The sequence below is a fragment of the Hyperolius riggenbachi genome, chromosome 7 (genome assembly GCF_040937935.1).
Source record: "Hyperolius riggenbachi isolate aHypRig1 chromosome 7, aHypRig1.pri, whole genome shotgun sequence".
NCBI lineage: Eukaryota > Metazoa > Chordata > Amphibia > Anura > Hyperoliidae > Hyperolius > Hyperolius riggenbachi.
The window spans coordinates 139,343,456-139,487,634 of record NC_090652.1 but is presented as its reverse complement, the minus strand read 5'-3'; positions in this window follow the sequence as shown (position 1 = coordinate 139,487,634).

Genomic DNA, 144,179 nt, shown 5'->3' with positions numbered 1-144,179 from the left:
TGGGTAAGATCATCTCAAGAACCCCTTGACAAATAATGACAAATAAGATTTGCTCCATAATATTTATAAATGCTCTACATGCATTCCATTATGCTTTTTTAATCAATTGTTTAGGTTTGTTTTAATTCGTAGCCGTTATGGAATTTTGATAGCAAGTTCAAGTACTCCCCCGACACCCCCAGTCCTACCAAGGTACCCCCTTATGTACAGGTACTACACGCTGAGAACCTAGACTCTGACCACAGCTCAGTTAAACATCTAATATTGAATAATGAATCTGACTGTAATGAATCTAACTGTATTATGTGTTATTACAGTCATATTATTAAGCAATGTGTGCTTTTATGTTCTGTGTTTGAAGAGTTTTGCTGAAACTCATTGGTGTCCACTGCAGCTCACGGCTGGTCTCCCAAGAATATATACCGTACTTATGTTGTGCGAGTTGCCATGCTTTCAGTGCTAGTGATGATATCCTATCTTCCAAAAAGTATGCGGATTGGAAAAATGTCCAAGATTTTATAGAAAGCAGTTTGCTGTCTGTGTCACCTGAAAACAACAAATCTAATGTTTTCCATATAACTTGTACAGTGATTGGAATTTCTTTGTTTGGTGTATGCATATTGCAGTCTGCTCACTAGTTTTGGGGACAAACAAAATGACACTTGTTAGTTTTCGGTTTTTAACAATAGCAGGCTGTTCTTTCAGCACAAAAGCAGCACGCATAGAGGCTCATGGGACATCTGCAAGCACAGAGGCTCCTGGGATGTCTGTGAGCAGTAGAGGCTCATGGGATTTGATTGCATCTTATTTTTGTCCATTTGTTTATTGAAGAATTCCACAGAGTATTTCATGACACTATCCCCCAAGTTATATCAGTTACTGCAATTTATTTTCAAACATGTTTATACCTCACTCATAATCCATATTGGAAGTTAACGTAAATGTTTTATTTTTTATTTCCCTGCCCCTGAAACATGAATACATTTTGTCATTTGTTAAAATGTCACAAGGCATTTCAATACCTATTGCTGTTCTAACAAAAATAAGCAAGGTCTTCCAGATAAAGATTATTGTTGCAGGTGACTTTATTATTTGTGGATCTGTCGGCCAAGCTGTCTCTTTTTCCTTTAAAAATCTGACCTATCTGCCGACAGTAGTGGGATTTCAGACCAAATAACATTTTGCTGTTTAACTTGAAAAGGACAAAAACAGGTGTAACTATAAGTGTTATGTCCTTTCTTAATTCCCATTCCAATGAACCTTTGTGGCTTTGGATCAAGACAAGCCTTGGGTGTGTTTGTCCATGTCACTCCCAACTATGCCTCAGTCATCGGCACCTTAAGCTGTAACTCATTCACATGTTTCTAAGAAAAGCAAAGCTATCACTTCATCTTCGTAGATTACAAAGATTCAATGCAGATGCTATTTCACCTTGTTTGTTTTGTGAGCATGCAAAATGTGGTAATTCCAGTGTAGGAAGGTAAAGTCAAATCTTACTGCAAATCACTTTATTAGTGCAAGTGAATACTAATGAGCAACAAGGGCTCCTGTTGTGCGCAGCAAACTACCTTTCAGCAACTCTGGAATTTCTAGGCAGTTTATACTCTAAAGACCATAAAGATGTCACAGTTACTAAGGAGTGCCATTTGAGCTTTCGGTCACTTTTGTGGAGATTCACAGCTGTCTGTATACTGAAATTACTTTTTTTAGTTATTTTTTTTTTCATCAAAACGCACAGGAATTTATGTAAATGAATGTGGCATTTAAAATACTGCTAAGCTTTCACAAACCAGTCTGCAGGTAGATAGATTGGTTATACTGGAGGATAGCTCTCTTTAAAGAGGAACTGTAACCAAGAATTAAACTATAAAACTTCATTACAATCAGCAGCTGATACCCCACTTCCCACAATCAATCTTTACCTTTTCTCGGTTAGATCATCGGGGGGGGGGGGGGGGGGGGGTAGAGGGGATGGTCTGTATGGCTGATATAGTGGTGAAACCCCTCCCAGAGTTTGATGTTATGGCCATGGTCCTGCCAGTTTGCTGTCTGTGAACCCCATTGCATTTTGAGATATGACAGCTTTTTCCAACTGCCAAGCAAACAATTATCTTCCTCTGTGCATAGAACTCTCAGTAACAACGAAACATTCCATCCAGGTCACCTGGCAGAACTATAGATGTTTTACAATGGACAAACACTGACTAAATAATCTATAAATGAATATTGTAAAAAATAATCAATTTTATTCACTATGTTATTTTCACTACAGTTCCTCTTTAAATGTCGCTGTCTATGTTGTTTATTACAATATACTCTATACTATTATGGAACCTCTCGAGAAATCCCATCCTGAACATTAATTACGTCCGTATTATATTTCCATTCATTGAAATGTTTCTGGAACATGTAAACAATAACAGAAAACCCTCCTGGTGTGCGATGCCACATCCGCATCAGTTGACTTTCTCAGCTGTCTGTGGTTTGTAAATTAATAATCAGTTGTAATTTAACACTGTTAATGTTTGTTCCATATGACATCAGAGGATAGTGCTGCTAGATACACATCTGTCAATTAGGAATGTGAAATGTAGATGAAATATTGGCATATTCTGGGATGTTGCCATTTCCTCTGACCTGCTTAGGCAATTGTTTTTAGAGCAAGAGCATATTTATACCTGGAAAAACATATTATTATTCTTTTTTTTTTCCCTTCTAGTGTTTTTGATTGTTCTACGGGAATATAGTAAAGACCATTATGTCATGTTGTTTATCAGTACAGATAAGGGTTTTGCCACAGGAGACCAGGGTTTGACACTTGGCTCTTCCTGTCCAGTAAGCCGGTACCTATTCATTAAGGATACCTTAGGCAAGACTCCCTAACACTGATACTGCCTAATGAGTGGGTCCTAGTGGCAGCAGCTCTGGTGCTTTGATTCCGCCAGGTAAAAAGCGCAATATAAATGTTCTGTGCCTTGTCTTGAATGGGATAGGAATGTAAGTTTCTGTCATATCAAGAAACAATAAGAGAGAGCCCTGCCTATCACAACTTATGCTTAAAGGGACACTTAAGCCAGGAAAAAAAAATGAGTTTTACTCACCCGGGGCTTCTACCAGCCCCCTGCAGCAGTCCTGTGCCCTCGCAGCCACTCACTAATCCTCTGGTCCCCCCTGCCAGCTAGTTTCGTTTTTGCCGACAGGCCCATCAGGACTGGCCATGCGTAGCTTTTTCCGCATTCTCGACTGTAATTAGCGCTATTGCGGCCGCAACGCGTACAAAAATACGCGTTGCCGCATATCTATGCGTTCTTAATAACACTAATTACAGTCGGGAATGCGGAAAAAGCTACGCGTGGCCAGTCCTGACGGGCCTGTCGGCAAAAACGAAACTAGCTGGCAGCGGGGGACCAGAGGATTAGTGAGTGTCTGCGAGGGCACAAGACTGCTGCAGGGGGCTGGTAGAAGCCCCAGGTGAGTAAAACTAATTTTTTTTCCCTGACTTAAAGAGACACTGAAGCGAAAAAAAAATATGATATAATGAGTTGGTTGTGTACTATGAATAATTACTAGAAGATTAGCAGCAAAGAAAATATTCTCATACTTTTATTTTCAGGTATATAGTGTTTCAGGTATATAATGTTTCTAACATTGCATTATTCTATAATATGTGCAGATTACACAACACTCAGCATTCAAAATGATTCTTTCAGAGCAGTTTGTGAAGTAATGACCTCTCCTCTAGCAGAGAAAAAGTAAACAGTTCACTTACAGTTGAGATAATAAAAGTCAGATAACAGCCCTCTCCAGGACTAACTTAGTCGGAGAGCTTAATGGCTTGTTTGCATAGAGATAACAACTGGAGTTTCTCAACTCTTCCTGTACTGGAAACAATTAGACTGATGTATCTGATCTTAATGTTTTATTTCTTAGCTGTACTACACATACAAATCATAATATCATAATTTTTTTTTTTCGCTTCAGTGTCTCTTTAAGGTTCACTTTAAGTTTGTACAAAATATATTCCCAAAAGGCTACCAAACACTGGATGCTCTTTGAAGTTTAGATATTTAGTAGATATAGACATTAGACCCTGAGGATAGGAACACACTAGGCAGAAATGCGTTGCGGAAACGCAAGTCTATGGACCGCATGTAACTACATGCAGCCCATAGGGCCCCTGAGCAGTAAGTAATGCAATGTATTTGCATCATCTTTTGCAGATTTAGGCATGCATCTGCAAAAGGGCATGATGAGCAGCACGGAGTTTGTATGTTCTCCCCGTGTTTGTATGGGTTTCCTCTGGGCACTCTGGTTTCCACCCACATCCCAAAACATACAGATAAGTTAAATGGCTTCCCCCTAAAACTGGCCCTGGACTACAATACATACAACTACGTGATACATACAAAGACATGTGACTATGGTAGGGATTAGATTGCGAGAGGGGACAGTTAAGTGACAAGACAATATGCTCTGTACAAAGCTGTGGAAGATGTTGGTGCTATATAAATACTAAATAATAATGTTGACCCCATAGGCAAAGTTATACAGTGTATACAGTATACTCATAGTAAAAAAAGCTACACTCTGTGCTTGAGCTCTCTGTCTCAAGTTAACCACACAGGATTAAACCAACTTTGTGCACTCATAATCACTTCCTTCAAATCCCGATAACCTCTGTAAATGCCTTGAATGGGAGAGTTCTTTCTGCAATGTCAACAGAAACCGTGGATAAAGTGTATGTTGGAGTAAAAGCTAATTCAGAATTACAAATGTATTCGGCCCACTGCCGGTCCGCGGGCTGTTTCCAGCACCCCCAAAATTTGTGTTTTAATGAGTGCAGAACCTGGAGCAAGGCTATTTTCTGGTTTGTTCACCTAAAAAGCACTGTTGTCACCCCTTATTTCTATGCTCATAAAATACAAGTATGAATGCGTGTATAAAAGTTAGGGGAAAACATCCTTTTAGTGGTTGGATTTGAAACTACTGTCAAAGGATCTGGATCAGGAACTTCCTGTCCAGCACTTAATCTAGCAGGGGCTTTCACAGCATACCGGACTAATGCTCATTTTCCATTTTGCCTGATGCACAGTGGTGAGTTCTTAGCTTATCTGTTCAGTTGCCTGTCCGTTGGCAAACTCCCACTACTCACTGTTGTGCATCAGTTCTGCTGTTGCTACTGCCATTCGGGTTCTGTGCTGCTGCTGTTGCCAACGTAGCTTGGCTCCACTGCAGGGGACACTCAACCATATATAGTCCTGGCAGAAGCAGGCTCCAATTGGATAGTAGGCTCACTAAGTGAACCAATGACAATACTCCATGTTGCTAGGCAGGATTCTCATTATAATCCAATGGGAGCCTGCTTTTGCTAGGACTCTGATCAATATACCGGCAAGTGTCCCCTGGAGTGGAGCCGGGTGATGGTGGCAGCAGGGGCAGAGGAGTCCAGCCTAGTGAGAGCGGACACTATCTGTTCTCATAGGGCTCTTTCACACTAAGGGCTTGATTCACAAAGCGGTGCTAACCTACTTAGCACGTCTAAAGTCTTTAGATGCGCTAACCAGGGTGCTAAGTAGGTTAGCACCGGATTTCTCAATCAGATCGCGCGCTAACTTTGCGCGCATAAAGTTTTACGCGCGCTAAGTCCCATAGGCTTTAATGGGCACTCCGCGCGGTGCGCCCTGCGCTCTGTGCAGTACGCGCGTAAAGTTTTATGCGCATAAAGTTTTGCGCGCGTAAAGTTTTATGCGCGAAAAGCTTGTTTAGACGTGCTAAGGGGGTTTTCACAGGCGTGCTAACAGTTAGCACCGCTTTGTGAATCAAGCCCTAAGTCTGTTGCAGACTCCTTCTGCATGCCAACTCACTGCCCATACAATTCTATGGGACTGTTCACAGTACTGTGCTGTAACTGATCACATAATTCTAACTCACTGCATGCAGGCAGCACGGTGGTGTAGTGGTTAGTGCTCTCACCTTGCAATTCTGGGTCCCCGGTTCGAATCTCAGCCAGGTCAACATCTGCAAGGAGTTTGTATGTTCTCCCCGTGTCTGCGTGGGTTTTCCTCCCACATCCCAAAAACATACAGATAAGTTAATTGGCTTCCCCCTAAAAATTGTCCCTAGACTATGATACATGCACTACACGATACATGCATAGACATGACTATGGTAGGGACTAGATTGTGAGCACCTCTGAGGGACAGTAAGTGACAAGACAATATACTCTATACAGCGCTGCGTAATATGTCGGTGCTGTATACATACTTAAATGAATAAATAATGCTGGCTTTGAGTTAAAGCCTATGCCCACACAGGTTACACACATTATAACGCGTGCATTATTTGATGATCGCGGTGTGTTTCCAGCCGTGGGCTTGCATTGATCCTATTGGCTGGTATCCACTTCGTCAGTGATCTGGGAACAATCGTGCAGGTTCCAAATTTGCATTCCGATAACCACAATGGATCAAATGAATGGATCCTATAAATAACATCCATGAACATGTCCATTTCTCCAATGTGGAAGAGGTCAGGTTTTTTTAGTAAGTGGGAATGGGGCCTAATGCCGCTAAGAACATTCAGATAGTAACCAGAAATTTCACTAGCAGTGGGCCTACAAAACTATAACAAGTATGCTTCACGCTGGCTAGGAAGGTGTGTAAGTTTATCTATCTAAATTATTAAATACTGTTACAGAGGGGTTTATTTCCTAAGGTTGGGGAACATAGTGTAGAACAATATTATCCAGCAAGTATAAAAGGTAGAAAACCGAGAGCCCAATATAGTGTAGCTTGTATTGGAGGAGTGCGAATGATAATGATGAAACGTAAGTATTGTACTTACAAACCAGGGTTACCTCCAAGGCAACCACTGAAAAGGCAGGTGGGGAGACCAAGCCTGTCCCCACTCAGGATTAAGACCTCGCTCTCTGTGGATAGAGGAAAAAAAGAGGGTGTACCACCCTTCCACCAAGGGTGGATTCTTGATGTGTAGAGCTGTACAGAGGCGCCAGTAGGATAAAAGTCATTAAAACGTTCGGGATGTGGTGGTGGACCAGCCAACCCAAAACAGACACAGGTACTGTCGATTCAAGTAATAAATAATTTATTTATATACTCCACAGACAAGTTGCAACGTGTTTCATGGGCAAAATCCCGCTTCCTCAGGCAATAAACAACTGGATTGATACACAGCATGGAGTCCAAAATACGCTTGGCACCTCTGTGACCAATCGTATTTTGGACTCCGTGCTGTGTATCACTCCAGTTGTTTATTGCCTGAGGAAGCGGGATTTTGCCCGTGAAACGCGTTGCAACTTGTCTTTGGAGTATATAAATAAATTATTTATTACTTGAATCGACAGTACCTGTGTCTGTTTTGGGTTGGCTGGTCCACCACCGCATCCCGAACGTTTTAAACGTTTTAATGACTTTTATCCTACTGGCGCCTCTGTACAGCTCTACACATCAATTATCCAGCAAGTCTACACTGTACCTTTAAAGTGTACCTGAGATGGGGCTCCAGCCCCCTCAGGCCTGATCGCTCCTTCGTCCTCAGTCGCCTCCTTATTCGCCTTGGAAAATCCTCTAGTCAGGGCCAGTTGGCGCAGTCCGGCCAGGCACGTTCCCCTGCCTCACTCCCGTTGGCGGGAGTGTTCTGCAGAATGCTCTCAGCTACGAGAACGCGTTGAGAGTGTGCGGCCGGGGCTGCACATGCACAGTTGGCCTTTCCGTCGCAAATTGCGGATGAACGGGGAATTGGAGGAGGACGGCGTGGGATTGACCAGGCTGGAGGAAGGTTACAAAGGATTCGGAGTGGTGTCTGAGTCTTTAAAGAACGTGCAGCAAACACTGAAAGTCAGCGCTTCTTTTAATAATCCCATGATATACTGTATCTGTTAAAGTTTATTTCTTGGTTTTATTCTTCGTGTGCAACTGAGATAGCACAAAATGTAAAGCAGGCCATACATGCATCAATTTTTTTCTGGCAGATTTAATCACTGATCAAAACTATCAGAAATCATTAGCACTATGAGCCGCATTGATACCAGTAATAATTTCAACTGATTTTTGGTCAATCGGATGTGGTGGTAGATTGACGGTCCATATAACTGCACTGTATCAATAGATATTCAATAGATTTCATGGTGAAATTATTACAAATCTGCATGCAGTGTATGGGGAGATTCTACCTCACTCTGATCAGATTCAGGGAGGCATTGTCTGGCAATATTAATTCAGTAGCCCCTCAGCCATTATCACCATATCCTGATACAGCTCAGTTGAGACTTTAAGTGTTCTACATTATTAATGATCAACTCTCTAGTTTCTGTTGTTGCAGAGATGAAAGGAAAGTTTCCTGATTAGAGAGCCAGGTACATTCACAGGTCACAAGACAATACATGTGTAAACTGCTGTTCCAGCACGTGTGAGGTGTGCTTAAGCAAATAACCACTGAGAGGCATCATTTGTATGATCAATTTATGAAGCTTTGGGAGAAGAGTGAAGCATTGGTTTGGTATCTAAAGTGCCTGCTTTTTTCTCCTCCCTATGTTAATGGCCCATACTCACGGGCTACAATTGTCGCTGCAACCACGTGGCGCGCGCGTGTTGCGGCGACAGGTCGCCCGTGAGTATGAGGCGCACACCGAATCGTCGCTCCTGTCTCCAGGCGATTGGCGGCGCAACTTCGCCGCAACTGTCGCTAGTCCGCGTGTGTATGCGGACTAGCGACAGCGACCTAATAGCCGGAGCATTGAGTTTCCGGCAGGGGGGAGGAACGTCGGCGACAGCTTCTGTCGCATCCCTAGTCCCACTTCCGCGTGTGTATGCGGAGGGACCTGGCGACGAGCTGTCGACGAACTGTCGCGCACACGCTCCAGTGTGCTAGCGACAGGCAGCAAAAGTAGCCCGTGAGTATGGGCCATAAGAACTCAGGCAATTTACATGGTTTCTTCACAGCCTCTTGAATAGATATGTAATTTGTATCTGTTTGGGATTACTATACTTCAGCTTTCCCTTTAGAAAACAGTTTAGAAATCAGTTAGGAAGCGTAAGTTTGTTCTTAAGTTGAATTTGTATGTGAGTCGGAACAGGTGCATTTTACTGTATATTATGCCTGTGCCCTGTGAGCTTCCCCTGTCCGTTCTGTGACTCATCTGCTTTTTCTGCCCCCTTTGTCAGCCTCCTCGGTGCCACAGTTGCTTTCTCTGCTCCCTTTGTGTGCCTCCTTTGTGCCACCTGTACCTCATCTGCCCCCATTTTTTTGCCTCCTTTGCGCCCCTTCTTCCTTTGTCCCCATTTGTGTGCTTCCTTTTTTTTCATTTGCCCCCTTTATGCCAGTGTTTCCTCCTCTGTTGACTTTTATGCTTGTTAGATATTTATTGGTGACCGGTCCCATGTAGCTCCAATTCTCTCTGCACTCTCCTCACTGTGTCTGGCTTCCTTTTGGCTTCCCTCATCTTATTCAGATATGTCACCTTGCCTCCTTTTCTGGCACAGCCGCAGATGCAGTTGGCTGGTGGCGCAAAGACTCTCCAGCCAAGTCAGTCGCCCAGCTAAATCCAGTTTTCAGCTCCGAGTTATCAGTAACTCAGATGTTTATAAACTGGGGAATGCCTGTTCTTTCTATGGATGCTGCATTCCATGCAACCATCAGTATTCAGGTTGCTTAGGTGTAGCAGAAGGTTTGTCTTAAACACTTTACGACCGCCTAATGCCTATTGGCAGCCGCAGAGTGGCTCTCCTGGAACCTCCTAACGCGATTGGCGTCAAGTGCGGTGGGCGGGGATTAGCTGGGAATGCGAGCGCGCTCAAGTTGTACTTGTGTACAGTGCTGCGGTCTGCGGTACAGCTTAGTCACTCAACTGTCTCTAGCAACGGCTCACAACGTGATCTCACTCATAGGCTGATGCCTATGAGAGGGTAGTGTAGTGGATGGGTCACAGTCAGGGCCAATTTTGGGGGAGGGAGGTGCGAAAAAAAGGCTTTTTTATTTAAAAGAAAAATCTTTACAAATTAATAAAAAATTAAAATCGTAGCAGCAATCAGAAACCACCGATAAATCCTCCATTAGTGGCAAGAAAAGGAGGTAAAATTAATTTGGGTGGGAAGTTGTATGGCCAAGCAATAAACCGTTAAAGTGGCGAAATGCTGAAGCGTATCCTTGTATGCGCTCATGCGGCCAGGTGGGAGTGCTCTGTGCAAGTGCACTATGTAGTTGTAATGTCACAGTTACGTAGTGCAGCATGCTCCCGTCCACGTAAATGCGTACAAGGATATGCTTCACTGGGCATCACCTGCACAGTAAGCTGCCACCACCCGACCCAGAAGTCCTGGGGGTCGCTACTGGCTAACGGAGGGGGACGGAGGAGAACGGGGGAAGCTGTGGCCATAAGGAGAGCCCACTACACATGCCTGCTCCCCCCGTTTTTTCATATTGTTTTCCACTAAAATATCCTTAATCCTAGCCTATGAAAGAAGTTACTGGCGGGCACGGGGTGGGGGGCGGGCACAGTAGCCAGTGGGTGGGCCGGGGGGCCCAGTCCTGAGGATGTGTGAGGGGCCCCAAAATTTCTGGTGGCAGCCCTGGATGCACCCCCCGAGCATGATGCTGCCACCACCATATTTGACAGTGGGGATGGTGTGTTCAGAGTGATGTGCAGTGTTAGTTCTCTGCCACACATAGCGTTTTGCATTTTGGCCAAAAAGTTCCATTTTGGTCTCATCTGACCAGAGCACCTTCTTCCACATGGTTGCTGTGTCCCCCACATGGCTTGTGGCAAACTGCAAACGGGACTTCTTATGCTTTCTGTTAACAATGCCTTTCTTCTTGCCACTCTTCCATAAAGGCCAACTTTGTACAGTGCATGACTAATAGTTGTCCTATGGACAGAGTCTCCCACCTGAGCTGTAGATCTCTGCAGCTCATCCAGAGTCACCATGGGCCTCTTGACTGCATTTCTGATCAGCGCTCTCTTTGTTCCGCCTGTGAGTTTAGGTGGATGGCCTTGTCTTGGTAGGTGTACAGTTGTGCCATACTCCTTCCATTTCTGAATGATCGTTTTAACAGTGCTCCGTGGGATGGTTAAGGCTTTGGAAATCTTTTTGTAGCCTAAGCCTGCTTTAAATTTCTCAATAACTTGATCCCTGACCTGGCTTGTGTGTTCTTTGGACTTCACGGTGTTGTTGCTCCCAATATTCTCTTAGAGAACCTCTGAGGCCCTCACAGAGCAGCTGTATTTGTACTGACATTAGATTACACACAGGTGCACTCTATTTAGTCATTAGCACTCATCAGGCAATGTCTATAGGGAGCTGACTGCACTCAGATCAAAGGGGGCCGAATAATTATGCACACATCACTTTGCAGTTATTTATTTGTAAAAAAAAATGTGTGGAATCATGTATGATTTTCATTCCACTTCTCATGTGTACACCACTTTGTGTTGGTCTTTCATGTGGAATTCCAATAAAATTGACTCATGTTTGTGGCAGTAATATGACAAAATGTGGAAAACTTCAAGGGGGCCGAATACTTTTGCAACCCTCTGTATATGTAAAGAAGAGTTTGGCAACCAGACTGGGCTCTAAAATTTTGAGAATGTTAATTCTACCAACCAGGGGTAGGGATAGTTAAGTCCCATATTTTACACTTTCTCTCAAGATCAACCATTACAAGGCCGACATTCAATTGCCTAAACTGCCTGTTATAATTTAAGTAGGCCTCAGTTATTTGGACTGAGTTAGTTAAAAAGGCTTGGGGAGCAGACCTGCCCTTTAAGGGGATTTTCTCTTAGAGAGAAAATCTTCAGTTCTGTCAGAACTAGAACATACCAAGAAGCTGTTCTATGGACAAGGCCACAGGTCTCCCTGACCTGTGCATGTACACCACTAGAACAGTAAACATCAGCCATATTTACCAAACACCAAATTCTTGTATGTATGTCAAAGGCCTCATTGAATATTAATCGAGTAGGTGTGTATGATGACACCACGAGGGGGTCCACCAATAGTCTGATCTCGGGGATGGCGAAGATGATGTCATATTTAACTCTTTCCTAGTCGGTATTAAAGCCCGAGTGAGCGATGGGAGCTCACTCTGCTTCTTACTTTCACACTAGCTCTCAATGCTGACTGGGACCTCTAAGTATGTTCATTCCTTTCTGTAATCTGATATGATGTATGCTGTACATAGGTAGTCTAGTGTTACATAGAGTAGATATAAGAATACCTGCCTAACTTCCGCAGGGAGTTAGGCAAGAGCTGCAACGCCAAGAAACATGAAGATCTGTTTTGTTTGCTAAGATATGATGAACTGTATCTATCTGTATTTCTGTTTCCTGAATAAATAACGTAAATATTGAAGAAGCCTGAGGAAAATCTATCTCCTGCTTGCTGTGTTGAGAGTCAAGTTATCTCACAGTCCGTGAGACGCAACTATAAGAAGTTGCTGGTGCCGGAAAAAGGTGATTAGAACAGGTTATAACAATGGTGCCGATTAAACCCTCCAATGTCTAGCAATACAAGCAGACAGGGGCCGGGGGCCGAAGACGTTTTCAAGATATTCCACAGCAAAACAAGCGGAATAGACGCGGACTGTAAAGCTTATCAAGCTGACAAGCTGGTGTGGGGAGTGTGCGTGAGCCGTCACACGGGCTGCAATTCGAGGACATCAGCGGCGAAACTCGTGGACGTTACACTGCATGTGCACTGCAGTTATTAAAAGCCTAAACAGGATCGGACGGAACCCTCTGTGGCCAGCTGGCAACTTGCTGCGAGAGATCGATCCGCTAGGGGGATGTGGGAGCCCCCCCAGAAGTTCCGGAGTCCAATCTGAAGTTTCGCTGAGAAAGTTGCGGTAGCTGATGATGAATTGCCACGAGTCCGCTAATCAGGCATGTATGATTTACGTTGTTATATTGCATTGTCTGTGTTGTATTTGGTGTTGTGCAAGGAGTTGCTAATATGTACATTCTGTGTTAATTGCAGTTTGGAGGCTGTTTCATTTTTTTTTTCCTCCCCTTCTGTTCTGTTTTTTTTTTTTCTCTCTCCCTGTCCAGAGACTGGGAAGGATGCCAGATGTGGGGGGGGGGGGGGGTCCCCCGCGGCAGAGAGAAGCCAGCAGTGTTTCAGTCTGTTAGTAGTGGATGAGGGGGAGAGAAGAGAGGAAAGCGAGTGAGAGGCAGTGGTAAGCTGGTTTTTTTTTTCTCTTTTTTTCGGTGAGCTGGGTAGACAGGAATGCACAGCCCATGTCTCTGGGTCGCTTTGAAGGTGGGAAACAGTTTAGAGCTACAGCTGAGATAATGGGTGAGTTGTTTTTTTGTTTGTCTTTCCTCGGTGCGTTTCCAGTCAGTGCTGCTAAAATGTTTCTAAATGTCTGCATATGTGTAATGTTGTTTGGTCAGCTCCGGCTGATAAATGTTCGTCTCAGAAGAAGTTTATAGCTGAAATGGTAACAGTTAAAGTGGTTTGGAGTTGTATGGCGCGCTCGGACAGTTCTGAGTTATGTCTGCGATGTAGTGAGAGAGATTTCCACGTCACTGGGTGATACTAAGATGTATAGCATTTAGAATTGCAGCTGGGACAAGGTTTTTTTCTCCGGTTGTGAAGGCAGTGTGTGTGGCGGAATGCTGATCTTTTTGCACTGTGTATCGATGCTATGTGTAAATATGCATAAAATGTTTGTTCTGTTGCTTTTGTTTTTCTCCTAATGTGTATAGGATTAAGAGGTTGCTATGGGAGCAGCCATCTTAGCTGGCAGTCCAGGACTCAAAATGACGGCAGTGGGGAGGGCGCCCCCAAGAGTCATGGCCCCCACACGTCATGGCAGGGGGTAGGAGGGGCTGGGGGGATCCACGTCACGTCAGGCTGTGCTCGCGGCTCCGGGCAGAGCAGCTGAAAGGAAGGGGGGTAGAAATACAGAGACATTCTACTGAGTATCTCGGATCCTGAAGTATTTCCCCATAACCTGGGTCCATGGAAAGGAATGCCAGAATATGTGCACCAAGCTATTACTGTAAGACTAGCATGGTCACGGATAGGAAGTGTTTCCCAGCTAGGTGCAGGGAGACATGTAGCAGCGCAGATCAGGAAAGTGTCTGTACTGAGTTGCTTACGGGATTATTCCAGTAAGTGGGGCACCTTAATGGGTGGTGCAGCATGAGTTCCCAATAGATAAAAGGGGGGACAGTGCATCAGGGGGGGTGCCAGAGTTGGAGAAAAAGGGAGTTGGCCAATCCAGGTATCCGTCGCCGCTGCTGCAGAGCGGTAACGTTTTTTCCGGTTTTTGTCGTGGACAGGTCCAGAGTTTGACTAAGAGGTCTATGCTGGGCTGGGGCTGTTTTTTGTGCATTTTTTCCGTCCACTGATTGGTCAAATATGTTTTTTTCCAGCTCCTATCAAGTGTAGCACAAAGAACAAGAACTGACCGCAGTTCATGGGGCAATTATACAGATGATAGAATTGCCATTTACAGAGTGACAGTGTATCAGTACAGGTTTGCCATACGACTACCTACCACGTGGGCATTCAGGGATCTGCATACAGGCATGTGACGCTGGTATGCTTAGCCCTGCTCCCTGTGTAGTTTAAGTGCAAAGTGCTCCTTCCTACGGGGAGGCAGCCGTTTTTATGTAGTAGTATGGGGGTAGTAACACGGCAAACATTGGTCAGAGGGTACAACACACAGAACTTCTAGCAGAGCTGGTATCGCAATGAGGTTCTAGATAAGTAAATGCGAAAATGAGTAAGAGCATTGCAGGCTCACCTGCAAAGCAACAACAGGTGTGGCATCCGTAATCTGTGCATGCGACGGCCGCGCATGGACAGATAGGGGGGGATGTGGAGGGAGCTTGCAATGAGGTGAGAGCTTCCAAAGGTGAAGTCCGCGGGAGCATATTTTACACAGGTAAGTACTTCGGATAGTACTTAGGTAGGGGAGAGAGGTTTAACTCCAATCTACCAAAAAGAGTAAACAGAGTTCATGAGAACCATAAAGCAACGAGATCAATTACAGTATATATTGATCAATTTAAAGTGTACAGAGTACAAGCCTCAGGGCGAATCCCAAATCATTAATAAGAATTGATTTGTTTGTATTTCGATTTCAGGAGTTTGGCAATATGGACTCGAGACAGCTGCAGTGCTGGCAGCAAAGATGGAGATGTCAGTCGGATAAGCGAAAGGTTCCAGATGCCAATCTGAGGTTGGAGAACAGCGAGATTCCTGAAATTGGAAAGAGACTAAAACACGAGATTCCTGAAATTGGAAAGAGACTAAAACACGAGATTCCTGAAATTGGAAAGAGACTAAAACACGAGATTCCTGAGATCGGAAAACGACTAAAAAAACTGACTGAGCAAAGCATAGTGCAAATTGCTAATGTTTTTCTTTCCCAAGGTGGTGCTTTTATAATGAAGAGTACCGTGCTGATGGTGGTCCTAGGTTGCCATTTCGTCCTAGGAGAACGAAGAGAGGACATTCTCATGTATAATAAGGGGTTAATGAGAATGCAAGGCCCAAGCATGTTAATGTTTGGTGACAAAGGTACTAATCCTTTCACACCTCCCTCCGCTTGGTACAGATGGACCATGCAGGGACGGAGGAAAAGAGCACTTGTGCCAGGTGAAAACAAATTTCATGGCACAAGGTGGGGGACAGGTCTGAAGGGTCAGAGGTGCGGGCAGTATGAATTGAATGGCAGTGTAAATCTGCTATTGAATGTCACACTCCCAGAATCGATGCACCGATCCAAAGTTTTGTTAAAAGGTACATTGCAGTACAATGAGTACATGCAAAATGGGTACATGCAAAAGGTGGAGAGTGTGATTCAGGGGTACCTTGTCTTGGTTATCCAGAGGGAGATGGTTCCAGATTGGAGAGGAACGAGCAGGAGTCGTCTGCCGGAGAGACGCGGGGGACAACATCACACTCTGGAACTACCAACAGAGAGTGCCTCTGAAACAACTATACACTCATAAAGGCTGGAAAGCCGAGGGGTGGTGGTTCTCGAAACAAGAAGTAAAAATCGAGATCGAGCCACATTTCCAGGTGACAAAGAGGGTGGGGAGAGCGATCCCGAGGGAGGGAAAGCCAACACAGGGAACCCCATTCACATTACACGGGTCACAACAGGGGACGATAGTACACAGTCCATATGCAGCCACTTATCCTCATGCTAGTTGGGTAAGTGAAGAGGTACTCTTAATTGAAAGATGGCAGAGAGTACAGTCTTCCCGACCTCAGGTACATATTGTGCCTCAGGACATAAGGGGGGAAGAGGTCCAATCAGGACAGTTGGGGACATATTTTGTCAGGGAGATGCTTAAAGATCCTGTCCAACTGAGATTGGACAAGGGGAGGTATATCGATCTTTCTGGAGAAGGATCTTTTGCATGGAAGCTTCAAGATGTTTGGGTGAACAAATGGAAACGGTGCAACATTCCTTTAGGCACCGCCACTTCCTTAGTTCCCACCTCAACACATGTCTTACACCATGACCTGAGAGGTGAAACGAGTAGAGTTGTCCTCATGCGGGCAATTCTCCCAGAGGTACCTGTGTTTGCCGGGGCAAGTCAAATTTAGTGAAGAAGCCTGCGGGCTCAATAACACAGAATGCGAGGCTACCATTCAAAAGATCCACCCTAAAGCCAAACCGATAGTTCCGGTGGCTGAAGGAAAGGTACACACATTCAAGGTACATTTTCATAATTGTTCCGATAAGGGGGATCTGTCAAGGGGAACATATTGGGTGAGCGGAGATCCCATATGGATCCAGTCATCGAGGTTTGATTACGTTATTTCTCAAATTGTTAAGAGAACTCTAAAGTTCAAAGTTTCACGGGAAGTTCCCCTCCTGAAGGAGAACACGACATGGGACAAAGGGGAACAGGGTTTGATCCAAGACGACCACACTTTGTTACAACGGTTAAACAAACAGTACACTAAGTTAGAGGTAAGATTTCACCATGATCCAGGTAATCTTAACGAGGTAGAACACAAAAATAAGCAGGTGAGTTCCAGTCTGACCTGGTGGAAAAGGTTTCCGGTGATGTTCCAGGGATACTCGGACTGGGCCTCTGCAGGTCAAAAGTTCTTCCTACACCCACTGGTCGTCTGGATGGGGATGACAACTTTTGGCATCATTATCCAGGTGAGGTTGTGTGTTAAAATTACTTAGAACAAATTAACCTGGTCAAGAGATTGGTGCCTCATAAACAATCTCATGAACCAATATTTTTAAATTAAGGGATATACAGGGTTACGGGTATAGGTTTAGTAGTACCGGTGATGGAGCTGATTGTATAAAGGAGCTCTTTTAGAAGGCACCTGGCACTGCTCCGTTGTGTAACAACCAAACGAGTTTCACTTTTCTGTGGTCATGCAAGTTTGTGAGTGATACGCAAGTGACGCAAATGCTGAGCATGTGGTATAGAGGGACTTAGAAGTAGGGCCTCCCCAGAGAGTCTGGTTACAGGAAGACCAAGAGGTCTTGCTCTCTCTCTTCCAGGGATAACCGCCTAGAGCAGAGAAGTTGTGTGAGCATGAACATCGAAAAGTGAAACCTAAAGGAAAGACACCAGGTACTGGTGGGTTCAGAAGCTGGGATCTGCGGGTCAAGCCTTTTTAGGGGGGATTGTTATAATTTAAGTAGGCCTCAGTTATTTGGACTGAGTTAGTTAAAAAGGCTTGGGGAGCAGACCTGCCCTTTAAAGGGAAGGTTCAAGCAAAAAAAAAAATGAGATTCACTTACCTGGGGCTTCTACCAGCCCCATGTAGCCATCCTGTGCCCTCGTAGTCACTCACTGCTGCTCCAGTTCCCCGCTGGCAGCTTTCTGACCTCGGAGGTCAGGGCCACATTGCATACATTTTTACGCATTCCAGCTAGTGCAGGAACAAAAATTTACGCGTTTCACCACTAACGCGTAAAAATGTATGTGTTAATGTTCCTGCACTAGCGGGAATGTGTAAAAATGTACGCAATTCGGCCCTGACCTCCGAGGTCAGAAAGCTGCCAGCGGGGGACTGGAGCAGCAGTGAGTGACTACGAGGGCACAGGATGGCTGCATGGGGCTGGTAGAAGCCCCAGGTAAGTGAATCTCATTTTTTTTTTTTGCTTGGACCTTCCCTTTAAGGGGATTTTCTCTTAGAGAGAAAATCTTCAGTTCTGTCAGAACTAGAACATACCAAGAAGCTGTTCTATGGACAAGGCCACAGATCTCCCTGACCTGTGCATGTACACCACTAGAACAGTAAACATCAGCCATATTTACCAAACACCAAATTCTTGTATGTATGTCAAAGGCCTCATTGAATATTAATCGAGTAGGTGTGTATGATGACACCACGAGGGGGTCCACCAATAGTCTGATCTCGGGGATGGCGAAGATGATGTCATATTTAACTCTTTCCTAGTCGGTATTAAAGCCCGAGTGAGCGATGGGAGCTCACTCTGCTTCTTACTTTCACACTAGCTCTCAATGCTGACTGGGACCTCTAAGTATGTTCATTCCTTTCTGTAATCTGATATGATGTATGCTGTACATAGGTAGTCTAGTGTCACATAGAGTAGATATAAAAATACCTGCCTAACTTCCGCAGGGAGTTAGGCAAGAGCTGCAACGCCAAGAAACATGAAGATCTGCTTTGCTTGCTAGGATATGATGAACTGTATCTATCTGTATTTCTGTTTCCTGAATAAATAACGTAAATATTGAAGAAGCCTGAGGAAAGTCTATCTCCTGCTTGCTGTGTTGAGAGTCAAGTTATCTCACAGTCCGTGAGACGCAACTATAAGAAGTTGCTGGTGCCGGAAAAAGGTGATTAGAACAGGTTATAACACTGCCTAGTAATCTGAATCCCAAGGTATTTAATTTGATGTACAACCACTAGAGGTGTATGATGCATTACCGAGGCTGACAGATCCTCCTGTGAGAAGAGCCTAGATTTATTCTAGTTCACCCTAATCCTGCAAAAACTTCCAAACTCACCAATAATAGGTAGGGCATCCTGGAGTGAAGGGACAGGATCATTTTTAAGTATAGAAGAATGTTATCCGCACATAAGATTTTCTTGTGCAAATTACCCAAAGAAAGCCCCAGTACCTTGGGTGATCTCCTGATACAGGCCGCAACCAGTTCCATGACAAATGCAAAGAGAGTCAGTGACTATGGGCACCCCTGCCATGTACCCTACATCAAAGGGAAAGACTTACATAAGTTATTGCCTGTTCTGATTCTGGACAGGCATAGAGCAACTGGATTCATTTAAAGGAATACTATCGATTGAAACGACTTTTTTTTTTTAATACTCTATATTAGTGTACACATTACCACTAGTGCTAGGGGCACTTTATTTATTCACCCAGGTCTCTCTGTCGCTATCCTTGCTTAAAAATTCATTTCTCATAGTAGTTTGGGTCACCCTGAGCTGCTTGGTTACTCTGTCACACAGCTCACAAATATATTTCACTGTGTCACTCACAGCATGCAGCAGACATGAGGAGAAATAGGCTGATCTGAGGTGGTAACAGGTAACTAAATGAGCTGGAATATTGCTGGAATATAACTAGCTATACCACGAGTCTGTGTTTACACTCAGACTGGCTGCCTGAGGAGATTCACTCCAGGCTGCATCCACTTTACAAGCTGCTGAGAGGGGCAGACCACTGTCTACAATTAGCATTATTAGTATCTTTATCAGTAAAGAGAAGCAAAGATAATAAACACACATTGCTAGAATCTTTAACCCCTTACCACCATATCAACAAGATTCTTTCAGCAAGGTGATAATTAAACTATAAACTGAGGAGTTGATAGCATCTCCCCTTTGAAGAGACATGGTCTAGCCCTCTGGGAGCTCAGTATTAGATACATTTGTATCCAACACTGATGCCAAAACTGACGGAGGATTTTACAGCTGAGAGGAACAGCTGTGTGAGGAATCAAATTGCTCCTAGTACTTGTCCTAATGTGTGCTACAACATACAGCATTTAAAAATAAATGCATACATTGATAGTATTCCTTTAATGTACCGTATTTGTTCCCAAACCACATTTATGGAGACTCTCCCAGACGAATGGCCATTCTACCAAATCGACAGCCTTTTCAGCATTGAGTGAAGTCGCATCCCCCTCACCCATATTGGAATGAGCTGCTGCTGAAAAGGTGTTGAAGATTAATATCAGTGCCTTTACCAAGCACGAACCCTGTTTGATCAGGATGTACAATTGTAAGAATAACTTTCCACACAGTAATACTTACTGAAAAAGTGGGAGTTGTTTTATGCTGTTTAAGATCTGCATTTGTGCATAGCTTTGAATCCGTCTTCCTGAAAGGTAGCAATAGAGTGACTCACAATTTTGTTACAGAAATACCAGCCGTGAACTTGAATGAATGTAGGTTAGGAAGCCTGTTCACAGGAAATGTTAAAGGCGAAAGATAACATTTTTTTTTAACAATTCTGCTTTATATTTTACATTAGATGATTGTATGTACATACTGATGATTAATATGGTTTTAAAATAACACTAGCAAATTTTGGGTTGCGCCATTTGGTTCAGCAGTGCTCAAGGGGTACATGATTTAATATATTATTATTATTACTAATTTATAAAGCACCAACATAGTCCGTGGCGCTGATATATGAGGATTGAGTGCATGCTGGCTGTGTAAAGGAGTATCTGTACAGGCATAAAAAGGGTTATGTGCGTATTGACTGTACAATAAGAGGGTGCTGTATCTCCACCCACCATGTAGACACAAAATAGCAATGAAGGAGCACCCAATGACTTGTTCGGCTTGCTAGACCCCTACCCCAGCACCTCCAGCGGTACACTGTAGAATTCCGCAAGAACGGGTCAGCACCACCCAAAGTGTATTATAGCTCTTTAATTCAATAAGGCAGCAATACACTTTAGGGGGTGCTGACCCGTTCTTGCGGAATTCTCCACCCACCATGGCATGCGCTCCATCATAATTACACTACTATGCAGTGGCGGAGCTAAGGAGCTATGGGCCCCGGTGCAAGGTTTACATTGGGCCCCCCAAGCTCTCTGTATGTAACAATTGATACAGCACACCAAAACCTGCCAAGGACAACCACAGTGCCAGAAGTGCAAGGAGGGGATGGGGAACAGCTGGTTAATGATTACTACTGATAAGAGCACCTATAGAAGTGATTATTACCAGCATAGGACCAATAGAGAGCTAATACTGCGGTTGAGGGTGGGCCCCGATGCGGTCGCTACCTCTGCACCCCCTATTGCTACGCCACTGCTACTATGCAGCACAACATGATGCCAAAGGGGATCAAACTGCCGCACTTTGTCTGACACTTTAATCCACATAGCCTAGCGCTGTGCCAGACTAGATCTCCTAATGTGCCCTTAGTGGCAAGCTCAAATGCGCCCATGTAATATTTAAAGGACCAGTACCGCGAAAAAAATCTAACATTTAAAATGCATGTAAACGCATAAAAATAAGAAGTATGTTTTTCCCAGCGTATGAGCTATAAATTACATTTCTCTTATGATGCTGTCACTTACAGTAGTTAGTAGAAATCTGACAGTCTTTTGACTAGTCCTTCTCTTCATGGGGGATTCTCAGAATTTCATTTATTCTCTACAAAAGCACTCCCCGGAAAACATCTATAAAAAGATGCAAGCCGGCCTCACATCTAGTTTGCACACTACTCTGGCAGTTGGACTGAGCAACTGCCATTTGCTAAGTGCTTTTGAAAATAAAGAAAGCCCTGAGAATCCCCCATAAGGAGATGGGCTAGTCCAAAACCTGTCAGTTCTTTCAGATTTCTACTACTTACTATAAGTGACAGCAACATAGGAGAAAGTCATTTATAGCACATTTTACTCTGGAAGAAATGTACTTTTTATCCATGTGTTTTCATTTATTTAAAATTTTTCGTGATAGTGATCCTTTAAATTACATTGCGCAGCAATGGAGCAAGGAGTTGGCAGTGATCAAAGGTCTCGCTCACATTGCGTTTCGTTCACGTGGCCGTCCGCATTGGGCGGGTTTGTGGCATTTTTTTTCCCATTACCTGCGCGCTGTGGTTTTTTTTAAACGCTTTTCTAAGCGGTTTTACCGAATGATTGCGGTTTTTCACTTCCTGCCGTCAATCAGGAAGTGAACTCTTTGAACAGGAAAAGAATAAATACAATGTATTTATTCTTAAAAACGCAAAGGCAATTTCGGCACAAATCGATTTTGTGAGCGTTTTGCGTTTCTCCTATGCCTTCCATTGAGGCGGAATCGCCTCAAAAATGGTCCATGCACCGCTATACTGAACGAACAGCGCACGACCCACACTGATATGAGCCTTCTCATAGACATTCTTCGCTATAGGGGGGCGATTTAAAAAATTGCCCGCGCGTGAAAAAAGGCCGAAAACGCCTCCAGTGTGAACAAGCCCAAAGTGTTGGACTTAGTACAACACTTTGATGTAAATGGGATGATGCCGTGCCGAACTTGATCTGGCAACAGCTCCCCTAGTGGCAGCAATGTTTTACTGTGTTGGGCCTGAAATGCTAGTATTGAAAAAAGTCTGACACAGGATTGGATGGGGCTAACCACTTTGCAAATGCTGAAACAGTAAAGATCCCCTTTTTAATAAAACATCAGCTTTAAAGTTATACCATCCACACTGCTTTATCCCCACAGTACTTGCATAATTATAATCCTCTATAATAAAACCCAAGTGTCTCTGCGTCCCATGTCCCTGTGTGTGGGTTTTGTAGCACTGCGCATATGCAGGGAGGAATGCAGAGACACTGAAGGGGAGGAAGGGGCGGGCGTGTGTGCGAGTGCGTGTGGCAGGCGCACGGAGACAGACCTAGCCCGTTTTTAAATTGGCTAAGGTCACTAGTAGCATATATTCACCTTACTGCTTAATCATCATGACCCAAGCAGAACACATAACTACTTAAAAATGCAATGACAAAGAGGGAGGGTGGATAGGAGTAATTCTTCCAGCAGCTACAGTAGGATTTTAGCTTTGCTTGTTTATGCATCCTAATCTTGGTTCTCATTTGCCGCTGCAACATAAAATACATAGTCAAGCACTGCTGTTCATCCCGCTGCAGAAATTTGCATGCGCGGAGAGCTCCTGGCCACTGGGGTGCAGTCAAGGACGTGCGCCGCCGGGATGGCGAGCCACTGTGGCTGCACGGCTAGGTCCACGCGCATCTTTGTTCGTGTTCCCGTCCGCAAGAATGTCCTGCTCGTGGCCCTGGCCGTGCAGGCGCAGTGGCCCGCCGACTCCCAGTCGGCAGAAACAAAGCTAAGCCGTGGCCAGTGTTGGAGTGGGAGGTGGAAAAGCTGAGGAAATCCACCTGCTATCCAACCAGCAGTAACCCTGTGTTATCACTTCCAATAGAAGCCTGCAGCAAGTCTTCACTGCGAGCAGCAACACCTGATTACTGCTGCTTGGCCAGCAAGTGGATTTCCTCAGCTTTCCCAGCTCCCAGTCCGACACTGGGTGCGGCCTTGGAATGGAGGGGCGTTGAGGACCGGTGCAGGCACAGGACGGCTGCAGGGGACTGGTAGAAGCCCCAGGTAAGTGAAACTCTTATTCTTCACTTGGTTTTAGGATCCTTTTAACTCTTCAGGCAGTTTTGTATTCAAGCCACATCTCACCTTGTAGGTTTTCCCATGTAATCTCATTCATGGTTTACTTTCTGTTCAGGCACTGCTACCTTTGACACAGTCATTTCGTAATCCATTTGAAAGGAAACATTAGTCACTGACTATCTCACAGATTCCTTTAAGACATGTGACCAGGTGATCTTTTCATTGCATTGTCATATAACATTGTTACAACACACTCCTACTGTAAGAGGTAGAAATATGGAGTAACATTCACCGTGCAAAGTCCAGTGTGGGGAAAGTACATTAATTGCCTTAAGTGGGTCTGAGCTGTGAGATTAAAAAGCTGGTGCTGGTGAATTCATTTGAAAAATGCACCCCACATGGCCTCGGTAGTTTCTGAGGGACACACCTGCAATCAGTATGCAACCAGCAGAGACATAGATCATCTGATCTGCATACTTCTTCTGGGTCACATCATCGTACAACGATAGCAAGATAGTCAGGCAACAACGTCAGCATAATGGCAGCTTTCTTAATTCTTTAGTATAGGTTTACGTCAAGTACAATTTCAGGGGCGTTGCTAGCCCCAAAGATCAATGGCACGTGCCCTGGATCTATTCTAGGGTGCCCCTGTTGTCCCCAGGCAGAGTCAGCTGTGGTGCCTCAATGGCGGGCATTCTAGGAGCTGTGGTGCATCAATTGGGGGTATGCTGGGTGCTGTGGTGCCTCTATGTGGACATACTGGGGGATGTGATGCCTTTATGGTTCTTCTATAGGGGGATGTTGGGAGCTGTGGTTCCTCAGTGGTGGCCTTGCTGAAAGCTGTGGTGCATCAATGGGGGGCATGCTTGGAGCTGTGGTTCCTCAGTGGTGGCCTTGCTGAGAGCTGTGGTGCATCAATGGGGGGCATTCTAGGTGCTGTGGTGCCATGAGACCGTATGCGTAGCGTGGGAGAGTCTACTGAGCATGCACAGAACACTCTTGGCCACAGGAGTGCGACCAGGGCTACGTATGCGAGGTGGCCATCAACTTACCAGGCCGCCTGGCCAAAGAGGAGCACTGTGGGACACTAGAGCATCGCACAGTGACAGCGTGGGTACAGGGCAGCTGCAGGGGGCTGGTAGAAGCCCCAGGTAAGCTAAACTGTTTTTTTTTTTCTTTTGCTTCAGTTTCTTTTTAAAGGATACCTAAACCAAGGCAAAGCAACCTAAATTGAGCACAAAGGTATGTTAATGTTTGGGTTTTTATGCAATTTCTCTGAGCATTGTATGGTCAGATCTTGTGGTGAATTTGCTGGGACATGTATTTCTGCGAAGACTGGAAACTGTCTTGAATGTTTTAAAATATGAATATTCTTTTTCACTGTAGAATTATGGACATTACATAATTTGTAAATGGCCTCACTGGATTGCTGGGTAGGGAGTGGCAATTCTTTCTCGAAGATCGTTGCTTATTTTTTCCTCCTTGGCATTATATTAACACACACCTGAATGTTCCAGACCCTCAAACCGCCTAAACACCTACTATTATAGAGGTGGTCACACTTGCTGATAATCAATTACTCCAGCACACTTGATTATCAGAAGCTGGCTGCTACTTACAGTATACTCTTAATTTCTATAAAATCAGTACAAATAAGAAGTACATTTCTCTCAGAGTAAAATGAGCCATAAATTACTTTTCTCCTATGTTGCTGTCACTTACAGTAGGTAGTAGAAATCTTCCTCCAAAACGATCCAGCACAGCTCTTTTAATCAGAAGATTATTTTATTGGATCATAAAAATACAAACATTAAAGCTGCACAGTAATATCCTCAGGCACTTGATACTGTTCTTCACCTTTTTCTTTAATATTAAAATTTCCTGCTCGAGCGGAGCGTCTCTCTCTCAATCTCTCCCTCTCTCTCCGTAGTAACAAATTTGGCTCTGTGCAGCTACCATATTCCTCTGTAATATGAGCCAAATTTGTTACTACGGAGAGAGAGGGAGAGATTGAGAGAGAGACGCTCCGCTCGAGCAGGAAATTTTAATATTAAAGAAAAAGGTGAAGAACAGTATCAAGTGCCTGAGGATATTACTGTGAGCGCTAGATCCACCTGTTGTCTGAGGTGGCTACGAGTTGGAAATTTTAATATTAAAGAAAAAGGTGAAGAACAGTATCAAGTGCCTGAGGATATTACTGTGAGCGCTAGATCCACCTGTTGTCTGAGGTGGCTACGAGTTGGTGAGCGCAATCTTGTGAAGAGCGTGTGAGCACGTGTGGAGCACTTATTTCACTGAGACACGGGTGTAGTGTGTATAAGTTGGACAATACAGCGTTACGCTATGTGAAGCTGTTTTGTGTCATTTTCTAGGAGGTGGAGAGCGCAGTCCAGCAGCATTTACATATAACCTTAACTGGAAAAGTGTGACAGCGATCCCATTATTGTGTTGTAAGGACTTCCTTGTGTGGTGGACATTGAGTTTTGTGACAGCGCAGCCTTTTTTTGAATATTAAGTGGAAAAATATAATTTCATTTATTTCTGGATAAAAGGGCAATACAGGCGATATGAGGTAGAAACTTACTTCCAGAGGGTCCCAATCCATTTAGGACTCTCCCTTGGCATCTAGCGCTTCCCACCCAGTGTGGTACTAGCAACCTCAAAGATCGACCCTGCTCAGTGCTGCCCGCTCCTGTCCCGACTAGTTTTGGTTCCTGCCGTCATCAGAGGATAAACTGTTTAGTATTGTGTGCAGGGCCCACTGCTCTTTCACCCTATAGCCTTCAACAGAATCCTCAATAAATTTGTAGGCCCAATATAAGTAACTTTGCTTGATCGCCCTTGGGCTCTTCATGCACGATACAATTCCAGGCCTGTCATTTTGAGCCCAGTATTGGAGTAATACCTTTACCCCACTGATGGCAGCCCCACTGCACATACAGCTTAGATGTGTGACTGACATTTATGATGTTATTAGCTTTCAAGCTACTTCCCAGGAAATAATCAAAGTTACATCAACACAAAAGATTATTGTCACCTGAACCTTTTTGTGATTACTTTGGGTGACAGTTTACAGATGGGTCGTTTGTCTCTCTGCTTATAAGCCTGTTGTGTTCTATGGGGTGGCTGATTCTGATTCTGAGAGGGAGGTGGGTGAGGAGGAGGTGTGCCATTGAAACTTGCAACTACCTCATAATCCATGTCCCATTGCAACTTGCAACTACTAGTCGAATTATTAGGTTATAAGCAGGGGAATAGGTTTTTTTTAACAAGGGCAGGAGTATAGCTAGGTCAGGGTGAGCGTCTTTCACCTACACCATGCTCCCCAAATTACACAGTTTTAGGGTAATGTATGGTGTCAGTGAGCACTGCTATAGCCATACTTCACAGTACGGCCTATGGTATCGCCCAAATTAGTTGTCTCTGGAAAAAGAAGTAGAAGCCTAAAGTTAGACTAATTAGAAGAATTAGCCAGATGTCATGGTTAATGGTGGAGCCTGTATAGAGGTCACAAGAGCTCTCACCTCCCTTCAGCTTACCCAGATGAAGGAGCGTCCAGTTATCAGCGCTAAGGGCCCATTAACACTTAAAAAAAGCAAAGGTAAGGCGCTAGCATTTTGCGCAGGTGATTTTACTGCGATTATCGCTGTAAAATTACAAATCCGTGTTTGATGAGTGATCGCAATTAGTGCTTCTATAGCATGCTAATCGTGATTGTCCCCAAATTGACGAAAAATGCTGCATGTAATGCATTTGTGATTGCCGCTAATCGCGAAATGCCCAAGATCGGTGGCAATCGCGGCGGTGAAATCACTGGCATATAGTTAGTATTGCACTAGCGCTTTAAAAAGTGCTAGCGCTTTGGCAATTAGCGGTAAACGGCCGCTAATCGCCCTAGTGTGAATGGGCCCCTTAGGGCTCAAACCCACTAGCAGCATTTTCTAAGCGCTAGTGATTTGAAAAAGATCCTGCTAGTGCAATGCTATGGCGGATTTTTTATAAAATCACATCACTCAAGTGAGATCACACCCATAGCATTACATTAGCAAGAGCTTTCCAAATCACAAAGTGCTCAGAAAAGCGTTCCTAATGGGTTCCAGGCCTTACTCTGTACCAGTGGCGTAGCTAAGAAGACGTGGGCCCCAGTGCAAGTTTAGCTTTGGGGCACCCAAGCATGCTATAGATAACAATTGATACAACACACCAAAACCAATTGAGGACAACCACAGTGTCAGAGGTGCAAGAATGGGATAGGAAACTGTGCGTTAATGATCACTAGTATTCAAATCAACTATAGAAGGAAATATTATCAGCACAGGACCCTCTAGCCCAAGGGCCCCGCCACTGCTCTGTACACACTCCAACTTTCAATAGAGAATGGATGTGTAAACCAAAGTGTACTGTCTTTTCTATACAAATCTGTCTATGATAGGACAATAATACTACACTTTTAATTTGAAATGAGTTAAAATGGAACAGCACTTTTGAGTTTGAAATGTGAAAAGACTATAATGGAAACTATGATAAGTTCACATTCTGTTCTCTCACACAAAGCTTAGAGTATTCGGCACCTTCTCCCCCTCTCTTACATATATAACTGGCTGAGGCTTGTACAGCTAGACTTTCTCTTTCTGCATCCTTCACAAACCAGAAAGGGAAAGTCCGTACACCTCCACTCTGATAAAGTTTCACAGTGTAAATGTGAGTGGGATGGGGCCTGCTCAGCGTTATTTTATGTTGTAGCTATAGCAACTTCTTGCCTTTAGCATTAGAATATATTGTCTATCTATCTATCTATCTATCTATCTATCTATCTATCGCAGTTTACAGAGACTATCTTGACACAAGGGCCTCTGAAGAAGTGGAAAGTTCAGTGAAACGGCTGTCAGGACGCTGTCTATACCCCTACTGCTGTTTGTACCATTTATCTCATTTATCTATGCCAGGGGTGTCAAACTCAATCATGTAAGGGGCCAGAATCTAATACGTAGTCTAAGTTGCCGGCCAAATTGGTTATTAAAGTGGTCTGAAACTCTGACATAACATTCAATAAAAACTTTTTATTACTCATACAGGTATGATGCAGAGGTGCCAAGCGTATTTTGGACTCCATGCTGTGTATCACTCCAGTTGTTAATTGCCTGAGGAAGCGGGATTTTGCCAGTGAAACGCGTTGCAACTTGTCTTTAGAGTATATAAATAAATTATTTATTGCTTGAATCGACAGTACCTGTGTCTGTTTTGGGTTGGCTGGTCCACCACCGCATCCCGAATGTTTTAAACGTTTTAATGACTTTTATCCTACTGGCGCCTCTGTACAGCTCTACACAGGTATTTGCTTTTGTGCACAAGTAATATTGTCTGTTTACAAATTACAAGTTTCCAAAGTGTAGTTTTTCTTGCCCTGAAACCTGGCTTTGCATTTTATTATTTTTCTATTATAACTGCTTTTTATTATATATTAAAATCTTGTGTTGAGCTATTCTGAACACTGTGTGTGCCTGAAGCAGAGACAGTTTCTTAGAGAGTGGTTGTTTACATTCCAGTGTTGATACATTTGTGTTTAACAAGTAAAAAAGATACTGTTATCTCCAGTTTGGATGCAGATTTGAAGCTGAATAGCAGGACAAAGTGCTTTGTTTAAACATTTCAGCGATCTGATTTTTTTCCTGGGATAGTAGCTTTAAAGGGACTCCAAGCAGTAACTACAATCAAAATCTGAACTTACCTGGGGCTTTCTCCAGTCCACCGTAGGTCGGGAGGTCCCTCGGCATCCTTCTGGCTCTTCTCCCAGGCCGTGCTCAGAAATGGCTCCCGACGGCTCCCAGTGACACTGGGCCCGAGTGTCGTGCTCCTTCTTCCGCAAAGATGAAGTCAGTCGTCACCACGCCGGCCGTCTCGCGTCATCACGGCGGCCGGCGTGACAGTACTGCGTAAGTGCAGTTTAAGCGTGCATGCACCATACTGTCGCACCGGCCGCCGTGATGACGCGAGGCGGCCGGCATGGTGACGACTGACTTCATCTTTGCGGAAGAAGGAGCCCGAAACTCGGGCCCAGTGTCACTGGGAGCCGCCGGGAGCCATTTCTGAGCAGGGCCTGGGAGAAGAGCCAGAAGGGCACCGAGGGACCTCCCAACCTATGGTGGACTGGAGAAAGCCCCAGGTAAGTTCAGATTTTAATTGTAGTTACTGCTCGGAGTCCCTTTAAAGTGGACCCAAATTAAAAATACAAGATTTCAGAAATAAAATCTATTTTCTAACTTATAATAATAAATAGCAGCCTTTTTTCAGCTGCATGATGACAAATATAAAATATTTTACATTTATTGGAGGAACCCCTCCCTTCCTTTCATATAGCTGGGACAGAACCCGGCAGACTGGTGGAGGAGATAAAAAACAAAACACAGGCTGCTACTGATGATGTCACAGGGGAGGTGATCTCAGCTTGTGTGAGATTTCTCATAGACGACGCCCCTGTGAGGGAGGGTAGCTGATGACAAACACACCCATGATCTAAAACATGATCGTCTGTGCACTGTTGATTGACATCTGATCGCCTGTTTTCACTTTGATTGGACTCTGATCGTCTCTGATTGCCCAGTGATTGCCTGCTGTTTACATTGTTTGGCATCTGACAGCTGCAGTGATTGCCATCTGATCGCCTGTAATCAGCTCTGATTGGCATCTGAGGTCTGATTGACATCTGATCGCCTGTACACTGTTGATTGACATCTGATCGCCTATTATTTCACTCTGATTGGCATCTGATTGTCTTTGATTGCCCGCTGATCACCACCGATTGACTGCTGTATACACGGTTTGGCATCTGACAGCTGCAGTGATTGACATCTGATCACCTGTAATCACCACTGATTGGCATCTGATTGACATTGGATTGTCTGTACACTGTTGATTGACACCTGATTGCCTTTTTTTACTCTGATTGGCATCTGATCAGCCTCTTGATTGCCCTGTGATTGGCTCTGATTGACCTCTGTCTGTTTCTAATTGCATTTGATTGCGTTCGATTGCATCGGATTGCCTCTGATTGCATTTGATTGTTTTCGATTGCTATCTGATTTCGATATGATTGCCTCCGATTGTATCTGATTGATCTCTGATCACCCCCCTGCCACTATCCTAGTTATCTAAAAACAGTAATCAGTGAAAACTGTCACTGTTTTAGTATCACTAGTGTTAACAGTTAAGCCAGTGAGTTAGCTAGGCCCGTTTGTTAGGAAGTTAGCGTCAGTTAGCGCCCAGCCCACTACACCGCAGTCACTAATTAGTCGCTGATTAGCGTCATCACTGTCGCTAATCAGCATTGGTACTATATAGTATCTGTAAGTTATCAGTACTGATCGCAGTCAGATCTATATAAGTACGTTAGGGTCACCTTAGAGTAGGCTCCACTAAAAACGCAGTGTTTGCCCGATCAGGCTTGATCGTTCGGCCACACTTACGTTCAGCCTGCCCCACCGCAGTGACAGAAATTTTCAGACCGATTGACCAACCAGCTGCAGCACTGATGGTGCATCCTGACAGAAACATTGCGCATTTGTCAGATTACACACAAGTCGGTGCATGCGGTGCTGCAGGACGAGGTTTCTCCTCCGCAGTAAGAGAAGTTTTCCAAGGCATATGAGCTGAGGGGCGGTGTTGGAGTTCTTATGCTTTGGCAAGCACTTTGTATCAAAATTGGCAACGTTTTTTTTCACCCACATCGATCGATGTGAATGGATTAATCGGGTTTGCCAGGGCATACGAGCAAAGTGGCTTTGGAACATTTTGTGGGCGGTGCTCCTATGTCCTAGTAAACGCCATGCCCCTCTTTTTTTTCACATCTTTTGGTAGATATTTTTTCATCCACATTGATCAATGCGAATGAGAGAATCTTTGCCATTAATTTTTCCTATTATGGAAAAAAAAAGTGCATCACCCGTATGCCCAATATAGTATAGCAGAAACTCCTAATACTGGCCATACATGTAATGATTGTGGAGACCTTAAAATGCCAGGACAGATCCCACAAGTTACCTCATTTTGGAAAGAAGACACTCCAAGGTATTCGCTGAGGGGCATGGTGAGTTCATAGAAGATTTTATCTTTTGTCACAAGTTAGCAGAAATTTATTTTTTTAATTTTTTTTCTCACAAAGTGTAATTTTCCGCTCAGTTGTGATAAAAAATGAAATTTTGTATGAACTCACTATGCCCCTCGTGGAATACCTTGGAGTATCTTCTTTCCAAAATGAGGTCATTTGTGGGGTGTGTTTACTGTCCTGGCATTGTTTGGGGGACTAAATTGTGAGCACCCCTGTAAAGCCTAAAGGTGCTCATTGGACTTTGGGCCCCTTTGCGCAGCTAGGCTGCAAAAAAGTGTCACATATATGGTATTTCCATTCTCCGGAGTAGTAGTATAATGTGTTTTGGGGTGTCTTTCCACACATACCCATGCTGGGTGGGATAAATATCTCTGTAAATGACAACTTTGTATAAAAAAAATTGAAAGAATCATCATTTACAGAGATATTTCTCCCACCCAGCATGGGTATGTGTGGAAAGACACCCCAAAATACATTATACTACTTCTCCTGAGTACGGCAATACCATATGTGTGACACTTTTTTGCAGCCTAGCTATGCAAAGTGGCCCAAATTCCAATAAGTACCTTTAGGATTTCACTGGTCAATTTTACTTATTTGGTTTCCAGACTACTTCTCATGGTTTAGGGCCCCTAAAATGCCAGGGCAGTATAGGAACCCTACAAGTGACCCCATTTTGGAAAAAAAGGCATCCCAAGGTATTCCATGAGGGATATGGTGAGTTCATAGAAGGCAAGTTAGTGGCAAATGACACTTTGTGAGAAAAAAAAAATCAATTTCCACTAACTTGTGACAAAAAATAAATTCTTCTATGAACTCGCCATGGAATACCTTGAGGTGTCTTCTTTCCAAAATTGGGTCACTTGTGGGGTTCCTATACTGCCCTGGCATTTTAGGGGCCCTAAACTGTGAGGAGTAGTCTAGAAACCATATAAATAAAATTGACCTATGAAATCCTAAAGGTACTCATTGGACTTTGGGCCAATTTGCACAGCTAGGCTGCAGAAAAGTGTCACACATGTGGTATTATAATGTAATTTGTGGTGTCTTTCCACACATACCTATGCTGGGTGGGAGAAATATCTCTGTAAATGGACAATTTAGTGTAAAAAAACCCCGAAAAAGTTGTCCTTTACAGAGATATTTCTCCCACCCAGCATGGGTATATGTGAAAAGACACCACAAAACACATTATACTACTGATCCTAAGTACGGCGATACCACGTGTGACACTTGGCCTAGCTACACAAAGGGGCCCAAAGTCCAGTGACCACCTTTAGACTTTAAAGGGGTGCTCACAATTTAGCCCCCCCCCCCCCCCAAAAAAAAAAATGGCATGGTAAGTCCATGGCAGATTTTATTTATTTATTTTTGTCACAAGTTAGCAGAAATGGAAACACTTTTTTGTTGTCACAAAGTGTCATTTTCTGCTAACTTGTGACAAAAAATAAAATCTTTTATGAACTCACAATTCCCCTCAGCAAATACCTTGGGGTGTCTTCTTTCCAAAATGGGGTCATTTGGGGGGCATTTATACTATCGTGGCATTCTAGCACCACAAGAAACTTGACAGGTGCTCAGAAAAGTCAGAGCTGCTTCAAACTGTGCAAATTCACTTTTTTGTACCATAGTTTGTAAACGCTATAACTTTTACCCAAACCAAAAAATATACATTTATTGGATTTATTTATTTTTTATCAAAGATATGTAGCACAATAAATTTGGACAAAAACTTGTATAGAAATTTTACTTTATTTGAAAAATTTTACTACAGAAAGTTAAAAATCTCATTTTTTTTACAACATTTCTGCCTTTTTTGATGAATATAATAAAAACTAAAAATCACAGCTAGCAATCAAATAGCACCAAAAGAAAGCTGTATTAGTGACAAGAAAAGGAGGTAAAATTCTTTGGGCGACTGAGCAATAAAGCTGTGCAGTGCTGAATTGTAAAAAATGGCCTGGTCTTTAGGGGGGTTTAACACTGCGGTCCTTAAGTGGTTAATATTTACTGTGTGCGTGTGCGTGCGTGCGCACGCGGGTGTGTGTGTGTGTGCTGTACCACACCTCAAATTGACAATGTTTAAACTAGAAACACTTTCACCAGTGTGCTCTGCAGGGCCACATAAAATGACAAGGAGGGCCACATTTGGCCCGCGCGCCTTGTGTTTGACACCTGTGATCTAAGTGCTAATTGCCTTTCACACCAGAGCCTGTTATCTGCGGTGTAACGCAAAGTCTAAACTTTGCGTTAACCAAAGTAAAATGAAAGTCCATAGACTTTCATTTCTTCCTGTAGGTTCCAATGAGAGTCTAGATTCTGATTGAAGGTATTTTGGACCATTCCTCTTTACAAAACATCTCTAGTACATTCAGGTTTGATGGCTTCCGAGCATGGACAGCTCGCTTTAACTCACACCACAGATTTTCAATTATATTCAGGTCTGGGGACTGAGATGGCCATTCCAGAAAGTTGTACTTGTTCCTCTGCATGAATGCCTTAGTGGGTTTTGTGCAGTATTTAGGGTCGTTGTCTTGTTGAAAGACCCAGCCCCGGCGCAGCTTCAGCTTTGTCACTGATTCCTGGACATTGGTCTCCAGAATCTGCTGATACTGGGTGGAATCCATGCGTCCCTCAACTTTGACAAGTTCCCAGTCCCTGCACTGGCCACACAGCCCCATAGCATGATGGAACCACCACCATAGTTTACTGTAGGTAGCAGGTGTTTTTCTTGGAATGCTGTGTTCTTTTTCCCCATGCATAACGCCCCTTGTTATGCTCTAATAATTCAATTTTAGTTTCATCAGTCCACAGCACCTTATTCCAAAATGAAGCTGGCTTGTCCAAATGTGCTTTAGCATACCTCAAGCGGCTCTGTTTGGGCTATCGGTGGAGAAAAATCTTCCTCTGTATCACTCTCGCATACAGCATCTCCTTGTGTAAAGTGCGCCGAATGGTTGAACAATGCACAGTGACTCCATCTGCAGCAAGATGATGTTGTAGGTCTTTGGTGCTGGTCTGTGGCTTGACTCTGACTGTTCTCACTATTCGTCGCTTCTGTCTATCCAAGATTTTTCTTGGTCTACCACGTCAAGCCTTAGCTTGAACTGAGCCTGTGGTCTTCCATTTCCTCAATATGTTCCTAACTGTGGAAACAGACAGCTAAATTCTCAGAGACAGCTTTCTGTAACTTTCCCCTAAACCATGATGGTGAACAATCTTTGTCTTCGGGTCATTTGAGAGTTGTTTTGAGACCCCCATGTTGTTACACTTCATAGAAAATTAAAAGAGGAGGGAAACTTACAATTGACCCCCTTAAATACTCTTTCTTATAATTGGATTCACCTGTGTGTGTAGGTCAGGGGTCACTGAGCTTACTAAGTCAATTTGAGTTCCAATAATTAGTTCTAAAGGTTTTGGAATCAATAAAATGACAACAGTGCCCAAATGTATGCACCTGCCTATATTTATTTAAACAATTATTGTGCACTCTCTGTAAATCCAATAAACTTCATTTCACTTCTCAATTATCACTGTGTGTATATCCTATATGATATATTTAGCTGACATTTTTTATCATAACAACCAATGGTTTATACAGGAAAGTCATGATGATTAACAAGGTTGCCCAAAGTTTCGCACCCCACTGTACACCTAACTACCTGCCAATACTAAGTCTGAGGGCATTTTTTTGGGGGGACGGACCGCGGCTATAACGTGTGGTGCAAAGCCTGTGTGTATAGCATGGGGGGGGGGACCAAAATCAGGTTTCGCTCAGGGCGCTGTGAAACCTAAGGCCGGCACTACCTGGAACCCCAGGGTTCCTTGAGTACCCTGTGTGACGCCGGGCGACGCCCAGTCGTCCGAGGATTCGCGGCCGATTGTCCGATCGCAACCGTGATCGGAAAACTGACATTCTTTATTTTTAAAATAGAAGTTTTTCCTTCCTGCCTTCCCCCCCCTTTTGCCATGAGGGCTGAATGGGCCTGCGTTAGCATATGGCTAAAGCAACCTGGTTTAGCAAGAAATCCTGTTAAGGCTCCCGGAAAAGCTCTGGTGACACTAATGTGCTAATTGGGCAGAGCTGAAATACCAACAGAGTCTATTCAACAGGGGAAGCTAGCACAGCATGAGGTCTATTGACACCTACATTCCTCCCAGTCTTGACGGCACCGACTAAACTGAGTATGGAATGCATGGTGTTGATAACTTTGTCACATTTTGCAAATACCATCCATGGGAGGAATATGAAAATTACATAATTTTGTTTCCCTAATTCTGTAGAATATGGTGATACTAGACATAGCCAGGTAACCCGAGCAGGGGCTGAGATATGAATAATGGGGTCCCCGTGCGCCCCAAATATTGCAAGTTTGATGTCCTATGAACGTGTATTCTCAGCCCAATCTGAATATGAAATCGGTTTGCATGTGCGACAAAACCCCGGCGGGCTATGAAATTGGACATATTTTGTGGATGGCTGGAAGTTCCTCCCCTGAGAACTCACTGCCTGACACGCCCCTGGGCTGAGCTTGAGACTCCGCCCAGAAATGTCAGTGCTCAAAACTGATTGCATGAGGACCCCCAGCCAATTCCCCCACTTTCCATCATACCGAAAAGACTGCCACTGCTTGGGGAAATAGCAGTGGCCATCTTGCAGGCGGAGCAACGGCCATGTGGTTCGGCCATATTGCGAACTAACTGCAACAAAGGAACTTTGTCTTTTCCCGAACGGACTTTCCACAGAATCATAAGTATTCGTTCTTTTTATCCCTTTTTTCTTTTATGTACTGTGTTATCACTGTCTCTCATCGTTCAATTGTTCACGATTGTCTGTATATATTAATTATTTATATTGTAACAAATAAAGGCTTTTTAAAAGGTCTTTACCTCTCAGTAAAACCTTCTATTCAGTATACACAGACGAGACCTAAACTTCCGAAGGGACGCTACTGTTTTGATAGATAGATAGGAATTGCACAGTTTTAACCGGTTGTTTGTTTCACAGGTCTATAGCCAGTTAGCAGTTTTCTCTGGGCTGATAGAAAACAGAGATGGTGGCAAATCTACCCCTGGGTTGGAGTAAAAGTGTATTTTCGTAACCTCACAGGCTCCCTACTGCGTCGTGACGCTCAAACTCCGCCAATTCTACGCAGATTGCGTCCATAGCTCTCAATCTGTGTGCTAGAATCGGATCGGACGGTTTTGCGTGTTCACGGCCAGTGGGGCTCATGTGACAGTGGTCGGCAGCGTTTGGGATCTGTGTGTGCTGATAGTATCTCAGGTAGGGCTATCGAATTAGCCCTATCGAGAAACGAACTAATTCGTTGGTAGTGACTGAGTGCAATATATTTTTCATATATACAGAGAGACTGTGTAACCAGTACCCCTCCCCTAAGTTTTCTTTTATTTGGCATGGAAATGTCCGGGAATTACAAGGTCATGGTCCTATCCGACCTGCAGAGTCTGTGCGAGGCGAGAGGCATGGACATCCGCGGCAAGAAACAGCAGGACCTGATAACGGACTTGTACCGATGGGATAGCCAGAATCTGCGGACGCTGGAGGTGTCCACTGTGGAGGACACCGGCTCATCTAACGCAAGTCGAGGGGAACCAGAGACTGAAGATCCTGTGCGTACCGAGGTTGAGCAACCCGCGGGCAATGCGGCAACAGATACGCAGGAGGCTGTCAGTGTGATCCCCGACCCCAGAACCCCTGAAAGTACTCGCCTGGAACCGGCCAGTACTGGACTGTCCAGTTATGTTGATCCAGTAATGCAGCAGGCATTGCAAAAGCTGATGGAAACTGATGTGGACAAGTACCTGCAGTACATGGCGGAGCAAAAGCGAGAGGAACGCCAATCTGCAGAGGCGCGGGAGAGACGACAGCATGAGCTGAACATGGCGAAAGTGCAGCAAGCCAGCCGGAGTTCAACGCCCAGCCTCCCTGCTGAAGGGACTGCCGCTCCAGTAAGTGCAAAATTTAAATTTGCTATTATCGAAAAAGACACTGACATTGACTTGTTTTTGAGGTCTTTCGAAAAGGCCTGCCGTCAGTATCGTCTGTCCCAAGACCAGTGGGCCAGACATCTGACACCCTTGCTGCGCTACAAAGCGCTTGATGCTTTCTCAGAGCTGCCTGTGGAAAAGGACAATGATTATACCGCTATAAAGGAGGCTATAATCACTAAGTACCAGCTGACGCCAGAAGCCTACCGGAAAAGGTTCAGGTCCTGGCAGAAAAAATCTACTGATTCTTATCAAGATGTGGTCAGCAGTCTGCTCACCACACTCCGCCAGTGGACGCTAGGCCTCACTAAAGGGTCTTACGGTGTCCTGGAGGACTTAATCGTCCTGGAGCAGTTTCTGAACATTTGCCCGGCTGATGTACGCCAGTTTGTGCTGGAGCGCCGACCGGCGTCAGCGACGGTCGCTGCAGACCTCGCTGAGACCTTTGCAACGACCAGGGTGCCGGAGACCCGCAGGACTGCCCCATCTAGCTGGAGAGGAGGTCAGTCCCACAATTTTGCAGACTCTCCTACCTCTGTGAGCCGTGCGCCCCAGAGGCCCTCCAGCGCAGCTGCTGCGTCCAGGCCTGCAGTAACAGAGGGCATCACCTGTCACTTTTGCCGCAAGCCCGGACACATGAAGTTTAACTGCCCGGAGCGGAGGCAGACCGCGCCAGCTCCTGCACCACCTACACCTCGCCCACGGCAACTGCCGCCAGCCAGCGCACCCCAGCCGGGAGCACCCAACAACGTCATGTTCGCAGGTGGGAGAGGGATCCACTCCGCTACGAGCAACCACCAGCTGGTTACAGTGAACGACCAGCTTGTTACCGGTTTCCGCGACACTGGAGCGGATGTCACCCTGGTGCGTGCGCACCTGGTCCCGACGGAAAATATCCTCCCTGACAAATACCTTACCCTCACTGGAGTGGGGGGCACTCTTTCTCGCATTCCCCAGGCTCGGGTGTCCATCGATTGGGGGGTGGGGGTTCAAGAGAAGGTTGTTGGGGTCCTGGACCAACTGCCGGTCCCAGTTTTGTTGGGGACCGACCTGGGCAAGCTTGTGTCCTATTATGAACCTGCCCCAAGCCCCTCAGACTGCCAGGAGGGAGACGGACTCTCCGCCCACACTAAGGTACTTTGCACCAAGGGGCAAGAACAGGGGGGAGGTGGGTTGAATGTGCCCAGTCCAGGGGTACCGAGTCCAATAGTACCTGTGTCACAGGTACCTGTGTTTGATATACCGATTGTTTGTGATGAAAATGTTGTTGTACCTGTCACTGTAATTCATGCATGCAGCCAGGATGTGAGTAATGCCAGTATGTGCCAGTCTGAAGGTGTACCTGTACTGGCAGTAACACGCAGCCGCGCTGCTCAGAACCTGGGCTCAGAGCAGGTGGAAGAGGTTCCGGCCTCCTCCCCCTCCTCTGACCACAGGGATGGTAGCCTTCAGCCACTAACTGCATATGCCACGGGCCAGCTGGCTGAGAGCGAGAGTGCTGCATTTGTGCAAGCACTCCAGACTGACCCTAGCCTCGAGGCACTCAGAAGGCAGGCTTCGGAGCCCCTCACGAATGAAGATACCTTCAAGGTATATTGGGAAGGTGGTAAGCTGTACAGCGAGCCTGTACAGCCCACCGAAGGTGAAACAAGTGTGGGTACCAAGTTGCTTGTGGTACCCAGTGCCTTCCGGGGGCATGTGCTGAAGTCCGCACATGACATTCCCCTGGCAGGGCACTTGGGAATCCACAAGACACTTGACCGTATCCAGGGTCATTTCTACTGGCCCAGGATGCGGATCGATGTGACCAACTATTGCCGCTCATGTACTGTTTGCCAAAAGGTAAAACGGGCTGGGAACCCCCGCAAGGCTCCCTTGTGTCCACTGCCAATCATAGGTGAGCCCTTTCACAGAGTGGCAGTCGACATAATTGGACCATTGCCCACTCCCAGCAGCAGTGGCAAAAGGTACATCCTGACGGTGGTGGATTACGCCACCCGCTATCCTGAGGCCATGGCGCTTTCCTCCCTGAGGGCGGACAAGGTAGCAGACGCGCTACTTAACATTTTCTCCCGAGTCGGGTTCCCTGCGGAGATGCTCTCCGATCAGGGATCCCAGTTTATGTCCGAACTCATGGAGGCCCTGTGCAAAAAGATACACATGACGCACATTGTCTCCAGTCCCTACCACCCGCAGACCAATGGACTGTGTGAACGGTTCAACGGGACGCTGAAGCAAATGCTGACCACGTTTGTTGAGTCGCAAGGTGGGGACTGGGAACGATACCTGCCTCATCTGTTGTTTGCGTACAGGGAGGTGCCGCAGGAGTCAACCGGGTTTTCCCCGTTTGAACTCCTGTATGGGAGGAATGTCCGAGGACCCTTACAATTGATGCGGGAGACATGGGAGGGCAAGGGCGACCCCACTGATGTCTCCGTGGTCGATTACGTCCTCAAGTTCAGGGACAAAATGGAGTCCCTGTCCGCAGTAGTGACCAACAACCTGGCCCAGGCTCAGGCCAAACAAAAAGCATGGTACGACCGCACTGCTGGAGAGCGGTCATTTGATGTGGGTGACAAGGTATATGCCCTTCTTCCCGTGAGGCAGAACAAGCTGCAAGCAGCCTGGGAGGGGCCCTTTACTGTAGTGCAGCGGTTAAACCCTCTGACGTATCTAGTGAACATGGGGGGCAGGAAGCAGAAGAGCTTTCATGTAAACATGCTGAAGGCCCACCATGACAGGACCCAGTATGCGCTGCCAGTGTGCAGCCGGTTAGAGCAGGGAGAGGCAGACCCCCTGTTAGACCTGCTGGCTGACGTACGAGATGTGGACGGCGACCTAAACGTCAATCCACAGCTCGCCTCAGCCCAGCAAGAGCAGTTACAGAAGGTGCTGGGCCAGTACCAGCACACCTTCTCCGGTATCCCGGGGCGGACCAGTATGGCGGTGCATGGGGTAGATACAGGTACCCATCCCCCCATCAGGCAATCCGCTTACCGTGTCTCTCCCGAGGTACAGGCGGACATGCAGAAGGAGGTGAGGGAGATGCTGGAGTTAGGGGTGGTTCAAAAGTCCAGTAGTGCCTGGGCAGCCCCTGTTGTCCTGGTCCCCAAGAAGGACCAGACAACTCGGTTCTGCGTAGACTACAGGAAACTGAACGCCATCACCACTACAGACGCCTACCCCATGCCTCGCATTGATGAGCTGCTAGATACACTGGCATCAGCCAGGTACCTATCAATCATGGATCTGAGCCGGGGGTATTGGCAGATACCACTTGCACCTGACGCGAGGCAAAAGTCGGCCTTCATCACCCCTTTCGGCCTCTTCGAGTTCACGATGATGCCCTTTGGGATGAAGAACGCCCCCGCCACGTTTCAGCGGGCCGTGAACGACCTGCTAGAGGGAATGCAAGGGTTCGCTGTAGCGTATCTGGATGACATTGCGGTGTTCAGCCCCACCTGGGAAGAACACCTCAAACACCTGTCCCAGGTACTAGAGAGGCTGGCCATGGCCGAGGTGCAGTACTTAGGTCACCGGGTGGGGGGTAACACCCTGAAACCTGACACGGGAAAGGTGGACGCCATCCTGGCATGGCCTCGACCTATCACGAAAAAGCAGGTCCAGGCGTTCCTGGGGACCGCCGGCTACTATAGGAAATTTGTTCCCGCCTATAGTACACTGGCGAAGCCCCTGACCGATGCCACTAGCAAGAAGCACCCCAAGGTTGTTAGCTGGACCCCCGCTTGCGAGAATGCCTTCCAGGCCTTGAAGCAGGCCCTCGCAAGCGCCCCTGTGCTTCAGGCCCCAGACTTCAGTCGTCGGTTTGTGGTGCAAACCGATGCCTCTGACTACGGTCTCGGCGCAGTCCTCAGCCAGGTGGATGGAAAGGGGGATGAACACCCTATCCTCTACCTGAGCCGGAAGCTCCTGCCCCGAGAGGTAGCCTACTCCACAACTGAAAAGGAGTGCCTGGCGATCGTGTGGGCCCTACAGAAACTGCAGTCGTATCTGTACGGCCGCTCCTTCACGATCGTCACTGATCACAATCCCCTGAGTTGGCTAAACCGTACTGCTGGAACCAACGGCAAGCTCCTACGGTGGAGCCTGTCATTGCAGCAGTACGACTTTACGATCCAACACAAAGCAGGCAGCCGACACCAAAACGCTGATGGGCTGTCGCGGTGTCAGGGGGAACCCGACCCAACAGCGCCAATAGCTGCTACGGAAGGCGTCCTGTTGACACCTCCCTGAGCAGAGCTCGGGAAGGGGGAGGTGTGACGCCGGGCGACGCCCAGTCGTCCGAGGATTCGCGGCCGATTGTCCGATCGCAACCGTGATCGGAAAACTGACATTCTTTATTTTTAAAATAGAAGTTTTTCCTTCCTGCCTTCCCCCCCCTTTTGCCATGAGGGCTGAATGGGCCTGCGTTAGCATATGGCTAAAGCAACCTGGTTTAGCAAGAAATCCTGTTAAGGCTCCCGGAAAAGCTCTGGTGACACTAATGTGCTAATTGGGCAGAGCTGAAATACCAACAGAGTCTATTCAACAGGGGAAGCTAGCACAGCATGAGGTCTATTGACACCTACATTCCTCCCAGTCTTGACGGCACCGACTAAACTGAGTATGGAATGCATGGTGTTGATAACTTTGTCACATTTTGCAAATACCATCCATGGGAGGAATATGAAAATTACATAATTTTGTTTCCCTAATTCTGTAGAATATGGTGATACTAGACATAGCCAGGTAACCCGAGCAGGGGCTGAGATATGAATAATGGGGTCCCCGTGCGCCCCAAATATTGCAAGTTTGATGTCCTATGAACGTGTATTCTCAGCCCAATCTGAATATGAAATTGGTTTGCATGTGCGACAAAACCCCGGCGGGGTATGAAATTGGACATATTTTGTGGATGGCTGGAAGTTCCTCCCCTGAGAACTCACTGCCTGACACGCCCCTGGGCTGAGCTTGAGACTCCGCCCAGAAATGTCAGTGCTCAAAACTGATTGCATGAGGACCCCCAGCCAATTCCCCCACTTTCCATCATACCGAAAAGACTGCCACTGCTTGGGGAAATAGCAGTGGCCATCTTGCAGGCGGAGCAACGGCCATGTGGTTCGGCCATATTGCGAACTAACTGCAACAAAGGAACTTTGTCTTTTCCCGAACGGACTTTCCACAGAATCATAAGTATTCGTTCTTTTTATCCCTTTTTTCTTTTATGTACTGTGTTATCACTGTCTCTCATCGTTCAATTGTTCACGATTGTCTGTATATATTAATTATTTATATTGTAACAAATAAAGGCTTTTTAAAAGGTCTTTACCTCTCAGTAAAACCTTCTATTCAGTATACACAGACGAGACCTAAACTTCCGAAGGGACGCTACTGTTTTGATAGATAGATAGGAATTGCACAGTTTTAACCGGTTGTTTGTTTCACAGGTCTATAGCCAGTTAGCAGTTTTCTCTGGGCTGATAGAAAACAGAGATGGTGGCAAATCTACCCCTGGGTTGGAGTAAAAGTGTATTTTCGTAACCTCACAGGCTCCCTACTGCGTCGTGACGCTCAAACTCCGCCAATTCTACGCAGATTGCGTCCATAGCTCTCAATCTGTGTGCTAGAATCGGATCGGACGGTTTTGCGTGTTCACGGCCAGTGGGGCTCTTGTGACACCCTGCAAGGGTTCCTTGGCATTTTTCCCCATCATGAGGGTTGGGAGAAGTATGATAGGGAGCACACTATAATAGGGGGTACTGTAGAAAGAATCACTAAATTGGGGGTCAGAGTAATAAAGAGCACATTAATAAAATGCACTAGGATAAGGAGACATTGTAATGAAGGGCACTGTAATAGGGGTTAATGACATAAACAGCCACAACAGCTTTTAAAGGCCAAAAATTACTTTCCGGGGTTCCTTGAGATCCAAAAAGTATTTGCAGCGTTCCTCCAAGGTAAAAAGATTGAGAAAGGTTGGTTCAAATGGATGATCAATTTTCAAATAAAGATTATTGTTTACATTTGAATAAATTATTCTAGTTCTGTTTTTTACTTATTGATTTTATGTCCTGCAATATACAGATCTCCTATGTCTGACTCACACCAGTATGGCTAAGGAGGCTCCTCGGTACTACTTTCCAAACATCTGGATATTGAATGATAGGCATCCTCACTGAGGAAATGTTCTGTCCCTTTACTTGTCCCTAAGAAGGAGGTTCAGTACCATAATTTATCCCAACCAATCACTGTATGGCAACAAACAACTGTGCACAAAACTGCTGCAGGCATCATTTTTCACTGCTGTGACCTTCAGGCACGTTCACACTTATATGCAATCTTAACCTTTTAACTATTTCACATGGATGTATAAGGTATGAATATCTTAGTTATTGTGATAAACCGTCAGTGCTTTATCCTGTTTAGGAAGAATCACTGAATTTTTACTGAGAACAGTACAGAAATTCACAGAGATTTGGTACTCTATAAAGATTTGATCTGTGGTTTTGACCTAGGCGGACAGTACATTATAGTGCTTCTAGCTACAACCTGATCTTTCAATAGTTTCTTAAAGTTTCACTCACCTTGGTAGTCTATCTGTTAGGTCCTATGCCGTAGTACCACTCTGAGCCAGGCCTCCGCTCTCCTCTTCAAAAGATTGCGACCCGTAGCCGGGTCAGGATCTTCTGCTCATGCATGTGCGCACTGCATGCCTCTCGTGATTGTGCTTCTGTTCCTGGGAGCGCTCTGTGCTTGGGCAGTTCAATTATCTCAGAGCTGCGCAAGTGCAGAGCGCTCTTGGCAATGGAGCGCAGTCACGAGAGGTGCACGGCACACCCCACGTATGTGCAGAAGATCCCGGCCGTGGGTCGCATTGTTCTGGAGGGGAGAGTGGAGGCCTAGCTCAGAGTGGAACTACGGTGTCAGACCTAACAGACTTCTAGGGGCTGGAAGAAGCCCAAGATGAGCGAAACTTTTTTCCCTGAATGAATCCATAAGGCCATGTTCACAACGTTGTGTTGCAGTGACATGTAATGCCCGCTCTGTAAAGCAGCTTACTGCACTGCAATGCAAATTCACAGTGTGGCGGGTGCATTGCGCTATAATGCGTTGCAGTATGGTGATGCACTGCATGGAGTGTTTTACTGCTAAACGCACATTAACAGTGACCATGAGCACAAACCAGAGACCTGTAACTGCCCATGAGCAGAATGCTCCTGGCATATGCGGCATGTGTCATGGTGCACAAACCAGAGACTTGTAACTGCCCATGAGCAGAATGCTTCTGGCATATGCGGCATGTGTCATGGTGCACAAACCAGAGACTTGTAACTGCCCATAAGCAGAATGCTCCTGGCATATGCGGCATGTGTCGTAGTGCACAAACCAGAGACTTGTAACTGCCCATGAGCAGAATGCTCCTGGCATATGCGGCATGTGTCGTAGTGCACAAACCAGAGACTTGTAACTGCCCATGAGCAGAATGCTCCTGGCATATGCGGCATGTGTCATGGTGCACAAACCAGAGACTTGTAACTGCCCATGAGCAGAATGCTTCTGGCATATGCGGCATGTGTCATGGTGCACAAGCCAGAGACTTGTAACTGCCCATAAGCAGAATGCTCCTGGCATATGCGGCATGTGTCGTAGTGCACAAACCAGAGACTTGTAACTGCCCACAAACAGAATGCTCCTGTCATATGTGGCATGTGTCATGGACCTCGTGGTGCACAAACCAGTTGGGTTGCAGACTTTACAGCAGAACAACACAGGGGACTCACAGAGAGAGCTCAGCTCGGGCTAAGCCGCCACGGAGGATTTCTCAGCCCCTGGTGGGCTGATTTGCACGCTTTTTGCTTTGTTACACGCAGCTAGCACTTCTGGACGAGGCCCCAGGCAAGTAAATCTTAACTTTTTTTCCTTTGTCTTAGGTTTATTGTAAGATGAAATTACAGTTTGCCTATAGCAAATATTAAAAATAAAATGTAGTTTTTTAACACAGACCTAGCATCCACAAGACTGTGTCAACATGTCTGATTATGTGACAGTGGCTTATTTAGTGACTTGTGCATAGAAAAGAGAATTCCAGCATGCAGTCACTTCCTTATTCCTAGAATCACAGGATATACCTTCCCTAAATGTGTTATCACATGCTTCTTCTTGGCAAAAGGATATACTTTCCCTAAGCAAAAATGTCACAACGGCTGCCTCTCATGTTCTCAGTAGCAAGGCGCTATCACTTCTATGACTAATCCCATTGTATTGAGCCAAAAGCTGGTTAAAGCCATGGCCTATGCATCACTTTACTCCCTCACTTCTCCTTCTCCACTACTTTAGTGGGGAGTGCCTGTTATAGCCAGTAATCACTCTCTCCCATTCCAGTCCATGGTGGGGATGTGGCTACAGCATGTGGGTATTTTGTCAAATTGATTTCTGGGGTATGGAATGGCAGTGGTTTGCCATTCAGTTTCCTTCTCTTTCTCCCCATGGTAGTGAGATCTGGTCCTGCAGTGTGGGTGCTGATCTGATACCAGGGTCAGCATTGGTACAAGGTAGTGTGGTCTGCGCATAGAGAAAGAGTGGATCACCCTTTATAGTCTTATGTAGATGAGTATGAGGGAAGATCGGTGTGGTGAGGAGCCCTTCGGAGGAAAGACATTTTTTGTGGACATAAGCTTTAGGTATTTACAGTAAAACTGCATTTCTCCTTTAGTAAACCAGCCACACCGTGCCAACATTTAATTGGTAAATGTTAACATTCTTTGTTTCCAAAGCATTATATACACAACTGTACCAAAAGAATGCAGTTTTGTTCTCTAGGCCGGTGTTTGTCAACATTTTATTCATATGTACTTTCACTTAGAACATAGGCCCTAGGCAATATCAGAGTGCCTCTGCAAGCTTTGCCAAACCTGTGCTTTACACAGCCACTCAGCCAGCTGCACTGGGTCCATTGCCAAATCACCTAGAGCACTACCTACTACCAAATGCAGAAGATGAGTTATTAAAGGTTACTATCTTGTTACAGCTAGGATTACTGAGGTTAACCACAAAATCAGAACTGAGATTTTATTCACCATTTTATGCATCCCAGATTTTTATTTGCTTTAGCTGCAGCTGCTTTACGTTATATACGGCCACCTAACTTATTATCAATCAGTATTCCCAAGTCTTTTTCCAAGTCTGATGTTCCCAGCTGTATGCCATTTTTTTGTGTAGGATGATGTAGAATAATTATTGATATAATCATGTCTCGTCCAATTACCAGTTAAACATTACTTCACTTCAGAAGTAGCCATTTCCTTATATGGAACATTCATTTACCTTAGTGTGCAAATTACCATAGCCTTAAAAGGAATGATGTCCAAAAGATATCTATGATTTGTTTTCAGACTTTCTGTGTTTATATGGGTATAAAAGGGAGCCAACACCCTATATTGATGGCTTCTGGACAGGACTGTTTTGTCGATAGCAAACTTTGCCTTGGACCACTGAACCTGAGATGCCTATCAAGGCATATGGAGCCCCTCAGGACTATTTATGAACTTATCTGATCCAGTGTAAAGACATTTGGAAGTTTGACCAGCATCATTCTGTAGCTAAGCATTAAATGTTATATATTTTTGGAGGGAGTGGAGATTGGGTGAATAAGAGGAATTTGGGGTTTGCAATGTTGGAAGGGTCTCCAAAGAGCATACCAAACACGTTTCTTTTTTGGAATATTATACTAGTTGCATAGCTGAAGTAATGTGATGGGATAGAACTGTGGTGCAAGCATAGGGAAAAAGTTCACAGGATATACTGTAATACCTGATCTTGGGAAAACAACCACACACAGTGTATATCTTCAATCCTCAATTTCTTCAAACCAAATGCATATCCTTAAGGTGGCCATACACTCGTTAGATTAGCAGCAGATAGATCATCAGATAGATTTCTGATCTATCTTATGTGTTTAGGAACATTTTTTACTAGGAACATATTTCCAATAGATTTCAGTATGAAATCTATTGAAAATCGATCTGATGGCATTTTTTACCCATCAGATTTCCATTAGGTCCAATGCAAAATGATAAGCAATCTCAACAGATCGACCTATATTTTCCAGCATGTCAAATCGATTGAAATCAATCGAAATCAAGAGCAAATCAATCGATTGGTTAATTGATTTGTGATCGATTTCGATCGATCGGCCGCTAATCGGCTCAGTGTATGGGCACCTTTACATGTATCATGCTTACCAGCCCTTATTCATAGCCTAATCAGTGTACAAAAACAGTTGGCATACCTTATATACTGCTGTATAAGCTTAATTTTTCAGCACAAAAATGTGCTGAAAAGTTACCCCCTCCGCGTATATGCGAGTCAGTGGAGCACAACGGATGGTGGGGCAGGTTTTGTTACTGGCAGAGGAGCGTAAAGAACTTGCACTAGTGACCCTGCTCTTACCATCTGTCTCTCTGCTCTGTCTGTGCCCCCCATCACCTGCAACATGGTGTGCAGTGTGCACTGCTCAAGACTGCTTGTGTTCCCTGGCTTGGCAAGCGCAGCATGCAAACCACGTGTCAGCAGTGCAATGATCAGGGATTCAGAAAATCACTATTGGCGTTTTGAGACACAGCTGAATCATACTTGGGGCACATCTGGCCATGGGGAGAGAAAATTACTTGTACTGGGGGGACATCTGGCTAATGTTGAGTGGGGCTATACTAGGGAGGGGTCTTATACGCAGGTCAATAACTTTTCATGTTTTTGGGGGGGAAAGTGGGTACCTCGGCTCTTACACGGGTCGGCTTATATGCGAGTATATACAGTACGTTGAAAAAGAAGAAAAATCTAGAGCCCAAATAGTGCAGTATGTCAAAGTAGTAGATATAAATTAGTATAAATGTAAATTTACTCACAAACGTGGGTTACCACTAAGACAACGACTGAAAATGCAGATGGGGAGATTAGACCCAACTCCACTCGGGTTCAAGAATGTAGATGTAGAAAAGGGGGTGACACCCCTCCACCAAGTGTGGTCTCATAGCATCAACAAAGTTAGAACGGAGGTGCCAGATGAGCATAAAACAATTAAAAACAGTTTTAGAAGGCAGGTAGTGGTGAACTCACCTCCTCAAAGTAGTCTCAAAAGTCAAAGGCCAACTGAAAAATGTATTAAATCAAATAACTCCACTAAATATTTGCAATGTGTTTCACGGATGATAACCCGCTTGATCAGGCAATAAAAGGATCTGGGAGGAATAAAGTTTTAAATAAGAACTTGTGCCATACATAATATACAACCATACAAAGTGCAATGAAAATAAATGCATAATATAAAATCCAAATAAAATTGCTGGCATAAGTAGCCAGGAGCCCTCCCACCCTCAAGACTGGGTGGAACACAAAATGTCGAGTGGACAAGGGACGCTTCATAAACCAATACACCAACATATACAAAACCAGAAATGGAGAAGAAGCCAGTGTTCTGCTATGTGAACTTTCAAAGGGTGAGTGTTACAAACCTACATACTGTAGTTTGCAAGCTTCACATTTAATGACCTTGTTTCCCTCACAAGGACAAGAAATTGTGATATTGAAAAAATTGATAGAGACTGTGCCATAGTAAATTACCAATTAAATGTATTGTCATTGATGTAAGCCAAAAAAAGACCTCAGTGTCTTACTACCTACATGGCACACCAAAAGCAAGTCATATATGTAACTGCCATACTATATTACAAGGGGTTGACATCTTCAAAGAAGTTGAGCTCCTCCCACCACCGCATATAGAGGTTAATGAGTAAGAGCAACAATTTAGCTGCCATCAAAGCACAGCACTTCTGAAGATAGAAAACTTGTTAAACATGAAAAAAATTATGTGTTAAAGGGAACTCCACTGCCACTATCAAAAAATAATAGACCTCCCTAGTATAAGAATACTAATTCAAATGAAATCAAATAAATTAAAAATAGATAAGGCATCTGGCCCGGATGGCATGCATCCTCGGGTCCTAAGGGAATTAAGTTCAGTTATAGATAAACCTCTTTATCTTATCTTTTGTGACTCTCTTTCAACTGGCAGAGTCCCAGTGGATTGGCGTACAGCCCATGTTTTTGCCATTATTTAAAGAGGAACTGAACCAAAAAAAAGTCACTTAATTGAGCCTCCTTATCCCTTTGAAATGAATGATTAGACACAAAACACTTATGAAGGGCAATATAAAAAGTAGATATATTTGTGCAATACAGCTATGAATAAAAGAGAATGGCAGGCTCCATCTTGCAGCTCTATCCCTCCATTTTGCAGCTCTCAGTCCATGGGAGGTGCAGAGTGATTCTGTGGGCGGTGTTACAGTTGGAGTAAGACATGCCTATTCACGCCCACAGAATGAGATTTGCAGCCCAGTGTCATGAGGTCATCATCAGTCGCCCTGTTACAGGAAAGTGACAGCTGTGGCTTCTGCTGCTGCCCTGCACTGGCACACGCCTTGTTAAAGTATTATTATTTTTTCTCTAACTATGCCTCCTGCAGTGTGAGATCTTGTGCTTGTCATCCTGTAGCTCTCCCCATTCATTTTGTGCCAGATCTCGTATCATGTCCTGTAGTCATGCAGCTCTCCCCTTTCGTATCCTGTCTGGCAGAGGAAGGGGGGAGTAACACTGCAGAGGGAATCCGCTCTTATGACAAGCACCCCCGCCCCTCTTTCTCTTCCTCGTAGGTGTCACGCAGGGGGAATCCCCTCTTACATCATCCAGCCACCCTTGTCCTCCCCTGTAGGAAGCTTGACAGAGGGAATTCCCTCTTATGTCACCACCCCCTGCAAGTACCCCTTCTCCTACCAGTACATAGCGCATGGGCTAACTAAGCCTCATTTGAATCACTAGTGATTCAGGTTTGTGATCATCCCAGCTCTCATACACAGTAAGAGAGGTTTGGCGCAGTGTAAAAAAGACTAAACAGGTTTTTTCCCAAAAAAACATAAATATATATATATGCTTCACTGTTAATGCTTCACTCTTTATAAAACTGACCAAATGTCCACAAAAAAAAATGACAGGCACGCATATGCTTCACTGATATTACTTCACTCTTGCTAATTTCAGGAAAAACGTTTTTTTTTTTTTGCCAAAAAACAACCCTTTTAGATACACGATGGCGTTAATCAGTTCACATACACACTATCAGAGGTTTGGCACTTCACAGTGTAAAAAGGACTGTTATATGTTTTTAGTGGACATTTGTTTAGTTTTATATAGAGTGAAGCATATATATGTATTCATGTTTTTTCAGGGGGGGGGGGGGGGGGGAAGTCCTTTTTACACTGCGAAGCGCAAACCTTTCTTAGGCTCTATTCACACCTGCGTTTTTCAGGAGTGATTTTTCCGCGATTTCACACTGAAATGGCCCCCCCCCCCCAATACACACACACACACACACTTCAGCTCGTTTACTATCAGTACAGGCACAGGGTAGCAGCTTGTAGTGGCTGGATAGTGTACTCGTCAAGGACTCTGCCTCTGACACAGGAGACCTGTGTTAGAATCTTGGCTCTTCAAGTTCAGTAAGCTTGATTTACTCAGTAGGAGACCTTGGGCAAACACTCCCTAACAATGCTAGTGCCTATAGTGCGCGTCCTAGTGGCTGAAATTCTGGTGCTTTTAGTCTGCTAGGAAAAAAAGCATGATATAAATGTGTCTTGTCTCATACTGTACACACTGGGGGTGGCAGGAATCATCACGCACTGCAGCTAGTTTACTATCAGTACAGGCACATAGTCACAGATGATACTGTACACATTAGAGGTATTAGAGATCACACATTGCAGCTAGATTACTATTAGTACAGGCACAGAGTAACAGAAGTTACATTGTACATAGTGGAGGTAGCAGAGATCAGCACATGCTGCAGCTAGATTACTATCAGTACAGGGCCAGAGTACCAGCTTATACTGTACATTCTGGAGGTCGCAGAGATCAGCACACACTGCAGCTAGTTTACTATCAGTACAGCCACAGAGTAAGGGCTGGTTCACATTACGACACCCACCCCGTACTCTTGCGTTCTGCTCTGTTGAACGGAGTGGGAACGCAAGGTCCCAACATGTCGGGAACGTCTGCTCCGATGAGCAGAACGCAGGCAGCGGAACGTAGCAATGTGAACTTTCCCATAGGGAAAGCATTGCTGTGGCTGCGGCTCATCGGAGCGGAACACAAGCTAATGTGAACCAGCTCTAACACTTTATACTGTACATACTGGAGGTAGCAGAGATCAGCACACACTGAAGATAGTTTACTATCAGTACAGCCACAGAGTAACACCTTATACTGTACATACTGGAGGCAGCAGAGATCAGCACACATTGCAGCTAGTTTACTATCAGTACAGCCACAGAGTAACAGCTTATACTCTACATACTGGAGGCAGCAGAGATCAGCACACATTGCAGCTAGTTTACTATCAGTACAGGCACAGAGTAACAGCTTATACTGTATATAATTGAGGTAACAAAGATCAGCACACATTGCGGCTAGTTCACCATCTATGGCGGTGAATTGGGCGCAGGGTGAGCCGCTAAAAATGATTCCCCCTCCAAGTCATAGTAACTTGGAGGGAAAAGTAATTTGGGGTCCGCCGAGGGTCAGTACCCGAATTACCCTGTGCACATGCTGTGGACTATAGCAGGTACCCAACTCACGAGCTACGCTTTAGGTGCCGAGATAAACTGTTTCTTGGTGTCACAAAACCGACTATTTACTTTAATATTGGAAGGGGGGGGGGGTATTGGCCATGCTCTATATGGGGCTGAAAGAGGGGTGCTACACCGGACACAAAGGAGGAGGGAGGGTGAAACATTCTCTATAGAAGTACAATATATATATATATATATATATATATATATATATATATATATATATATATATATATATATATATAATGTATACATGCATATCACAAAGACACACACACACACACACACACATTTATACTGTGCACACATACAGCACACAATGCATACATACAAGCAGTGATTTATACGTGGATCCAGACATATGCACACATACAGCACACATAGCATACATAGCACACAATGCATACACACAAGCAGCCATTCATACACAGGTCCATATACTTACAAACATTGCATACATATGGCAGCACCTCCAACTCACAGCACACAATGCATACACACAAGCAGCCATTCATACACAGGTCCATACACACATTGCATACATACAGCACAGCACCTCCAGCTCACAGCACTCTGACACGCTGTCTCCCCTGCACGAGTGTCTGTGTATCTCTCCTCTTCCCAGCGTCTTCACTTTCCCGGGGGATGGGGGAGCTGGACATGCTTACACTCCAGGACTCTGCAGTTCTCAGCTTATTAGTCAGCAGAGCTGGAGCTGTAAATGCCGAGCAGGAGGGAATGGGAAATGTAGATCAGGCACCAGCCTGATCTAAGTCTATTTATTTTTACAGCAGCTTGTTGCAAACCCACTCTGTAAAAGTGGTTTGTCCCCGCACACACTGCACTGCAGTGTCTTCTGACAGGAAGGCAGCGGGCTGGGGACAGAGGGCAGCGCTGATCTGCAATGGGGAGACAGCGGGGACAGAGAGCAGTACAGATCGGGGCAGACATGTGTACTTTAGCTGTGATGTCCATCTTCACAGGAAGCGCCTGCTGATGACGTGCACTGTCAACAATAGCAGCAGGACATCTCACTCGGTATTGACTTGGAAGGCAGAATTTGCATAAGCAGAAGGTCTCCCAGTGACCTTTGCGTGCCAGCAGGGCTGCCGCGGCAGCCAGCGTCACAGGGGGCGGGGCTTATGCATTAATTGTATATTATATAGTTTATTAACATATTTTTGTACATTTATTGTACTGTTTTTGCCTGCAATTTCTCACATGGATTTCAATGCTGTTTTTACATTTTATGAGTTCGGTTCCACTTTAAGAAGGGCAAAAAATCAGATCCAGGAAATTATAGACCTGTAAGCTTAACATCAGTTGTATGCAAACTATTTGAGGGGTTACTAAGAGATACTATACATGACTTCATAGTAGAAAATAATCTTATTTCTCAGCATCAACATGGGTTTACTAAAGACAGGTCCTGTTTGACTAACATGCTCAGCTTTTATGAGGTAGTGAATGCTAATATGGATATTGGGAATGCTGTAGATGTGATATACTTGGACTTTGCAAAGGCCTTCGACACTGTTCCCCACAAAAGTCTGGTGCAAAAGTTGATGATGCAAGGACTGGGGAAGAGTCTGTGTGCATGGATAGGGAACTGGCTAATGGACAGAAAACAAAGAGTTGTGGTCAATGGATCATACTCAAAATGGGAGACTGTTAGCAGTGGGGTCCCACAGGGGTCTGTACTGGGTCCAGTGCTCTTCAATTTATTTATTATTGACCTAGTAGATGCAGTAGTGAGCAATGTTGCTATTTTTGCAGATGATACAAAATTGTGCAGAATCATCAACTCTCAGGAAGATAGTGTCATATTGCAACAGGATCTGGATAGGATGGCTATATGCCTTAGTATCAGATCAGCGCTTCCTATGATGGTCTGTCAATCCGCTACACCTCCACCAATATCACCCTGTGAGATCCTCACTCACCAACGGTAGAGGCCTGGATTACATAGGCCAAAGACGCATTCAGGGGATTAGTCACGCAGGTGACGAAATCGATAGGGAGGAGCCACATGCGGAAGTAAGGGCACGCGTGGAGGGTGAGGACTTGCGGAGGAGACGCCGGAACGGGACCCTGCATTAACAACTAAGCGGCGGCCAGCCCGGGAGGTCGCACGGGGGGGAGCCCGTTCATGTACTCCACAAGCTTTCTGAAATACCTCCTAAACGTGAGTGCAATAGCCCAATAAAGCACTGTTGTTTTTAACAAGCTGCACAATGAGGTTTTATTATTGTTTATTGAGGTATATTGTGTGAAGCAAGTATCCAGTCTAACCATTGAAGAACTGCTGGTGGTAAAGAGGATAAGGAGGATCGAGGGTGAGGGGAGCCCATTAATGCCCCAAAAGCGTCTTTGGCCTATGTAATCCAGGCCCTCTACCGTTGGTGAGTGAGGATCTCACAGGGTGATATTGGTGGAGGTGTAGCGGATTGACAGACCATCATAGGAAGCGCTGATCTGATACTAAGGCATTCATGTGAAGAAACAACTCATTCTTTGGCAGAAGCGCACCTATATGTAGATGTATATATATGCACTGTTTCAGGACGCTGAAATTTTATCACATTGATGGACATTATTTGATCATATTGATCTACTAATCCCCATACAGATAGACATATGTTTATCTTTATCTTATAGGTGTTTTCTCGTTGTGGTATCCCAATATTTCCTGTTATATGTACTCAGTCTGTGTAAAAGGTCCATGTGTTCAGGTCCAATAGGAGCTTAAGCGCTGTAGTTGGTTGTGGATATAGGATGGCTATATGGGCACATAAATGGCAGATTAAATTCAATGTTGAAAAATGTAAAGTCATGCATTTTGGTCATACCAATGGTCTAGCACCATACAAAATAAATGGGATACAGTTGGGGACATCAAACTTGGAGAAGGACTTAGGAGTACTCATCGACAACAAGTTAAATAATCATACTCAATGCCAAGCCGCTGCAGCTAAAGCGAAAAACATTTTGGGATGCATTAAAAGGGAAATAAAAACTCGAGATGCTAGCATAATATTGCCCCTGTTTAACTCTCTAGTAAGGCCACATCTGGAATATGGAATTTAGTTCTGGGCACCACATTACAAAAAAGATATTGCAGTTTTAGAGCAGGTGCAGAGACGAGCAACAAAATTGATACGTGGGATGGAAGGTCTTGCTTACCAAGAAAGGTTAGATAAACTGGGTTTATTTAGTCTAGAGAAAAGACGCCTTAGAGGAGATCTAATTAACATGTATAAATACATCAAAGGGCAATATAATAGCTTGGAGAATGAGCTTTTTGTCCCTAGGCCTTCTCAAAGGACTAGAGGACATGATCTGCGCATGGGGGGAAAATGTTTTAGCCATTTATTTAGGAAAGGGTTCTTTACAGTAAGAGTGATTAAGATGTGGAATGCATTGCCACAGGAAGTCGTTATGGCAAACTCTATACATGCATTTAAAGGGGGCTTAGATGCTTTCCTTGCGTTGAAAGACATCCATGGCTACAATTACTAGGTAATGCCTAATGATGTTGATCCAGGGATTTTATCTGATTGCCATCTGGAGTCGGGAAGGAATTTTTCCCTTTTGGGGCTAATTGGACCATGCCTTGTAAGGGTTTTTTCGCCTTCCTCTGGATCAACAGGGATATGTGAGGGAGCAGGCTGGAGTTGTACTTTGTACTGGTTGAACTCGATGGACGTATGTCGTTTTTCAACCAAAATAACTATGTAACTATGAAACTCCAAAGCATCATGGTCCAAATGGTGGAGGTTGCTGGGATAGGGGTCTCTAACAATCAAAGAAGAAAAAAAAACATGTTTAGTTTTTCTATTGTATTTTAGTAGGCAATGCACCAGTGGCCTAATATGATTATCCACCCAGTCACCAGACATTTACATAGGTATCCTATGCTAAGCACAATGGGATGTCGCTCTGGGGGAGGGTGGGTGGCACCAGGTTTGTGGTTGTTGGTTAGATGGTGGTGAACAGGCACAAATGGATTACAAACTTTCAAAAATTCTACCAGCCTCCAATCCAGCACCCCCATTACAAGACCCATGTCTACTTTGTCAAAAGTGTCTTTAAAAAAGCGGGAACAGGGTCCTTGTTTAAGACTAAATAGGTGTCAGTGACCCATAATTGTCTCACTACTTTGTAATTCTGCCACAGCCCCCCTTTTATCTGCATTCCTACGTGTAACGATCGGTGTCAGCACACCGAGAGAATCTGATTATTGGTGATCTGCAGTATCACCAAGAATACAGATATATACCCGATTATTGATGATCTGCAGAATCACAGATAATCCAAGTATAACTAACCTCTGGACACCTGTATATATCGTAAGTGTTTGGTGCAACAGTAATGACTTTGAGTAAACCACCCGAGGAGCAGGTGGTCCTTGGCAGTATGGGCAATACTGCTCTTTGAGAAGCACAAGAACCTTCCAGCAGCCTGAGACCTTCCAAGGGGTGGAGTCCCAGGCTGAAGGTAGGAAGGGCCAGTGAGTGAGTGACACCTGAGGGTGGATGCCACTAGCTGATCTGGAGACTATCTCTTAAAGGAGATAGATAGCTCTCGAGGTCGGGCAAGCCAGGTCGGCAACACACGGACAGACAAAGTACAAAGACAGAAAGCTGATTCGGTATCCAAGGCAGGCAGGGTGGGCAACGGATAATCAGATATGCGTAGTTACCGAATCAGAGAGCGGAGGGATAGTCAGGAAAGCAATAGGTCATAACAGATATCAAGCAATGCCTAGTCTTGGGTGTGAGGTCCGTGGTCTCCACACCCTGGAACTAGTCTGAAGTATAACAGAATGATAACACAAGTTCCCTAATCTTGGGTGTGAGGTCCGTGGTCTCTACACCCTGGAACTAGTCTGAAGTATAACAGAATGATAACACAAGTTCCCTAATCTTGGGTGTGAGGTCCGTGGTCTCTACACCCTGGAACTAGTCTGAATAATAATGCAGTAATAACACAAGTTCCCTAATCTTGGGTGTGAGGTCCGTGGTCTCTACACCCTGGAACTAGTCTGAATAATAATACAATGATAACACAGAAGTAATCTGGCTCAGTGTGAATTCCCAGGTCCTCCTGGTTCAAACACACTGTAGGATCTGACTAAGGTCTGAGTGCTTCCACATAGTGTTCGCAACGGCAGACAACTTGTGACTGGCCAGCAGTAACTATATAGAGCAGCGCTCTCCGGCGCCACCCCTAAGTGATTGACCAATAGTCACTTGCTCTGAGGTCAGCTGACCAGCCTGGTCAGCTAATCCCCCCTTGGCTGTCATAAAAGTTCTGCCTCTCAGCGCGTGCGCGTATTCCTGAATCTGTGTGAACTAACAGACCCAGCCACACCAGACGCACGCTGCTGCGTGCAAACCGCCACGCTGGACGCGGAACCAGCCACCTTGCTGTCAGTACATGCGGCGGCTTTTCCGCGTTCTCTTACAGTACCAGACGCATGCTTCTGCGTGCAAACCGCCGCGCTGGACGCGGAATCAGCCGCCTTGCTGTCAGCACACGCGGCGGCTTTTCCGCGTTCTCTTACAGTACCCCCCCCCCCCCCCCCCGAGGAGTGGACTCCGGACACTTCCCACCAGGCTTTCCAGGGTGCATGTTATGGAATTCCTTCTTCAATTCCTCTGTGTGCATACGACAGTCTGGCACCCAAGTTCTCTCCTCTATGCCATACCCTTTCCAGTGAACAAAATACTGCACGGAGTTCTGCACAAGCCGTGAGTCCAGAATCTTCTCAATTTCACACTCAGGTTGGTCATCAATCAACACGGGGGGGAGGGGGAGCGGAATCCACGTGCACCGCCGGCTTGAGCAAGGACACATGAAATGATCTCACACCTCGCATGCTGGTAGGGAGATCAATGGCATAAGTGACATTATTGATTTTTCTGGTCACTGGAAAAGGACCCACAAATCTGGGACCTAACTTGGGTGACAGTTGCTTTAGAGCCAAATGTCGTGTGGACACCCAGACCAAGTCTCCTGGAAGAAATTCCCATTCTATGGAACATCTCCTGTAAGCCTGTTTCTTCTGGTTCTGAAAAGCCCTCCCCAGATTTCTTTTAACCATTCCCCAAATCTGTTTTAAAGACCTCTGCCAACTCTCCAGGGCTGGAAACGGAGTAGAAGCCACTGGCAATGGGGTGAACTTAGGTGACCTTCCCGTCACCACCTGAAATGGGGAAAATCCTGAAGAGGAACTCTTCAGATTGTTGTGTGCTAATTCTGCAAAAATTTGACCCAGTCGGTTTGTGCATCTGCAACATAACATCTCAGAAACTGTTCCAGGGACTGATTGACTCTTTCGGTCTGGCCATTGGTCTGTGGGTGGTAGCCTGATGAAAAAGAAAGCTCCATGTCTAACTGATGGCAGAATGCCCTCCAAAACTTAGATACAAATTGGACTCCCCGATCTGACACTATATTTTCCGGAATGCCATGCAGCCGGAAAATGTGCTGGATGAAGAGATCAGCCAATTCCTGGGCCGAGGGGAGTCCTTTCAGGGGGACAAAATGAGCCATCTGACTGAATCGATTGACTACCACCCAAATGACCGTCATGCCCTCAGACCTGGGGAGTTCGCCCACAAAATCCATGGACAAATGGGTCCAAGGTTCACTTGGAACTGGTAAAGGCTGCAATGTTCCAACAGGTGCCTGACGGGAGGGTTTGCTCCTAGCACACACTGCACACTCTCTTACATACTCCTTACAGTCTGTTGCCAATGATGGCCACCAAGCACATCTAGCAATGAGATCCTGAGTTCTGGTGTCCCCAGGATGCCCAGCATTCTTGTGGGAATGAAACAGCTGCAACAGTTGTAGGCGAAAAGGCAATGGTACAAACATGACCCCTTCAGGCTTCCCCTCTGGAACGTCTTGTTGGAACGGACTCAGAGTGACAGTCCAGTCTTTCCAGGTCTCAGTGGCTGCCAGGACCACTTTCTGAGGGACAATGGTCTCTGGGTCTGAGGGCTGTGCTGTCTCGGGCTCAAAACACCTGGATAAGGCATCAGCCTTGATGTTCTTACTACCAGGGGTATACGTGATTACAAATCTGAATCTTGAGAAAAATACCGACCACCGGGCCTGTCGGGGGCTAAGTCTCTTAGCGCCCTCAATGTACTCCAAATTCTTGTGGTCAGTGTAAACAGTAATGGTGTGTTCTGCCCCTTCTAGCCAATGTCGCCACTCCTCAAAGGCCAATTTGATGGCTAGAAGTTCCCTATTGCCTATATCGTAGTTTTTCTCTGCGGGTGAAAACCTACGGGAAAAATAGGCACAAGGATGCAGTTTTCCCTGTAAACCAGAACGCTGAGACAGCACAGCCCCTACCCCTACCTCTGAGGCATCTACCTCCACGATAAAGGGAAAGGTGACGTCAACATGCCTCAGTATGGGTGCAGAACAGAACAATTTCTTCAGAGTGGAGAAAGCAGCATGGGCCTCTGGGGACCAGTGGTGAGTATCTGCCCCTTTCTTGGTGAGACTGGTGAGAGGTGAAATCACCGTAGAGTACCCCTTTATGAACCTCCTGTAGTAGTTGGCGAACCCAAGGAATCTCTGGAGAGCTTTCAGTCCTACAGGTTGGGGCCACTCCAAGACAGCTGAAACCTTTCCAGGGTCGAGATTATGTACCCCAGAAAGGCGACAGAGGTCACTTCGAAAATGCACTTTTCCAATTTAGCATACAGCATATTTTGTCTTAACTTCCGTAACACAAACCCAACATGTTTTCTGTGTTCTGAGAGGTTGGATGAGAAAATTAGTATATCGTCTAATTACACTAAGACGAATTTGCCCAATACCTCTCTGAAGACCTCGTTAATCAGCTCTTGGAAGACGGCCGGGGCGTTACACAACCCGAAGGGCATCACTAGGTACTCGTAATGCCCGTCGGGTGTGTTAAAGGCTGTCTTCCATTCATCACCGTCCCTGATACGCACAAGGTTGTATGCACCTCTTAAATCCAGCTTCGAGAAAATCTTAGCATTGGTGACCTGGGTAAACAAATCGTCTAAGGGCAGAGGATAACGATTTTTTACTGTAATTTTATTTAAGCCCCGATAATCAATGCATGGACGGAGGCCTCCATCCTTCTTTTTCACAAAAAAGAATCCTGCCCCTGCTGGTGACCGAGAGGGACGAATAAAGCCTTTAGCTAAATTTTCTCGGATGTATTCTTGCATAGCTAATTTCTCTGGCCCAGATAAATTATAGAGATGACCTCTAGGGGGCATACAACCAGACCTGAGATCAATGGGACAATCAAAAGGACGGTGCGGAGGAAGTTTATCTGCTGACTTGGGACAAAACACGTCCGCAAATTCTGAATACTGGTCTGGCAACCCTTCCATCTGAATCTTGGTTTTACCCAAGGTTACCTTCGCTAGACAATGATGTTAACAATGGGTAGACCAGCTCGTGAGCTGACCTGAAGTCCAATTGATCTGAGGAGAGTGAAGTTGTAACCATGGCATACCAAGAATGATCGTGGAAGTTGTCATCCGCAAGACCAGAAACTGTAGATTCTCTTTATGTAACACCCCCACCGTAACCCTTAACTCTGGGGTCTGAGACAGAGGGTATTTACTCTGCAGAGGAGAGTCGTCCACTGCAGTGACCAGAATCCGTTGATTCAACGGGGAAATAGGAATCCCCAATTTCTTAGCAAATTCGTAATCCATAAAATTGGCTGCTGAGCAAGAGTCAATGAAGGCCTCAGTGGTCGCTGTCTTATCCTTCCAAGATATAGTACAAGGGAGGAGAAAAAGTTTATCATCTAGAGGTAAAGACTGCGCGCCTAGGGTATTACCTCCGACTACACCTAGGCTGCAGCGATTCCCGACTTCTTGGGACAATTCTGTACTCTATGACCCTCCTCTGCACAGTATAGACAGAGCTGCTCTGTTTCTCTGCGCCTCTGCTCCACCCGGGACAATTTCGACCAACCAATCTGCATTGGTTCTGGTGGAGGCGAAACGGGTGGGGATGAAACAGATAGAGGCGCTGTGTAGGAAACATATCTCACATTGTTCCTACTCTGAGTCTGTCTTTGGAAACGTAGGCGACGATCAACCCTGACTGCTTACGAAATGGCCTCATCAATAGCCTTCGCCTCAGGATGACCCAACATTAGATCAGAGACCGCGTCTGACAACCCTGACAAAAAACAGTCTAGAAGTGCGAATGAGTCCCATCTAGCTGAAACTGCCCATTTCCTGATCTCAGCTGCATAATTCTCCACCGGACCCTTGCCCTGCCGTAGAGTCTTGAGCTTCCGCTCAGCGGTAGAGGCAATGTCCAGATCATCATAAATTATAGCCATAGCTTTAAAAAAAATCCTCAACTGAGGTTAGGGCCTCATGCCCTGTCTGAAGACTATATGCTCAGGTCTGGAAATCCCCTGACAACAGAGTTTTAATAAATGTAATATAGAAAAATTGCTAGATACGGTGGGCTGATGTCTGATTAGGACCAATGTATAAATATGGAACCAATCACACCCTTTTTAGGGTGTGTATGATAATAGAAATACAAAAGAATACTTCACATGCACCATGTCAACAAGTAAATATGAACTAGTACAGAAAAAAGGATTGACTCTTGGGTGCATGTGAAGAAATAGAAAAATCTTTAATATAACTAACTATATAAAAAAGTATACGAAAACACACATATATTAAAAACAATACACAAAAACATTCATGATCTCGTGTATTTGTATGTTAAATCACTATGTCCCACTGACTATGGAGAAAAATGAGCTTCAAGGGGCTGCAGTCCCCTATGTCCAGTATAAAAAATTACCTCCAAGAAGCCACATGAGGTACAGGAATGATTATAGTCCAGACCGTATGTCTCCACCTGTTTTTGCCCAGAAAGTTCTGCTTCAAACAGCAGCCAAAGGCAGTGCAGGCTCCACTAGTACTCCCAAACACAAGCTTGCTAGACCTCTAGAGCTGTACACAGAGTATTTCCAACAATGATTTCCAGCAAGAAAAGCATCAGCACTGAAACACTTGAGCATAGATGAACAGCAAGTCATGCAGTTAGAGCAGATTGTTGCAAGCTTAGATGTTATTCAGGCACAGCGATGAAGCATGTATGCATATAGTGAATGGCAGCCATACAGATTAGGAGTAAATTGGCCAGGCAGTCTAGCATTTAACTGGACTCAAACAGCAGTTGCCTTCAAAGGTGTCAGCATGCATAAGTCCACACATCATGATCCCAATCGCGGAACACGGAAAGGTGGAAGCTTGGAAGGTTGAATGCATGCGACAAGCAATGGTTCATGCAGGCATATAGGGAGGTATAACCGGTCTGTACACGTTACCTCAAGCACCAGAGTCCTTGTACAAGGTTGTAGGTTGTGGCATGCCGGAGGATGCTGGAGGCTCTAATAGTCAGTGGGTATTCAGATGCCTACTTGTTCAACATGTTTCGCCGAGTAGATTCGGCCTCATCAGGAACTGGCATCCTGAGATCTGTAGTGCCACAAAGTTATGGCATGCACGTCAGCGTCATTCAAATAGTCGCGGCGGCCATTCATCGCCCCCTCTATCTCACCCGCCCACGCCCACGTCACCGCCCACATCCTACCAATCACATGCGGCCATAGGTTCACATGCGAAGGGACGTCTGCGCCCCACCTGCCACCGGCCGAACGGAAGTCCGCAATCCAAAGGGCGGAAGTGCGTCATCCCATAGGACCAATGACAAGGAGCGACAGGGCAGGGGCACTGGGCGTGAGCGCAGGAATAGGGAGGCGGGGAAATGCCCCACGTAGCATTAACCTCATCAATACCATATTGTATAATTACAAAACCTCTTCTACATATAAACAGATACAAAATTCCACGAAACTGCAACAATTATGAACCCCTGAGGTCCAATGGTCCATCCCAACGCGGAATGATGGGGATATGAGATCCCCAACTGTCCGCTGGGTGAAGACACACATAGCAACGCAGCATATTCACCCACACAAGGAGGAACAGACCTCAGTTATGTTCACAGGTAATAAATGACCAAAAAGCTCAATATGCAGTAATAACAATAATGGAAACAGGTGTGTAGCAGAAACGTGCCAAAAAGAAAGGGGGACTCAAACACATGTGAGACCCCCTAAAAATAAAAATAGCAGCATTAGCCCAGGGCGCACACAGCGGGAATCCACCATTGCACAGGGGGGGGGGGGGGGGGGGGAAGGAAGGGAAAAAGGAGAGAACAAATGCCCCATGAAAAGACATTTTAGATCTATGTCATCTATCAGAAACTATTCGGGTAAAAACACCCGATAGTTTATACTATCATTAAGTCCTTTGTTTCTAGTCGCGTCTAGATTGAAAATCCAGCAGGATTCAATCTGTAATAATTTTTTATGAATTTTATGAATCGGACAAATCGGGGATTCCCCCGATGTACCAGATTGACCTGCCTGGAAATCGGTGATTTGAAATTACAACAGTTAATGTCACTAATGTGATCTTTCATTCTCTCTTTGAAGGGTCTGTGTGTCTTGCCTACATAAAAACTACCACATTTGCACAAAAGTAAATATACAACACACTCGGTGTTGCAGTTCACAAAATGTCTCAAAGACCATTCCCTGCCATTTGGCAGAGTAATTTGCGAACCAATCTGTAAATATTGGCAATGCACACAGCCCCCACAGCTATATGTGCCCCTGATGGGGCAATGTTTAGATTGCCTACTGAAGTGACTCGATGTCACCTTCTCCTTGATCGTCATTGCTCGTCTAAAAGTCATTTGTGGTCTGGTGGTACAAAGACCTTTGCCAGAGGGTCACTGCACAACACGTGCCAGTGGCGCTGCAAAATTCGATCCAGTTGACCAACTTGATCCTTATATCTGGTGACCAGCCGGAGCTGGCCATCAGTATCTCCAAAAACCTCCCCCCCGACCTCCTTTGTTTTTCTTCCTAATCAAATGACCGCGATCTGCACTCTTGGCCTGTTTATAGGCTTTTTTTAGCCACTTGTCTTTATAGCCCCTTTCTTTGAACCGTTCCCGCAGAAGTTTGGCCTCCTTTTCAAAGGCCACATCGTCGGTACAATTCCGTCGAATCCGAAGATATTGTCCATATGGAATGCCGCGTATTATATGATGGGGATGTGAACTTTCTGCGCATAAAAACGCATTTGTCGCAGTACTTTTTCTATATAATTGGGTGGTGATCCAACCCTCATCATTGACATTGATACGAATGTCAAGGAAGGGGATGGTATGTTTGTCATATTCCAAAGTGAATTTCAGATTGCGGTCGTTTTGATTCAGAATCGATACGAATTCTATTAACATAACTGCACCACCTGTCCAGAAAACGAGTATGTCATCAATGTACCTGTGCCACGATAAAATGTGGCACAGGTACATGACGAGACAGTCGCTCCCGAACAGCGTGCGTTCCCAATCCCCCAGGTACAGGTTCGCGAACGATGGCGCACACGTTGTGCCCATCGCCGCGCCCTGCACCTGGAGATAATGTACTCCATCAAACAAAAAAATGTTGTTTTGCAGAATGAACATCAGGAGCCTAAGAATAAACTCACTATGTGCAATCTCTCCCGCCTCTAGTTCCGAGAGAAATCTTCCTACCGCCTCTACTCCCTTCCCCTGGGGGATGCTGGAATAAAGGGCCTCCACATCCACCGGACCCTTGCCCTGCCGTAGAGTCTTGAGCATCCGCTCAGCGGTAGAGGCAATGTCCAGATCATCATAAATTATAGCCATAGCTTTAAAAAATTCCTCAACTGAGGTTAGGGCCTCATGCCCTGTCTGAAGACTATATGCCCAGGTCTGGGAATCCCCTGACAACAGAGTTTTAATAAATGTAACTCTCTGTGCCACGGTTCCTGATGAATTAGGCCTTAACTCAAAGTATGATAACACTCTATTTCTAAAATTCTGGAAGTCAGATCTGTGACCAGAAAACCTTTCGGGTACAGGCATACGTATGTCTGTGCTAGGAGGAGATCGCACTGTATTCACAGCCATCTGAAAGACTTGTACAGTCCCAGACAAAGCGTTGATCTGGGTCTGGTGACTGTCCAGCACTTGGGTGTAATTCTCCACCGAACAGCAGTGAGTGCATCAAGACGGCTGTTGAGTGCGTCCATTTGGTTTTGGTCTGCCGTTCTGTAACGATCGGTGTCAGCACACAGAGAGAATCTGATTATTACTGATGTGCAGTATCACCAAGAATACAGATATATACCGATTATTGATAATCTGCAGAATCACCGATAATCCAAGTATAACTAACCTCTGGACACCTGTATATATCGTGAGTGTTTGGTGCAACAGTAATGACTTTGAGTAAACCACCCGAGGAGCAGGTGGTCCTTGGCAGTATGGGCAATACTGCTCTTTGAGAAGCACAAGAACCTTCCAGCAACCTTCCAAGGGGTGGAGTCCTAGGCTGAAGGTAGGAAGGGCCAGTGAGTGAGTGACACCTGAGGGTGGATGTCACTAGCTGATCTGGAGACTATCTCTTAAAGGAGAGAGATAGCTCTCGAGGTCGGGCAAGCCAGGTCGGCAACACACGGACAGACAAAGTACAAAGACAGAAAGCTGATTCGGTATCCAAGGCAGGCAGGGTGGGCAACGAATAATCAGATATGCGTAGTTACCGAATCAGAGAGCGGAGGGATAGTCAGGAAAGCAATAGGTCATAACAGATATCAAGCAATGCCTAGTCTTGGGTGTGAGGTCCGTGGTCTCCACACCCTGGAACTAGTCTGAAGTATAACAGAATGATAACACAAGTTCCCTAATCTTGGGTGTGAGGTCCATGGTCTCTACACCCTGGAACTAGTCTGAAGTATAACAGAATGATAACACAAGTTCCCTAATCTTGGGTGTGAGGTCCGTGGTCTCTACACCCTGGAACTAGTCTGAATAATAATACAATGATAACACAGAAGTAATCTGGCTCAGTGTGAATTCCCAGGTCCTCCTGGTTCAAGCACACTGTAGGATCTGACTAAGGTCTGAGTGCTTCCACGTAGTGTTCGCAACAGCAGACAATTTGTGACTGGCCAGCAGTAACTATATATAGAGCAGCGCTCTCCGGCGCCACCCCTAAGTGATTGACCAATAGTCACTTGCTCTGAGGTCAGCTGACCAGCCTGGTCAGCTGATCCCCCCTTGGCTGTCATAAAAGTTCTGCCTCTCAGCGCGCGCACGTATTCCTGAATCTGTGTGAACTAACAGACCCGGCCACACCAGACGCACGCTGCTGCATGCAAATCGACGCGCTGGACGCGGAACCAGCGGCCTTGCTGTCAGTACACGCGGCGGCTTTTCCACGTTCTCTTACAGTACCAGACGCACGCTTCTGCGTGCAAACAGCCGCGCTGGACGCAGAATCAGCCGCCTTGCTGTCAGCACACGCGGCGGCTTTTCCGCGTTCTCTTACACTATGGTTTATTTTTTCTTAAGAAGGCAATAACTTGAGATTTGTCTGATGTCAAATTAGAACTTTTAGGAAGATTGGTTTGTAAAGTCCTCAGTTCTCTTTCCATCTGAAACTGAACTGAACACCCTTCATTAGTGAGATGTGGTCCAATGGCCCCATTTGCAAAGACCATTGATTTTATACCCATCCACACCCCTAAGATATTTGATTCTATTTGTAGCCATAATATATCTAACTTCTGAATATTACTTTTCAAATTCTCATTATTCAAAGACCTTATAATTACCATCATTCTCTAATGACTTTTTTAAACCTATAATTTGGACCTGTCAGTCTGCAAGCTTCTGTTGTTTATATTCAAAAATTAATTTTATAAGTTTCAGTTAAAGTGTACCTGAAGGGAAAAAGTGCCTAAATAGGGTAGTTACCTCAGTAGAGGAAAGCCTCTGAATAATCCAGGGGCTTCCCCCATCACCTCCACCAATCCAGCCCTGAAACCCCTGGAACCTGCTCGACAAGGGCTTTGTTGAGTGGTGCACATGGCTGCGCTCCCGTCCATGATTGAGTGCAGCTGCACTACACGGGCACAGGAAGCTTGGCAGAAAAAGCTGAAGCAGGCTTTAGGGTAAAACGGGAGGGATAAAGGAAACAGCCAATCAGGCTGCATTAGTTGAGTATGCAGGGAATAACTAATGAAAGGGAGGGAAGTGAAGAAGAAGAAAAAAACCCAGCATGCACTGCAACTTCTCTTTTGCGGCAGATGTACCAAATAAGAACCTGGGGACAAGGTAAATTATATTCTTCTGAAAAAGAAAAGTAAGATTGATTTTGAACTTTTTAATTGTCTGGTTAGCATCTTTTTTACTTATTTAACAGGTACAAATAGAGAATTGATTTTGATGTTATGCCTGTCAGTTACTCTTTAACAGTCTTGTTCTATTCACTTAAAAATTGTTCCGAATACACAGTAGGAGGAATTTTTCTTTAATTCTTATGCCTCAGGGGATCATAACATCAACCTTCTATTGTTACAGGCTTGTGATATTCCACCAGACCCTTACTTCCTGTTCCATTACGTTACAGATCATGAAATAACTTTCAGAAAGTCATCATCAGTAATACCCTGGCTACTATGTTGCCTTAGAGAAAACTACAGCAAACCTATCTACTCTAATTTTATCCTGCGCCGAATCCCCAGAACAACCAACACATCTTTGGAGATGTTCTGTGCAAAAGAATCTTGAACATTGGTAGCATTTCCTTTGTTAGAGATTGATGCAGAGGAAAGGCTTCCTCTGCATCACTCTTGCATACAGCATCTCCTTCTGCGCCGAATGATTGAACAATGCACAGTGACTCCATTTGAAGCAAGATGATGTTGTAGGTCTTTGGCGCTGGACTGTGGGTTGACTCTGACTGTTCTCACCATTTGTCGCTTCTGTTTATCCAAGATTTTTCTAGGTCTGCCACTTCAAGCCTTAACTTGAACTGAGCCTGTGGTGTTCCATTTCCTCAAAATGTTCCTAACTGTGGAAACAGACAGCTAAAATCTTGGAGACAGCTTTTCTGTATCCTTCCCCTAAATCATGATGGTGAACAATCTTTGTCTTCAGGTCATTTGAGAGTTGTTTTGAGACCCCCATGTTGCTACTCTTCATAGAAATTTAAAAGAGGAGGGAAACTTACAATTGACCCCCTTAAATACTCTTTCTCATAATTTGTTTCACCTGTGTATGTAGGTCAGGGGTCACTGAGCTTGTATTAGATGATTGCAAATTTAAAGCTATACGTTTGCTATAAACCAGCAGTTCCGGGTATGGGCAGGAAGAAACCCATTGTCTTAAAGTGTATGACCAAGAAACTACAAGAAGCATCTGACCCCTATGATTGCCAACAAGGGTTTTGCCACCAAGTGCTAAATCATCTTTTGATAGGGGATCGAATAATTATTTTGTTAATTACAATGCACATCAATCTCTGACTTTGGGGCACTGGCATATATTCAAAAGTGCCACAAGCTAATATGAGCGTGGTGTTAACTGTAAACAAAATCAGTTTAAAGGGCACAGGAAATAGTGGTACAAGACTATCTGTACATTTACAGATATTCTTCTACTTAATTCATATAGTAAAATATCTGTAATATTTGCTGATATTTCACTATGACCTAACTGTGGTGATATATTGAGGTGCTGATGAAATTAGGGAATACAACGTCAACAATGGAGTTGAAAAGTCTCACTTCACAATCTTTTGATGTATAGACTCTTACCTGGAGAACTTGGATTAAGGAAGTCTTTTGTTGTGTGTGTGCTATAGTACATTTTTCTTATGTGGATGTTAGATCTCTGGAAATCCAATTATGTCTGAGGATGTAATTAAATCTTGACCCCCCTCCCCCCCCCCCCCCCCCCCCCCCCCCCGTCCACACAGGCTTACAGCCTCGAGGCGAATATTCCATTATAAAAACTAGGGGACAGATACCTCAAATCAGTCCCCTCCTGGCGGTAGCTGCAGCTGGACTCCTGGCCCAAGCTAGTGGACTCCTGGTCTAACCAGAATTGTGTCCGTCCACAAAAGTCCAAGGTTCTTCAATCTGGATCCCTGTATTTGGGTAAGCAAATTGCTTGGTGTGTATCTTTGTAAACTCTTATTTTTGTAACTTTTATCTTTGTAACTTTTTACTTTGTTTTTGTAATGAAGCTGTAGCCCTGAGCTCCATACGGGCAGACAAGGTTGCGGACGCATTGGTGCGCATTTTCTCACGGGTCGGTTTTCCCCGCGAAATGCTCACCGATCACGGCCCGCAATTCATGTCGCGCCTAATGGAATGCCTCTGTAAGCAAATGCAGGCAGAACACATCATGGCCAGCCCTTACCACCCCCAGACAAATGGGTTATGTGAGCGGTTCAATGGTACTCTGAAACAGATGCTAAGGGTGTTTGTTGAATCGCAAGGGAGAGACTGGGAGCGATACCTGCCCCACTTACTGTTTGCTTATCGTGAGGTGCCCCAGGCATCCACCGGGTTCTCGCCATTTGAGCTCTTATATGGGAGAAGGGTACGCGGACCCCTTGATCTCAATCGAGAGGTCTGGGAGGGGCAGGATATGGGTCCCGGGGTCTCCATAGTGGAATACGTTCTAAAGTTCCGGGAAAAGATGGACACCCTGGTGGGGTTAGTGCGAGAGAATCTTACTCAAGCTAAGGCCACCCAGAAGCAGTGGTATGACCACGGGGCTAGGGAGAGAGTTTATGAGGTAGGTTGCAAGGTATGGGTCCTAAACCCGATGCGACAGAATAAGCTGCAGGCTGCTTGGGATGGGCTCTATACCATACATAGGAAGATTAGTGATGTGACCTATGTGGTCGTGCTGGATGACCGAGGTAAGCAGCTGAAAACGTACCATGTCAATATGTTAAAGGAACATCATGATAGAACCGATTGCGCTCTCCCTGTCTGCAGTTTGCTACCGGACGGTGAAGCAGAGGCCCTGGTTGACATCCTGGCCTCCACCCAGGAAACCGACTCTGTTACCGAGGTGCAGATCAATCCGGAGTTGATAGCAGAGCAGCAGGCTGGGCTATCTGATGTGCTGACCCTTTACCATGGTACCTTTACAGCCCGCCCTGGTCTGACCAGCCTGGCTGTACACCATGTTGACACCGGAAATAACAAGCCGGTTAGACAGTCAGCCTATAGAGTCTCCCCTGAGGTTCAGGCCCACATCAGCAAGGAGATTGAGGAAATGCTGTCACTAGGGGTGATCCAACGGTCGCACAGCGCATGGGCATCACCCCTAGTGCTAGTACCCAAACGGGACCAGACCACTCGGTTCTGTGTAGATTATCGAAAACTAAATTTGATAACTGCATCAGATGCTTACCCAATGCCGAGGGTCGACGAATTGTTAGATAAGGTAGCTGGCGGGCAATCTCTGGACACCAGAATGTGAACAGTCATTCACAGCTCTGAAGAGGGCCCTAGCCGCGTCTCCCGTGTTGCAAGCGCCAGACTTCAGCCGACGGTTTGTGGTCCAGACGGACGCCTCAGCCTTTGGCCTAGGTGCTGTGTTAAGCCAGGTAAACCAAACTGGGGAAGAACATCCGATTCTGTACTTAAGTCGGAAGCTGCTACCCCGGGAGGTAGCTTACGCCACCATAGAGAAGGAGTGCTTGGCAATTATATGGGCCCTACAAAAGCTGCAGCACTATCTCTACGGTCGCGTCTTCACAGTCGTAACCGACCACAACCCTCTTAGTTGGTTGTTGGTTACATCGGGTTTCTGGTGACAATGGCAAATTGCTGAGATGGAGCTTAGTTCTCCAACAATATAGCTTCACTATTCAACATAGGAAGGGGAGCAATCATGGGAATGCTGATGGGCTGTCCCGTCAAGCAGAACCAACAATGTAGGCGCTGGCAGGATAATCTGGGAAGATCATCTGCCTTGCCCCATTCTAAAGAAGGGAGGTGTGGTGATATATTGAGGTGCTGATGATATTAGGGAATACAGGAACATATTTCTGTCATTTTTCTGTCTGCTATATCTCACGTGTATTCTGCTTTGAAGCGATGGTCATCTGGCTGTACTACATTTGCATCTAAAGGGACTTCAGTGAATAGAGCTGGGGTGTTAGCCTCCAGCAAAGACATTGGTTAATTAGACAATGGCAGACGTGAAGGGTTTTGTTCTACCTTATCTGGAGTGGAAGCTTGGAAGTCATTGACAACTGAAACATTTACCACTTCTGTTGATGAAGGCTGCTAAAGCATTGTCAAGAACTCTAGACTAGCCAGGAAGAGCCTCCTGTGTGTTAAACACTACTTCGTTGTGAGGAAATTAAATTATTGGTGGAGGTGCAAACTATATCCTTATCTTTGATCAGCTAGGAAATACGGTCAACAATGGAGTTGAAAAGTCTCACTTCACAATCTTTTGATGTATAGACTTTTACCTGGAGAACTTGGATTAAGGAAGTCTTTTGTTGTGTGTGTGCTATAGTACATTTTTCACATGTGGATGTTAGATCTCTGGAAATCCAATTATGACTAAGGATGTAATTAAATCTAGTCGTCGTCCCCCCCCCCCCCCCCCCCCGTCCACACAGGCTTACAGCCTCGAGGCGAATATTCCATTATAAAAGCCAGGGGTCAGATACCTCAAATCAGTCCCCTCCTGACGGTAGCTGCAGCTGGACTCCTGGCCCAAGCTAGTGGACTCCTGGTCTAACCAGAATTGTGTCCGTCCACAAAAGTCCAAGGTTCTTCAATCTGGATTTGGATCTTACTCTCACAGGAAACCCCTCATTACACACAGTTACCACCCGTACCTTTCGGAAACCCACAGCGGGAAATTCCATCCTGCTTGCTAGCTCATGTCACCCCAGACACACCCTAAATGCCATCCCCACGGGGGAATTCACCAGGGCTGCACGTAACTGTTCGGATCCAGTTGATCTTAAACAGGAGTGCAACCTGGTGGAGACCAGACTTAAACAAAGAGGCTACACTGGAAGACAGTTGGCCGTGGGGCTCCAAAAGGGCACAAATAAATCACGTTCAGATCTACTGAGAAGCAGGGTTGTGAGGGGGGCCGGAGATGATCGGGTTACTTTTGTCACCGGCTACAGCCTTGAATTCAATAAAATTACAAGCATTATTAAAAAATATATTCCTGTGCTGTATCCGGATACAAAACTAAAAACCATTTTGGACAAGGGATGCCGTTTTTCTGCTAGAAGGGCCCGCACTTTGGGGTCTATCCTTTCACCCAGTCTTTTTCGGTCCCCCTCCTCTTCTCGTACCCCAACCTGGCTGGCTACAGTGGGTTCCTATCCCTGCGGGTTCACCACATGCAATTATTGTCAGTGTCACAAAAAAAGCAACTCGATTTTTTCTTTTGCCCATAACAAAAGCTTTCCTATCAAACAGTATGTGAACTGCGATACCAAAAACACGATTTATGTTATCTCCTGCATGACATGTCGTGTACAATATGTGGGATGTACCACTCGCCACCTTAGAGCCCGCGTAGCTGAACATTACTGTGGCACAAATTGGAACACCTTTCGCAAGTCTGCGGTTTCCAAACATTTTGAAACAGTACATGAGAAAGATCTCTCTTCCTTTACTTTTCAGGGGGTGGAACGGGTGGTTTGTCCAATTAGGGGAGGTGATCTGCAGAGAATGCTTTTAAAGCGTGAAGCCTTTTGGATTCATAGGTTGGGTACCCGTACACCACAGGGTTTAAACAAGAGATGGGACTTGAGCTTGGTTTACACATATTGAGCCCCTCTCTTTCCTCTCCATAATCATACTTATTGTATTTAGATAACAATCTATGTGAATTGCTGTTGTCCTCTCTCCTCTCCTATTCATATACAACTTTACAGTTTGTCAGTGATAACATATTTTTACATCTTTTATATTTCATTTTCAATGTTATTATTGTATTTTTACATTGTATCCATTGGGGATGTATGTCTCTTTAAAGAGGCGGTTTGTGTGTCCCCGGGGGTGGAGCTTTCTCTTCCCTGGCCTCACATAAATTCTCCTCATGTTCAGGTTCACTTTTAACTACGACTAAGGGCAGATGGTAGGCCCGATACGCGTTAGTTGATCCTGTGATTTTATTGCCTTGTCTGTGGATTTTTCTAATAAACATTTCAGCCCTTTTTTTACCTCATCCTGTTCTGGCTTGCGGATCCTTTTTTGTACTTCTCTACTACTATGGCCTGGCTTGCCTGATCCTGCACCGACTGGTATGATGGTTAGGGGTAGAGCGTCATGAACCTTCTTACTGTCTTCAATCTGGATCCCTGTATTTGGGTAAGCAAATTGCTTGGTGTGTATCTTTGTAAACTCTTATTTTTGTAACTTTTATCTTTGTAACTTTTTACTTTGTTTTTGTAATCTTTTGTATATATTCTGTTCTGCATTGTTCCACTTTTTTCCCTGGAATATTAAATTATTATTTAATAAGCTTGACTTCTGCTGTACTAAACTAACACTCATAGCCTAGAAGAGATTGAAGTGCAACTGTGTATAAATCCATGCCTAATTGTATGCTTGAGCAACACTACCATATGAAATTGTAATTGCATTGTGTGTGGGGCGTTTGTCATACGTTGGCCTAAGGCGCGCAGCTGACCCAACGTACGAAAATGCCAGTGCGAGTAGCTAACAGTATCGTTCGGAACGACTGTTAGTGGTTTTGCTTCCCTACAGTGTAAGATTGCAACTGTGTGTGTGTGGGTGCGTGGTGTTCCCTTATTTGGCCTAATCGCAAAGCTGACCCAAATACAAAAATGCGGATTGCGCGCTGAGGACTCGACAGCAGAGTGGAAGTGTCTAGCGAACCGCTAGTGGTGGCAGTGAGAGGTGTTCTGAGGGGTCCCAGCCTTGTTTTAGCTCGAATAAGGCTGCTCCCCGCTTGATCTGGTCAAACCCGCAGTCGGGAACCGTATACGCAGGCGTGCCGCGGGCCAGTTCCTGACACTAACCTCTCCCTACTCTCACACAGAATCCCCTGGTGGTGCCTAACCTATACCCCTCCCCCCCCCCCCCCCACGGTGGGCATCTAACCTTAACACCACCCCAGGTAGGTGCCTAAACTGCCTAAATTTAAACCCCCCCTGGCGGTCAACTAACCGCAAGCCCCTGGCCACCTAACCTTAACCTCCCCCCCCCCCTTTACCTTAACCCCGTACTAATTTGTGTGCTGATAAACAGCAGGCACTAGGGCTATGCAAACTGCGGACGTAATGGGTGCGCAAATTTGTAACGCTATTTTTAGCCATTTGGGGGTACTGGGTTTTGAGGGTTCTTTTGTTGTTATTCTGTCTGTCACAGTGTAAACAAACCTACCATTAAAATTATAGACTGATCATTTCTTGATCCAAGAGCAAATGAGCAAAATCAGCAGAGGATCAAATACTTCTTTCACTCACTGTGTTTGTATAGTAGTGGGGTACAGTATCTGAAACCAAATGATGTATGCAAAATATTTCTTTATTCAGCACAACTGGCCTAAAGACTGAGCCAGTCATCTAGCCAGTGTTAGACAAAGGATTTATAACTCCCTTATAAAAGAGGGGTTAGTGTACACAAACTTTGACAGGAATTCCAAATGACATCACCAGCAAGTGGGAACATGATATTCCCCACTGAACTCTATTTCCAGTTATAAACAGATCCTATTTCCGCTGGATCCTTGTTTCTGGGGAGCAGCTTAGGAGAATGCATTTACCCGAATTTGGGTGTGATTTATACAGGTTTAGGAGATGTCTTAACTGGGTAGAGGCCTTTAGCTGTTTTATCTCTAACTTTATTTCTGAAATAACGATTTAAATTTTAATATTTAAAATTAATAAACAGAGGCCTCTCCTCAATCCAACGCCCCAATTTTTTTATAGTTATAGATCAATATTGATCCTTTTGATTATGTTCATGCCCTTCACCCAAATGAAACAGAACCCTCTTTATCATGCCCTGATGCTGGGAATAGACGTGTCGACCAGCGGCTCGATTAGCCGCCGGATCGACCCCAGCCACGTGCCCGCTGCATCCCCGTTCGTCCGCGCGGATTGATTACCGCTCATCGCTCGGCGGCGATCGAGCGGGCAAGGGTCGAGCGTCTTGATCGGGCCAGCTGAATATTATCAGCTGGCCGGATAAGCTGCTCGATACACGGTACAGAAACGTACCGTGTATGCCCAGCATTAACACACCACTTTTCAGAGATGCCCAAATGATATAGAAACAGGTTAAACTAGAGGAGGCTACGGTGGACTTATTTCCTCCAAACATCATGCGTAGATGAGATATAAAAGTGTTCATAATGCTTTCATGCAGGATAGTCATTCTGTATAAGATGCACTGATTCACTTTTAAAATCTGGGGAAGCTAATCCTGTGTTTACAAGGAAATAACAAGGAGATTGCATCTTTTAAGCCATTCCATTTCAACAAGCAGCTACAAGTGAGCACCACCTAATTAATTACAGAGGCCTAAGTACAGTGTGCTAGGAAACAGAGATAACCAATGGAAGCTAAACAGAGTTTTCTTGTAACAGCACACTGTCATAATATGTAGATACCTGAACAAAAGCAAGTATCAACATACTAATGACTTAAATGTATCAAAAACGCTTCATTTTATTCGTAACTAAACCACTCAGGAGACATTACAACCATAAAAACAATTAAACACAACAAAAAGGACCATGTAGGCCCATGCCTATTGATGCAATCTGTTAAATACATTCTGTATGCAATCCAGACCTCCCCAGCAGGGGTTAATAATAAACCCCTACAGGAGTATGACCCGGGTCATAGATTACATCAGTGACAATAATAATCACAGTGCCAATGCTAAACAATCATATAATGCTTATAATTAATTACCAATATACAGTGATAAGGATTATACTAATTCTAAACCAAAATTAAGAATCAATGCAATGGCAGATGAAAACTGAAGTTTTACCCCTGCTCTCATCCCCCACAGTAACACCCTACATCCCGCCAGCCTTTGTGTGTCCTTGATCCCAATTCCTCCTCACCACCACCACCACCACTTCCAAATGCAGTACTGGGTAGCTTTCATTTTTGTAAGACACCCCCCCCCCCTCCATCCCACACTAGTGTTGGGCGAACACCTAGATGTTCGGGTTCGCGAACGTTCGCCGAACATCGCCGCGATGTTCGGGTGTTCGCGCCGAACTCCGAACATAATGGAAGTCAATGGGGACCCGAACTTTCGTGCTTTGTAAAGCTTCCTTACATGCTACATACCCCAAATTTTCAGGGTATGTGCACCTTGGGAGTGGGTACAAGAGGAAAAAAATATTTGAAAAAGAGCTTATAGTTTTTGAGAAAATTGATTGTAAAGTTTCAAAGGAAAAACTGTCTTTTAAATGTGGAAAATGTCATGTTTCTTTGCACAGGTAACATGCTTTTTGTCGCCATGCAGTCATAAATGTAATACAGAGAAGAGGTTCCAGGAAAAGGGACCGGTAACGCTAACCCAGCACAAGCAGCAGAACACTTGATGGAACAGGAGGAGGCGCAGGAGGAGAAGGCCACGCTTTTTGAGACACAGCATCCCAGGCCTTGCATGAGGACAAATAGCGTGCGGATATAGCAATGCTTTTTGCCGCCATGCAGTCATAAATGTAATAAAGATGAGAGGTTCAATAAACAGGGACCGGAAACGCTAACCCAGCAGCAGCATCAGCAGCACACGTGATGGAACAGGAGGAGGCGCAGGAGGAGAAGGCCACGCTTTTTGAGACACAGCATCCCAGGCCTTGCATGAGGACAAATAGCGTGCGGATATAGCAATGCTTTTTGCCGCCATGCAGTCATAAATGTAATAAAGATGAGAGGTTCAATAAACAGGGACCGGAAACGCTAACCCAGCAGCAGCAGCAGCAGCAGCACACGTGATGGAACAGGAGGAGGCGCAGGAGGAGAAGGCCACGCTTTTTGAGACACAACATCCCAGGCCTTGCATGAGGACAAATAGCGTGCGGATATAGCAATGCTTTTTTCCGCCATGCAGTCATAAATGTAATAAAGATGAGAGGTTCAATAAACAGGGACCGGAAACGCTAACCCAGCAGCAGCAGCACACGTGATGGAACAGGAGGAGGCGCAGGAGGAGAAGGCCACGCTTTTTGAGACACAGCATCCCAGGCCTTGCATGAGGACAAGTGGCGTGCGGATAGAGCAATGCTTTTTGCCGCCATGCAGTCATAAATGTAATAAAGATGAGAGGTTCAATAAACAGGGACCGGAAACGCTAACCCAGCAGCAGCAGCACACGTGATGGAACAGGAGGAGGCGCAGGAGGAGAAGGCCACGCTTTTTGAGACACAGCATCCCAGGTTTTGCATGAGGACAAATAGCGTGCGGATATAGCAATGCTTTTTGCCGCCATGCAGTCATAAATGTAATACAGATAAGAGGTTCAATAAACAGGGACCGAAAACACTAACCCATCACAGATGGTCATTGTTCATGTTACTTGGTTGGGGTCCAGGAGTGTTGCGTAGTCGTTTCCAATCCAGGATTGATTCATTTTAATTTGAGTCAGACGGTCTGTATTTTCTGTGGAGAGGCGGATACGCCGATCTGTGACGATGCCTCCGGCAGCACTGAAACAGCGTTCCGACATAACGCTGGCTGCCGGGCAAGCCAGCACCTCTATTGCGTACATTGCCAGTTCGTGCCAGGTGCCAACACAGCTACGCCATCTGACATGTAGTCCTTGACCATCTTCTCCAGGCGATCGGTGTTGGAGGTGGATCTGCACGCTTGCTGTTCTGTGGGCTGCTGCTGCATGGGTGTCATAAAATTTTCCCACTCCAAGGACACTGCCGATACCATTCCCTTTTGGGCACTAGCTGCGGCTTGTGTTGTTTGCTGCCCTCCTGGTCGTCCTGGGTTTGCGGAAGTCAGTCTGTCGGCGTACAACTGGCTAGAGGAGGGGGAGGATGTCAATCTCCTCTCTAAAGTCTCCACAAGGGCCTGCTGGTATTCTTCCATTTTGACCTGTCTGACTCTTTCTTCAAGCAGTTTTGGAACATTGTGTTTGTACCGTGGATCCAGAAGGGTATAAACCCAGTAATTGGTGTTGTCCAGAATGCGCACAATGCGTGGGTCGCGTTCAATGCAGTCTAGCATGAATTGAGCCATGTGTGCCAGAGTCCTGCCAGAATCCTCATCATCCTCTTGTGAGCGTTGTGATAGTTGTTGTGATGCATCATAGTCGTCACCTTCTTCCTGGTCTGCTTCTGCTGACCATTCGCGCTGAATTGTGGAAGTCCAACGTGCACCGCTCTGGCCCTCGTCAGTGGTGGCAGGAAATTCCTGCTCCAACTCCAGCTGTTCCTCCTCCTCTTCTTCGTCATAGCTGCTGGGGCCAGCATTTCCTGATGTGGATGGCCTGATGTTGGTACCATCACGCTGATCGTTTTCTCCTTCAGATTCCCCCAGTTGCATCATGACAGCTGTTGATTTTCAACATTGACCTCTTCAGTAAACACAGCAGTGGTATGGTAATGCTGACTGAAGAGTTGTCACTGCTCACAAGCAACGTGGATTGCTCAAAATTTTGGAGGACTTGGCAGAGGTCCAACATGTTGGCCCAATCGGATCCACAGAAGCTTGGCAGCTGTCCGGATGCACCTCGGTACTGCGCCGTCATGTACTGGACCACTGCACTCTTCTGCTCGCAAAAGCGGGCTAGCATGTGCAGCGTAGAATTCCAGCGCGTAGGGACATCACACAGCAAGCGATGGTGGGGGAGATTGAAGCGCTCCTGCATCTTGGCGAGTGCCCCCGAAGCAGTACTGGAATTTCTGCAATGTTTGGCCACTCGTCGCACCTTCAACAGAAGATCGGCCACGCCTGGGTATGTCCTCAGGAACCGCTGAACTACTAGGTTCATCACGTGCGCCAGGCAAGGGATGTGTGTCAGCTTAGCCAACCTTAAAGCGCGAATGAGATTACTCCCATTATCACACACAACCATGCCCGGTTTCAGGTCCAGCGGTGCCAGCCACAAATCCGTCTGTTCCTTTATTCCCCTCCAAATTTCCTGTGCTGCTTTTCCCCAAGGCAGATCAGCTTCAGCAACGCTTGCTGACGCATGCCAACAGCTGTGCTGCACTGCTTCCACGATCCTACTGCTGCTGGGTTAGCGTTTCCGGATGAGGTACAGCTTTGAGATGCGTTGGAGGAGAAGGAGTCAGAGAGGTAGGTGCTGCTGTTGTTATCCAGTGGGAGGGACGGCGGTGCAGCTGTTTGCGGCGTGGGCAACACCCGCGCCGTAGCAGGTGAGGAATCGCTGCCAGGCTCCACAAGGTTCACCCAGTGCGCGGTAAGCGAGATGTATCGACCCTGGCCGAACGCACTCGTCCAGGTGTCAGTGGTGAGGTGAACCTTGCAGGCAACGGCATTCTTCAAGCTTCGGGTTATTTTGCTGACCACGTGCTCATGCAACTCAGGCACTGCAGAGCGCGCAAAGTGGTAGCGGCTGGGAACCACGTAACGTGGGATGGCCACTGACATCATGCCCTTGAAGCTGTTTGTCTCCACCGCTCGATATGGCAGCATTTCGCAGGCCAGAAGCTTGGCTATACTGGCTGTTACTGCCACGGCCCGGGGGTCATTTGCTGGCAATTTCCTCTTGCGATCAAACATCTCCGAGACAGACAACTGAATCGTAGGGCTGCACACTGAAGGGCTGTTGGTTGTTGTGTTTGATGAACACTGGGAGACCTCAAGAGCACTACTCCGGAAAGTGACAGTGTCAGCGTCTGATGTTTGTGAATGTTGTGAACCACGCAATGGCTGGGCTACTGCTGCTGCTGAGGCGGGTCTGGTGGTGAGTCTGGTGACCCCAAGGGAGGCAGTGTTGCTGGTACCCTGTCCTGCCGCGTTTGCCCACAGAGTGGGATGTTTGGATAGCATGTGGCGACTCATGCTGGTGGTGAAGAGGTTGTTAATACTTTTCCCCCTGCTCAGGCGGGTCTTGCACACCTTGCAAATCGCCATAGTACCATCCTCAGTGCAGTCTTCAAAGAAAGCCCAGACTTTGGAGCACCTGCCTTGCTGGCGATTTCTGTTTGCGCCTCTTTTGCCTCTCACTTGAACTTCCACACTTGTGGTGCCTGAAATTGCGCGCCGCCTACCTTGTGGCACAAGGCGAACTCGTGCAGCAGTGGGTTCTTCAACAGACTCTTCTGTGCTGCTGCTACGACGGCGATGTTCTCGTTCACAAACAAAATCTGGGTCTATGTCCACATTGTCCATACCCTCCTCTTCCATCTCCTGAAACTCGTCATATGTCATTGTGGGGGGTCGCCGCCGTGGAGTAGAGCTCCCCAGAACAACCTCTGCGTAGCTCACTCCAACGTTGTCTTCCAGATCTTGTCAGCCGACCTCCTGCAATTGCAACCCCTCCTGCCCAACTTGCTCTGGGATTTGGGTTTCCGAGTCCTCCTCGGACTCGCCTTGTATTTCAGCGCGCGGTGCATTTCCCACAGTTATTGGTTGTGAATCCGGGCACAACATTTCTGGCTGTTCCTCCATTGACCTTTGAAAGGTGGAAGTTTGTTGGGCTGGGAATAGCTCCTGCGAATACCCCATTGTGTCCTGAGGTAATTCATCGGACTGGTTATCTGGCAGTTGTGTGCGTGGTGTCGCTGCTGGTTGTGTCAGCTTTGTGCCCACTGGCTCCTTGTAACTGGCTGAGGACTCGGACCTCGTGCGTGATGTGCTGGTGCTGCTTAACCCACTGCTGGACGCTTAAGAGGTCATCCAAGTAATTATCTGGTCATGTTCTTTTGGATTTGTGAGGGTTGTTGTCCTGGACAACATGGGCGGTATTGAGTGGGTTTTCTTGGGTGCTCCCCTGTGGCCTGTACGTGAACCGTCAGGGGAAACACCTCTTCCCTTGCCCCTCCCTCTTTCACCGGATTTCTTCCTCATTTCACTTATCCTTAAAGTACACGCTGACTGGCAGCAGTACAGTGGCAGTACAGAAATGCTATACAGTGGTGGGTGAGCGGTGTACCACTATTCCCAGCAGCGACACAGAGCACAATGCTATACAGTGGCGGGTGAGCGGTGTACCACTATTCCCAGCAGCGACACAGAGCACAATGCTATACAGTGGCGGGTGAGCGGTGTACTACTGTTCCCAGCAGACACAGAGTGGCAGTAAACACAATGCTATATAGTGTGGCTGAGCAAGGTACACAGAGTGGCAGTAAACACAATGCTATATAGTGTGGCTGAGCGAGCGGTGTACTACTATTCCCAGCAGACACAGAGTGGCAGTAAACACAATGCTATATAGTGTGGCTGAGCGAGGTACACAGAGTGGCAGTAAACACAATGCTATATAGTGTGGCTGAGCGAGCGGTGTACTACTATTCCCAGCAGACACAAAGTGGCAGTAAACACAATGCTATATACTGTGGCTGAGCGAGGTACACAGAGTGGCAGTAAACAGAATGCTATATAGTGTGTCTGAGCGAGCGGTGTACTACTATTCCCAGCAGACACAGAGTGGCAGTAAACAGAATGCTATATAGTGTGGCTGAGCGAGGTACACAGAGTGGCAGTAAACACAATGCTATATAGTGTGGCTGAGCGAGCGGTGTACTACTATTCCCAGCAGACACAGAGTGGCAGTAAACACAATGCTATATACTGTGGCTGAGTGAGGTACACAGAGTGGCAGTAAACAGAATGCTATATAGTGTGGCTGAGCGAGCGGTGTACTACTATTCCCAGCAGACACAGAGTGGCAGTAAACAGAATGCTATATAGTGTGGCTGAGCGAGGTACACAGAGTGGCAGTAAACAGAATGCTTTATAGTGTGGCTGAGCGAGGTACACAGAGTGGCAGTAAACACAATGCTATATAGTGTGGCTGAGCGAGCGGTGTACTACTATTCCCAGCAGACACGGAGTGGCAGTAAACAGAATGCTATATAGTGTGGCTGAGCGAGGTACACAGAGTGGCAGTAAACACAATGCTATATAGTGTGGCTGAGCGAGCGGTGTACTACTATTCCCAGCAGACACAGAGTGGCAGTAAACAGAATGCTATATAGTGTGGCTGAGCGAGGTACACAGAGTGGCAGTAAACAGAATGCTATATAGTGTGGCTGAGCGAGCAGTGTACTACTATTCCCAGCAGACACAGAGTGGCAGTAAACAGAATGCTATATAGTGTGGCTGAGCGAGGTACACAGAGTGGCAGTAAACAGAATGCTATATAGTGTGGCTGAGCGAGCGGTGTACTACTATTCCCAGCAGACACAGAACAGTAAACAGAATGCTAGATAGTGTGGCTGAGCGAGGTACACAGAGTGGCAGTAAACAGAATGCTATATAGTGTGGCTGAGCGAGCGGTGTACTACTATTCCCAGCAGCGACACAATGACTGGGGGGACCCTGGCTAGCGTGGCTGGAGCGCGAACTACCCTGCCTGCCTACCCAAAGCTAAACCCACAGACAAATGGCGGAGATATGACGTGGTTCGGGTATTTATTTACCCGAACCACGTGACAGTTCGGCCAATCAGAGCGCGTTCGGGTCCGAACCACGTGACCCGTTCGGCCAATCACAGCGCTAGCCAAACGTTCGGGGAATGTTCGGCCATGCGCTCTTAGTTCGGCCATGTGGCCGAACGGTTTGGCCGAACACCATCAGGTGTTCGGCCGAGCTCGAACATCACCCGAACAGGGTGATGTTCTGCAGAACCCGAACAGTGGCGAACACTGTTCGCCCAACACTATCCCACACCAGTAAAGGGTGACTTTTGTGTAATGCTAGGTGCACACCATACAATTTTCTGCCAGATATACCTGGCAGATCGATTATTTCCAACATGTCCGATCTGAATTTCGATTTCCATAGAAGTGAACGGAAATCGATCGGAAAATCAATCGGATAAACGATCAGGAAAAACAATCGGAAAATTGAAAAATCGATCAAAATACAGATCGGACATGTTGGTTTGATGATGTATTTCCACTTCCTGTTGACTTTGTAGTGATTTGCATAAAACGCATAAAAAAGCATGCAAAACGTATACAAAAAGCATATGCGATTTATATATGCTAACCGCAAGCGCATTAAAACACCAGCAAAATGCAAGAAAAACCCATGTGCGGGGAAAAAAACGCACAACACAAACGCACAGAAAACGCACACAAAATGCACAAAAACCGCACAAACGCATATGCAGCAAAACGCTATGTTTCTCGCATTGCCTAGTCAGTGTGTTCCCAGCCTGCAAGGTTTTAGAAGTTCCCTGCCATTAAAGGCAATGGTATTTGCTGCGAACATTCGGCTCATGAACTGTGGAAAAGTTTGCGAACAGATCACGAATGTTCATTTGCAATGTTTGTCCGACTCTCCCAGACTTCATTGGGAGAGAAGGGTGCATAGCTAAAAAGCCTAGGTTTGACCTCACTGGGAGGGTGGAGTTTCAACAATATCTAGCAATATATACAACAACACATAACATTTATATTGTGCTTTTCTACTGGCGGACTCAAAGCACCAGAGCTGCAGCTACTAGGGGGCGCTCAGTAGGCAGTAGCAGTGTTAGGGAATTCTATTATATGCCACTACAGTGTTTCTTTAAATATTTATTTATTTTATTTACAGGTTTTGTGGACAAATTTGTAGGTCAGACACAGTATCTTGAATCTGATTCTGGACTGGATAGGAAGCCAGTAGAGGGTTTCACAGAGGGGAGCCACTGTGGTAGAGCGATGGGAGGAGTGGATAATTCTGGCTGCCACATTCATGATGGACTGCAGCGGGCCAATTCGGGTCATAGGGAGACCAGACAGAAGGGCAATACAGTAGTCAAGGCGAGAAATTATGAGGGCACGGATAAGGCGTTTGGTGGTGGCAGAAGTCAGGAAATGGAGGTGCAGATGTTACGGAGGTGGAAGTTGCAGGACTTTGTGAGGTTTTTGGATGTGGGAAATGAAGGAGAGTGCAGAGTCCAGGGTGACACCCAGACAGCGGGCTTGAAAGGTAGGGCGAATGGTAGTGTGGTTAACAGTGACATGCACATGTGGGAGGCTCAGGGATGGCTGGGGTAGGAAGATCATACATTCCGTTTTGTCTACATTTTGTTTCAGGAACTCAGCGGACATCCAGGAGGAGATGGTTGATAGGCAGGAGGAGACCTTGTCCATGGTAGTGGTGGATAGGTCAGGGGTGTGTAGGTAGATCTAGATGTCATTTGCATACAGATGATAGTTAAAACCCATGGAGGAGATAACCTTGCCGATGGAGGATGTGTATAGGGAGAACAGTAGGGGGCCAAGGACCAAGCCTTGGGGGACTCCCACCGAGAGGTGGTTGGGGGAGGATGAGGACTCTTTGAACGGAGGTTGTGAAGGAGCGGTTGGAGAGGTAGGATGAGAGCCAGGCCAGAGAAAGTTGTGAATGCCCATGGACTGGATGGACTGGAGGAGTAGGGGATGGTCTACTGTGTCAAAAGCTGCTGAAAGGTCAAGGAGAAGGAGAATGTAGTATTTACCTTCAGCTTTAGCTAAGGTGAGGTCATTGACCACTTTGGTGAGAGCTGTTTCGGTTGAGTGAGCAGGCCGAAATCCAGATTGCAGTGGGTCTAGCAGGGAGTTGGCATTGAAGTACTGGGTCAGGCGTTTGTGAACCAGATGCTCAAAGAGATTTGAGACAAAGGGGAGGAGGGAGATAGGGCGGTAGTTGGAGAGTAGTGAGGGGTCAAGGGAGGGTTTCTTGAGCAGGGGTAGTACAGTGGCCTGCTTGAAGTCTGAGGGGAAGGTGCCTGTGGATAGGGAGAGGTTAAACAGGGTAGTGAGGACTGGGGCCAAATCCTTGAAATGAGGTTGGAGTAAATCAGAAGGGATGGGGCTGAGGTGGGAGGTAGTGGTATGGGAAGTCTGCAGTAGGTGGTTGAATTCTTCAATTGTAGTAGGAGTGAAGGAGGTGAGGGGAGGATAGGGTGGAGGAGCAGCTGGATGGGAGGGGGTGGGAGGTGAGGATTGAAGATTGGATATTTCCTGATGGATGAAGACAATTTTGTTGGTGAAGTGGGTGGCTAAATCTGTGGCAGAGAGGGAGGAAACGGAGCGTGGGTTTAAGTTGGGAGTTGAAAGCGGCAAAAAGACGCTGGAGGTTGGAAGCTTGTGCTCCGATGAGCTTTGTAAAGTATTTCTGCTTGCCATCAGCAAGGGCAGTGTGGAACTGCAGCAGGTTAACCTTGTACTTCAGGAAATCCTGGTTAAGTCGAGTTTTCTTCCATTTCCATTCAGTGGCGCTTGTTACCCTCTGGAGGTTGCGAGTATGGGTAGTGCACCAGGGCAGGGGGTTAGGGGGGCATTGTGGTGGAACTGGTTGCAGTGGAATATTGGGGGAGCAGCTTCCTCTAGGGCTGATGAGAGGGTTTGACGATACTGAGCTGCAGCAAGTTTGGGACAGGTTAGGGTGGGGAGAGTGGAGGAAAGGGCATGGAGGGTGTCAGCAAGGACACTAGGGTTGAGCTGGCATAGGTCTCGCTGCCATCGACCAGGTTGGTGGGCGGGTAGTTTAGAGGTGCCTTCCATGAGGAGGTTGAAGGTGATGGTCTGAGGGTGGGAAGGGTACGATGTCAAGGTCTGTAATGGTGGTGGATTTAGTGAATATAAGGTCGAGAGTGTGACCTGCAGAGTGGGTTGGGGTGATGGTGTGTTAAACTAGGCCAAGGGAGTTGGCTATGGTAAGTAGCCTGGTCACGACAGAGTTGTTGGGTTCATCGATACTTTACTTATACCGCTATATATATTTACTTATACATATTTTACCAATATATCGGTAATTGTATATAGGTTTACAAGCACCTTCATTTTTGGAAATACAGGGGTGGTGCTATGTAGTTAAAGGACAACTGTAACAAGAGGGATATGGAGGCTGGCATATTTGTTTCCTTTTTAAACAATCAAATCTGAATCACACCATAAACTAGCATTCAACTAATCTTGTCAGATCTGACAATAATGTCAGTCAGAAACACCTGATCTGGTGCATAACTATCTATAGTACCTATCTAATTATTTCTCTTTCTCTCTCTATATATATATACAGTATGTATATATATATATATATATATATATATATATATATATATATATATATATATATATATCCTACACTATAAAATCCCTAAACTGTATATATATATATATATATATATATATATATATATATATATATATATATATATATATATATATATATATATATATATATATATATATATATATATATTTATATATATATATATATATATATATATTTATATATATATATTTATATATATATATATATATATATATATATATTATATGTACAGTACAGTGTGTGTGTGTGTGTGTGTGTGTGTGTGTGTGTGTGTGTGTGTGTGTGTGTGTGTGTGTGTGTGTGTGTGTGTGTGTGTGTGTGTGTGTGTGTGTGTGTGTGTGTGTGTGTGTGTGTGTGTGTGTGTGTGTGTGTGTGTGTGTGTGTGTGTGTGTGTGTGTGTGTGTGTGTGTGTGTGTGTGTGTGTGTGTGTGTGTGTGTGTGTGTGTGTGTGTGTGTAACTATCATTACATATCATTGACCTAAAAAGTCTGGTACATAGTTACTCATGCAGCCTAGCGCTTTAGTCTTTAACATATCAGACACTCTGACATCTTTGACAACTGCATGTGACCAAAAAAAAAAAAAGCCACAGGATGACGTTGCAACACAGTTATCTATTCCTGGAAAAGAAACTCAGTCTTCTTCCGTGAAGTTCACTGACTAGATTTAGTGCTACTAATTCTTCATTCTTGGCACTTTCACAAGCTCTGTTTTACTATACCTGGAATTTTGACCCTTTACGTTTTCAGTAACTGCTGGGAGCTGAAATCAATACACTTTATTCGCTATATCATGAAGACAAAGCAGTGCACTGATCACATTTAGCTAAACAAAACATTCTACGGTCATTAGTGGAACAAGCCCACAGCAAAGGTGATTCCTGGCAGTGCTGATTGTCTATTGGTGTTCTATATCTATACATAGAACAAGGCTGTAGCTTGTTTCTTATATGGAGAAAGGAGAGCTGTACAGCTGCTACATATCCAGACTGCAGAAAGAGATCAAAGCAAACACCACTGGCTATCAGGGCTGCCATCAGAATTATCTGGGCCCCATCCTGGGCAAACCTGCTTGGCATCCCTCTGCCCTCACCAAATTAGCCAGCTCTTCCCTTGCATAAGTAGCCAGTTCTTCCCCTGCATAATTAGCCAGCATTTCCCCCACAAAATGTATCCAGCTCTTTCCCCGCATAATTAGCTAGGGTTTACCCCACATAAATTATCCAGCTCTTCCCCTGCATAATTTTCCAGTATTACCCCCACAAAAGTTAGCCAGCTCTTCCCCGCATAATTAGCCAGTATTTCCCCCAGAAACATTAGCCAGCTCTTCCCTGCATAATTAGCTAGCATTTCTCTCACAAAAAAATTAGCCAGCTCTTCCCCCCACATAATTAGCCAGCATTTCCCTCACAAAATGTATCCAGCTTTTGCTCCGCATAATTAGCTAGCATTTCCACTACAAAAATTATCCAGCTCTCCCCCCCCCCGCATAAGTAGCTAGCATTTCCCCCACAAAATGTATCCAGCTCTTCGCCCCGCATAATTAGCTAGCATTTCCCTACAAAAATGATCCAGCTCTTCCCCCACATAATTAGCCAGCATTTCCCTCACAAAATTATCCAGCTCTTCCCCCGCATAATTAGCCAGCATTTCCCCCACAAAATTATCCAGCTCTTCCCCCGCATAATTAGCCAGCATTTCCCTCACAAAATTATCCAGCGCTTCCCCCCCCCGCATAATTAGCCAGCATTTCCCCCACAAAATTATCCAGCTCTCCCCCCGCATAATTAGCCAGCATTTCCCCCACAAAAAAATATCTAGCTCTTTCCTTGAATAATTAGCTAGGTTTTACCCCACAAAAATTATCCAGCTCTTCCCCTGCATAATTAGCCAGCATTTCCCCCACAAGAATTAGCCAGCCCTTCCCCGCATAATTAGCTAGCATTTCCCTTACAAAAATTAGCAAGCTCTTCCCCTGCATAATTAGCCAGCATTTCCCCCACAAAATTATCCAGCTCTTCCCCCGCATAATTAGCTAGCATTTCCCCCACATAAATTAGCCAGCTCTTCCCCCGCATAAGTAGCCAGCATTTCCCCCACATAAATTATCCAGCTCTTCTCCCGCATAAGTAGCCAGCATTTCCCTCACAAAAAAATATCTAGCTCTTTCCCTGCATAATTAGCTAGGTTTTACCCCACAAAAATTATCCAGCTCTTCCCCTGCATAATTAGCCAGCATTTCCCCCACAAGAATTAGCCAGCCCTTCCCCGCATAATTAGCTAGCATTTCCCTTACAAAAATTAGCAAGCTCTTCCTCTGCATAATTAGCCAGCATTTCCCCCACAAAATTATCCAGCTCTTCCCCCGCATAATTAGCTAGCATTTCCCCCACATAAATTAGCCAGCTCTTCCCCCGCATAAGTAGCCAGCATTTCCCCCACATAAATTATCCAGCTCTTCTCCCGCATAATTAGCCAGCATTTCCCCCACAAAAAAATATCTAGCTCTTTCTCTGCATAATTAGCTAGGTTTTACCCCACAAAAATTATCCAGCTCTTCCCCTGCATAATTAGCCAGCATTTCCCCCACAAGAATTAGCCAGCCCTTCCCCGCATAATTAGCTAGCATTTCACTTACAAAAATTAGCAAGCTCTTCCTCTGCATAATTAGCCAGCATTTCCCCCACAAAATTATCCAGCTCTTCCCCCGCATAATTAGCTAGCATTTCCCCCACATAAATTAGCCAGCTCCTCCCCCGCATAAGTAGCCAGCATTTCCCCCACATAAATTATCCAGCTCTTCTCCCGCATAATTAGCCAGCATTTCCCCCACAAAAAAATATCTAGCTCTTTCCCTACATAATTAGCTAGGTTTTACCCCACAAAAATTATCCAGCTCTTACCCTGCATAATTAGCCAGCATTTCCCCCACAAGAATTAGCCAGCCCTTCCCTGCATAATTAGCTAGCATTTCCCTTACAAAAATTAGCAAGCTCTTCCCCTGCATAATTAGCCAGCATTTCCCCCACAAAATTATCCAGCTCTTCCCCCGCGTAATTAGCTAGCATTTCCCCCACATAAATTAGCCAGCTCTTCCCCCGCATAAGTAGCCAGCATTTCCCCCACATAAATTATCCAGCTCTTCTCCCGCATAAATAGCCAGTATTTCCCCCCAAAAAATAAGCCAGTTCTTCCCCACATAATTAGCTAGCATTTCCTGTACAAAAATTAGTAAGCTCTTCCCTTGCATAAGTAGCCAGCATTTCCCCCACAAAAATTATTCTGCTCTTCCCCGCATAATTAGCCAGTATTTCCCCTACAAAAATGAGCTAGCTCTTCTCCCGCGTAATTAGCTAACATTTCCCCCTATAACAATTGTCCTGCTCTTCTCCCACATATTTAGCTAGCGTTTCCCCCACATAAATTAGCCAGCTCTTTTCCTGCATAATTAACTGGCATTTACCCTACAAAAATTATCCAGCTCTTCTCCTGCATAATTAGCTAGCGTTTCCACCACATAAATTAGCCAGCTCTTCTCCTGCATAATTAGCTAGCGTTCCCCCCACATAAATTAGCCAGCTCTTTCCCCGCATAATTAGCTAGCGTTTCCCCCACATAAATTAACCAGCTCTTCCCGCATAATTAGCTAGCGTTTCCCCAACATAAATTAACCAGCTCTTCCCCTGCATAATTAACTAGCGTTTACCCCACAAAAATTATCCAGCTCTTCACCTGCATCTCCCTCACAAAATCAGCCAGCTTTTTCCCTGCATAATTTGTCAGTTTCTCCCACAAAATCAGGGCCTGTCTTCACTTATGCGTTGCTGATTCAGCAATGCAATGCAATGCACAACACAATCTGCAAGGACACCAGACAGTGCATAGATCGCGCTATCTGATCTCTTCAATTGTGCACTGTGCAGCACAGCATTCTGGCCATGCTCTGCTGCATGCATTTCTGTGCACTGGGCAGAGCCATCCCATTTAGTGTAAAAGAATGGGAACAGCACCACAACAGCCAGCAACAGACGTGCTGGGCATTGTGCCACCCCCTGCATGGTTAGCTGGGGCGCACATGTGGACAGGGCCAGGCCCTAATGCAGGGTGCTGCACAGCTCCTCTATTTCTAGCTTATTCTATTGCAAAGCCTTACACACTCAGATGTATGCAGCAATGCATAGCTGTGGGCATCACACAGCATTTATGAAGGCACTTTTTGATGTTCCTGCAGGTTTCACTATGCGTTGATGAATCAGTAACGCAAAGCATAAGTGTGAATAAGCCTGTTTTGTGTTCCCCCACAAAATGATCTGTGCTCCTCCTTAATCCCTCCCAATCTAAAATCCAATATGGAGGGGAGGTAGCCCAGACTTTGCCCTCACACTTTCCTTCAGGTCCCCCCACTTCCCCAGAAGCTGCGCTGCCGCTCTTCCTCCTTTTCACAGCAGACCAGCAAATCAATGCAGCATGCAAGTCTCCCCCTCCTCGCTTCCACAGAACCCGTAATGTCCCTCTTTCCCCCTTCCACAGACCAGCAGATCATTGCAGTATGTGTGTGCTATTCCAGTGTGGGAGTCCTCTCTTTCATAGCAGCCTGCAGGGCCACCATCAGGGCAGAAGAACTGGTACTGCCCTATGGGTGCAGAGACTGGGGCCCAAACAGTGGCAGCGCAGGAATCATCCCTCCCATTTTTAGGCCTCCTCCTCTCTCCCCTAGAAACCAACCATGCTGCTGCTCTCCATCTCTTCTACGGCAGGCCAGTAGATACAGTATGTAGTATATACAGTATATAACATACCTATATAATAAGTATATATACTTAGTATAAGTATATAAATTGTATTTCATCGTAATGCTGCTGCCTGATTTGTGTTTAGAAGGGAAGGGGGGAGGAAGCACTAGCCTGTCCCTGATTTGTCTTTTGGGAGGATGGGTGGGGGAGGGGGCTGTCTGGTTTCTACTTGGGGGGGGGGGGGGGGGGGAGGGTTGCCTGCCTGCTGCCTGATTTCTGTTTTTAAGATGGATGGGGTGGGGGGGCGTCTATTTGCCTGTCTCTGATATGTTTATTTGGGGGGATGGGCGGGGGTGGGGGAGCCTGATTTCTGTTTTGAGGGAGGGAGGTTGCATGCCTGCATGCTGACTGATTTTTTGTTTTGAGGGAGGGAGGTTGCATGCCTGCATGCTGACTGATTTTTTGTTTTGAGGGAGGGAGGTTGCATGCCTGCATGCTGACTGATTTTTTGTTTTGAGGGAGGGAGGTTGCATGCCTGCATGCTGACTGATTTTTTGTTTTGAGGGAGGGAGGTTGCATGCCTGCATGCTGACTGATTTCTGTTTTGAGGGAGGGAGGTTGCATGCCTGCATGCTGACTGATTTTTTGTTTTGAGGGAGGGAGGTTGCACGCCTGCATGCTGACTGATTTTTTGTTTTGAGGGAGGGAGGTTGCATGCCTGCATGCTGACTGATTTTTTGTTTTGAGGGAGGGAGGTTGCATGCCTGCATGCTGACTGATTTTTTGTTTTGAGGGAGGGAGGTTGCATGCCTGCATGCTGACTGATTTTTTGTTTTGAGGGAGGGAGGTTGCATGCCTACATGCTGACTGATTTTTTGTTTTGAGGGAGGGAGGTTGCATGCCTGCATGCTGACTGATTTTTTGTTTTGAGGGAGGGAGGTTGCATGCCTGCATGCTGACTGATTTTTTGTTTTGAGGGAGGGAGGTTGCATGCCTGCATGCTGACTGATTTTTTGTTTTGAGGGAGGGAGGTTGCATGCCTGCGTGCCAAAGTTTTGCAGGGGGGGGGCTGATTTCTAGCTACGCTCCTATTTTGACAACTTTATTTCTGAGTTGTTTATAAAGCTCGGAAATAAAATTAAAAATATTACTATCGAATAAAAACTGATAAAATAACAATAATACAAACAAATTTCAGAATTTACAGGGTTTAATAATATCTTCTCCAGATTTCTAGTTGCCTAACTTCAGATATAATTTCAAAACTGAAGACAGGATTTAGTATAGAACAGCCCAAAACTTAACTTTTCGGCATTTATAAATAGTCCTCTAACTGCAGTAAACTCTTTATCTGCAAGTTAGTGAACTGGAGAATTCAGCCAACAGTATAGCCTCAGTGCACTCTGCTCATTCACTGCTCTAGACTTTGCCGATACCACAGAAATGACATCACATACCAGGAAGAAGTTGACATCTGTGTGAAAATGATAACGTTTCTAAGAATTTCTCTCAATTTCAGACAGAAAAATAAAGATCAAAGTGAGACAACTACTTTTGAAAGAAAGGTATCTGCAGTTGGTAAGACATTTTGGCACAAATTATTACATGCTATGTGTTACTTTATTATATACATTACAGGAATCAAGAGTCAAAAGTAGAACAAATTACTGTCTTGACCAACTTCTGGTTTGTTCACTACCGTATTTAAAATTGGAGCAACTCGCTGAGGCTTCCACTCCCGGCAAGGAGCAGGTCATCTGACAAGAGAATTCAACTAATAGCTATTGCCTGTAGCACTTCATGACAGATAATCTCTTCCCTCTGTATCAAATCACTTGCTTAAAGTGTAAATTTAAAGTGAATAATTAATTTAAGAATATCAAATCTTACATTAAAAGAGCAATTTAATGGTTCACTTGTAGGAAGGTCATCCTAGGTCATCACTTTTAGTTAAAAAAGTGAAAGCCACTCGGGATCCTCTGATATGTAAACCTTAATATCTCACCACTGCCAGCCCAACACGTGAGCAAGCGTCCTTTGGATGTGAAATGGGCGGCCATAGTTCTAATCTGATCTGTGCTTTTGGCTCCCACCCCACAACTCAACTCACTCTCTGCGTTTTGTGTATAAACAATTGCACAATGCAATGCCGTGATACGCTGCTTTAATAAACGTGCACATTTGGACAGTGAGCAGTTTCCTCTCCTGCTTCCCTGAGCATGTCAAACTATGTAAAGCGACATTTACAGTAAACACCATGGCCCTTTTCAGTGGCGTAGCTGAGGAGCTGTGGGCCCCGATGCAAGTTTTGCATGGGGCCCCCCAAGAACTCTATACATAACAATTGATACGGTGCACCAAAACCTGCCAATGGCAACTACAGTGTCAGAGGTACAAGAATGGGATGGGGAATAGTTTGTTAATGATTACCTCAATTTAAAGTATCTATAGAAGTGATTATTACCAGCACAGGGCCAATAGAGAGATGATACTGTAGTTGAGAGTGGGCCCTTCGGGGCCCCTCTGGCCTAAGGGCCCTGATGCGGTCACAACCTCTGCACCCCCTATTGCTATGCCCCTGGCCCTTTTACAAATCACTTTTTCTCCTATCTTCTGTTTAAAATACCTTTTCAACATTCTGCAATTTAAAAGTACCAAACAGTAGCTGAAAAACATTATTTTGAGTATTTTCTTGCTTGCTGGTGGTCTAAAAGACATGTTATTGACCCTTGGCCCATATGCAATTAACTTTTTCTTCTTAGTTTTCCTTCTACGGGGTAATTTTGCATCTTCTGTTTAAAATAAGTTTTCAGCATTCTGACATTACAAAAGTACCAAAATGAAGGGGAAAAGTACTATCAAAATGATTTTGAATATTTTCTTTTTTGCTAGTGGATTAAAAGACTTTTTATGGACAAGTTATGAAAGTATCACCTAGGAGAGAACTCAGGAGAAAAAGTGAATTGCGGCTGGGCCCATGAATCAGTTTCTTGTCATCTATCTTATTTTTGAGGCCCCTTTTACACTTGCAGTGGAAGTGTCCATTGTGTTACCCTGTTTTACTGCAGGATAATGCAATGGCAATGAAAGTCAATGGGGCATAGCACACTTACCGCAGAGGTTTCCGAACGCGGACGCAAAGTCAGCAGCCCATTACTGAATGACTTCTGTGGCGAGGCAGTGGCATCGAAAGTCATTGGAGTCAATGGGCATGGGCAACATAGGAATTTCATAGATGCCAGCACAGTGCGTGGTGATGCACATGCGCGGACTGATGAGAATCCTAGTGACGTACTTCCTGCCCAGTAGGGAGTATGCCACTGAGCGGGGGCGGCGCTATGCATATGACCTTTGCCACAGGGTCATATGTCGCATCCCCACCGCAACCCAAAAAATAAGTGTAAAACGATCCTGAATCATATGGATTACCTTTCCTTCTCTGTTTATCTCATGCATCCTCTCTCCTTATAGATGAGCTGAAAAATAAGTAAAGTGTGATAATTCATGAGATCTATTTACTGAATCAGCCCCCATATGAGTAGACTTTCTAACCGTCTTGGCAAGCGACACTATGTAATGCAAAAAAAAAGTATATTATGCTTTATGGTGTGACATTATATTATATCATATTAGAAGGACTCGTTTTGCCTGATTTTACTTCCAGTACCCAATCAGATTTATGAGAAAGTCTAGTTGTAATTATTTTTTATTTTATGTTCCAGAGGCTAATTGGATACTGAAAGTGAACACAGGCAAACAAAAAAATTCTGTCTATTTGGTACTAGGCCTAAAAGGTATATTTTGAGGCACCTCAGAAATAAGGCAGCCAAACACTTGCACCTCTCCCACATGTCACTCACATGTGGGTGACATGTGGGTGACAGATGTGGGCGGGGTGGACAGCGGGAGCTGCGGGGACTTAGCGTCCTGCACGGACCCGACAGAGCTCTGAGCTATATAGCTCAGAGCTCTGAGAAGCATCTTTGTATTTGGGCTCCAAGGAGCCCCATTGGTCCTTAGCAGACCAATGGGGTTCCTTTTGATTTGAAGGAACCCCATTGGTCTGCTAAGGACCAATGGGGCTCCTTGGAGCCAAAATACAAAGATCTCAGAGCTCTGAGCTATATAGCTCAGAGCTTTGTCGGGAATGTGTGCAGCGCAGACGCGTATGCGGCGGCGGCGAGTGACGTCGGGTGCGGCGTAGTTACAATGTAACAAAGTTGTTACATTGTAATAACTTTGTTACATTGTAACTGATAGAACATTTCCGAGGCTATTTCGAGGGATCATTTATTTAAAGGGACAGGTAAGTATTAATGGTTAATTAAGAATATTAAAGAACTTTTTTCGTGGTTATGTTTTTTGTTCAATTAAAATACTTTTTCTAAGTGTTTGTGTGTTTATTTACTTTTAACTCTTAAAGGAAATGGGTAAGGGGTACAAGTACCTCTATACTCATTTCTCCTGGGAGGGGGGGTGGGCATCTGGGGGACCCCTTTTTAAAGGGGACTCCCAGATTCCACCATGAACCTCCCCCCCAGGAAATCGCGGCCTCCACCTCCACCGCCCATCGGAGGTGGAGAAGAGCCCCTTGTCCTTGGATTGGACAAGGGCTCGGAGGGGGAGGGGAAAGCTTGGCTGCCCCTCCCCTTCCGAGACCCCCCAATCCATGGACCATGCGGGCTGGTATAGTCAGGGTGCGGAGCCCCACGCGGCCGGTGCTCCGCATTCTGGCTATCCCAGCCTGCATGGGGGACAAGGGGTTAAAGAGGTCTGGGAGGGGGGACCCCACGTCGTTTTTTTTTAATATTTCCCACACTCAGAACGAAGTAAGTAAAACTCTTCCCACTTGGGGGAATCTATGAAAATAATACACTATTGTTACCTGTGCAAAAAAAACTGACATTTTCTGCATTTAAAAGACATTTTCGCCCTTGAAACTTAAAAATCGATTTTCTCAAAAACTATAAGGTCTTTTTGAAAAAAATTTTTTTCCTCTTATTCCCACTGATCCCCTTAATATACCCTGGGAATTTGGTGTTCCTAAACTTTAAGCAGGCTTTGCTATTAACCGTTAAAGTCGGCGGGTTTTTAAATGTTTACATTTTTCCTTTGAAACTTTAACATCGATTTTCTCAAAAACTATAAGGTCTTTTTGAAAAAAATTTTTTTCCTCTTATTCCTCCTGATCTCCTTAATATATTCTCCAAATTTGAGGGGGCTTTGCTATTAACCCTTAAAGTCAGCGGCTTTTTTATATTATACGGAGCGTTACGGTTTAACGCGAAATTACGGTAGCGTTTAATGCGAAATTACGGCATGAACGAAACGCGAAATTACGCGTTGAAAATTACGCTTACGGTATTTTCAATTACGATTTTAATGGCAATTACGCTACTGTAATTTCGCATCGTAATCGCAAATTTCGCATGCGTAATTTTAGTAATGCGAAATTACGAAAATTTCAGCTCAACTCTACTATACACCCATCCTATGGATTTGAGTGAACTCTTCAGTGAACGCGACTTGCCTAATCTCCATGCTCCCATCCAGGGACAGACTAAGCGTTACCTTGTACTCATACTGTGCTGCAGCGTGAACTGATTTACATGTATTCCTGTATTGTCTTATTGCTGTATGTCACCCCTAAATTTTGTCTGTACCGTTAACTAATGTCCAGTGCTGCGTAATATGTTGGCGCTTTATAAATACGATAAATAAATATTCAATTAGACTCTGTGCTAGTGTTCATATATACAGCATGAGAGACATGAAGTGGGCACAGAATAAGAAGTAATGCCGGCCTTTACTGGATGTTACAGTGGTCCAACCAAAAAGAGACAAGTCCCCCCGTCTTACAGCTGTTTCATGGTACAATCCACATCATCAGAGGCACAGTTATGCGGGGATAGACAATAGGGAGACCGGTGTATATGCTGCTCATCATGCCACTTAAATACTTCCTGGTGTGCGTATGGCTTCATCCGGAACACCCCTCATCCCTGAAAGCAGTTCCAGATGACACCATACACCAGGGGTGCCCAATAGGTCGATCGCGACCGCCTGATGAGTAGATCGCGGCCGCCTGGCAGCGTCCTGTCAAAATCTGAAGCCGCGCAGCCGTGGCTGTCAGATTTTGCTGCCGCTCGCATCAGGGAGAAGAGGGGAGAGGCGCGGCTAAAGGGGAGGCGTGGCTAGAGGGTAGAGGAGCCAATGAGGAGACAGGTCTCCTCCCTTCCAGGCTGCTTGTGAGCCGTGCGTCTCTTCCCTTCCAGGCTGCCTGCGTGCGCAGCGTCTTCTCCCCCCTGGCTGCATGACATGTGAGGTAGTGTAATGTGGGCAAACAGCTTCAGGAGGATTCTGAAGCTATTTGCTATACTTATATATGTATGTCTGAAGGGGGAGAAGGATTGTGGACTGCCTAACTGCCGGGATAGGAAGAGGGGATTCGTTATACTGTGAATGAAGGGGAGAAGGCTTTTGTAATGTATTCACTAGACTTGATATGGGGGGGGGGCTAGAATACTGTGACTGTCTATGCATGCTGGGGGGGGGGGGGGCGGTAGATCTCGTGGCCGAAGTGGTTTAAAAGTAGCTCGCGAGCCGAAAGAGTGTGGGCACCCCTGCCATGCACAAAACAGGAAGTATATACTGTAGGTCACAGGTGTCAAACACAAGGCTCATGGGCCGAATGCGGCCCTCCTTGCCATTTTACGTGGCCCTTCAGAGCTTCAAATGTGCATAATTGTGAACAGTAAAACAATGACAGCAAGCTGCCTTCGTCCAGATAAGCACAACAGTGACAGTTTTTGGTTGAAACATTGTCAGTTTGAGGTGGGGTGCAGCAACAATCCATGGGACCCACATTTCACCTCGAATATTTTCGAAGCAGCATTGGGGCAGAAAAATATTAAACTGCTCCACCTCTACTGTGCTACTCTGCAGAAGTGGGATGAGCTTGCCCCCTTGTTCGCTATAGTTATGCCACTTAGTTTGAGACTGTTCAATAAATGTTAAATCTTAAAGAGAGCCTGAAGTGAATAAAAGAACAAACAAACAAACAAATAGATACTTACCTAAGGAGAGGGAAGGCTCTGGGTCCTAATGAGTCTTCCCGTTCTTTTCACGGTCCCCGCGTTCCACCATTGGCTTCCCTGTTAGCAGTCTCTGACCGATGGGTCAGAGACTGTTCTCTGCCCTTGTGGGAGACTTCAGAAGTCTTTGGGAGCTCGAGTGCTCCCGAAGATGGGGCCGCTCTGTACTGCACATGTGCACACTCGCACATATGCATTTGGGCTCCCAAAGACTTCTGAGGTCTCCTGCGGCAGGTGATTTGAACTGGGAAGCCAGCACTTGAACGCGGGAAACGTGACAGGAATGGGAAGGCTCATTAGGACCCAGAGCCTTCCTCTACTTAGGTAAGTACCTGTTATATTTTAATCACTTCATTTTCTATTTAATAAACAATTTGGCCCATGACTTCGACTCGGTTTTAGATTTTGGCCCCTTATGTGATTGAGTTTGACACCACTGAAATAGGTGGTATGGTGAGCTGATGAAATCTTAAAGGGGACCTGAAGATATGTAAGAAAAAAAGTTTCACTTACCTGGGGCTTTTTCCCTGCCCCTAGCAGCCGTCCTGTGTCCATGCCTTTTCCAAACCATCCACCCCCCCCCCTCGCCACGGCCAGGAGTGTCCTGCGCAGGTGCAGTACAAGACAATCTCTACTGCGTCATACACTCCCGGATCCGGGAGCTTGAACGAGTAGGCGGCGTGGACTCCGAATGCCAGAAGAGAAAGTGAGCCGTGGATGGGGAATGCAGAATAAAGATAGAAAGAATGAATGAAAGAAAGAAAGAAAGAAAGAAAGAAAGAAAGAAAGAAAGAAAGAAAGAAAGAAAGAAAGAAAGAAAGAAAGAAAGAAAGAAAGAAAGAAAGAAAGAAATTTCTTTGGTATACTCTATTTAATATCATTCGGGCCTTTATACCTAGCTTCATAGCGAACACACCACAGTCCAACAACTACAAGTAATCAAATTCCATAAAATCCCCAGTACTGCTTGCACCCTATACCTACTTTGTATACCAGCTCCTAAGATGAATGGGAAAATGTACCTAATTAAATTTAGCCAGGGACTCCTCAGGATTTAAAGCCTACCTGAGGCGGAATATGTATAATGATTGGGATAAAAAGGCATGTTAGTCATTTACAGGACAACTGTGGGCAGCATGATGGCATAGTGGTTAGTGCTCTCGCCTTGCAGCGTTGGGTCCCCGGTTCGTATCCCAGCCAGGCCAACATCTGCAAGAAGTTTGTATGTTCTCCCACTGTTTGTGTGGGTTTCCTCTGGGCACTCCAGTTTCCTCCCACATCCCAAAAGCATACAGATAAGTTAATTGTCTTCCCCCTAAAAATTGGCCCTAGACTACAATAAATACACTACATAATACATACATAGACATGTGACTATGGTAGAGATTAGATTGTGAGCTCCTCCGAGGGACATTTAGTGTCAAGTCTACATACATCTATGTACAGCGCTGTGTAAGATGTCGGCGCTATATAAATAACTGTAGCAAGACGTATGTGGAGGTTGCCATGTTTATTCCCTTTTAAACAATACCTGTTACCTGGACGTCCTGCTGTTGACCTATTTGGCTGCAGTAGTGTCAGAATCACACACCAGAGACAAGCATGCAGCCAATCTTATCAGATCTGACAATAATGTCAGAAACACCTGTTCTGCTGCATGCTTGTTCAAGGTCTATTGCTAAATGTATTAGCGTTAGATGATCATCATGATAGCCAGGCAACTGGTATTGCTTAAAAGGAAATAAATATGGCAGCCTCCACATACCTCTCGCTACAGTTGTCCTTTAATCACATACCTCTGTGTCCTTCCTGTTCTTTTGTGGGTCCCCCTTGGCTGATGCATTTCTTCACCCTGAAATTGCCAAGAAGGAGCTGGTTGTTTTACAAGGAGGTTTACAAGGAGGTTGGATAGAAACTCCCATCCTGCTCCTGGAGTAATTAACTGCACTGAGCTGCAATCACTGTTAGACCGTGTTTTCAGTGTTTGTGGTGCGATTGGATAATCGATCCGCAGTTACCTACGTTAATGACCGTTAATGTAAATCTTGGCACCAAAACACACCATAAATAAGGCTCTCTAGCGCCCACTTCCTGTCGTGGACATACGCATTGAAAAAATTAGCTTATGCACATATGCACCGCAACACAGTATCTGGGACTTACATGACTTCAGGTCAACGTACGTTATCGGTAACGCGAGGGGGGAGCGCACTTGGGCAGACTCCACCAACTAGCCCCGAATAAGATAACAGGGTGTCTACGGGAGCATCCAGGAGGTGGAGGACAGCGGCAAGGCAGCGATCTGCGTGGAGGGGGCTGGAGGAAGCCCAAGTATGTATAAAACTTTTACACTTTCGTCTCAGGAACGCTTTAACTGGCAGGAAAAACTGACACTTCTGTCTACCAGTTTGTGTTAAGGTAAATACACACGGGGCACAATTGTCTGCTGTTGCGACAGTTATCCACACGTCTCGCCAGAAAGGCAGAGACGCGGCGGAAGCTGTCTGTGAAGGGAGCATCCCCCGGCCGGATGCTCCATTCACTTGCCTTTGTCTCCAGTCGCTAGTCCGCATACACACGCAGTACGCGTGGCGGACTAGCGGCAGTTGCGGAGACAGAAGTTGCCGGCGATTGAACTTTTCAATCGCACGGCAACTTTACTATCCGGCGACAGTTCGTGGCGCGCGTGTCCTACACACGGGGCAACTGTCGCTCAGACATGCGCGTGCCATGTGTTTGTGGCGACAGTTGTGCCCCGTGTGTATGAGCCTTATGAAACAATATGGAATGGTTGATGTTGAATGTTTGATATCCAGAGCCAAAATGAAAGCAGAGCTTTTTTATCTACAAAATAGAAATTTCCGTGCTATAATCAGAGATCAAATTTCAGGTTTGAAGCCTCCTTGCATTTTGGAAGCATATGAAAGATCATTTTTGAAACGTAACTGTTCTTCTGAATTCGACTCATGTTAAAAATGTAAGAAAAAAAAAGAAAGACAAATAATTTATTTTTGAGAGTTCCTAGCAAATATACAACAGGCAGAAAAAAAAGTAAGGTGATCATGTAGTACATAAAAAGATATAAAAGAGTTGTCATCAATAAGCTAGTTATGCAGTTATAAGTTTCTGAGATATTTCCCTGTGCCATTTTGATTAATAGGTTATGTAAACAGAGTCATTACAGCGGTAATAGGAAGTGTCTGACGTTTAGGGCATTATAAAAGATTAATTAAAAATGCTGTAAACTGTACAGGAAACGTATACCGAATAAAGCAGAGCTGTAGATGTTCCTGTTTGGATTTGGTTTGGCTTCAGGAGAAAAGGTCCTGTATGTTTGCAGGTGTAGTATTGCAACTGCTGTTTATCACAGAATTCTGTAGGATCCGGGTCGCCATGAATTAGGAGATGGATGGGGTCTTGCATGCTATACCTCCAAACCCACACAAGCCTTTAGCAGATGTGATCAGCTCAACCAGGTGACTCTCATAAAAAATGTTTTCCCAGAAGTCTGTGCAGCAGAGTGGCTGCTGCTGTTCTGGGGTTAGGCCTCAGGATCAGCGACCTGGCAAGTGAGTGGCCGAGAGTGCCTTTAAGCCTGTGGTAGGTGAACCTGTGACACTGGTGGATGTAAAGACTGACAAAATAGTGGCTGTATAGATATCTCAAGGTGAGATGTTGGCACACAAGCAGAGAGTATACTGACGTGACCATTTTTCCTTGGAATACTGTCTGAAATATTTTGCTTGGACAATTTTGGTAAACTTAAGATTGTTTATTGTAACACTTAAAACATTGTATAACTAGTGTTTGGTAATCCTTCTATGCCTTTGATCCTTGCTATCTATCAAGCTAAGCCCTACAGTACATATAGCAAAGATACCATAATGGTCACAGTCTTAGCTGAGAAGAGGTTCATGATGACTATGTGATTTGAGTCCTATGGAAGAAAAGCGCTTTACAAATGGTATTGTATTATTGGCTAATGACCTATAAGGTTATCTTGGATCAGACTAAATGAAAATACAATGCAATTAGCAACACACCTAGGGTGATCAGTGACACCATATAACTTTATTCACCACCACAAAGCATACATTTTCTTGTTATCTAAAGTGCTATGAGCAGCAAAATCTTGAAACTGGAAATTTGCAGTGGGGAAATTCAGGAAGCAGCCATTTGTTAATAGCCATGATTAGCAGCTATAACAGAACATTCGGCTGCTGAATAACCCACTAAACAAACTTTAGCTATTTTCCCATCTTAACTGCCAATCGCAGCTATTAACATGGACTTCTATGGCGGCACTCAAATTCATGCATATTAGCAGTGATTGCAGTCAGTGGTTACGGTAAGTTTAGGCATCAGTTGAGGAGGTTGCTTAGGGTTAGGCATCGGCTGGGTGGGTTGATTAGGGTTAGGTATCAGTTAGCGGGATGGGTTAGGGTTTAGCATTGGTAGGGGCTTGGTTAGGGTTAAGGTGGCCAATTTTCATGCAATCTGGCTGTACAATCAATCACCAAGTGCTGTTATACTACATGGATGTTGGTAAGATTGTATAAAATTGTACAGTCGGATTGCATGAAAATTGTATAGTGTGTTGCCCTTTAGGCATTGGTTGAGGGGATTCTGTTAGCGTTAGGCATTGGTTGGGGGGGGGGGGGCAGTAAGGGTTGGGCATCGGTTGTAGGGTGTTTAGAGTTAAGCATCTGTTAGGGGGTCAGTTAGGGTTAGGTATCGGTTGGGGGGTCAGTTAGGCATTGATTACGGGGGTCAGTTAAAGTTAGGCATCAGATGAGGGGGCTGGTTAGGGTTAGGCATCAGTTGGGGGATCAGTTAGGGTTAGGGTTAGGCATTGATAGAGGGAGAGTCAGGTTAGAATGGGGTCAGGTTAGGAAAGTAAAATATCTGTAAAAATGAACAATATTTTACTATACAGTAGTATAGAGCCCAATAGTAGAATATCAGTCATTTTACAGGTATTCTACTAATGGCAATCTCTGGTGCATATTTTTCCTGCGCCAATTTTTTTTTTTTGCATGTACGCACAAAATCCTGCTCAGGCTTCTGACTGGTTAAGCTCATTTTGCTTTGCCAAGTAGAGAACAGCAGAACAAGAAAAGAAACGCTCGTTATATTCAATAACCCTACTAGGCAGAAGCTAGAAGGGGAGACCCAAAGTGGCTGAAAAAAAGAATACAGCACAAAATGTATTTGCTTCATTTATAAAGATTAAACTGTTTTGTTATAGCAATTTTTCCAAAGATTCTTTATTTAGATTTTTTCCCAATGAAACACAACAAGAAAAGCAATAAGTAACAGCTCAATTGTCATTGAAGGAAGGTCTAGTGGGGAATCTGGCAACCAGCCCACAATCACTACTCTTTTGCCTGTTTTAAGGAGGTCATACTGGGAGGGGGTGGGGGATGCATTACTCAATATATTGTTCTTTGTTTACCTCTGGTTAACCCTTTTCCATTCAGGGGTTTAATGATAAGCTCTTGTAAAGATCCATTACCTCTGGAAAAGAAGGTCAAATCCATAGAAGAAGAGACATTTAGCATACATTGGCATACATTGGTGAGATCCAATCAAATCTAAGTTCAGTGGTATTCCATAAGATTTCAGCGGGAGTATAAAGGGTCCCATACACCGAGCCGATTAGCGGCCGATCGATCGAAATCGATCGATCGCAAATCGATTGACCGGCCGATCGATTTGCGGCCAATTTCGATCGATTTCAATTGATCTGACATGCTGTAAAATCTAGGTCGATCTGTTGAGATTGCTTATCATTTTGCATTGGACCTAATGGAAATCTGATGGCAAAAAAATGCCATCAAATCAATTTTCAATAGATTTCATACTGAAATCTATTGGAAATCTGTTCCTAGTAAAAAATGTTCCTAAACACATCAGATAGATCAGAAATCTATCTGATGATCTATCTGCAGCTAATCTAACGAGTGTATGGCCACCTTAAGGCCTGCACAATGTCTTTTCATTGTGTGATAAAATTGTGTTAAAAACAGCTAAAATGAAAAGGATGAGGTGGCTTACCTCAATGAAACAAATTTGAGTAACAAACTACGAACTTTAATATGCACTAAGCCAAGTGCATATTAAAGTTCGTAGTTTGTTTTCATTGAGGTAATCCATCCTTTTCATTTTAGCTGTTTTAAAGGGGCCAATACACTTATACTATTTCCCGCCGATATACAGCAGATTCGATCACTGTGATCGAATCTGCTGTGAAATCGTTGCGCAAATGCTGACCAAATGATCGATTTCTGTCCAAAATCGATCGTTCCCGTAGATCTGTCCGCATGGAAGATTTCGCTAGATCGGGTCGGGAGTGCGTCAATAGCGGCGTTCGAATGTCCGACGACCAACGCTAGCGGCAATACATTACCTGTTCTGCCGGGGGACTTGCGCTGTCACCGCTGTTCTTTCTACGCTGGGCACCGGCAGGCTTCACTTCTTCCTGTCCCAACAGGAAGTTTAAACAGTAGGGCGCCCTCTACTGTTTAAACTTCCACGGACAGGAAGTAAAGTGAAGCTGGAGCCCAGAGCGGATAAGAAGACAGCGTAGACCGGGGGACTCGCGCCTGCCGGATCAGGTAATGTATGCAGGGGTGCGGCGGCAGCGGCAGCTCCACAGATTGTGAATCGGTTTCATAGCGAAATCGATTCAAAATCTGTTTGCAGTGTACGCAGCCAATATATCCCTCTATGATCAGATTCGATCACAGAGGGATCTATCTGCTGGTCGATTTGGTGGCAATCGACCAGTGTATGGCAGTCTTAAAGCCAATGGGAACCGTTATTTAAATAAAAAAAAAGTCAGATACTCACCTAAGGAGAGGGAAGGCTCGGTCCTAATGAGCCTTCCCTCTTCTCTTCCAGTGCCCTCCGTGCTGCGCTTGCTCCCCCATTCACATCCCCCGCCGGGGGGACTTCGGAAGTCTTCGGGAGCAGAGTCCTCCCGAAGACAGGTGACTCCACACTGCGTATACACGAGTGCATCATAGAGGACGCGCGCGCGTGCGCAGTGTAAAGCGGCCTGTCTTCGGGAGCAAGCAGGCTCCCAAAGCATTTCCGAAGCCTCTCTTCGGCGGGGGAACAGCGGTATTTGACCGAAACGGTCGAATACCACTACAGGGGAGCCAGGACGACAGCGGGGACCGGGAGAGGAGAGGGAATGCTCTATGGGACCCAGAGCCTCCCTCTCTTTAGGTGAGTATCTGACTTTATTTTTTAATTTCGATTCCCATTCACTTTGATGCAGTTTTATCACAACCTGGGCGCCTCTCCCCTTTTGTGTTACCCACCCTCCTTTGGGAGGGAAGTTCTATTTGGTCAGGTGTGTTTTACCACCCCTACAACCATCTAGAGATTTTTTGTACCAAGAGAGCAGTCGTGTTCTTTGACCACCCTAGCTAGCCACTTCTGATTGGATAAAGCACTGTGCTCATCTAGTTTTTGTGATGGGTGTGCACTTCTGAGTTCCTGTGCAACGGTCCACTTTTCCTGATATCTCCATGTCGTCATATTTCCTAGGTTAGCTCCTCCCCCCTAACCCCTATAGGACCCATACAAAATCTATAAATAAAGGTCATGACCCCTAGAGCCTCATTCTCTTTTTTGTCCTCAAACACTATAGGATCCAGGGTAGAAGTAAGATATATATTATATGTGTATTGATGTTTTTATTGACAGGTTGTAAGGAAAGTCTCATTGAGCACCTTGCCCTTCTAAGTCAGGTTTTTCTGTTTAAATCTTTTCCTGACTAATATGGGACCATCCTTCAAGCTACTAAATGTGCTGTTATAAGGAGGTCCTTGGATCATTAGGCATTTCAGGGGCTAAATGCTCCAAGAGGATTCACTGTGCACCCTTTTGGGTAATGTGTTTACCTGTTGCTTCTCTCCACATTGGGAATGGTTGTTATGTGGTGCCTGGATGCCGCTCTGCCTGGCCGGGGAGTTAGTTTGTTTGTTGGGAACCCGGCTGATTCCTACAATGCGCTGTGCCCGCCACTCAGGCGGGCGACCGGAAATTGCGTCTGTGCATGCGCAGAACCGTTATGTGCTCGGTCGAAGGACGGCGGCCATCTTGGATAAGGGCAACCTGCCCTGGAAGCGTGGGGACGATGGCTATGTAGCTGGTGGCGGCGTATTTAAGGCAGACAGAGCCAGTAGTGAGCTGAAGCTCTGTCTGCATGGACGGCTGATGCTGGTGCTCCTCTCGGTTCCCCTGCATTTCACTTCCTTCCTATTGGAACACATTTGATTATTCTGGTTTCTGCAAGTAAGCTGTCATTTTATTATGAGTATATTATTGTACATGTATAAGTAGTAGGAGTGTTTCCACAGGCAGGTATTGTTGAGATATATATATATATATAGAAAGAGAGAGAGAGAGAGAGGATAGAGGTATATATGTGTGCATTTTGGTTATGCATATATATATATATATATATATATATATATATATATATATATATATATATATATATATATGTATATATATATGTTTAGTGATTAATTAGGGTTTTATTGCTTGTGCTTCCACAGTGAATCCTGCCGGTGATAATGATCCACCAGGTCCATCAGGGTAAGGTTTCTTAAAGGGACCATATATATGAAAAAAAAAGACAAAGGGGAAAGTAAAAGAGATTAATAGCAATCAAATTATTGCTTTTTTCTCTTATAGTTCACTGAATGAGACAAGAGGACAGTCGGAGTCTAACAGACTATGCTCCAGGTCCAAATCCAGATCAAAGAAACATAAGTCCAAGAAAAGCAGAAGTAAAGCGTCTCGTTCAATATCAAGATCTCGATCAATTAAAGAAATTAAAGATTTAATTCTTGATGAGTGGAAAAAAATAGAAAATAAACAGTTTCAGCACAATCGCTTTACTAAACTATACCCTCTCAAGGAAGAGGACCTCCCTTTTTTGTATAATCCTCCAACAGTGGATGCATCACTGTCCAGATTGGTAAAGCATGTGACCTTACCCAAGGAAGATGCCGCTATATTTAAGGATCCTCTTGAAAGAAGAGTAGACAGTGATCTTAAAAAATCCTACCTCTTGTCAGGATCAACTTGCAGGCCCGCGATTGCCCTTACATCAGTTGCCAAGGCCCTAAAAATGTGGACAAGCAACATAGAACACGCTATCGTAGCTGATGCAGATAAAAATGATATCCTAGCGGCAATGGAAGACATAAAGATTGCAGCAGACTTTGTTGGGGAGGCTTCTATGGATATTCTAAGGTCATCATCTAGAAATATGCTTACATCAGTGACCGCGAAAAGAGCCTTGTGGCTTAAACCATGGATGGCTGACATATCTTCCAAACAGAACTGGATAAGAATTCCGTTTGATGGTACAACTCTATTCGGTACAGAGATGGATAAGGCAATCTCAAGAGTGACGGGTGGAAGATCGGGATTGATACCTCAAGACAGACCACCTAGGAAGAATTTTTCAACCTTCAAGAAACCTCAAAATAACCGGTATAAGAAAGCAAGATCGTATAAGCCAGGCCGTCCATTTAAAAGAAATTGGAAAAGCTCTCAAGCATCTCTGGCCAGGTCTATCAAGTCTAATATCCAGTCTTACGGACAATCGAAGCAGTCCTTTTGAAACCATGCCCACCCATTTGTCACCAGTGGGTTCAAGACTCAGAACTTTCACGGACATTTGGGTGGAGAAGATTCCAGACAAGTGGGTAATATCCACCATATCCAAAGGTCACAAGTGGCATTTCCGTCGCAAACCAAGGGAAAGATTTCTTCACTCTACAGTTCCAAAGAATCCCCAGAAAGTGGAAACATTGTTAGATTATATACAATGCTTACAAACACAGAATGCGGTGACACCAGTTCCTTCTCAAGAGAGAGGCCAAGGGATCTATTCTCATTTATTCTTGGTTCAAAAGAAGAGTGGAGGATTCCGTCCGGTAATCGACCTAAAGTATTTGAACAAGACAATTGTAATACCAAGATTCAAAATGGAGTCTCTCCAATCGATAATTCTAGTAGTCATGCCAAACGACCTAATGATATCCATCGATCTGCAGGATGCATACTTGCACATACCAATTCATCGGAAATATCAGAAGTATCTAAGATTTTGTGTAAACAACATACATCTTTAGCATGCTGGTTCAGTATGTCTTCAATTTTGAATAAATCCCAAACCGTGTCACCAGCAAAGCCCCCCCACACCATCATACCTCCTCCTCCATGCTTTATGGTGAGAACCAGGCATGTAGAGTCCATCCGTTCCCCTTTTCTGCGTCGCACAACGACACGGTGGTTGGAACCAAAGATCTCAAATTTGGACTCATCAGACCAAAGCACAGATTTCCACTGGTCTAATGTCCATTCCTTGTGTTCTTTAGCCCAAACAAGTCTCTTCTGCTTGTTGCCTGTTCTTAGCAGTGGTTTCCTAGCAGATATTCTACCATGAAGGCCTGATTCACACAGTCTCCTCTTAACAGTTGTTCTAGAGATGTGTCTGCTGCTTAGAACTCTGTGTGGCATTAACCTGGTCTCTAATCTGAGCTGCTGTGTCCCTGCGTGTGCTGTCTCTGTGCAGCTGGGTCCGTGCTTTTTGCTACTGCGGATGTGCGCAGCATGGACCCAGCCTTACAGAGACAGGAGGACAGGGAAGGGCCAGGGAGCAAGGCAGCCTGGTGTGCAGCAAGTGTGTGCGCGCGCGTCGGGTGCGTGCGCGTGTGCAGTACAGTCGCCGGGCGGCGGCGAGAGACACAGACCCTAGAGCTCGTTTTTAATAGGGCTTGGGTCTGCTAGTATATATATATATATATATATGTATATATTGTGAAGATATCGGGAGGATTTGATTGGGAAAATCCAGGTTGAGGTTTATGTCTCACCCAGGTTCAGTTTTTTTGCATCCCTGTTCCCTTGATGCAGCTCAGGTTTTTCTGCATGCATGCAGTAAGGAGATGGGCTGGGTTTCCTTCAGGAAAAAAACTAGATTAGTTGCAGGCTGTAAGTCTGAATTGGCTCTCTCCTGGGACTGACCTAACCTGGGTCAGGAGAGCTGTTTTTGAAAAGGTAAACTACAAGACTGTTGTTTTAGTTTCAGTTGTTTAGAAAAATGCTGAAGAGAGTACTAGACTCGCTGTAGCTGTTAGACAGGGAAAATGCCTGTGTGTAGATTAGCAGCCTAAGTGGCAGGATTTTGTTTGTTGTTTTGTTTTCGTTTTGAAATTTTATTTGCATGTAAATAGTGTGCATAGCTGTAAATAAAATTCCACGTTGCTGTTTGAACACTATTTGGAGCCTTCTGTGTCTGTGTGATATATGTTGTGGGACTCATCCCAGGGAGCCTCGCACCCCGCTACCTACCTAATCCCTTACAATATACTGTATACAGTGCTGCCCTTAATTATTCATACTTATTTTTTTTATAAAGAGGACTATAACAAATTATTAACACAGTCTTGCAGTAAAAAAAGTGACACAACATTATTGATACAAATCCAAAAAACTGTTAAAATCTCATAATCCATGAAAATGGTCTCCACTCTCCATAAGCCTCAATAAAGAGCTATCATAAGACAAGTGCTGTAATCTGGCTTGATATAATAGATAATTTATTCAGGCAATTGTATATTCAGGCAACGACACATGTTTGTTTCGGGCTTGTAGTAGGCCCTTCATCAGGCCGAAATGTGTATGAATAATTCTCCAGGGCCAAGTCACTCAGCAACTAAAGCCAGAACACAGAAGAAAAAAGGCATCTGAACCAACCAGACACACTTTACACAATCCCTGTGGAAGGCCGTCAGCAGGGCCGGAGCTACCATAGAAAAAAATAGGCAGCTGCCCCAGGGCCCCAGAGCCTGTAGGGGCCCCCAAGTTGTCCCTCCCCATCTTAACTGTTGCTCCCCAGGGACTCTGCAGAGTCTGTTAAGTTGGGAGGTGATTGGGGGAGGGTCAGCAGCCAGCTCAGGGGCCCAGGAGGGAAATTTAGCTGCAACAAAGGGCCTCTAATGACACTTTTTGGTCGGGGGGTATCTGTTGGGGGGCCCCCAGGCTAATCTTGCCCTAGGGCCCCATTGTTACTTGAACCGGCCCTGGCCGTCAGAACGTAGCCATGCTGCTAATCAGGAGTGCTGGCACGTTTTTGTACTGCAAGACTGTGTTACTAATTTTTTATAGTCCTCTTTATAAAAAACAAGTGTTACTAGGGTGTAGTGGATCACCCATTAAAAGGACTGTATGTTTTTTTTCACCTTTCCTCTTGAAAGGGCCGATACCGATTAAATAATAACCATAATTATTCATACCCCTGGCAACTTTGACTTAAAGATACTCTGAAGCGAGAATAAATCTCGCTTCAGAGCTCATAGTTAGCAGGGGCATGTGTGCCCCTGCTAAACCGCCGCTATCCCGTGGCTAAACGAGGGTCCCTGACCCCCCGAAATCCCCTCCGAGCAGCGGGGGGGATCTCTTCCGGATTGAGGCAGGGCTAACCGCCGCAGCCCTGCCCCACGCGCGTCTGTCAGCGTGTATCTCCACCTCTCCCCCACCCCTCTCAGTCTTCCTTCACTGAGAGGGGCGGGGGATATGTAGCCCAACTCGATGTAGTTTAACAGTTAAGTGAGATAGCAGTGATCCTGTGGGGACGGCAAGTATATAGGAATAATACTTAAAGAGGATGCGTCCTCTGGAGTCTCTGTAGGGAGGATTTAAGGCCCCCATTCTCCAGAGGTACTGCTCCTACTAAACTTTAATTAATAATACATTTTAGGAATTTGTTAGAATGTAACTAACAGGATTACTGTTAAAAATAACAAAAATGACATTTAGGTAATTTTGGAAAGATAGGTGCTATTAGGCCTACAAAGATAAATAAACAATTTTTTCTTTAAAAATGTATGGTTTAAAATTGATTTAAACATTTTTTCTTGAAATTTGCACTATTTGCACTATTTGCATATTTACGCGTTTTGTACGCGTTTTTTACGCGTTTTCTAGGCATTTTCTGCGCGTTTAGCGGTTTTTGCGCGTTTTCGCGCGTTTAAGTGGCGTTTGGCGCGTTTTTTACGCGTTTACGCGTTATTATGCGTAAAATCTCATTGGGTTGCACTCATGCGTATTTTTATGCGTATTCTTGCGTAAAATACTGAATGACTATTAAAGTGTAGAGATGCACATATTTAACCTTTTCAAGAATTAAATAGCAACAAGTATACTAAACTCAGCAATCATCTTAAGAGATACTAGCCATTGATTTATAAGGGAAAGTTATTATACACTGTTTATGTATAACTGAAACTGAATGTATATTTGAAAAATCAACAGTATATTTCTCATTGGACTGCTGTAATGTAAAAAGTAAGTTTATTTTTATATTGTTTTAATATGTCTTGGCATATTGTTAAAACTTTTGAAAAATTCCAATAAAAAATATTGAAGATGAGAGGGGCGGGGGAGAGTCGGCGATACGCCGCTGACAGACGTGACTGGAGGCAGGGCTGCAGCCGTTAGCCCTGCCTCTAGGAGCAGCAAAATCTACGACCAATTTGGTCGTTGATTTTGCGGGGGGGGGGGGTGGGTTGGGAGTGAAGGGACCCCCGTTTAGCCGCGGGGTAGCGGCGTTTTAGCAGGGGCACACGTGCCCCTGCTAACTATGAGCTCTGAAGCAAGAATTATTCTCGCTTCAGTGTCTCTTTAAAGTTACTTATGCAACCAGCAGGTAATTACGGGAAATTACATAGGTGTCTCCCAAAAGATAATAAGATGACGTACAAGAGGCATTATTGTGGAAAAAAAAATTCTCAGCTTTTATTTACATTTGAGCAAAAAGTGTCCAGTCCAAAATTATTCAAAACTTTCACAAACTGTCACAGTCTGTGGGAAAATCCAAAGTTCTATACCATTCCAAATAGTCCAAGCTGTTCTAAAGCATCCTAATTACCCTGATTAATTGGGAACAGCTGTTTTAATTAACTCAACAGGTGAAAAACAGCAGCTCTCTGCAGTTGGTTTGTGGACAGTCATGGCAAGACAAAAGAGCTCAGTGAGGACCTGTGGCTGCGCATTGTGGCTGCTCACAAGTCAGGAAAGGGCCACAAGGCCATTTCTAAATGTTTTCAAGTTCCAATGGCTACATTGCAAAGTGTTATTAAAAAATACAAGCTGTTTCGCACTGTGTAAAATCTCAGAGGACGTGGTCAGAAGCCAAAAGTGACATCTGTGCTGGCCAGGAAGATAGTGAGAGAGGTAAAAAAGAATCTAAGGATTACCACCAACGCCATCCTGGTGAATCTGGGTTCTGTTGGTGGCAATGGCACAAGGCAGACAATCCAACGGACATTGCGCTCTGCTGGGTTTCACGAATGCAGACCAATGCCACTTCTCCAGATAAGGCACATAAAAGCTTGCTTGGCTTTTGCAAATGCTCATCTGGAAAAAGAAGAAGACATCTTATCTTCTGTGTTATGGTCAGATGAAATAAAAATTTAATTGTTTGGTCACAAGGATTTTTCCTTTATTTGGCGTAACAAAAAGGAGAAGCCTTCACCCTAAGAACACCATCCCCACTGTCAAACATGGTGATGGGAACCTAATGCTATGGGTGTGTTTTTCAGCCAATGGACCAGGTAACCTAATCACAGTAAACTATAAATTCTCAACAACATCAGGAAGTCTGCAGAGAAACTTGGACTTGGGCACCAGTGGACATTGCAGCATGACAATGACCATAAAACACATAGCAAAAGTGGTGAAGAAATATTTAGCAAACCACATTAACGTTTTGGAGTGGTCCAGTCAGAGTCCTGACTTTAATCCAATTGAGAATCTGTGGAGGAATCTAAAGATCATGGTGATGGCAAGAAGACCCCCCAACCTGAAAGATTTGGAGCTCAATGCTAAACATGAATGGGCCATGAATGTGGAGACATACTAAAAGCTGGTCTGCAATTACAGGAAGGTTATCAGCTGCGTGCAGGGATGACAGGCCAGGTGCCTGATCTGTACAGTAGCATACCAGTACAGATCCAGCAGAGGAAGAAGAGCCACAGTGGGGAACAGATAATGTTCAATATTTCCTGATAGAAAGACATCACCTGAAAATAAGTCCTAGCACATTATTGGGGGAAAAAATTAATACAAGGCACTGTTTTATTTTCAGGAAAACAAGGTATACACTCACAAGCATAGGTTGCTAAGGAAGCAATAACTCATATCAGCATGTGGGGAAGTGCAGTCGTCCCCACTTGGCCTTGTCATTGTAACATCAAATAGTCGCATCTCCAAATAAGTTTTGCACTAGGATAAATCATAGAGTGAGTACCCTGTCTAGGATCACTGTAAACAATTACTGATGCATTGTTGCTTCTTCAAACTCCTCCCATTGGTCTACAGTTACAGATCCATCCCCTCCAGAAAATATCCAGGCGCAGGAGCACCTTTATCCCCAGGCAATCCTCCTGCTGAACTCTAGCCCCCCTGCCAGATCTTCCCTCCAGTGGGAACCCTCCTTCTGAACTCTAGCCCCCCTGCCAGGTCTGCCCTCTGATGGAAACCCATCCAGCTGAACTCTAGCCCCCCTGCCAAGTCTGCCCTTCGGGTGGGAACCCTCCTGCTGAACTCTAGCCCCCTGCCACGTCTGCCCTCTGATGGGAACTCCCCGGCTGAACTCTAGCCCCCCTGCCAGGTCTGCCCTCCGGCGGGAACCCTCCTGCTGAACTCTAGCCCCCCTGGCAGGCCTGCTCTCCTGCATCACCCTAGCCTCTTGGCCAGGACCACTCTCTGGCAGAGCACTCCGTACTTCCAAGCTTAACACTTGTTTTCTAATTTGTATGCCTCCCTTCTTGTATCAATGTAATCTCTCTCGGTCTGTAAACGCTATGTCTGTCATGTTGTTGCATCCTACTGCCATTGCCATGTGAACCACAAATAATTCTGGGTACGTCAATTGGCGAATAAAAGTGATTCTATGATATGCCTTTTTATCTAACATGCACATTTCTTATGCTTTTTATATGCTGTGCTACTTTTTCTGCTGTAGATCTAAAAACTGTGTATTTTAGTTGCCCTTGGTATAATGTTGTTGATATGAGTCTTGAGCATTATCCTTTGTTTCTCTGAAGGCATGATAGTTGACCTGATGAAGCAGTTTATGTTGTAAAACGCGTTGTCCAAAGTGCTAAATAAAGATAAGAATGTTGTTTTGAACCATACTGCATATCTCCTTCTTGAAGGTATGACCTTCTTATACTTGTATATTAGAGCATCTATTCACATTACTAGCTTTTTAGTTTCGGCACCTCCAGACAACCATTAATATACTGTATATGTGTGCTAGCTGGGGCACAAGCAACGAGACTAGAATCTTGTGTCCAGTATAAAATGGGGCAGAAAAGCCAGCAACAAGATATTAGGTACAGGAGTGAGGACTGTGTCTCCATGACCTGCCGCTGCTGCCCAGCCTAGTGTGTAGTGTGACATGCCCGCTTTGTCCCCACTTTAGTCACATAGGGCCTGATTCACAAAGCTTTTCTGCTAAATTATCTCACCTTATTTATTAACTCACAATGGGCTTGATTCACTAAGACAAATAGCACGCCTTATCAAAGTGAACACGCCTTATCAGAGTAGCATGGCGAACTTATGCCTGCTAATTGGCAATGATGAGAGCTCTACTCGTCCTGCCCTGAGCTCCTGCGGGTTCGTAGCGCTCGCTATGCTACTCTGATTAGGCGTGTTAACTTTGATAAGGCATGCTATTTGTCTTAGTGAATCAAGCCCCATATATCTCTCCTTAAATGACATAACTCATTATTTACCTCTCCTTATCTAACAACTCATGCTTTAGCTCTCCTTATCTAACTTAACTCATGGTTTAGCTCTCCTTATTTGACATAGCTCATGGTTTAGCTCTCCTTATTTTACATAACTCATGGTTTAGCTCTCCTTATCTAACAACTCATGCTTTGGCTCTCCTTATCTAACTTAACTCATGGTTTAGCTCTCCTTATTTGACATAGCTCATAGTTTAGCTCTCCTTATTTTACATAACTCATGGTTTAGCTCTCCTTATCTAACAACTCATGCTTTGGCTCTCCTTATCTAACTTAACTCATGGTTTAGCTCTCCTTATTTGACATAGCTCATGGTTTAGCTCTCCTTATTTTACATAACTCATGGTTTAGCTCTCCTTATCTAAAAACTCATGGTTTAGCTCTCCTTGTCTAACTTAATTCATGGTTTAGCTCTCCTTATTTGACATAGCTCATGGTTTAGCTCTCCTTATCTAACAACTCATGCTTTGGCTCTCCTTATCTAACTTAACTCATGGTTTAGCTCTCCTTATTTGACATAGCTCATGGTTTAGCTCTCCTTATTTGTCATAACTCATGGTTTAGCTCTCCTTATTTGATACAGCTCATGGTTTAGCTCTCCTTATTTGTCATAACTCATGGTTTAGCTCTCCTTATTTGATATAGCTCATTTTTTAGCTCTCCTTATTTTACATAACTCATGGTTTAGCTCTCCTTATCTAACAACTCATGCTTTGGCTCTCCTTATCTAACTTAACTCATGGTTTAGCTCTCCTTATTTGACATAGCTCATGGTTTAGCTCTCCTTATTTGTCATAACTCATGGTTTAGCTCTCCTTATTTGATACAGCTCATGGTTTAGCTCTCCTTATTTGTCATAACTCATGGTTTAGCTCTCCTTATTTGATATAGCTCATTTTTTAGCTCTCCTTATTTTACATAACTCATGGTTTAGCTCTCCTTATCTAACAACTCATGGTTTAGCTCTCCTTATCTAACTTAATTCATGGTTTAGCTCTCCTTATTTGACAAAGCTCATGGTTTAGCTCTCCTTATTTGTCATAACTCATGGTTTAGCTCTCCTTATTTATCATAACTCATGGTTTAGCTCTCCTTATTTGATACAGCTCATGGTTTAGTTCTCCTTATTTGTCATAACTCATGGTTTAGCTCTCCTTTGACAAAATGTATTTGCTTTCCTTATTTGACACAACTCATGGTTTAGCTCTCCTTAACTAATTATCTCTCCTTATTTGTTTATCTCATGCATTAACAATCCTTAAGCTGGCCATACACTGACCCGATTTGCCGCCGTTTCGACAGCAGATTCAATAACTGGGATCGAATCTGCTGCCAATCGTTCGCGCTACACGCCGAATTTCGATCCATTTCGTTAGATCGCTCCATGTGGAAAATTACCGTCGATCGCCCGCGGGTAGGGAGCGCGTCGCTAGCGGCGTTCGAGTACTCGACGACCGACGCAATAGAGCAGCATACATAACCTGCTCCGCCGGCACGACTACCCCCGGTCACCGCTGCTCCGTGTCCGCGCTGGTCTCCGGCATGCTTCCGTTCCTCCTGCCCGGCAGGAAGTTTAAACAGTAGAGGGCGCTCTACTGTTTAAACTTCCTGCCGGGCAGGAAGAAGTAAAGCATGCTGGACCTGGAGACCAGAGCGGAGAAGACAGCGGAGACCTGGGGACTGGAGTCGCGCCGGCGGAGCAGGTAATGTATGCGGGCGGGTGGAGCGGCGGCAGCACCACCACCACCACAACAGATTGTGAACGGTTTCAGGCTGAAATCGGTTCACAATCTGTTTGCAGTAAAGGCAGCCATACGATCCCTCTCTGATCAGATTCGATCAGAGAGGGATCTATCTGTTGGTCGAATCTGATGGCAAATCGACCAGTGTATGGCTACCTTTACAGTTAAAGTGAAAAAATAAGTAACCTTTGTGAATCAACCCCATAGACTGTTATTTCCCCTGAAATAAGTAATGTTTCTGATAAAATGCTTTTCTTTGGCTTTATATGCATACCCCTGAAACACAATACAGAGGATATTCATGTATTCAGCGTGAACCTTTATATCAGTGCAATGGCACCTGTGATGCAAATGTCTGGTGGAAAATTGTTGGTTTGTGTTAACCTCAGATGTGAAGGCAAACATATGGACTCAATTTACCAAGAATTTGAGGTATTTCAATTTACAGCTGCTTTTCTACCACATGAGAATTAGTTTAAATTGTAAAACTGTAAAAAGTGGCAATTATTTTATCTCCAGCCGTGGCATGATGATAAATTAAAGGTGGCCATACATTAGTTGATTTGCTACCAGATCGACCATTAGATAGATCCCTCTTGATCAGAGAGGGATCGATTGTCTGCCCATACACCACAGTGATTTTTAATATATTTCAGCATGAAATCTATTGGAACTCATCCTGCTGCGCCCCAAAGTGCATATGTGCCCCCCCCCCCCTCAATGCCAGTGTGCAGTGCTAGTGTTTAAAGCTCACCTGTCACACACTGGCGCAAATCCTGACCTCCTCCTTCAGTGACAGGCATCACAGTGAGCGCCACGTGACACCATGTAGTGATGTAGCTTCATTCGCCTGTGCCAGTAGGGCCTTCAACATTGCACACAGCGTACGCAGGGGGTGGGGGGGGGGGGGGGTTGGTGAGGGGGGGGGGGGGCATGGGGATTGCAAAACAACCAGGAGCCCGTCGGTCATTGCCATATCAAACGCTGTTACTACTGCTCCCCATTCGAGCCCTTGAGATTAAGGTTTTCCATCATTCTGGGTCGATCCTTTTCAACTGATTTTGGAATCAAAAGATTGATTGGATGGGCATGTTGCTGTATGGTTTCTCCTTCGATCAGATAAAATTATTGGATCGAAAGACTGATTGGCCTGCAAAATCAAATAATGTTTGGGCACCCTAACTTTTGTGTATTAGATGCTTTAACCCCTTCAAACAAGCTCTCAAAACACACTTCTTTAAAAATGGCTTACCCCCCATCTACCACACTTTAACTCTCTCAGCCGAACACCCTTTTCACAGCTCTACCATATGTGTCCTTTCCCCTCCCCTTTAGATTGTAAGCATTTGGCGGAGTCTCTTTCTCCCCCCCCCCCCCCCCCCCCAGTGTGTCATTCTTGATCTTGAAACCCCACCAATGACACCCTTTCCATGGACTAACTCGGACATGAATTGCTGAGTCTTTGTTAAATTGTATGATCATGCATCTAATGCTGGGTACACACGGGATTGATCGGGATCGATTTGATTATTTCCGACATGTTCGATCGGGTTATTTAACATGCAAAAATGACGGCTGTATCAATCAAAACCCGATCGAACATGTCGAAAATAATCAAATCGATTTGATCGATCCAGCAGATCGAGTGGGAAATCGCAATGTGTGTACCCATCATTATACCGTTTGCATGCATAACCTTGTGCTATGTTGTATAACTGTGTGCTAACTCTCTGTCTGTCACCCCTTGTTTACATTGTATGTATCCCTATTTATTGTCCAGCACTGCATCATATGTTGACGCTTTAGAAATGCAATAAATAATAATAAATGGCTGGAAAACAGGAATGTGAACATATTTGGAATAGTCTTATTCAGTTTAAAGACATTCTAATGCAACTCACAATGGGGTTCACAAAGGTTACTTATTTTTCACCTTAATTGTAAGGAGTGCTAATGCAGGAGATAAATAAATAAGGAGAGCTGACTCATGAGATAAATATAGATAAGGAGAGCTAAATAAACCATGATTTAAGTCAGTTAAGGGGAGTTATGCAATGAATTAAGTCAGTAAAGCAGAGCTAAACCATGAGTTAAGTTAGACAAGGAGAGCTAAACAATGAGTTAAGTCAGTTAAGGAGAGCTAAATCATGAGTTAAGTCATTTACAGTTGTGTTCAAAATTATTCAACTCAATTGTGAAATTGAGTGTTTTGGCCAGTTTGACATTGATTTTGATCATTTCAGTCATCTTGTTTACAATTAAATCAAAGAGGCACTTGTAAGTCAGACAAATATAACATAACATTTATAATGAAATAACCACAAATGTATTTTCTTTGCTCACATCATTATCAGTTTTATTCAACCCCCAAGTGACATTCATTCTTAGTACTTAGTACAACTTCGTTTTCCAATTATAACAGCTTTAAAAACGTGAAGCATAGCTTGACACAAGTGTCTTGCAGAGATCTACGGGTATCTTAGCCCATTCTTCATGGGCAAAAGCCTCCAGTTCAGTCACATTCTTAGGCTTGCGTGCTGCAACTGCTTTCTTTGAGTCCCACCACAGGTTCTCAATCGGATTTAGGTCTGGTGACTGCAATGGCCACTCCAAAATGTACCAGCCTTTAATCTGCAACCATGCTCTAGTGGACTTGGAGGTATGCTTGGGATCATTGTCCTGTTGAAAGGTACAATGTCTTCCAAGCCTCAGGGTTGTGACGGACTGCATCACATTTTCATCCAATATCTCCTGGTACTTAAGACAATTCATGGTACCTTGCACACGCTGAAGCTTCCCTGTACCTGCAGAAGCAAAACAGCCCCAAAGCATGATTGACCCCCCACCATGCTTCACAGTAGGCAAGGTGTTCTTTTCTTCATAGGCCTTGTTCTTCCTCCTCCAAACATAGCATTGATCCATGGGCCCAAACAGTTCTAATTATGTTTCATCAGTCCACAGAACACAATCCCAAAACATTTGTGGTTTGTCCACATGACGTTTGGCATACTGCAGTCGACTTCTTATTCATTGGAGACAGCAAGGGGCTGAAACTTCAGTACCCGCATCTGACAAATCTTTTTTCAATTCCTCAGCAGTCACACAGGGACTTTTCTCCTCTTTGCGCTTCAGGTAGCGCACAGCAGTCGAAGACAGCCTCTTCTTTCTGACACAACCAGGTAGTGTTTCAACAGTGCCCTTTGCCTTGAATTTGCGAATGATGCTTCCTATGGTGTCTTTTAGTATGTTTAACATCTTCTTATAGCCATTGCCCTTCCTGTGAAGAGAAATCACCTCTTCTCTTGTCTTCCTGGACCATTCTCTTGACTTCACCATGTTTGTAAACACACCAGTTTATGTCTAGAAGGAACTTAGTATCACAGTCATTTTAAATCTGCCTAATTGGTGCTTATTATGCTTGATTGCTGCTCGTTAACATCCACAGGTGTTTTCAATACCTGATCAAAAACACTTGAATGAACCTCTGTTCTTAAGAGTGGTAGTCTTTAAGGGGTTGAATAATTGTGTAAATGAAGAAATCAACAACAAAAAAAAACATTTAATACTGTATTACAAAAACAACTGATGTTATTTTAGTTGCATTCGGTTCTTTAAAAAGTCCTTGTAAGATTTCATTCTGAACACAATTACAAATGTACACTAAATTCCCTAAAACCTTTACAGCATTGGGGGTCGAATAATTTTGAACACAGCTGTAAGTAGAGATAAATTGTGAGTTAATAAATAAGGTGAGATAATTTAACAGAAAAGCTTTGTGAATCAGGCCCAATGTACCTGATGTTGGTGTTGATACAAAAAGCTTTTTCCTTTTTATCTTACCTTATTTTTCACCTCAAGGAAAGCTTATTCATGAGATTAACAGTAAGGGCTCCTATTCATTATCATTTCCCCTGAGTTTTCTCACATGGAATGTTTTCATACATTATCAATAAAATACCTCTTAAGTCCCCAGCAAGCAAGGAAATACACAAAATAAATTTGATATTACTTTTTTATCTCCTGTTTAGTACATTTTCAATTGCTAGGTGCATAAAAGTTATTATATTCTTGGAGAAAAATGCTCCTTTACTATTTACATGCATTGCTATGGTTATGGTAACGCTTTTCACACTATCGGCGCAACAAGCACTACCACTACACAGTTTATGTGTGTTGTTATGGCAACATTAAGTATAGGCTGGTAACATTGCCACGTGGTTTGCAATGATATCGGCCTTTTCTGCATCAACCCCATAATGTGTTACAAGCATAGCACAACTTGCGTTATGTAGGTTCAAACATGCATTGCAACGAGTGTTATACTAGCAATGTCTGTTTTAGGTACATAATGCAAATTCGCCAAGTGCACCATATCCACTATGTCACTTGCATTAATTGTGGTAAAATTGCACATGACAATTCTATCGGCAGATAAGTGCCCTTATTCTATTAACTTTTCTCTTGAGCTTTCTCCAAGGAGTTAATTCCGAAATTGATCAGAAATCGGCCTTGTGATGCTGCAACCGACCGCCTCGCCGCCCCGATGCTATACTCCTAATGTTAAATGTCCCCCTGGTGCCCAGTGCAAGTTATACATTACTTGTCCGCTGCCTTGAATTGTCCCCCGCTGGCTCTGGACACACTGTTCTCCATACACACTCGCCACGTGATTGCCTAGTAACGTGGCCGTGTGTGCAACGTCTGACATCACACGTGTGCCCTTACTAGGCAACCACGTGGGGTGCGCATGTATCGAGAGTGGAGTGCGTCCGGAGCCAGCGGGGGACAATCCAAGGGCGCGGACAGGTGATGTATAACTTGCACTGGGAACTGGGGGGATATTTCGATTATAATAATCTAATTGGATGGTTGATCGGCCGCCAAGTCGCCAGATGTATGGCTACCTTTAATTTTTTTGTTTTCTCTAAGAAGTAGCCCCCCCCGAACCCATAGACATAAATCAGCATTAAGTGGTACAACATTTTTATGGTTTCTATAATTGGAAGATATTAATTTAAAGTCATTGGGAGTCATTTAAAAAAAATGCCAGATACCTAAGGAGAAGGAAGGCTCTGGGTCCTATAGAGCCTTCCCGGTCCCCGTTCTAGCACCGGCTCCCCCATAGCAGTATTCAACCAATTTGGTCAAATGCTGCTGTCTCCGCTGCTGAAGGGAGTCATTGGAAGTCTTCAGGAGCCTGAGTGCTCTCAAAGACGGGCCTCTCCATACTGTGCATGCGCGAGCGCACTCCCTAGTACGCAGGTGCATTATGGGGCCGCCTGTCTGTGGGAGGACTCAGCTCCGAATACTTCTGAACTCCCTCGCGGTGGGGGATTCAAACGGGGAATCTAATGCTGTACCGAGGGCACGGGAGAGGAGAGGAAGGCTCTATAGGACCCAGAGGCTTCCCTCTCCTTAGGTAAGTATCTGGCTTTTTTTTTTTTTTAATGGCTCCCAATGACTTTACTATGAACCTTCATGTGGGGCTGTCTTCCCATTATTACCCAAGAGGCAAGGTTCAGTTTCCTGTCAGACTGTTTGCTGTATACTTTGTGTAGTATATGACCAAATTTGGGTATTTTGTTAGAATTGTTCAAAGGATTTGCTCAGAAATCACATGTATTGTTATTTATGTCTCATACACGTTTTTTTTAGGGGCCACTGACACCTGAAAGCTGTGTGGTGGTGCATAGCTAGGCAACACTGTGGTTCAACCCTAGTAAACTGGGAGAGGTCACACAGTGCACAAAGATGCTGCAGTCACAGGCTAAATAGAGGCTTAAAGAGACACTGAAGCGGAAAAAAAAATTATGATATAATGAATTGGTTGTGTAGTACAGCTAAGAAATAAAGCATTAGAAGCAGAGACATAAGTCTAATATTTGTTTCCAGTACAGGAAGAGTTAAGAAACTCCAGTTGTTATCTATGCAAATAGCCATTGAGCTCTGCGACTTTAAAAGTGTGGAGCGCTCAGACTTCTGATTAGGTTATCTCAGCTGTACTGTGTTTTTCTTTTGCAGAAAACAGTTCAGAACAGGTCAAAAGTTCACTGCCTGTTCTGCAAAAACTTTTAAGGTAGCCATACTCTGGTCGATTTGCTATCAGATCGACCAACAGATAGATCCCTCTCTGATCGAATCTGATCAGAGAGGGATCGTATGGCTGCCTTTACTGCAAACAGATTGTGAATCGATTTCAGCATGAAATCGGCCGGCGCGACTACCTCGGTCTCCGCTGTCTTCTTCTCCGCGCTGGTCTTCGGGTCCGGCTGGCTTCACTGAACATCCTGCCGAGGGAAGTTTAAACAGTGGAAGGCGCTCTACTGTTTAAACTTCCTGCCGGGAGAGGAAGTACAGTGAAGCCAAGCCAGCCGGACCCGGAGCCCAGCGCGGAGAAGAAGACAGCGGAGACCGGGGGAGTCACGTTGGCCGAAGCAGATAATGTATTGCCGCTAGCGTCTGTCATTCGAACGCCGCTATCGACGCACTCTCGACCTGCCGGCAATCGAGCAAAATCTTCCGCACGGACTGATCGATGGGAATCGACAGGAATGATTGATTTCGGGTGGAAATGGATCATTCTGTCAGCGTTTGCGCAACGATTTCACAGCAGATTCGATCACAGTGATCGAATCTGCTGTATATCGGCGGGAAAACCGTTAGGTGTATGGGCCCCTTTAGAGTGCTGAGTAATGTGTAAACTGCAAGTATTAGAGAATGATGCAATGTTATAAAAAAAAAAGCTGTATAACTGAAAATAAAAATATGAGAATATTTTTTTTTGCTACCAATGTTCTAGTAATTACGCTTACTGCACAACCAATTCATAATATCATAATTTTTTTTCGCTTCAGTGTCTCTAAGTTTAATGTAAATGCAAGCATCCACTTCATAATACAAGTAACGCTACAATTAAAGACAACTACAGTTATAATTTAATATTATATTTGTTTATTGGACTTTTACTGAATCTTAAGAGCCAAAGTCAGGAGCAGACTGGAAGACAGTACAGGAGAAGCAGGCAGGAGTAGGGTCAGTGGCAGTTAGGATCAGCAGACAGCAAAAGAATAGCAGACAAAAGAACAGTCAATGGCAGTCCAGGGTCATTTGGTCAGTAGTACTAAGATAGAGATACATTCTAAAGTGCCTGTTTAGAAGTCCCTGGGCCTGATTCACAAAGCGGTGCTAACAGTTAGCACGCTGGTGAAAAGCCCTTAATCATGCCTAAACTCAGTTTAGGCATGATAAGTTTAGGTGTGATAAGTTTAGGTGTGATAAGTTTAGGTGTGATAAGTTTAGGCATGATAAGTTTAGGCGTGATAAGTTTAGGCATGATAAGTTTAAGCGCCAACTGGGTTAGCACCGCAGTGCACAGCTGATAAAAAGTTTTGCGCTAGCAAAGTCTGGTGCACTTTGCATAGAGTTTAATGGCGCTGCTTTGCGTGCAGGACTTTGCGCGCGATCTAAACTTGCCTAAACTTATCATGCCTAAACTTATCACGCCTAAACTGGCTTTTCACCAGTGTGGTGCAATGGTTATCACGCCTAAAGTCTCTAACTGGGTTTGCACCGCTTTGTGAATCGAGCCCCCTGAACTAGCTATTTCTTGCAGCACAGACTGTGTTAGGGGCTGTAGCAATCTCATATAGGGGCTGCACCCCATTGCCCTGCAATGTGAACAGCACGGACTGTGTTGCGTGCTACAGTCTTCTCATAGGGTCAGAATCTTCATACACTAACATGCATGTCTATACCGATGTCTACATCCATGCCTAGCAATGATCCCTGCAGTGAGAATATGAGCAGGCTGCAGGGCCGCCTTTAGGGCATTACAGCAGGGACTAGACTATGGGGCCCAAGTTAGTCTGGGGCCCGTTGAACAGTTCCACACATGAGCTCCAGCTGCTGTGTATTTGTGTGTCTGTGGTGTGGCTGCTCTTTGGTCACCGTTTGCCGGCTCAGCCAGTGTATGCATGTAGTGGGGCCCCGCAGTGGTGGTTTTTGGCAGGGTACGGTACCTGTGGTACATAGTTTGTTATATTGACCAGCGCTTATAATGCTGATGCTCACCCCCTTGTGTTTCCTCGTGTCTCCATCCAGTGTCCACAATAAGCTCCGCCCTCTCACATCATGTCTCCTCCACACGATTGCACTGAGGCTGATGAGACACACAAGAGGAGAAGACAAGACACAAACAGTGGGAGGACACCGTAGCTAGAGTTGTCGGCTGGCGGGTAATTCGCGCAAATTTTAACTGTTCGCGTAGAATAGCAAACTTTTATGCGCATTCGCCGCGCCTCCTATCCTGTCATTGGGCTAAACATTGGTGTACAAGAGGAATCGGCGCAGGAGACTTGGGCGCAGGATACAGCCAGTATATGGCTAATCCTGCTGCTGCACAAGTCCCGGCCATATTAAATACTATTGCCATGGATGGTAGGGAATGAAATAATTTTGCTGGAGGCCGAATTATAGTGTTTTATAAGTAACTTCAGCTTCGTCTTCTGACGGCACTGAAGTTACTCACTGCTACACCCAAGTCTCCTGCGCTGCAATGAAAGTGTTCGAAATTTTGACCCTCTACATCACAGTCAGCAGACACATGGCAGCCAATCAGGCTGCACTCCCTCCTGGACCCCTGCCCCCCCCCCCTTTATAAAAGGTAGCAGCGTCGGCCATGTTCTCACTCTCCTGCTGCTGCTATAGTGAGAGAAGGGAGAGACATTGCTGCAGAGATAGGGAAAGTGTTATTTAGGCTTGTTAGCTTGCTGAAAGCACCCCAAAACAGCTTTTTTAGGGCTAATATTCTTCCGATGTGTTTTTGTGTGTGTGTGTTTTGTGTGTGTGACACAGACGCATAGATACAACCCTGTCGCAGCTGGCCCTTGCTTGCTGACACACTGTATTATACAAGTGCATTTCTTCCCACTCTATTTGTGTGATTTAACTTACTAAAGCATAGCTCTCTTTGTGGGTGACACTGCATAGATAAAGCCCACAGACAGTTGCTGCCTGCTTGGTATTTGTAGTCCCACTGTCTGCCAGCACACTGTTTAGTCCAGTGCATGTCTTTCCACTGCATCTGTGTGACTGCACACTGTATTAGACCAGTGCATATCTTTCCACTGCATCTATGTGACTGCACACTGTATAAGATCAGTGCATATCTTCCCACTGCATCTGTGTGACAGCACACTGTATTAGACCAGTGCATATCTTTCCACTGCATCTGTGCGACAGCACACTGTATTAGACTAGTGCATATCTTTCCACTGCATCTGTGTGACTGCACACTGTATTAAATCAGTGCATATCTTTCCACTGCATCTATGTGACTGCACACTGTATAAGATCAGTGCATATCTTTCCACTGCATCTGTGCGACAGCACACTGTATTAGACCAGTGCATATCTTTCCACTGCATCTGTGTGACTGCACACTGTATTAAATCAGTGCATATCTTTCCACTGCATCTATGTGACTGCACACTGTATAAGATCAGTGCATATCTTTCCACTGCATCTGTGTGACAGCACACTGTATTAGACCAGTGCATATCTTTCCACTGCATCTGTGCGACAGCACACTGTATTAGACCAGTGCATATCTTTCCACTGCATCTGTGTGACTGCACACTGTATTAAATCAGTGCATATCTTTCCACTGCATCTGTGTGACTGCACACTGTATTAGATCAGTGCATATCTTTTCACTGCATCTACGTGACTGCACACTGTATTAGACCAGTGCATATCTTTCCATTGCATCTGTGTGACAGCACACTACACAAACAGCTATTTGCAGTGTGTTACACCGTGAGTTTGGTTTGTCAGTGTGAAACAGTACACTACTTACACTACATCACGTGTCAAACTCTGGCCCGTGGGCCAAATCTGGCCCGTAGCGGCAGAAAAATTGGCCCGCCAGTGCTTTTTTAATTTACATTGATTGTGGCTCGCGACGCTTTGAAACTTGGCCCGCCAGCAGGATCGCAATACACACGCTGGCAACTCCGCCCCCTCCCGCCAATTATCCTTCAACTTACTGGTGGCCGGCCCCTGTCCTAGATTCACCCTTCCTCCGCCCCCCTTCTCGTATGAGTGATAGAGCGTGGCTAAGCTCTATCACTCCTTTGCTCCGCCTCCCGATGTCTGGGGTCACTTCCTCCACATTGCGCGCTGGGTACTTATACCTTTCATTAGGAAAGAGAGGGTATGCTGAGCGGTTCTGGGCACCTGTAGTGACAATTTTTAGAGGTGCTGAACACCTACACAGGCATGAGCAGGGGTACAGAATCCCCCCAGCAGTGGCGTACTAGGGATCCACTTGTGTGGCACAGTGTGTGACCGGCAGCAGCCAACCAAAGTGCACATCAAAAGCAGCTTTCAGCTGAAGCCATCCCCTAGCGTGCATGCAGGCTGCCCTACCCCCTTCCTTCACTCACTCACGCAGTGTGCAGGCAAGTCCTAGGCTCCAGCTATGTGTTTGGCAGCCAGCTTGATTTATTGCCTCCCTTGCCAGGTCAGAGAGCATCTGAGTAGCCGCAGAGATAGGGAAGCAGCAGCCAGGTTATGACAGCACATGAGCTCATCAGTGAGTCTGTGACTCGCTGTGCATGTAGCCAAGGGTGAGCCTGGGGTGCCTGGCACCTGGGTGCAAGATTTTCTCTGGTGCCTATGGGAGTGGTTAAATTAACTGCGCCTAACCACATAACCACACCCATGTCCTGCCTAATCACACCCACACCTTCCACCTCTTTACGCATGCATGTAATACCCCATTCCTACCCCTCTTCCATGGGCTTGCTCCTGGCTGGCTTTGGCTGCCTGCGAGTCTGCTAGTCTCTGGACTGACTCAGGCTGAGAGGCTCTGTGAGTGTGACGTATTTATGGCTGCCTGCGGCCACCCTACTCTCACTCGCTGTCGTCGGCTCCTCCCCCCCGCCAAGCCCAAGCGTGAGGTGGGCTGCCTGTATCTTTCCCGTTGCGCCGCGCAGCCTGCCAGTGTTGCCAACCTTTCACATTATGTTTTACTGACAAATACCTAAAAATTTACTGACAAAAGATTATTTTTACTGACAAAATTTCCCCACTAAATGCACATAAGAGACAGCATTTCACCAGTAAATGCACGTAATGACAGACAGCCTTTCATCAGTAAATGCACATAATGAGAGACAGCTTTTCCCCAGTAAATGCACATAATAAGAGACAGCTTTTCACCAGTAAATGCACATAGTAAGAGACAGCTTTTCACCAGTAAATGCACATAATAAGAGACCACTTTTCACCAGCAAATGCACATAATAAGAGACTGCTTTTCACCAGTAAATGCACATAATAAGAAACCTCTTATTACAAGTAAATGCACATAATAAGAGACAGCTTTTCACCAGCAAATGCACATAATAAGAGACAGCTTTTCACCAGTAAATGCACATAATAAGAGACAGCTTTTAACCAGTAAATGCACATAATGACAAACAGCCAGTGTCCCTAGTATATGTAGCCAGGGATATATGTGCCCAGTATATGTAGGCAGGGGTATATGTCCCCAGTATATGTAGGCAGGGGTATATGTCCCAGTATATGTAGGCAGGTGTATATATCCCAGTATATGTAGCCAGGGGGTATATGTGCCCAGTATATGTAGGCAGAGGTATATGTCCCCAGTATATGTAGGCAGAGGTATATGTCCCAGTATATGTAGGCAGAGGTATATGTCCCAGTACATGTAGGCAGAGGTATATGTTCCAGTATATGTAGGCAGAGGTATATGTCCCAGTATATGTAGGCAGGTGTATATGTCCCAGTATATGTAGCCAGGGGGTATATGTGCCCAGTATATGTAGGCAGAGGTATATGTCCCAGTACATGCAGGCAGAGGGGCGTCGCTAACCCTATTTTGGGGGGCACTTGCCCCAATATGTCCTGGGGTGCCCCGGATCTCTTCCCCAGGGGTGCCCGGCACTGCCTGCTGTCCCGGCGGCTAGAGTGTCAGACCTCGATCAGTGGCGACCAGATGGAGCGGGCCCTAGGACCTAGCGTACACCGCTGATATGCGTAAGTGACATCACTTCCGCATATACAGCGTGGTGCGTCCGGCGCCCGCTCTATCTGGTCGATCGCCCGCTGATCGAGGTCTGCTGGCTGCGAGGTGAGGGGGGTCCCGGTCACTAACTACCTAACGGGGGGCGCCTGTCACTCACTCTCTAACGGGGGTCCCTGTCATTCACTAACGGGGGTCTCTGTCACTCACTATCTAACGGGGTCCCTGTCACTCACTATCTAAAGGGGGTCCCTGCCACTCACTATCTAATGGGGGTTCCTGTCACTCACTATCTAACGGGGGGCCCTGTCACTCACTATCTAAAGGGGGTCCCTGTCACTCACTATCTAAAGGGGGTCCCTGTCACTCACTATCTAACGGGGGTTCCTGTCACTTACTATCTAACGGGGTCCCTGTCACTCGCTATCTAACGGGGGTCCCTGTCACTCACTTTCTAATGGGGGTCCCTGTCACTCACTATCTAACGGGGGTCCCTGTCACTCACTATCTAACTGGGGTCCCTGTCACTCACTAACTGGGGTCCCTGTCACTCACTATCTAACTGGGGTCCCTGTCACTCACTATCTAACTGGGGTCCTTGTCACTCACTACTGTATCTAACTGGGGTCCCTGTCACTCACTATCTAACTGGGTTCCCTGTCACTCACTGTCTAACGGGGGTCCCTGTCACTCACTACCTAACTGGAGGTGCCTGTCACTCACTATCTAATGGGGGTCCCTGTCACTCACTACCTAACTGGGGTACCTGTCACTCACTATCTAACAGGGGTCCCTGTCACTCACTACCTAACTGGGGTCCCTGTCACTCACTATCTAACGGGGGTCCCTGTCACTCACTATCTAACTGGGGTCCCTGTCACTCACTGCTTAACTGGGGTCCCTGTCACTCACTACCTAACTGGAGGCGCCTTTCACTCACTACCTAACTGAAGGCGCCTGTCACTCACTATCTAACGGGGGTCCCTGTCACTTACTAACGGGGGTCCCTGTCACTCACTATCTAATGGGGGTCCCTGTCACTCACTATCTAATGGGGTCCCTGTCACTCACTATCTAAAGGGGGTCCCTGTCACTCACTATCTAACGGGGGTTCCTGTCACTCATTATCTAACGGGGGTTCCTGTCACTCACTATCTAACGGGGTCCCTGTCACTCGCTATCTAACGGGGGTCCCTGTCACTCACTATCAAATGGGGGTCCCTGTCACTCACTATCTAACGGGGGTCCCTGTCACTCACTATCTAACTGGGGTCCCTGTCACTCACTAACTGGGGTCCCTGTCACTCACTATCTAACTGGGGTCCCTGTCACTCACTACTGTATCTAACTGGGGTCCCTGTCACTCACTATCTAACTGGGGTCCCTGTCACTCACTGTCTAACGGGGGTCCCTGTCACTCACTACCTAACTGGAGGTGCCTGTCACTCACTATCTAACGGGGGTCCCTGTCACTCACTACCTAACTGGAGGTGCCTGTCACTCACTATCTAACGGGGGTCCCTGTCACTCACTACCTAACTGGAGGTGCCTGTCACTCACTATCTAACGGGGGTCCCTGTCACTCACTACCTAACTGAGGTCCCTGTCACTCACTACCTAACTGGAGGCGCCTTTCACTCACTACCTAACTGAAGGCGCCTGTCACTCACTATCTAACGGAAGTCCCTGTCACTCACTATCTAACGGGGGTCCCTGTCACTCACTATCTAACGGGGGTCCCTGTCACTCACTATCTAATGGGGGTCCCTGTCACTCACTATCTAACTGGGGTCCCTGTCACTCACTATCTAACGGGGGTCCCTTTCACTCACTACCTAACGGGGGTCCCTTTCACTCACTACCTAACTGGAGGCGCCTGTCACTCACTACCTAACTGGAGGCGCCTGTCACTCACTACCTAACGGGGGTGCCTGTCACTCACTATCTAGCGGGGGTCCCTGTCACTCACTATCTAACTGGGGTCCCTGTCACTCATTACTGTATCTAACTGGGGTCCCTGTCACTCACTGTCTAACGGGGGTCCCTGTCACTCACTACCTAACTGGAGGTGCCTGTCACTCACTATCTAACGGGGGTCCCTGTCACTCACTACCTAACTGGAGGTGCCTGTCACTCACTATCTAACGGGGGTCCCTGTCACTCACTACTTAACTGGAGGTGCCTGTCACTCACTATCTAACGGGGGTCCCTGTCACTCACTACCTAACTGGAGGTGCCTGTCACTCACTATCTAACGGGGGTCTCTGTCACTCACTACCTAACTGAGGTCCCTGTCACTCACTACCTAACTGGAGGCGCCTTTCACTCACTACCTAACTGAAGGCGCCTGTCACTCACTATCTAACGGGAGTCCCTGTCACTCACTATCTAACGGGGGTCCCTGTCACTCACTATCTAACGGGGGGCCCTGTCACTCACTATCTAATGGGGGTCCCTGTCACTCACTATCTAACGGGGGTCCCTGTCACTCACTAACTGGGGTCCCTGTCACTCACTATCTAACCGGGGGGTCCCTGTCACTCGCTATCTAACCTGGGGGTCCCTGTCACTCACTATCTAACGGGGGTCCCTGTCACTCACTATCTATCGGGGGTCCCTGTCACTACCTAACCTGGGGGGCACCTGTCACTCACTAGCTAACCTGCGGGTCCCTGTCACTCACTACCTAACCTGGGGGGGCTACCATATTAAGGGGGCATTCTGCCTATTTATGTGAAATGCTGTCTATTTATGTGCCTCATGACTGCTGATAAAGTGTAGAGAAACCGAGAGCCCAATATAGTGTAGTATGTTAAGCATAAATGAAGTAAAGGTTATCGTGAGAAAATTATACTCACAAACATGGGTTACCACAAAGGCAACCACTGTATAGGCAGGTGAGGAGATTAGACCTGTACTCACTCAGGGATAAGAAGTCGCTCTCTGTAGATGCGAAAGGGGGTAAATCACCCCTCCACCAGGGGTGGACACGGTATAGCAGTAGGAGAACAGAGGCGCCAGCAGGATAAAAGCGGATAAAACATTTAAAATTTGCTGGGAGGAAGTGGTGGACTTACCTCCATAAAGCAGACACGAAAGGCTGTCTGAATAGCAGCAATCACATTTATTAAATAGTACCCCAAAAAAGTGCAACGCGTTTCGCAGGCCCAGCCCGCTTCATCAGGCAATAAACATGGTGACAAAACAGAATTTCGGCAATAGCAGGTGTAGTGCCTCAGGGAAGACTTACCTCTGCTTTATGGAGGTAAGTCCACCACTTCTTCCCAGCAAATTTTAAAGTTTTTATCCGCTTTTATGCTGCTGGCGCCTCTGTTCTCCTACTGCTCATGACTGCTGAATTTGTCTTGTTGGTAGCCTTATGATTTGTTGAGGGCCTCAAGATTGCTGAATTTGTCTTGTTGGCGGCCTCATGATTTGTTGGGGGCCACATGATTGCTGAATTTGTCTTGTTGGGGGCCTCATAATTGCTGAATTTGTCATGTTGGGGGGCCTCACGATTGCTGAATTTGTCATGTTGGGGGCCTCATGATTGCTGAATTTGTTTTGTTGGGGGCCTCATGATTGCTGAATTTGTCATGTTGGGGGCCTCACGATTGCTGAATTTGTCATGTTGGGGGCCTCACGATTGCTGAATTTGTCATGTTGGGGGCCTCACGATTGCTGAATTTGTCATGTCGGGGCCTCACGACTGCTGAATTTGTCTTGTCGGGGGACTCACAATTGCTGAATTTGTCATGTCGGGGGCCTCATGATTGCTGAATTTGTCATGTCGGGGGCCTCACGATTTCTGAATTTGTCTTTTTGGGGGCCTCATGATTGCTGAATTTGTCTTGTTGGGGGTCACATGATTGCTAACTGCAAGACTATGGAAAAAGCTGAATCCTTATTATATGAGACAATAGCATTAAATTGAATACATTTTTCAGGAGTAGGATGGATGAAATTGTTTATCTTCACAGTTTATTTTCAACTTGGATTTTCCATAACGTTCATGTATGAGTTAAAACGTTTGTACAGTATTTAGTTTAATTTGCTGTTGCCACTTTGCGATAGATAAGTGACTTTTGGGTTGCAGTTTGGGCACTCGGCCTCCAAAAGGTTTGCCACCACTGTCCTAATCTAATGTCCCACCATTGCTAAGTTCGTGTAAATTTTTCTCCACCCATTACCACACCTACATTCTGGTCCATGGCCCACCCATTTTTCGGTGTGGCGCAATAAGCGCGCTGCACAACGTGATCCTCATATTTTTGGCATGCTAGCTGCAGTGTGCTGAATTCTGCTGCCTACAGTATGTACAGTATACGCTGTTCTCTAGTGCCTGCACTGTGTGCTGATCTACCTCCAGTGTGTACAGTGTAAGGTGTTACTCTGTGCCTTTACTGATTGTAAACCAGCTGTATTGTACGCTGATCCCTGCTACTTTCAGTATGTACAGTATCAGCTGTAAAGCCTGGTACACACATACAATTTTGATTAGCCAATTTTAGCTCTGTTCATCAAATTCATTGTCTGTTGGCCCACTTACTGCATGGGGGTGGTAAAATTGGTCAGTGATTGACCAATCAAAATTGTATGTGCGTATACATCTTTGATCTATGCCTATACTGATTGTAAATTATCTAAAGGACAGGGGGCTCCATCCAATATTTCGATGGGCAGGCCCGTTATCTGTAGCTTACACCGCTGCTAAGTTCATGTACATTTGGCCACACCCACTCACCTCATGGCCACGCCCATTTTGCGTGCATGTACCTCCCCACCTAGTGCCCACAGGTGCCCTCGATCTCCAAGGACACTAGAAACGCCCCTATGCAGAGGTATATGTCCCAGTATATGGAGGCAGAGGTATATGTCCCAGTATATGTAGGCAGGAGTATATGTCCCAGTATATATAGGCAAAGGTATATGTCCCAGTATATGTAGGCAGGTGTATATGTCCCAGTATATGGAGGCAGAGGTATATGTCTCAGTGTATGGAGGCAGAGGTACGTATATGTCCCAGTATATGTAGGAAGAGGGTATATGTCCCAGTATATGGAGGCAGAGGTATATGTCCCAGTATATGTAGCCAGGGGGAACTAAGTGCAGAGTAGCTGGCTGGCAGCGGGCAGAACTTACCTCCATTTGCCGCTAGTCTGGTCTGATCCAGACCAAAGCAGCGGCTGCGGCACCAGAACTTCCGGCGCTGGAGCGAGACGGAGGTGAGTTCCGCCCGCTCCCAGCCAGCCACTCTGCACTTAGTTCCGGAGGAGAGAGCGAGGGATGGAGAGCACGAAGGTGAGGGAAGGGGGGAGATGGCCCCCCTTCTCCACCGCTGCTCACAGCTCTCCTTCCACTGCACTGCTCTCCTCCTGCTCACAGGGCCGTCTTTACGGACGCTGTAGAATTCCTTACGGAATCCACGGGCAGCTAAATATCAACCCGCCGGCGCCTGTCAGAGAGAGGTGCCTGGGTGCAATGCACCCGCCCAGGCGCAGCCCTGCATGTAGCTGGCCAGCCAGCTGCAACCTACTCTGCAGATAATTCCTTGCCTCCCTTGGGGTCATCTGGGGAAGAGAGGTAGTTGGGAGGGCGGAGTGTGAATGTGTGTGTATGTGTACATTGTGTGTATATAAGTGCAGGAGAGAGACTTGCAAGTGTGTGTGTGAGGATGGAGGCTTGTGTGTGTGTGTGTGTGTGTGTGTGTGTGTTTGTCTGAGGAGGGAGACTTGTTGCAGGCTTGTGTGTATATATGTGTGTGTGTCTGAGGATGGAGGCTTGTGTGTGTGTGTGTGTGTGTGTGTGTCTGAGGAGGGAGACTTGTTGCAGGCTTGTGTGTGTATATGTGTGTGTGTGTCTGAGGATGGAGGCTTGTGTGTGTGTGTGTGTGTGTGTGTGTCTGAGGAGGGAGACTTGTTTCAGGCTTGTGTGTCTATATGTGTGTGTGTGTCTGAGGATGGAGGCTTGTGTGTGTGTGTGTCTGAGGAGGGAGACTTGTTGCAGGCTTGTGTGTGCATCATGGTTTTTTTGGGGGCACTGAGGCCACATTTGGAGATGTGCTGGGCACCGGGGGTGAGTGGCATGATCTGTGGTGACATTTTTAGAGGTGCCAGGCACCTGTGGTGACATTTAGAGGTACTGGGCTCTGGGCCGCATTTGGAGATGTGCTGGGTACCTTGGGTGGCATGCTAAGAAGTTCCAGGTGCTCGGATGCTATTTTGAAGGTGGGTGAGAAAGCTGGGGCTGCAGGGTGAGAGAGCTGGGGCAGAAGGTGGGTGAAAGAGCTGGGGCGGCATGTGTGAGAGAGCTGGGGCAGAAGGTGGGTGAGAGACCTGGGGCAGCATGTGTGAGAGAGCTTGGGCAGAATAGGTGAGAGAGCTGGGGCAGCATGGGTAAGAGAGCTGGGGCAGAAGGGTGGGTGAGAGAGCTGGGGCAGAAGGGTGGGTGAGAGAGCTGGGGCAGCATGTGTGAGAGAGCTGGGGCAGAATAGGTGAGAGAGCTGGGGCAGCATGTGTGAGAGAGCTGGGGCTGAATGTGTGAGAGAGCTGGGGCAGAAGGGTGGGTGAGAGAGCTGGGGCAGCATGTGTGAGAGAGCTAGGGCAGCATGTGTAAGAGAGCTTGGGCAGAATAGGTGAGAGAGCTGGGGCAGCATGTGTGAGAGAGCTGGGGCAGCATGTGTGAGCGAGCTTGGGCAGCATGTGTGAGAGAGCTTGGGCAGCATGTGTGAGAAAGCTGGTGCAGCATGTGTGAGAGAGCTGGGGCAGCATGGGTAAGAGCTGGGGCAGAAGGGTGGGTGAGAGAGCTGGGGCAGAAGGGTGGATGAGAGAGCTTGGGCAGCATGGGTGAGAGAGCTGGGGCAGCATGGGTGAGAGAGCTGGGGCAACATGGGTGAGAGAGCTGAGGCAGCATGGGTGAGAGAGCTGGGGCAGAAGGGTGGGTGAGAGAGCTGGGGCAGCATGTGTGAGAGAGCTGGGGCAGCATGTGTGAGAGAGCTTGGGCAGAATAGGTGAGAGAGCTTGGGCAGCATGTGTGGGAGAGCTGGGGCAGCGTGTGAGAGAGCTGGGGCAGAAGGTGGGTGAGAGAGCTGGGGCAGCATGTGTGAGAGAGCTTGGGCAGAATAGGTGAGAGAGCTGGGGCAGCATGGGTGAGAGAGCTGGGGCAGCATGGGTAAGATAGCTGGGGCAGAAGGGTGGGTGAGAGAGCTGGGACAGCATGTGTGAGAGAGCTGGGGCAGCATGTTTGAGAGAGATTGGGCAGCATGGGTGAGAGAGCTGGGGCAGCATGTGTGAGAGAGCTGGGGCAGCATGTTTGAGAGAGATTGGGCAGCATGGGTGAGAGAGCTGGGGCAGCATGTGTGAGAGAGCTGGGGCAGCATGTGTGAGAGAGCTGGGGCAGAAGAGTGGGTGAGAGAGCTGCGGCAGCATGGGTGAAAGAGCTGGGGCAGAAGGGTGGGTGAGAGAGCTGGGGCAGAAGGGTGGGTGAGAGAACTGGGGCAGCATGGGTGAGAGAGCTGGGGCAGAAAGGTGGGTGAGAGAGCTGGGGCAGTATGGGTGAGAGAGCTGGGGCAGCATGGGTGAGAAAGCTGGGGCAACATGAGTGAGAGACCAGTGTCCATCAGGCTGAAACATAATATTGTTAGAAAAAGTTGAATGTTAATTTATTTTTCAATTTATGAACTGTATTGCTATTGTTAGTTGTAATATGAAAGAAAAAGTTTATATTGCATTATAAAGTAGAAAAAGATTGCAATTTGGACCATTTCATCAATAATTACGACTCGGCCTTCGACTTGGTCTAAGTTTTTAATTTCGGCCCTCCGTCCATTTGAGTTTGACACCCCTGCACTACATGATCCATGTATATGCATGCAAGATGTTTTAAAGCACTTTATGCCTCCAATTTAGGAATACAATATCATTTCTGCCCTTTAGGGATTATAACCCTGCTCTGCATCAAATACGTAATTTTCCCAGGGACTTTTGGCATGTATCCCACTCCGCCATGTCCCCCTCCAGGTGTTAGACCCCTTGAAACCACTTTTCTATCACTTTTGTGGCCAGAAACTATTTTTGTAGTTTTTAAAATTTGCCTGCCAATTGAAGTCTATTGTGGTTCACCAATTTGCGTGTTCGTGAACTTTTTTGCAAGTTTGCATTCACAGTTCGCGAAAACGGAAGTTCGGGCCATCTCTAACCATAGGCATGGCGGCCATTGAAGAGGCAGGCAGCAGGCCCTTAGAGCCTAAAGTATGTATGTTGTTGTGGTGGCATTTGAGACAGTTGTTAATATTTGCCTGGCCCTGACCTCCCCTTTATGCCAGTTCCCTGACCTCCCCTGTATGGTAGGCTTACTCTTAAAGGAAATGTTAAGCGAATATTAAAGCGTCTAAGACCCAGCATTACAACTTTGCTTTAAAAGATTGCTTCCAGCTTAGAAACTATTATGCCAGATTTGTTTTTAAGCAGAAATTCACTGAATGGGTTAAACATGACATTTTAGTTTTGCATTTAGCTAGATATCTGCATCTGTGCTGAGGTTTAGTTACAAATGTATCTTTGTTTGGATTGCAAATAGACCTCTGAAAAGCCTGTCTGGGAAGCCCTCTGTGCTCTCTCAGAGAGGTGTTTGTTTATTTACATTGTAAATAGATACATTTGTATCTAAACCTCAGCACAGTGGAGGATTTCTAGCTAAATGCAACACTAAAATGTCATGTTTAACCCCCTTGCCGGTCCAATTCCGGCGGCAAGGGGGCAGCAGAGCACTTTTTTTTAATTTTATTTTTTTTTAAATCATGTAGCGAGCCCAGGACTCGCTACATGATAGCCGCTAAGCAGCGGCATCCCCCCACCCACTCCGATCACCTCCGGCGATCAGAGTAAGCAGGAAATCCCATTCAGAACGGGATTTCCTGCTGGGCTTCCCAGTCGCCATGGCGACGGGGCGGGATGACGTCATGGACGTCAGAGGGAATCCCAATCCACCCCTCAGCGCTGCCTGGCACTGATTGGCCAGGCTGCGCAAGGGGTCTGGAGGGGCGGGGGGTGGCACGGCGGGTAGCGGCGAATTAGCGGGTAGCGGCAGCGATCGCTTACCACACGCAGCTAGCAAAGTGCTAGCTGCGTGTAGGAAAAAAAAATTTGAAAATCGGCCCAGCGGGGCCTGAGAAATCCTCCTACGCAGGTTACCCCGAGCTGAGCTCGGGATAACCGGCAAGGAGGTTAATCCATTCAGTGAATTTCTGCAAAAAAAAATCTGGCATAATAGTTTCTAAGCTGTAAGCAATCTTTTAAAGCAAAGAAATGCTGGGTGTTAGACCACTTTAATGGCAGTGAGGGGCCAGAAGTACTTCAGGGGGCTGGGAGAAGCCTCAGGTAAGTCATTGTCATTTAACATTCACTTTAACCTCCCTGGTGGTATGATTCCTTTCTGATTTTAGGGTCTAAAAGCAGTATCATTTTTGTTTTAGTTTTAGACGCTAAAAGCAAGACAAAAAAAAATCAGCCTTCGGCAGCCCCTGCACTCACCTTCCTGGGATCCAGCGCTGCAGTTCTCCCTCCATCCTCCGGGTGGCTCTGTAAACCTATAGTCATGACGACAGCTAGCAATCTCACCAGAGGGATCCAGAGCCTCCGAGGACAGGAAGGAGAATGGCTGTCGGCGTCTGGATCCCGGGGGAGGTGAGTTGAACCGACCGCTGCACGCTATGCTGTGCATTAACCTTGCGGCTGCTACTACAAGTCAGGCTTGGGGCTACCGCTCTGACCTGCGGATTTCCAGCCTCGATCCTGACTCAGAGTTACAGCTAAGGAGGTTAAAGGATACACAAGTCACAGTCTAACATAATGAGTGTTCCTTCAGCCCCCATAGGCTTATAGGCCCCTCGCTGTCCTCTTCCATTAGGTTTGCGCAGTATGGGGCCCAGAAAGTATGGGACCCTGGCAGGCTGACATGCCCAGCATTGATTCCAGCAGAAAGTGTATAAGCAGGCTCATGTGCCCGGCAGTGATCTCAGCGGTAGGTGTATGACCAGGCTGACATGCCCAGCAGTGATCCCAGCAGTAGGTGTTTGATCTGGTTGACATGCCCAGCAGTGATCCCAGCAGTAGGTGTATGACCAGGCTTACATGCCTAGCAGTGATGTCAGCAATAGGTTTTTGATCAGATTGACATGCCCAGAAATGCTCCCAGCACTAGTTGTATGACCAGGCTTACATGCCCAGCAGTTAATTTATGACCAGGATGACATGCCCCACAGTGATGCCAGAAGCACTGTATAACAAGGCTGGCATGCCCAGCAGCAATATCTGTATGACCAGGTTGACATGCCCAGCAGTGATCCCAGTAGTAGGTGTATGACCAGGCTTACATGCCCAGCAGTGATGTCAGCAGTAGGTGTATGGGCAGGCTTATATGCCCAGCAGTGATGCCAGCAGTAGGTGTATGAGCAGGCTTACATGCCCAGCAATGCTCCCAGCAGTAGGTGGATGACCAGGTATAAGCGCAGCAGTAGTTGTATTACCAGGCTTACATGCCCAGAAGTAATCCCAGCAGTAGGTGTATTTAAAGCGGCAAATATGGGTGCCAGTGGTGTCAAGGAATTTTGGGCACTGCCATAAGCACCCATGTTAAAAGCGACAGATAGGAGCTATAGCAGGAAATTTGGGTGCTGGAGGTGCCGAGAAAAAAAAAAACCTGCTAAAATACAAGTGTCTCCCCAAAAATAAGCTGCTACAAACAGCCATTGACTGAGAACAATTGTGCACGAGAGTTTGGTCAAACTCCGGGCTTTCTGATTACTGGCTTACCTGGGTTTAATGTTAGTAGTGGGCGAGGGCAAACTTACGGATATACTACTTTCGGTAACTATTTTTCCTCATGCCTATTTGCATGTGTACATGTTCAGACTCACATGGCCAGCAGTGATCCCAGCAGTGGGTATTAAACCAGGCTTACATGCCCAGCACCTATTCACCTTTTCCTGACACTACAGTGGCCGTGGCTTCTACACCACTGTTGCACCTCTCAGGGGATATTTGTAGGACGGCAGGAAGTGTCACCCTGTAACTATTTTAGCCAGCACACATTGGGGTTGATTCACTATAACAAATAGCGTGCCTTATCAGAGTTAGCGTGCCTTATCAGAGTAGCATCACGAGCACTACGAACTTATGCCTGCTAATTGGCAATGACGAGAGCTCCACTCGTCCTGCCCTGAGCCCCTGCGGGTCCTATCACTTTAAAGGACATTATCCCCACAATTTGATTGGCCCAATAGGCTGTCTGTCACTTGACAGGAAGCCTATTGGGCCAATTAAAGAGTGGGGATAATGTCCTTTAAAGTGATTGGACCCGCAGGGGCTCAGGGCAGGACGAGTGGAGCTCTCGTCACTGCCAATTAGCAGGCATGAGTTTGTAGCGCTCGCTATGCTACTCTGATAAGGCATGTTAACTCTGATAAGGCACATTAATGCTGATAAGGCACACTATTTGTTATGGTGAATCAACCCCATTCACTCTTACCAGCAGAACCTAATAAACTGAAAGTCATCTGATCAGAAAATACCATTCTGCTATCTGTGTGTGTATCTTTGAAGCCGGTTGCAGTGTGTCTAATTTGTCAGTTCCTTATCTGCTTCTTCCTAGAAAATGCCAGGAACAGATGGAATGAATTGTGAAACATACTGTATATGCTTGAAGGCAGAGAGAACGTTTATCAGAAAGACTAATGTTCCGATTTTCCTGGATGTCAATTTTAGCCCGTTTCCCAGAAAACCACTTTATTTGCACATCAAAATCAGGAAAAGAATTATTCAACCACAGCCAAAGTTGAAACTGAGCAGTGGTCCTTTGGAGCAGACTTTGAGTCTCCTCTGTATTTGTAGAATTGTGCCAGCAATTGATGTCATCAAGTCACTGTGTCTGGACTACCAGATTATCCTTTTAAAAGGTATTCTTTTTTTCTGCTGATGAGCAAGTATTATTTGAAATCAATGTAGAGAATCTTAAGGTTAAGCATGAAGATTTTCTTTAGAGATTGCGTCACATGATAAGCTGTCAAAGCTGTGACTGTAAAATGTCTTTCAGGTAAATAACCTTGTTTATGTATTTACAAATTAGAGTCATGCTCAGTTGTATAGGAAGATGAAAATGGACATACTTTACCACTAAAGGTTTTCAGCAAAAAGCTTTCTCTAAACCAAAGTTGATTTTCAATAGAAATTTGGATTTAAAGGGAATGTTACACAAAGCAGTATAATGTTTGGATTTAGGCATGTAAAGTCTTACCACTCAAAACTTAATGCCTGTTACCTATATAATGTATAAAACAACAGACCAGCAAGGAGAGAACGCATGAACAGGTATGAAGGATGTGTCTGTTATCTGCAAAAAGTGGCCATAGGCTTATCAATGTTTCCCATCGATATCCAGCAGATTTAATCACTCTGATCAAAACTGCTAGAAATCAAAGCTGCAAACAATGCCCAATCAATCAGTTTCTGTCCAAAATCGATCAATTTGGTCAATCATGCAAGACAGAAGATATTGCTTGATGGGTGGCAGGTCAGTAGTGCATCAGTAGTGGTATTTGATTACAGGAAAACCGTAGTGCGGTGTTATTTGTTTGCCAGTGCATGTCTTCTCTCCATCTCTGACAGGTGCACCTCTCTGTCTCTTCTCTCATGTGTCAAAGGACAAACGCTAGAGGCCAAACACTAGAGGTCTCTAGTGGTCACATAAGGTATTGACATATTCAATATACTGTATTTCATATCAATATCAGCTGCCTCTAGAGTGTGTATGGGCCTTAAAGTAAGTAAGAAAAAAAGTGCCCCATGGGAGGGGGAAGCTGCTGGATCCAGTGCCAGCTCCCCATGAAAAGATGCGCGCAGGCGCAATAGCACCTGCAGCGATATTTACCTTTGGGATCTCGGGCAGGCACAGTACCATCTTCCCCCTAGGGCTCTGAGAAATAGACCTATTGGGTCCGCTCTACTGAGCAGACTCCAGGCGAGGGGGAAGATGGTACTGCACCTGCGCTGGATCGCAAAGGTAAATATTGCCTTCTGTTGCTTTCCGTGGTTCCCAGCACTGGATCCGTGCTGCACAGGAGAAAGAGGGAAGCCTCATCAGAATCTACAGGCTTCCCCCTCCCAGGGTAAGTACCTCCAAGGGTTCTTTTTTTTCTTACAGGTTATCTTTAAAGACCTTTTTTGCTCAGCTATCAGAAGGCAGTAAAACAATTAGCTGATAAAAATAAATAAATAAAGCCAGTACTAATTCATTCTTCATAATGTGAGTCTAAAGGTAATCATACATCTAGCGAATTGACTAATTGATCTACTATACTGAGCGATCAACTTTAGGATCCCTGCACACTACATGTGATTCCGATTTTTAATCGATTTTCACATGCGATTCCCATTTTTAATCAGTACTGCATGCTGTGTTTTTCTTTTGATAGCATTCAGGGAAAACAGAGTCGCAATCGCAAATCAGATTTTCAGTGTGCAGGGAACCTCAGAATGGTTGATCGAACGTCAAATGACTAGTGGCCCACACACTACAAGTAATATCATATGCGACTCACCTTCACTAACTGATCTGACCGATGCTGTGCCCCCAAGCAGGGAAGAGCAGAAACTACGACAGTGCGAATTTACGCATCGTAGTTTGCATCTACGCATCGTAGTTCGTAGGTGAAGTTGCAGAACTACGCTTACAAATTTACGGGTAGTGAATTACCGCTACGCGTAGCTTACGCTTACTATGCGTAGTTAACGTGTATTGCGTAGTGAACTACGTATGGATTACTCGCGTCTATTTTTCCACGTACGATTGTATGCTTACAAATTTACGCATTGGAAAGGGGAATGTACGCATAGAAGAGTTCCCGGGATAAGCATCTAAAGAGGAATTAATGCGTAAAATTTTCTGCATACAGGCATAAGCATCCGCATACACTACGCTTCGCACTACGCGTAATTGCGTATTTTAACACGTATTCTACGAAATGCATACGAAGCGAATATTTGATTTTGAAGCCGTAGTTGCGTAAAACTACGCGTAGTTCCAGCGCAGCGAAGTTGGCTGACTACGACCATCCCTGCCTCCAAGCTCTGAATGCAAAGATCGATTCAGTGTTTATTGAATGATACTGTATGTAGCCAATTACTGTGTAATTGACCAATATGCTCCATCCTGCTAGGTTGATTAGACGATGTCGGATACTTTTCGTTGATCAGGCACACTGGAACGCAGTTGATTCTCTCTCAATTTGATAGAATGATCGAATCAAATGGTTGATCGTACAGCCAAATTGCTAGATGTATGGCCACTTTAAAACGGGATTGTCTCCACAAAAATTTCAACAGCAACTGGTCTGAGTGTATTAAGTGATAAAGATGCTAATCCTGCATTCAAAACTTTTTCTGCTGATATGGTTTGGAGTTATCACATACATTAGGAGCACTGGCCCTTTAATAGCCATTGCCATTCAGTTGCATGCTGGGGCTTCTTTTTATCTATACAGTAATATATTCCTCCTCTTCCCTCAGCAAGACTGAGGTGACTCAGCGATTGAAGGAGAAAAGAAAAAAAAGTTAAGGGAAGAAATGAAATCAGTATTTAGCCTGTGGGCAAAAGACATGGTTCAATAATACAAAAGAACATGCACACCAGCCAATACATGCTTTTAAATGCAATGCTTATTATTAAGGAACAGGCACTTTTTTCCATTCAGACCACTGCAGCTTTCACGGTTTATTGCTCGCTCATACAACCTACCACCTAAATGAATCTTGGCTCCTTTTCTTGTCACTAATAAAGCTTTCTTTTGGTGCTATTTGATTGCTGCTGCGAATTTTACTTTTTATTATATTCATCAAAAAAGACATGAATTTTGTCAAAAAAAATTATTTTTTTAACTTTCTGTGCTGACATTTTTCAAATAAAGTAAAATTTCTGTATACATGCAGCACGAAAAATGTGGACAAACATGGTTTTGATTAAAAAAAAAAAACATTCAGCCTATATTTATTGGTTTGGGTAAAAGTTATAGCGTTTACAAACTATGGTGCAAAAAGTGAATTTTCCCATTTTCAAGCATCTCTGACTTTTCTGAGCACCTGACATGTTTCATGAGGGGCTAGAATTCCA